Consider the following 132,530-nt stretch of genomic DNA (forward strand, 5'->3'; position numbering starts at 1 on the left):
TGTCTTTTTTTCAACCTAATCCTTATTGCCTTTCCTTTCTACTGTCTAGTAGAACCATGTATCTAAAATATCTGTCTCTCTCTCCAGGACTTTATGTGATTAAGTGAAGAAGTTTGTTCATTCATTTATATATTATTAAGCATAGCTCCCACATCCAGGGCATCTACTATAGCTAAAGGGACAATTTATTATCTTGACCCAGCTTGGGCCCTTGTTGAATAAAGCCAGAAGTGACCTGATCCATATAAAATTGAAAGTGTTTGTAATTTTTTTTCCTCAAAGTCTGCTGATCTTCTTCCAGCTATTTACTGCTACAAGGCAATAAATTCTTCAGAACTTGGCAGTTTACCAGAGTGCCCTCATGTATTTTTTTCTTAGAATGACAAGGTGTGACAAAAATCAGCTCAGTTTTAGGAACTCTATGTGAGTCTTTCTTTCCACACTTTATCTCCTTTTGCTTCTGCTCCCAAATGATCAATCTGGAAGACTAGGACTTTCCATCTAAGAAACCATATAGCGGAATGTGGAGGCTGCAATACAAAGTGATGTTGGACCCCTCCTCATTCCTCACCAGTTTTGAGAAGCTACAGTATGTGAAGAGAGATTAGATGTTGTTGCCCTCAAGTGGTGATAAATAGAGGAAGAAGAAGCATGTTTACAACTAGGAAGCTTGAAAGTAGGAGAGAACAAATGGCCTGTGAGATCCAGAGAGGATACTTGAAAGAGTGTCACTTTAAGCTGATTGAGTTACTGATACAAGCTCACAGCAAGGGCTGAGATAGTCCTGACCCAGAAAGGCAGGAAATTTTGAAGTCAAGAACAAAAAAGTCAGTGCTTTGGGATTACAACAGTCACAAACAAGATTTTTTCTACTGAGAAATAGCATACAGTATGAATATCTCTACCTTGAAAACTTGGGCCTACTTTGTGCAACTTACAAGTGCAATTTAAGAAAATTATTTTACTGTGCCATGCATTGTGCAGCTGTAGGAGGGCCTAGAATCTGAATTGAAGTTATACGGAGTCTGAAGCAAAATAATTGCAACCCCAAGCCTGGGAAATTATTATTACTAAGCACTGAAAATGGCCTGTTTAAGCAAGAGGTACACATAAAGATTTGGACAAGCTCACTCTGCTGTTCACTGTGAGATGTTTATTCTTCCGCTGCATTCACTGCCAGCAGGCCTTTAATATTTCCTACATCACAAAACCCAGAACACTCTTCTATCCCAGAACAGTAATTCTCTGGGAAAATGAGACTGCTGACCTCAAGAATACAGGAAGAGATATATTCATTGTGAGACTCCACTTAAACCTGCCTTTTGCTGAAAATCTTTCTTTAAACAAACCCATCACTTGGTTTTGAAACTGTAGAATCATGGAATTGCCTGAGATCATCAAGTCCACCCATAATCTGACATCTCCCTGTAGGGACCATGTCCCTAAGCACTTCATCCAAATATCTTTTAAATACCTTCAGGGATGGTGATCCCACAAGTTCCCTGGGCAGCCCAATGAGACCTTTTCAGTGAAGGCATTTTTCCTAATATCCAATCTAAAGCTCCCCTTGTGTAGCTGCAGTCCACTTCCTCTTTGTCCTATCACTTGTTGGCTGAGAGAAGAGGCCAGTCCCCACCTCACTTGAAGCTCCTTTCAGGGAGTTGTAGAGAGCAGTAAGGTCTCTCCTCAGCTTCCTCTTCTTCAGGGTGAACAACCCCAGCTCCCTCAGCTGCTCCTCACAGGACTAGGACATGTGATCAAGACCCCTCACCAGCTTTGTTGCCCTTCTCTGGACACAGTCCAGCACCTCAATATCATTCTTGTAATGAGGAGGCCAAAACTGAACCCAGTCCTCAAGGGGTGCTACACTGATGCAGACTACAGGGCACAATCACTTCCCTTTCCTGCTGGCCATGCTATTGCTGATCCAGGCGAGGGTGCTGTTGGCCATCTTGGCCACCTGAGCACACTTCTCTACCAGCACCCCCAGATCCCTCTCTGCCAAGCAACTTTCCAGCTACTCTGCCCCAAACCTGTAGCATTGCATGGGAGTTTCGTGACCCAAGTGTAGGACCCAGCAGTTGGTCTTGTTGAACCTCATACAGTTGGCCTCATCCCATTGATCCAGCCTGGCCAGATCCATCTGCAGAGCCCTCCGCAGCTTACGTTTACCTTCTTGTAAAACTAACAGCCTGCTATATAAGGCCCAAATCTTTTGTCCTTGAAATCTATCAGAGATTTGCCATAATTTTAAACAGGACATGACTAGTTTGATAGTCTATATTTGACTGAGATGAACATTAAAAGAAAAAAATAATCTATATTATTTTTAATTTAAAGTTGATGGCACATATATAATCAGACAGGTCTTAGTTTTAAAAGATCAAATAAACAAAAAATCCAAATAAAGGATTGCTAAAATCCTAACTTGTTTTGTAATCATGTATTGGAATAGCTGATGGTTTTGCTTCTCTGGTCTGCCTTTCTGCTGGCTGGGTTCCCTTTCTGTGTGACAGATGTGCTATTTATAGAACGGGATTCTGAATATTTTAAAGCACTGTTAGGATCATCTCATTCCCAGCTTTTAAAATGAAAGAGAACAAAGTGCCAAATAACTTTCCAAAGAAAACCTCCTAATTAAATTGATACCTATTTAATCACTGAAAAAAAGAAAGAAGATGGAAAAAAAGCAAAATCAGATTGTCTGTTTTTTACAGGAAGTGAATATGTACATACAGCAGTCTAGTTGTTGCTGTGCAACATTTTCTGATTTAACGCAATACTTGGTATTAGTTTTCATTTTCAAAAACAAGCGTTCTTTCAGAAAAAAAATTACAATGTTCACAGGTTCCTCGAGCAAGAATATGTGGCTGCAAATTTGTCTGCTTTATTTCTCAGCTGTACTGGCAAGTCGTGTAAAAGATAGCACCTCACAAATATCGCCTCACAAGCATCTGTTTAATTCAGCAGTTGACCAGGAACCATTTATATTCACTTATATATACATATGATAAACAATACCTAAAGAAGTCTTTCAGTGAAGCATTTTCAGAGCTACATTAATTTTCACAATGCTGTTCATGTGCTGGGTATTGGCTGGTGGTATTTGCAGTAGAGAGACAGGAAACTGTGCAAAATCACTAAAATAGTGTGTGGGGGGAACCTGCTCTCTAAATAGGTAGATCTTACAGTTTGTTTTGCGTCATCTGATAGTTTAGCCTTCTGGGAAGGAAATTCAGATTGCAATAAACTGTAGCATGCTCATCTCATCTGCCTTTTGGAGACATAGGGATAGTGAAAATAAAAACAATTTTGCTTATTAGACATTTAAAAAAATAAATTCAGAGTAGCAGGTTTTAATGCTTATTTAGCTATATACTTTGCATTATATATGCCAAATGTTTTGCTGTATTTTGAAGTTTACAGAAGATAACCCTTTTAAGCCATTCCTAAAAATCTAATTCCCACAATTATTCTTACAGTCTCTGCAGAGGGTGATACCAGTTTAACCTATGCAGCTAAACAACGTGCATGCCATTCATCTCAGAAGGTAACAGAAAGATGTTAAGTAGATGATGTGAAATGTGTAATTTTTAATTTTTTTTTCAGCTGTGGTTTAATATTTCAATATTGTTTTTTTCTTAAAGATGATAGTACTTTAATATCTGCATTGACCTCATGATGTCAGAATGTCATTGTGCAACCGTAGCTAAGAAAAGCCTCTGAGGAAAAAAAAAAAGAAAAAACAAAGGAGCTTTGCATCTTCCAATTACACGAGATGTGCACACACAGTACACAACATTTTGGATTTCATACTGTGGAAGTGAGTTGTTGCTTTCAGTTTGATTAGATGATCATTGTTTCATTTTCCTTGCTGTGACAGCGAGTCTGCTTGTATGCTGCTTAAGTCTTCTTAGTGCTATCTAGGTCAGTATACTTAGGATAGCTTTTCTGATCTGTATGTCTGACAGATACCACGCCTGACAGATCGGTACTGAATTTTCTTTCATTTGCTATATCTGAGGAGAGAAAAAATATTTTATAATTAATCAGAATGGTATACCACATAGCACCTACGGTTTCTGCATTGCAGATATATTTAGCTCTAACGCTGCTTATGGTTAACAGGGTGTAGCGTAGACACAGACAGCTGATCATGCAGTCAAACCCTGTGCTCGTGCGGTTTGTCAATACTGCTCAGCGTTTTGATGGACTGTAAAAGAGGAAACAGAAAGAAAACGAAAGGTTTTCTTTACACGAGCATTAGAACTTTAGTTGTGCCTGTTTTGCTATCTTTTTTTTTTTTTTAATTCTGAGGCTTTAAAATTAGAAAAGCACAGCAAATGCATCCAGGATTTAATGCGTGCAACGTGAAATCTTTCTGCATCAAGAGGATGTTGCTGTAGTCAGTCCAGCGTTTCTCCAGTGAGCAAGAAGACTGGTTTCTTTTCCTCTGCAGGCGGGCTCAGCCATTGCACAGGCAGATTTTGATAAGAGTTTGAAATGCCTGCTACTGTATCACTGTAGAATTTGGAGTTTTCTAACAGTGTTAGTGACTGAAGCTCATCTTGCATCACCAACTGATGACAATTTTCTTTGTTCCCTCCCACCCAGTTGAACCAAGACTCTGTAGCTGATACGCAATGTCACTTACAACATTAATCAGATACTGCATTTAAGGTGAGCTGTCCCTTGCCTCCTCCCTTACCAGCGCTGTGCTGCAGTATGTATCTTACTCCTGTGAGCCTAAAATGGCAGGCAGGATTAACGTTGCTTGTGCTGTGTGCATGCTGTGTATTGAATTCATTATACTGTGCCTAGTATTTCAAATGTGAGTATGTAAATGGTCTGTGTGCCATGTCATGCAGTAGTGAAGATTCATTTATACTTTTTTACAGGCTTAGGTATTTTAGCATCACATTCAGAATTCTTTTTGCATTTGCAGTGTGGTGAGCTGTTAGCTCGTCATCAAATTCAAACTACATTATTAGCCCTTGGAAAGGGATTAAAAAAAAAAAAGGCAAACTGTGCTTCCAGATGGTGTCACCCTTTTTCTTCTTGTGTTTACTGCAGTTTAAATAATGTATATTGTATTGTTAATTAATGTGAATATCGAATTAAAGCACTTGAAACTTAGATATTTATTATGCAGGTAGGAGGCATGTCAAATCTATTTTTAACTCTTACGCAGTCCATGTTGTGCAATGGGCTTTGGTTGTTGAGTTTATATTTTCAGCTGTGATATCAATAGGCTGATTTTCAGTAAACGTGACAAGTGGCCTTTGCAGTGGTCAGCTTCAAGCTTTGAACCCTCTGAGGAGGAGAAAAAAACCCCAACTGACCTTTTGTTGCAGTTTCAGAAAACCTTGGATGAGGACACTTTTTTTTTTCCTCACCCTGCCTTCCCTATTGATAAACTCGGTTCTCCTGATCACAGTCTGTTCAAGCTGCTTCCCATCCGATTTTTTGACTGCTTCTAAAAAATTATCAAGAAGACTGAGAACAGAAGAACTTACCTCCATCGCTTCACGTAAAATGGCTGGGTGCATTGCCATGCTAACGCTGCACTAAGTGGCACAAGCAGGTAGGTTGAGATTTGCATGTTTTACTGATTTCTTGGTCAGTACTGCAAGAACATGAAATGGGCTTTGGAATGTAGCTTTCAGTTAAAAATGTATTAAACTGTTAATGAAAATAAGCTAATATTAAACTGTTGGCTTCAATAATTGGCATCACAATTGTTCTAACCTGCTTTTAAAAAAACTATTGTGAAAGTAGAGCAATCATGCCTGTTAAAATAATCATATGTACCAAGGGCGTGGCAACGCTTATGCAACAAAAGAATTTTTGAAAACCCTATTGATTCAGTTACATTTTAAGGGTGACTATAAGCATTACTAAGCTGGCAATTAAAATGCAAAAATAAAAACTGAAGTAGATAAGAAAAATGAAAAATATTTAAATTTTGTCATAAGCGGTTTCGTGCGAAATCTTAAATAATGAGTGTACTTGAATGTTTGTATTTTCAGTATTAGCTACAAATATGAACCTGCAGCATTTCTTTTTATTTTAAGGCAGAAGGACTTTAAAGAGAGAGATTGATATAGATGGTCCTGTCAGCTTAAACTGAGTATCAGTTCTCTGAAGTGTGTTTTACTTTACACAAAACCAGGTTATGAAATAAAACCAGCATGAGGTACAAAATCCCAAATTTGAGCACTAGGAATAAAAATGTGTATGGTATGTCTTGCACCAACTATCGTAATGTATTTGTTTCAGATAAATATTGGGCCAGAACCAGTTTCCTTGGCAACCAAATCCATTTAAAAGGTGCAATAGTATAGATGTAGAAAGATGTTCTTCTCTTTAATAGCAGTATCATAATGCAAATGGAAATTCTGCAGTTACTTCTCTTCAGTTCTAAATAAGAATCTGATCTCATGTTATGTTTCCATGTGGCTATAATTTCTTAAATGATGCCATTTTTATAAAGCTGTTCACAACATAGAACTGGTTTATTCATGTTTTTAATTGGTTGTTCCCAGTAACGTAGGCAGGTTTCTTTTTTTAATCTAGCCTAGTCTTGCATGTAGGTCAAGGTTTGTACTGTCAGTATACAAAGTGATAGTTCTATTATGACGAGTACAGAAGTATCATATAAATATTTAGCAGCTGAGAAATATAGAGAATCAGAAGTATGTTTAAACCTTTGCTGCATTCAGCCCCTGTAATGCTAATAAACCTTTCTTTAAATAGTGGACCCATTTTGAAGTTCAGCATAGTGGAAAAAAACTTCTGTCAGGTCTTAAACAAACCTTTACAGAATAAATTCACTTGCAGTCTGCGGTAATTTCCAGATCTTACAGATTTTTCAAAATTCAAGTATTCTGATTTGTTGTTTTCATTTTTAGCTAACATACTTAACAGTATCAGTAAAGTTAAATCTTATCTGTACCACAGGTAACTGCTTATACAGAATCAGATGTTACTACATTTCTCCACTGAGCTTGTAACATAGTGTATCTCCTTGTGAATCTCCTTTATATGTGACTTGAGAAATTCTCACTACTGCAATGAGCATTTTGCAGCAGGGTAGCCATTTTCCTTTCATGTCCTTGACTTTAAAATGACTAAGTATATTTTGTGTGGATGAGGAACCAGAGCTGAAAATTAATGCAGAGGAGGTATTCAGAAGCACAGCCAATTATCAGTAATAGCCTTCACAGTCTCAGTAACATCAAACTAATTCTCATTTATTTCTAAATGTGTCAGTTCGGGGCATTCCAAATAAGCATAGTATAACTGTTCAGGAATATGACTTGTGACCTGCCTTGATAGGCCAATGCTTAATAATGATAATAAAAACATTTGAGTCATAATTACGGGACGAGTTTGAGGCAGTGCAATATTCCCCTGTTCCACCTGAAGAAGCAGAACTGAAAATGTAATAAACTGCATCTCTCAAGTGGCAGATACAAGTCTGAAGGTTTTTGTTAATTTGGTTTATCTCCAGTAGCTTGCTTCTGCTGAATCTTTTCCTGGTTGAAACGTTAATATGGAGTACGCCATTACAAGTAGCTATCAGAACTGCATTTCTTTATTGCTTGTGGAGTTATTTTTAAAGGAAGTTGCTGAGCAAAGGCTACGTAGAAGCAATCTATTTATTGCTGCTGATATTTATCTTTAGAAAAGACAGGGCACTTAGCAATAAGCTGGTTTTATTATGTCTTTGTGTCCAAATGTACTCACTCAAGGCATTTTAAAAACTGTGTAGCTCCATTACATGAGTACGCTTCACTAGGGTTATTTTAAATCCATCTGCAAATTTGCTCTTTTGTTAGGAGATGCAAGTCCTCTTCTAATTAATGTGACTGAATTCAAAGGCTGAAATGAGTCTGGAAAAACTCATTGGCAGCCTGTGAACTCTTAATGTTTTCTAGCTAAAGAAACTTATTTACTGAGGAGGAGTCTAGCAGTTAGGAAGTTGCTTCCAGTTCAACCATTTTAAGTGAGTTGCTGTACGAATTTTAATGGCAGTTACATATAGCTTATGCAGGGGATTAGAATGGTACAGCCAGAGGTGTCATGAGACATCATGTGTCAGCTTAACCATTTTATTCTCTCTGGCTGAGGAGGCTAACCAAGGCACATATGAGCAGGTGCAGGTTTTCACACCTCCATCCGAGCCTGCACATGTTATCGTTAGGGACACTTGAGGTTTTTTCCTCAGACACTATCCTATGCGCTTCTCAATGACCTTTCCAATTAAGGTTAGTTCTGCCTCTAAACTTAACTCTGATGTGAAACTGCAGATCTCTCAATCTGAAACTGTATTCATATATTTGTAGATTATTACACAGACTCAGACAGAAATGAACTGGTATTTATTAACCCTTTTGGGCCACCTAGTGTCTGTTGTATTTTATCATGTGAATTGTTATTACATTCTAAAAGGGCTTTATTATGTAGAATATTAGATTTGAATTCTAGTATTATCAAATTTGGGGATTCTTTAGCATTGTAAGATCTTTTACTGCTGGATTGCTCCAAATGTGATCCTTAAGATTCCCATTCACCATAACATTCCCATTCTGTGAATACAACCTTCTTGGTATTTGAAATAATAATAATAGCTTAATGTAATTTTCGTTCATTCTATCCTTTATTATGGGCAGATGTGAGCTACAGAATACTTACTGAAATCAAGATATACCAAAAATATACTCAGGTAAACCAACAAAAAATATAAGCTCAACTTCTTACCTTTTAAAGCCAAAGTGATGGATCCTATATTGGCTGCATAATGCTATTCATAAAAATATATTATATATTTCCAAATGGAATATGGATCTATATATTCTTAATTGCTGCTATATAAATGCTGATCAGCTCTGACATTTTGCAATTGCCCTGTGGAACAATTTAATTTTGTTTAGTGTCTTTGAAACAAAACCCTGCTCTGAATAATTTTTACACTATTACATAATAGGCTTATTAGGATGTTTAATACATAATAACATAAAATTGGGATATTTGACAACGATGAATAATCAATTAAGCAGAGAGATACAGGAATTGTATTCCAGAGAACAAGAGCTGCCTAGAAACGTCAGTATCACAGATACTGTGATAACTGTGACCAGAAAAAAAAAAAAAGACCAAAAGAAAAGCGGCAGAATGGAAAGGGGAAAAAGAAAAGGCCTTTTGAAATACTGCAAAAACAAAAACCATGGAGGGTTTTTAAGATAAAGGACAACTTGTAATTAGTTTCAGCAGTTTATATGCAGTCAAAGTTGTCAACTAGTAATGATAATTGCTTCACCCTGTATCATGACTTGTTTTCTAACTGGCAATCCGTGAAGCTAATCTTAAAATATACTTGTTTTCCACTGAGTTACCTCATGAAACTCTGGACCAGATATAACTGAGGAAGCTGTGAAGCCTCCATTATTTGATGTCTTATTAGGTAAATGTATGAGGAATAATTTGAATTATATACTATATAGTGAATTACATAGTATATAATTTATATTACATTACATGATATATAATCTATAATATACAAACTATAAAATAATTTTTAAAAAAACATTATAATGGGGTAAGGGAAGTAGAGCTAAGGATTGGATTTAGCCTAGTTTTTCCAGTGACTCCAATGAAAAATTAAACTTCCTTATATTTCTGTCTACAACACATTATGAAACACTCTGTCCAGTTTGCACTATGCAGGTTAAACTATAATAAAGCAATGCAGGCAGAAGCGGTATTCACAATGCATCTGGAAAGTGCTACTTGTCTAATAATTTAGTAACTACATTTGGATTTTCCCCCTTTGCAGGCTGATACACACTAGCCACAGAGTTCACAAAATTACTGAGATGTTTTTGCTGAAAATACCTGTTGATACTACTTTTAAAAGATTCTAACAGAAGAACCTGATTTTAGGTGAGTAAGTTTATGGAGTGATTATAGTAAGACGAGATCTCTTTAAAACTCACATACAATTAGTGCTAAAATATTTAACACTTTAAAACCGCTGCATTAGATGTTTTGGGTTTTTTTTCTGTTACCAGAGTTCTAATTTTCTTATAATAATGTAAGAGTTGTTCCTGCTATGGCACCACATTGCTCTATTCTCCTATCAATACTGTTTGATTTTTCCATCACCCGCTGGATTTTTATTGCAGGTAGGACAAACAAAATCAGCCAAAAGAGATCTTTGAAACAGGTTGTAACAGCCTCCAGTGATCTGTTTAAACGAAACATATTGGCAGGCGAGCAAACCTCCTGAGCTTGCATAATGTTAACCCTGGATCCCAGTCACTAGTGTGCATTACAAATCAGTGCCATACAATAAAGGCTGAGGAACCCTAATATTATTGTTTTGGTGAAGCTGTGTGTAGTTCAGCTAATCTCTGACTCTACATGACTGTAATCTCGTCAATTCGTAAATTCAAGTATAGTGTTGGGATAAAGAATCAGGATATTTCAATATGTTTCACACTTTGCACTTTTTCAAATATCAGCAGTTTCCTTTCTTATCACTATGAATACAAAACAGTCATATTGGTTAAAATATGTATGTCTGGTATTTGTGCTTTAGAGATACCTATGTATTGAATGAAGGAATCAGTGAAATCCTGATTAATTCATTATTTTTTACTATGGTTCCTTGTATTACAGCACATGATCTGTGTTATACAAAGGGAGCAAGTTTAATTTATTTCAGTGGCACCATTTGCACAAATTTCTATAGAAATGGTTTGTTGCATCACCATTGTCAATGCCAGGATATCTCTAATTAGAAATAAGTAATTAAGGCTACCAGGCAGAATGTAAGATAAGGATACATATTTAAAGCAAAACAAAACAAAAACCCGAGACTAAACATCAAACCAAAATTCTATTCAATTCCTAGAATCTCTCAAAATGTTTACTATATTTACGTTTACTTCCAATACCCAGTGATGTACAGTGTAGAAAATGGCAATGGATTTTCAGAGACAATGAAATGACACTGGAGGTTTAATCAGTGAAACAAAATTAGATAAATTCAGGTTACCTGGATTTACAGAAGCAACGAGATACCAAATCTTAGTTGTACCTATTTTAAGTAAATTATCACAGAACATTTGCTCAGTATTTTCAGAATACCAGGCCATAACCTGTTTCCTTGGCAACCACATATGAATAAATGGTACATTAGCAAAGCTGCAGATGTGTGTCAGTAAATGCTTATTAAGCAACCCAATGCATTAACATACTATGTGCTTGCAATAATGCATGCATCTTGAAAATCACCATATAAAAAGATTTCCGAGCATGGCCCAACATGGATTCTTAATACTCAAAGGTTTTAACTTGAAAATCTCATGTTTTCAGTGGAAATATCTTGCTATTTTTTTGTTGTTTGTTTTCATTATGCTTTAAAGTGAACTTAGAGTAATGAGGCAAAATTGGCATGGTAGGCTTGGTCTGCAAATTGATACAATTCTCCAAGACTCTCAGTACTTATAGTACTACTTTAAGGCGACAAAATATTGATGTAAAGGAAGGTTTAGAATGCTCAGGCATTCTAAATTTGAGTTTTGTACCATCAGTATTTTACACAGTGATAAACTAAAGCCACTCCATGATGATGTTGCTTGTTGTACCCTCATTCTATCCAACATATTCAGGCAAAGAGGTATCTGTCTTCTAAAAGTCAACACATAAAGATGGGGGGTGAAGGTGTAAGAAATAAATGTAGAAGTCATCAAAATGGCATTTTATGGACTTTCAGAATAACATTTGGATGCAGTATTTAGGCAGTACTCACACTCTGTGCAATTGTTTGTATAGTACTATTTTTTTTTTTTATAGGCACGGACTAAAAGAAGCTCAGATTTTTCAAAACTGATCTTACATATTTTTTTACTGAATTCAGCAGTTTTAACTACCAGTTATTTATGGTGTTTCCTCTTGAAGTATTTATTTATTTACATATAAAATGAAAAATGGGTGGAACCCTTTGCGCTAACTATGTTATCCCAAGATGACAGATCTTTAAGAAATAAGTCTAAAATGCTAATTCTGTCTTTTTAAACAGGAAAAATGGGAATTTACAATTCCTGATCTCAAATTCAGTTAGTGTAATCCAAGTTGTGTATGTGACGAGTAACCTAATTAAAGGCACATTTTATATAGTATGCAAAAAGAAAGGTGGCTTCATATATAACAATGTTATTTAGCAAATAAAGATTATCCTGACAATCATAGAATCATTGAATGGTTTGAGTTGGAAGAGACCTTAAAGGTCATCTAGTTCCAACTCCCTTGCCATGGGCAGGGATACCTCCCACTAGACAAGGTTGCTCAAAGCCTCATCCAGCCTGGTCTTAAACATTTCCAGGTATGAGGCATCCACAACTTCTCCGGGCAACCCATTTCAGTGTCTCACCACCCTCATAGTAAAGAACTTTCTAATGTTTTATCTAAATCTACCCTGCTCTAGTTTCAAACACTTCCATAACTCTCAACAGAAACACTTCATAACTCAAGTGTACCAGAATCTAGTACTAATTCCAGATAGTTTGAACACTGCCCCATGAGTCTTTTCAGGATGCTGAACCACAATGTTGTTATATACCATCACCAGCAACAATGCTATTAAGTCTTATGAGTGAGTAAGAGTTCAGGAAATTATTACAGAGATGCAAATCAACTGTTTGGCTGGGGGTTTGTCTTCTTTTCATTTGTTGCGCCCCATCTGAGCTGCGCTTGTTGTCAGGCCAGGATTTGTGCCTGAGGCACTTCATGTTGGTTACAGAGCAGCATGCAGCACAAATCAGAGCTGGAACCATCAAACTTTCTTCTTACTACCGGCTGCTACCTGGTTTTGGTAAAATCCTTCTCCATTTAATGATCAGGGCCCTTGCTACAGCTTTTAATCTGGAAACACGAAGCAGGATGCAAGAGGATGTGTAGGGCTTCAGCTGCACCCCTTAATTCAGTACAAAATGGAGCATAAGACTATTCAAGAGCACACAAAGTTATTGTGTCCAGTAACCTGCCATAATAAATGGCCACACTAAAGCAATGAGTAACAGCTATCACTTGGTGTATCATTTTTGACATGCTAAAGTTTATCACTATAACAGCAAACCCCAAAATATTTTGCAATAGTTCAAAGATATTGGAGATCAGTGGTGGCCTAAAGTTTGAAGACCAGTTCTAGCTTTCAAAATGTTTGTGTTCTGCCATCTAGCAGACCAGCTAAATTAGTTGTTTCCAGTTATCTTTCTGATAACTGGATGGAGAACAGAATACCACATAGTAAACACCCAAAATGAACAAAATTAAATGTTCTATTTGTTAATTTTGTTTAAAGCTATTCAAATATATATACCTTACTGTATCAGACAACAATAAACAAAGGAAAGGTGTCTGGTGATGTCACTCTGTAAACATAGCTTCATAATTGCAACTGATTGATCTATGCTAGCTAAGGACTGTGATACATCTCAGAAATGTAGGAGGCTAAAAAGTGGCTTGTCAGCAGCAGATAAAAAATGAAAGAACTGGAAAACAATACTGAGATTGGTCAGAGATATGAAGATGTAAACTCAGATGATTCTTACTAGCAGTACAACATAAGCTTTTATATTTTCAGCAATAGAAGAATCTGGATTTAGGTCAGTTATTGCTATTGCCTCATTTTGGTTTTTTTAGACTGGTGGAGAAACAAAAGTATAATTATACCTTTACAAATTGCTTGTATGTGGTCTGTTTAGCATTGAAGGAACTCAGATTAGTCCACCCCTAAATTGTAAGAAGGCAATACACCTTGGAGGAAGACTTTCTCTGCTGCACATGCACAGCTTACACAGTTTGAGAGCCAAATGAGTTTTTCCAGATTCCTCTGTCATCCAGATTTGGAGAAGCAGGCAGGTGCTGCAGGTCTCCATTACTATGCTGCTTCTCCCTTTCTCTCTCTCAGCCTGATGCTTGAGAAGAGTAGATTTATACAAAGGAACTCCTTCCCTTGCTCAGAAACAGAAAGGGAGTCAAGTCACTTTGGACTGCTGGGTCCTTCTTGCATCCCCTTTCCTACAGAAGTGTTGGGTCTGCCTGAGGGGTGAAGAGCAGCTGTGTTTTCCTGCTCAGCCGCTTTGACCTCAGCAGTAGAGGTCACACTGAGAAGGAAAGAGGTCAAGCCCTGGTCAAAATCCGATCACTCATGAGGAATTCACGAGTTGATAATGTTTCCTGCTGTTGTTTAAGAACTGAACCTGCTTGACCAGAGAGGAACACTGGAACATTTTTTCCTAGACAGTCTGAAATACTCCTAAGGAAAGAGTACCACATGCCATGAGTCAGAGAAATGAGGTTATCAGACTTCAGCATCCCAACATCGCCACTTCAGTAACCTCGGAACTGCTGACAATTTTCTCCACACCTTGCAATTTTACCACATAAGAAATACTTCAGTGCAAAACTACTTGGACTTATATTTAAAAATAACATTTGTGTGATGTTACGTGCAATCATTTATATGTTTAATGGAAATTGGTACATACATATTAGCAATACTGCTATTTTTACAGTATATATTTTGCATTGTGGCTTACACTCTGAAATCAGGACTGCAGATGCAGGTAAATCTTGTCCAACCTCTCACAGATATCAGTGTTCTCCATTCTCATAGGTATGACTTCAGCACCAGTTCTCCACTTTCTTTGCAAGCAGTTTGGTTTACATGAAACATTACAATGAGAACATAAATTCTCAGGTGGAGCCAAGACAGCCTTATGAGGGACTGCAAATTCTAAATAGCTCAAATTATATATTATATAGAAAATAGAACCTTCAATTACAGCACTAGTCACAGAAAAGGTGAATTTTTTTTTTTTAATGGATGAGCTAAAGTTGCTTTAAGAAAACACCCTAACGTTTAAGAACAAAACAAATAAAACCCAATCAAACAAGAAACACAACACCACCAAACACAAAGAGGAAAAAGAAAAACTGAGTCAGTTTTCTCCAAATCTGTTATATTGTCTACAGATATTAAGACTGCCAGAGTATCATATGGTCTCTAAATTGAGAGTATCTGCTGTATAAATGATCGTTATGCATCTCATTTTCAAAAAAATTTTAAAAAATATCTTTTAATTAAGATCTAGATGGAATTCATAACCTAATATTCCTTATTTCATATAGCCTATAAAGATACTTGTATTTATTGCTGTTCAGTAATGCATTTCTTTATTTTAAAGGATTACGACATATTTAACTTTAACCCAGATTATTGTATTGTTACTAGCAACACATTTGTCACAAATATGGCACTTGTGTCAGAAATCTTCATTAATACATATTTTTTTATATATGCACCTCAAACAATAATAAAGAAACAGTAAATAAACAATAGCAGTATCTCAAGATTAAAAGTAACCTATATGTTAAGTAGGAAACTTTGATTCTCAGGTAGATTGAATTTAAAAGGAATGAAAAAGAATGTTGTAAAAATGTTGGGACACACTTCACTTTTGCCACCAATACTGTTATGTTCTTCAATTATTCTTCCCACCTCCCATAGCTGTTGATAAATAGCTCAGTTTGCCATGAGGTGAAAGAAACCGCATTTTGGTAGCAGAGGGTCATAAGCTAAAAAAGATACTAATTTCCACTGATCCAGAAGCAGCAATTAAACTCTCCACAGAGATGTTTAGTATTTCTTAGATTATCTTTTAAGAGGGATGTAGAAATCAATCCCTGAAATGATGACAATTTCCTGACAAGAACAAATTTCTTCACGTATCTTTTAAACAACCAGGAAAGCATATGCATTCCAAGACAGAATGCTGCAAAACAGACCTCCCCTCCATATAACAGATTTTATATCTTACATTGATATTAAAGAGTTTCCTCAGACAATAAGCTGCATTTATAGTGATGGAGCTCTAGCAAAATTCTAACTTCCAGGCCTACCAAAGGGTGACAACAATGAAAAGAAATGTTTCTGGGGTTTATGTTTGTTTGATTTTCGGTCTAAAGTGATTCAGTTCCTACTATTCAGTGCTTCTGATGCACAGGCTTGAAAGATTTGAAAACTGAGTAATTGGGCAGTCAAACCTCATACACAAAAGTTGGTAAATATAAACACAGGTTAGCCTTGGGCAAAATTACTCTTTTCAGTCAAACTGTCCATTTTTCTAACAGTGTTTTCCACCTGTCTCTAAGCCCAGGTTTGTTTGTTTGTTTTTCTTTAAGCTTCATGATTCCAAGGACTAGGAAAGCAGGTTTTGCTGACTATTTGAAGTGAGAGGCAGAGAAAGCAAATATATAGGAAGGCTGTACCAAACATTTTGGAGCATCTGGCTAAACGAAATCAAGCTAATTCCTTCTTTATCTACATAAGCATTTGTTAAGTGCTTATGAAGCACCAACAGTTTAGTAGCACTTGATTCCTGAGGCAGTAAGTAATCTGATGAAACCAAATTCAGAGAATAAGATTACTGCTTAAAATAAACATCCTCGTGATACTGCATGAGTTTCTATGTATGATTAAAAAATACAATCACATAAGGAAAATAAGGTAAATGTGACCACACATTTGTAATAAATTTGGTTGCTGATTTTTTCAAGGTATTATTTCATCTCTCATTTTCGTGGAAAATTGCATAAATTATGCATAGAACTATGTATCTCCAGAAATGCTTTCTCTTTCTTCTTATGAGAAGGATTTTGAAAGAGAGCAAGGCAATCAAAATCCTTTGTTAGGTTTAAGAAGGATTCTAAATGATGTGGACAAAACTGCACTGATGCCTCTGGAGCAAGGGATTGCACATAGGGAACACGGGATTTCCTCATCTTGTCTGAATTTGCATATAAACAACCTTGTCTGATACGCTAAATAGACCATCTGAACGTGTTTATTAAGCACAAAGCACTTGCTGTAAAACAAATATATTAAAAATACGGTCGCACTAGGCAGAGGGAGAAAGGAAACTCGTGTGCTGGAGCACGCCTGCACTCCACAAACCACAGCCTAATCCGCTCATCAGGGATTAGGAGCGCAAAATGGCGGCTGCGCCTTCCTGCCCGTCGGCCCGGGCCCTGCGCCGCCCGGAAGACAGCACCTGTCACGTCACCCCGCGCCCGGGCGCCCCGCGCACCGTGAGGCTCCGCCGCGGCTCTCGCCTCCCGCCCTGCCAGAGACAGCCCCAAAGCCATGGGTTTAACCGCCAGGTAGCTCAAAAACAGTGAGTTATTCGACATTCGAGCATAAAATTGCGTAAGCGTTTCTTTTGCTGCTAGGAAGAATCATGTTGCAGGTTAATGTGAGCGCTGCTTCCTCGGCTAGAGATCGAACCGAACCCAGACGACAGTTACTGCCCATTAACAGGAAGTGTCTTCAAATTATCTGCAGCTGACAGATTGCCAAATGTTTGATGTCTCAAGAGGCTCCGTTTTAAGGCAGACAAATATACTGACATTAACGTGCTGCATATTTATGTAATTCGCGCAGGATTAAGAGACAATTGCATTTGAACTCTGCAGTAGAAGTTGCCATTTAATGTAGTGGTAAAAGGATGTATTTAGTCTCTTGCTTTAGCAGGGAAAGGGGACGGGGCCTTTACTCTGCGCGTCCAGCTCCACCCTGTGGGCCAGCTGTGCGGGAGAGCCTGTGCGGGCCGCGCCGTAGTCCTTAGCCCCTCAGGGCCTGAAATTGACGTGGACCAAAGGATGAAACCTTTAGGTATCAGAAAAAACTGGATATGCAGCGGGAAATGGATTTTTCCCCCGTTTATTTTATTTTTTAATAATTTTAAAGCAAGATGAGTTAAAGACTGCCCCAGGCTCTCCAGTTCAAGAAAGACAGGGAACTACTGGAGAGAGTCCAATAAAGGGCCTTGAGGATGGTGAGAGGACTGGAGTAGATCTTTGACAAGCTCTTCAACTTGGAGAAGACTGGGGGGGGCGGGGATATATATAAGGGTGGCAAGGTCAAGAGGATGGAGGTGGGCTCTTTTCTGTAGTGCCCAGTGATAGGACATGGGGTGCAGACTTGAACACGGGAGGTTTCACGTAAACATAAGAAAAAACGTCTTTGAGCGTGCCAAGGCACTGCCCAGGGAGGTTGTGGAGTCTCCTTCTCTGGAGACTTTCAAAACCTGCCTGGACATTGTGTTCCTGAGCAGCCTTTGCTGGGTGACCCTGCTTTAGCTGGGAAAGTTGAAAAAGATGACCTCCAGAGGTCCCTTCCAACCCCCTGCTATTCTGTGTTCTGTTATAAAGGACGGACTCACTTTGGTTTTCGAAGTGAGAAACATGACTTAAAAGCACAAACCCACTCTGAACACTGATAAGGTTTTAAACGCTGGTTTCCATATGATGAGAAACAGTCATAAAAGGTGTAATGTAGGAAGTGAGAGAATGACTTGGAGTAGGGAATAATTACCACCCTGAAAGAATGGTTCATCTGGTGGCTTCAGAGATCTAACATTCTGTTGCTAAATTCCACCACCCCCAGCTGTGTGAATTAAAAGTTAGAGGAAGCAGTGCAAGGCTGGAAAAAAATTATTTAAAGTTTTGTGCTTATGAGGCCATTAAGTATTCTGTATTTAATAGGGAAGGAGGTAAGCAGCGAGAGTCTAAAAGAGAAAAAATATAAATGCACTTGTAGAAATATTATGTAGCTATGTAAACTCACGTACTGCAAGCTATTAAACATTTAAACTACAACTACCATGAAAAATTATAACTAAATTAAAACTACCATTAAAACTTTTCTGCCAGCCTGAGGTTGTAAGGAAACTGAAGGGACCCTGGTTGAGGCATACTCATAGACATATTGGTCATACTGCCCAGATGGGAATTCTGCGGTGATTCCATATAAAACTTAGCTATCATCGTAAAAGTGATGATTGGACAGTAGGTTTCCAGGTGGGCAAGGATCAGGATAGTAGAGCTAGGATAAGATTGCAGGGGAAAGGGTGTGTGTACTCACTTTTGTATGTTTGTGGCGCCTAGCTTTATTTCTGCTCTTGTTGTAGATGAATGTTACTTCTCAGGGAAACAGGCTGGAAACGAGACAGTCTTAAATGTATGTTAATAAAGTGGAATGAATCTGAACATAAGGAAGGTACGGAGCAAACATGTTTCCATAGTGTCATGTCGATAAGTAACAGAAAATGCTAGCATCTTTAAAATCCCAGTAGAAATGTGTGCAGTAGGAAAAGAGGGAGAACTGTTACTTCATGTATAGTGTATCTTTCTGGGTTTTATTTTGCTTGGGTACTAGCAGCTGGCTCAAATGGTGTTTTTTTGTTGATGCCATTAGCTTGTCTTTCAAATTTAGGTGACTGAATTGTAATAAAATTTCTCATATATACCATTACACTTGCCTGGCAGTGGATTTCAAAAGTCTACCAAAAATTGAAAACTATATTGTTGTATTGCAGCAGTTTTCTTTGATAGTTTAAAAAAAATTGTATTTGTTATATTTGGTATTCATCAGCCAGTAAAACTCCTTGTGATCTATTAGTTTATGTGCAAATAATACTAATGTAGAAATTAAGAGTAGTTTTTTTTTCCCTCTTCAGTGTCCATGTAGAGCTGGATCCTCCAATATCTATAATTAGCAGTGTCATCTGTGAGGCATAAGTAGTCAGATTTGTGTTTGGATGCATCAACCCTTTGGGTCTTCCGTTAACTTTTAAACTACTTGTTTTCATTTACAGCTGTTGTCCTGAAGTGGTATTCTGTTGATGTCAAAAAATATATGATGTCAGAAAATACAGTATTATATTTGAATCAGCCTACTGACCATTGCATTTAAGTTTCAGATTAATATTTAAATATTTTTTCCCCAAGTGATTTGACAACTTTTAATGACAGGTTAGGTCTGTTACTGTTTTCACAGAAAATGTGCAAATAGTAAGGTAATTCGCAATCAAAAAAAAATCTGCTGTTCAGAAGCTCAAATTATCTATAGGTGCACCAAAGATGAAGTTATACTACTACTGTTCAGATTCCCAAGAAATTATTTATGTCTGCATTGATAGCATAAAGTATCAAAATAACACACATGCTTGTGTCAAAAAAGGATGGCATAGCAGGCTGAAGAGCTTTGTTGTCAAATGATACTTATGTTTTGGGCAATATTTATAAATAATACTAGAATTTCTTCTGTAAGTCTATAATAAAAAAACATACAGAAGAATAGCAACTTTTAAGTATTTTAATAAAAACTATTTAAAACCAGTAGTATAATACAAATAATGCTACTGCTAATAACAGATCTGAAAAGTTTTATCTTTCTGTATCTTTGGCTCCATAGAGCTCTCTGGGACACTGAACAGGTTTTCCTTTTGCAAAATGAACTGCAAATGGAATATGAAGATTTCCTAAAATATTCCATTTATTGTATGCTAGGAAGAGCATTCTGATTTTATAGCGTTTCAGATACATTTTTCACAAATGCAAGAGGCAGGACAGAGAATCATTACACACACGAACAAATGGGACTATTTGGGAAATGATAGTCTGAGACAGAGAAGTAAAAATGTTGACCCTGAAAATAATTTGCTCTGGAATTTTTCAGTATCTTTCCAGTGAGATGCATAGGAGATGGTTCAGCACACAGCAAAAATTTAGATGTCTGAATAGCAAATGACAGTTTCAACTATCTCTACACAAAGAATCTAGTTTGGTGGTTTACTGAGCGTATCAAAACATCCAGAACTGTAAAAACTGGCAATCTGTGTACATGCAAGTAGAAATTTAATATATATATTTGTCTCCTTAGGAGGATAAATTTTGAAATAACTAGTTGAATAATAAGACTGCTACTAAAATCACTTGGGTTTGTAGTCCTTGATTGTAAATGCCTCCTAGTATAGAAGTGGCAGTCTGATATATTTAGCAAGCAGTATGTCACATCATGTCTTTGAACTAAACCCATCTGTCTCCAGGAAAGAAACGGAGGAAACACAGGCAAATTCCTATGGGGTAGTTCACTGAGAAGTAGAGTTGACATAATTTATTTCCTATACTCAGGAAATAACTCTATCAATAGCTTCTGTTGTGAAATGGTTTTGATGTCTGACAGTTGGTTTCTAATACTACATCACATGAGCAAGTCAGATGTAATCTCAGACACTGTCAATGAGAAGAAAGAATCAATTATGGAAGAGTGGCTGCTTGCTTGAAGAAAAGTTTTCTTGTCAGTATTCTTTCTGTAAAAGACTCGATATGGGTTTTCAGATACTGAACCAAAGCACATAACTACATCAAATTACTGTGCACTTCAGGTTATCATTTCAAATTAATAAACATCTATTTTAAGCCAAATAAGTGTAATAAACACATATATGATAAACTGTGATTTTAAGAATTAAAGGCACAAACCAAATGCATCTAAATTTACAGCTGCTGTGAGTGACCAGATAAAAAGTAATACACATTTACTTTTCTGTCATAGCTTACTAAAGAATTAATTTTGTGACATTTGGGATGTATACAAGCATCAAAGGCATTTTTTGTGAATCATAACTTTGATTTTTCTGAATTCTGGGCAGTGAAAATTCTCAGCCTTTATACTATGTTGAAAGTTTTGGCCATTTTCGTAGACAACACTGTCCTGATAGAAATGGTAGCCATGCCGGAAGGTAGAAATTTTACTTCCAAGCTTTATCTACAACATCCCAAATTACAATCTTTACATTGTGTTTATCTTCACAGTAAGATTGTCTTTTATTTTGGTATAATTTGATATGCAGTGAAGTAGTTGATGGATTTGTCATAGTGTCAAAAGTGTAACTAGATGCAAGGGTGCATGTCCCATATTACTTTGTGATCAAGACCTATTTTCAAGTAAGGACTACTTCTGAATAGCTTCAGTGAGAGAGCAAAAGTTCTAAATTGCTCTTTGTTTAGTGAAAATGGGTCAAACCTTTCTTGCAGCATTTGGTTTAAACCCACCCCAATAAATATATTGGCATTGCTAATGTGAACTATTTGAGGTCAAAGGTAAGTGATTCATAACTTCTGAGAACATTAAGTATGTACTATTTTAACCTATTAAAAGTATCTGTAATTGGTGATTTTCTTTAAGGGTCAATCTATTTTCACAAGTTGAAAGAAAACAGTAGTTAATAAATATGAAGATTTTTTTACTGTCATGATTGGTAAGAACCAGGAGAACAACTATTTCTTCATGACTTGAAGTTAGAAATGGGCAGTACTAGTTGGAAACTACTCAGATATAGAAGAAAAAGAAAAAAACATCATTATTATTTGAATTTGAACAAAACAAAAAAAATCATTTGATTAACTCCAGATATGTACTGTCAAATTAATTGTGTTTTTCAGTCTATTTTCTAATTCGTATTTAATTCATATAAACTATAAAACCCCTATTTAATTCATATAAACCCATATATTCATACAGTAACAGCTTGGCTAATCTAAACATTTTTTGTGATCATTAAACCTCATTATTATAAATTATCTGTTATTTAGCAGCATTTTCTATTGCAATTAAATATTATTTGGCTGAAATTAACATACTGTCCAATTATTCTTATGTGAACACCATAAACTATAACTGAAGAAAAAATGTCCTATTACTCTCTACTTGTTTTACTCACTGAACTTACTCAGTTACTTAAAAATTCTCAGTAATTTCAAAATTAAGTGTAAACTACTTAATAAAATGCAATCACTATTTGAAAAACAATGCTCTGTTTCTGCTAACAGTGTTATACCTACTCTGCTATTGTTTACAAAATTGTGTGGCTTGTAAATTCATTTGTTTGTAAAGCCTTGTAACTAAAACTTTATTGCATGGGATTTCTGACTCCTATTTTAAATGTCAGCTTAATAAGGGGATCAGATACAGTTGTGTTGTAGTCATTGTCTGACAAATAGCTTTTGAAAACAGTCCTTAGTATCCACAGAACTACAGCAATTCGGCCTTCCCCAGAACATCGACCAAATACTTCAGCTGCATGCTAGGGGCATTACCTCAAGGATTCAGTGAGGCATTCACTGTGAACCTGAGCAGACACACCCACTGGCACAGCAGAAAGTTGGCACCTGTGGCCCTCAGTGAAAGGTACCAGGCAGGCAACAGACCCATGTAGGGACAGAGAAGATCCTCTGCCTCCTACTGAGGAGCTACTGGTATTCATGCACTCTTGATCTATACATAGACTACCTTCAGTACTGTTGGCATGAAGGAACCTAAGATGACTTCAACCTGAAATACTATGACAAAATTTTAGTCATTCTTAACATGTAAAAGTTAATAAATTTTAAAAAAAGAACCAGTATAAATTTGATCTGTACTTAAACAGATGAAAAATGCCTTCTACATAGATTTACATTATCTTTTTTCTTTTTTTTTTCTTGTAGATGACAGTCATGTCCCATTCAAAGGATCTCAAGGATGACTTCCACAGTGACACTGTACTTTCTATTTTAAATGAACAGCGCATTCGGGGCATTTTATGTGATGTCACCATAATTGTGGAAGATACCAAATTTAAAGCCCATAGTAATGTGCTGGCAGCTTCGAGCCTTTACTTTAAAAACATTTTTTGGAGTCGTACTATCTGTATTTCAGGTCATGTACTGGAGTTAGATGATCTCAAAGCTGAAGTGTTTACAGAAATACTGAATTACATCTATAGTTCCACAGTAGTTGTTAAGAGGCAAGAGACAGTAACAGACCTTGCAGCTGCAGGGAAAAAACTGGGAATATCATTTTTAGAAGATCTTACAGATATTAATTTTTCAAGTTCTCCTTGCCCCTATGCATACTGCATTAATGAAAAAGGGACTGTCAAAGAGGAAAAACATGAAAAGAGACATGAAGACTCTGCTGTGACAAATGGACCACGAATTACAAATGCATTCTCAATTTTTGAAACAGATAACAGTTTGTTTTCTCCACTTGATTTGAGGGCAAACTTTAAAAAGGTATCTGATACAATACAAGATCACAACATAAGCTCCAACAGAAGTGATATTTGTAAAGATGCTGAGCCAGCCAGTACACTGGCTGAACACTCTTATGCAGTTTCTTCTGGAGGAGATACTTGTCAAGGAACACCTTTTATTGAACAGTCTGGTAGCCCTTCATACAGGACACGTGAAGATCACTATGAAGATGTCCAAGCCACACCACTCATTCAGCCACGAAAACAAGCATGTAGTACTCCTAAGACAGTTCTTAAACCCCAGGGTACTGGTTTGGCTATAGCAAAAGCACCAGCCTCTACAGTAACTACTACAGAAGCCCAGCATGAAGCAGTTACTGATCAGCCAATTACTTCCTTGCCAAAACCTCAGAACAAAGCAGGAAATTTCCATTTATCCAGAGATGAGGAAAACAATCCTGCTAATGTCTCTGGATCCACAGCAACCGTCATTCCACCTGTTTACAATTGTAACTGTTGTGCAAAATCATTCAGTGACAGGGCATTACTGAGCACTCATCTTCAGCTCCATTCAGAGCATCAGGAAACTTTCATATGCAAATACTGCAGCAAACAATTTGCAAATCTAAATGTGTTGGAAAGTCATGAACAAGTCTGCACAAGATCAAGTGACTTATCAGTTCAGAATGGAAAGGAACAAAACTTTGCAGGTAACTATACTGCTACAGACAGAAAGAGTGGAAGTTCATATGCAAATGCAGAGCCTGTGCTGTCTGAAAACAATATGACTGATTATTCTAATGCAAACTGCACTTTACCAGAAACAGATCATTTGATTAAAGTTGTTGATGGGCAGATATTATATACTTGCATCGTTTGCAAGCGTAGTTACGTAACATTGTCTAGCCTTCGAAGGCACGCAAATGTGCATTCCTGGAGAAGAACATATCCTTGTCATTACTGCAATAAAGTATTTGCATTAGCTGAGTATCGCACTAGACACGAGATCTGGCACACTGGAGAGAGACGGTATCAGTGCATTTTCTGTCTGGAGACTTTTATGACTTACTATATACTGAAAAACCATCAGAAGTCTTTCCATGCAATTGACCATCGCCTCTCAGTAAATAAGAAGACAGCCAACGGAGGCTTAAAACCAAGTGTGTACCCATACAAGCTTTATCGACTTTTGCCCATGAAATGCAGACGACTGCCTTACAAGTCCTACCAAAATTCTTCGTACGAAAATGTCCAAGTAAGTACCCAGGTTAATGAAACTGCTTCTACGAACTGTTTCATTCCAACTTCTCTTAACTCTGAGCTACCGCCATTGAATTTTCAAAGTAATATCATACCGAACAACAGACCTCTTGCCTTGAATACATCTTCATGTAATGATACAGCATCTTCTGTGAATACTCAGACTGCATCGTCTTGGGGAGCAGGTATCTTAAATTCTGACCTGCAAAGGGACTTTTGTACAGGTGAGAAAAGAGTTTCCACTGCTGCAGACGACTCTGGTTCTCAGGAATGTGATTCCTCAGTGCTATCTCTAACTAACATGAATGAAAATTCAACCTCTGTCATCAGTTACAGCAGTTCTGCACCCTCTGTTATAATGCACAGTAGCAGAGTTTCGTCAGTAATCATGCACAGTAAAACAGTCACTTCTATAGAAAACAGTAAGACAGAATCTTCAAATAATCCACCTAGTCAGTCTGCAACTGATGATTGTAAATACGAGTCAGATAATCATGGGAAGTGCATTACAAAATCAAAAACTAATAAGGAGAAAAAGAAGACACTGCTGCACAGCAGAGCAGAAGCAACTGAGGATACCCAGCATGTCCCAGGATCTGGAGGTTCATCTAGCAAAACAACAAATACTGGCCAAGAATCAAGTAAAACTGAAACATACATTGCGAAGCCTGCCTTACCGGGAACTTCTACTGACAGTAACGTTGCACCTCTTTGTCAAATTACAGTAAAAATTGGTAATGAGGCTATTGTAAAAAGACATATATTAGGATCTAAGCTGTTTTGTAAAAGAGGCCAAAAAACTAAATATGAGTCTAAACAGGACAAACTAATTGAGGAATCAGAAACAGAGAGAAAAGAAATAAGCCCATCTAGGCTGTATAGCTCAGAATGCCTGGAGCTGACAGAAATGTGTGATGACGTAAGTGACCAGGACTCCAGTGATAAACCATGGAGACCCTATTATAATTACAAACCAAAAAAGAAATCTAAACAGCTAAGAAAAATTAAAAAGACCAAATGGAGGGAAAAGCATGGAAGCAAGAATACCACTGTGGAAAGCCACAACACATGCAGTCGGGAATATGCACTGAGGAATGCTCCTGAGGAAAAGGTAATTAGTCAAGAAGAGAACACAGAAATGCCTAATCTCCATTGTGAGCTTTGTGAAAGAGATCAGTCTTCCACTGAAAAAATTCAAGACCATGTACACTGGCATGTAGCTACTTCAAAGCCTTACATTTGTGAATTATGCCAAAAACAATTTCGAAGTCCATCCACTTTAAGAATGCATATGAGGTGTCACACTGGGGAAAAGCCCTACACTTGCAAAACCTGTGGTAAATGTTTCTCAGTTCCTGGAAATCTACAGAAACATGAACGTATTCATCTGGGTGTCAAAGACTTTGTCTGCCAATACTGTAATAAGGCGTTCACTTTAAATGAAGCACTCAAAATACATGAGAGAATTCATACTGGAGAAAAACGTTACCACTGTCAGTTCTGCTTTAAAAGCTTTTTGTATCTTTCTACCAAAAGGAACCATGAGCAAAGGCATGTACGTAAGCTTAATGGAAAAGGTTTTGCTTGCTTTCACTGTCAAAAAATCTGCAAGACAGCAGCTGCTCTGGGAATGCATCAGAAGAAACATCTCTTCAAAAGTTCAGGTGCGCAGGATAGAAAAGAACAGTTTTGCAATGAAAGCACTAAACTTTTGGAAAACCCACATGTCCTTGGCTCAGAAGGAAGTGAAGTAAAAAATACACGAACTGTAACTCCAGAAGTTATACTCTGAGTGGCAATTTTACAGAAGAGAATAAAAATCCAAAACTATGTATTGGAGAAAATATAGAAACATTTCCGCTCCGATTAGTATAATTTACTATGACCAAATTTCTTCATCCAAACATGTCACTCTATGCAAAGGAAGGAAAATAACACAGAAAAGAAAAAATACTATTTGCAATAAAACAAACTTAGTGTGAAAGACCCACAATACTTTTGCCACAATAGAATTCTAACACAGAGGAAAAAAAAATTCAAACAATCAAAACCTTTCTGCTTAGTCTTACAGGAGACTAGTCTCTGAACTATCTTACAGTGCTGTTTTATGAGTCAGAAATGTTCTAGGCAAAATAAATACGTAGATTCACAGTGTACTCTGCAGAATGAATTTTTTCTGCAGAAAGCATATATTGCAATTTTTTAACAAAAGTGTTTATTAAAAAGTGTAATTTAGTGTATTCTAAAGTGAATGTGGGAAATGTTTCATGCACTTGAGTATGCTGAAGTACAGTTGAGTTCTGGTGTGCTTTTCTGTAGCTCAACATTTAGAAAACATTCAGGAGTTTAAACCCCTTTTCCTTTCCATGTTCAGTTTTGTAGTTACCGTAATAACCAAATAAGTCTGAATGCTGGTGTGGAAACTATTCCAGATTTATGTTGTCTCTGAGAAATTTAATAGCCAGTCTTCCAAACTGCATAAATCCCAGTGTCAGTGGCCTGGTAGAGTTAGTGAGGTTCATTTCTATAAAGAAAACTGTTTTCATGAAACAGCCTAGCTTAAAGAAATCCTGTATACAAATGTCCACCTACTGGTGGCTCTGCAACTCCTGTCTTTTAGAAATATCATTCTTCTCAGCAGAAGAGGAAGTTTAAACTCTTCCTCCTCATCCTGGAATAATGCTTGGACAGCTAAGAGCAAATCCCTATAAATAGTTCAGTGTTGGGAGGAGTAAGTAAATACTCAGAGTCTTGCTTCCACGTATATCACTGGCACAGTCCCTATGTATAAAGAGGGATAAGGCCAGTTTGTGGGATTCCTTGTCACTGTTATGCTTAAAGTACAAATTCAAACCTTCCTGTGTCCCCCCTCAGTGATTTTCCCTAACCATGGCAGCATCTGGGCCAAGGCAAGCTTTGTCACACTGTCTCTTGGTGGGGCAGAGTGGTCCCATAGCAGAGAGGTGCCTGGAATGGGTTACTGGAAGAAAGAAGTGTTGGCCTTTTTGCCTCCCTCACCCTGTCACACCAAAGGGTCATGGTGAGCCTTGCAGGTTCACAGTTTACTAGGAATCAGGAGAGACAGCTCTGAAAGACATCACCAAAACATAAGTACAATTTTATGAGAATGTGATTACTTTTAAGTGAGATCAAGTCTTTTTTTTTTTTTTTTTTAGGAGGAGGGTGTATGTGTATAAGTTTTGTATGATAGGGCTCTGTTCTGTTTTTCTGAATTTCCAAGTAGTCCTGTATGTTCCTCTCTGTGAAATGTTAAAAAAATTAAGTCAGGACAAAGGTTAGTGATCCTCTCCTTCATTCTACGTGCAAGGTATGGTACATGGTTTACATATATCATCCTCTTGAATATTTTAAAATAAACTATAGCTGGGTACAATAAAACTACAGATGAAATGATAATACAGTATTGATTGAAGTAATAATCTAGTCCACTTATTTATTCTATCATTGGTGAATGCTATGAATCCCTTGAGAGTTTTTTGGTTTCATGGCAGCTTTGGTTCCATTTTAAATAAGGCTAATAGAAGAATAAACAGAAGAAAGTACAGTGATATTTCAAAGAAAATACACAAAAATACCTTCTATGTGGACTTGTATGATCATAATTATAGACCAAAGCAAATAAGGTAGAATATTTATAAATATAATTTTTGAAATATTTTATATAACTGTATAGTTCATAAGAAAAATATTGATAGCTTGTGTTAAGGTTGGGGGGGTTTGTATATTTTGATAAAAACACAATGACTTTGTAACTCTGTATATTCTCTACAATTTATAGCAAGACCGTTTTAAGATGGCAATGTCATGTTTGTAGTTCAGTTGTGGCACTTTTACTACAAGTAACACATTGCAGTAATGAGTCAAGTATTAATGACCAAATTAGAATTAAAGTTACGTGTAAGAGAGTAAATATTATACATTGTTAAAGACTGTAATTTGCTACATAATTGCATCTGTATTTTTGTTTAGAAGAAAATATTAAATGCAGATGTTAAGGATTGATTAAAGAGTCTAATTTTATTTTTAGAAAGAGTGATTATAACTCTGTTTTTGCTTAATTAAAAGAACATCTTCCTAATTTTCTTTAAGTCTCTCAATTTTTTTAAATTATGGTAATGCTTAAATCATCTATGAGATCCAGAGATATGTACCTTCTAATCGTTACTCCATTAGAAGATTGAGCAACACAGTTACCAAATGCTCTCTTTGTTAAGGTCAAAACAATGACTCAGGAATGCACCAGAGCTCAAGGGAAGTGATGGTACCTCCTGGCACTTTTCTGTTAAGGTGAAGGCAATCCTGAGGTGAACAGAATTTACCTGCTTAGTATCTTAAAAGGACTTGGAAGACAGGTGAACTGTTTTTAATACTTTGCATCATCTTAAATACGTTTTCATGAGGACCTTAAACTTTTAAAAGTCTTTTCAATTCTGATAGTAATCTTGCAGTATAGATTGTGTATTTTATGCAATGTACTTCCGATCTTTTGGAACTAGTGCCCAGAAATATCATTCAGAATGCAAATGTCTAAATGCATAAGAAAATAGGAAGATACACAGAAAATAGATTATGTACATTCAGAGTTCTTCCACCTTCAGCTAGGTGTCACTGCTCTGTAACTTGCATTAAAAATTAAAGCTGATTTAGGCAGATCATTTGGGTATGGTCCTCAGGAGAGAGGTATAACTAAAAAATGCTTTTTAAGTTTGTTACATATAACAAAACACATTTTTCTCTTTCAAATGCTAATTAAAACAAGTGAATCATCAGAAAGTTTGTACATCTAAACAGATGCTCCTAAAATGTAACTTTAAGAGAAGCAGAAAATTAACATTATGCAATTGAAACAGCATTCTGAATATAGTACATTAGATTAAAACAAGGCAAGTTTAAAATAAATGGAGCGTTGGGAAGTAGACAATCGCAAAACTGCAAGTTGAACTGAAAGATGTTGGTAGGAGGTCTGTTGTGAAGGCAGGTGATGTTAACAGCAACCTCCAACTCTAATCATAGAGTATGACAGAATTAGAGTCACAGGATGTACCTTTTAAAATATTGCAACCCACAGTGTAAGCATACATCTTCATACTCAGAGTGCTACCCTGTTCCTCACATCAGAGCTCTCAGTTCACCAGCCACCAGTCAGACTACAGCCAACCTAGGTGGCCAACTTGGATTACTCAAAAAATAATCAGATTACATATAAGTAGATAATCAAATTCTGTATTTGTACTATAAAGCAACTTCTTATTTCTGACAGGTAAAAGTTCATATTATGCAAATTCCTGTCTTGGTGTAGGTTTGAGGGTTGCATGCATACAAATAGACCCATTACTAGTGTGATGAAGCAGCTTATTCCCCACTGCTCACTCCTCCTGCCTGCCACCTTTGAACACATACCTGTGCTCCCCCAACCATGAAGTGGTGTGTGAGGATGAAGAAGGAACCTCACTGCTGCTGAAGGAGCAGCAAGGGAGAAGTTGGATACAGGAAAAGCCACCAAGGAATGAGGCAGTTTAGCGCTTGACTGACAGATGATACGCCACAATGCTGTATCATAATAATGGGAAGATTTGTGCAGGAGAGAGAAAAAATGGAGCACAACACAGAGGAGGTCAATTTGATACAAATTACAAGATATGGCCTGAAACTTCCTAAACTTCCCTTTGCTTTACCAGAAGGGCAGACTCAAGAGGGCTTTCTAGACATAAAGAATCCTAGTCCTCTACTGCTTTCTCAGCTTTAGCCCCCTGAACTATCTCTGGTTTAGGATATGTCAGTCACTAAAGGCTTTTACCAGACTTTTTGCCTGCAGGACCTCAAGACCCCTGAACCTTCAGCATGCATCCGAGTGCCAACAAACCAGGCACACTGCCTGCAGCTGCTGGGTGGGTGGATTATGTAGAGACCTAAGCAAGCCATCTACCACCCATGTGGGACTGGCATAAACTGCAGGTGGAAGCAAGACCCTGGGATTTCACATTAGGATCTGTACCTTCAAGAAACATCAGAAACATGATGCAACGGCCCATTAATTCTTGCTGAAGGTGGTTTGCTGCTGTACTTCATGTGCAGCGTACCAGCACCCTGAAGTTTCTTTAGAACTCCAGTGAAGACGGCATTGCTCGCTGCAGTTTGCAGGCAGCACTATAGCAACTTTTGCAGGCAGCACTGAAATCTGAACCATTCTCTGTTTGTTTGGTGGCATTTCTTAGGTGGCTGAGCAGGCAAATAAAAACAAGTGAAGATTCCACAGAAGCCATCGCATGCTGTTTACAGACACTCCGCATACCAGAAATGAAAGCAACCGGCTCTGTCGCTCGTTTCAGCCGTTTAATGCGATGAATAATGCGGTTAATACAAGAGTTTAACGTGCCTCGCAGCCAGACCCTTCTGCCTCTGTAAGAAGCACACAAAGCCGCGGCCAGTCAGGGCCAGATCACCCTTTGGGCCCGCCGCCGCAGAGATCCCGCGACGGGAGCTGCCTCAGCCTGGACCTGGGCCTAAGCAGGCATGGCCCCGCCGGCAGCCGTAGCGAGGGCGGAACCACCGCGCAAGGCCCTTCTGGGAGACGGTGTCCATCGCGCATGCGCTCCAACGCCCCCCGCCTCTCCTCGGTCTTTGGTGCCCCCCGACAGCGGCGGCCGGCGCAGTTAGGGTGGTGGTGTGTGGTGGGGCCGAGCCGCTCCGCTCCCTTCCCCCAACCGGCCACTGCACTGCGCAGGCGGCGCTGGCACGATGGCGACCGGAGACGGCGGCGATGAGGTGCGGGTGCTGCAGAACCTCCGCGGGAAGATCTGTAAGTGCAGTGCTGTGGCCAGGGCGGGCTGCTGCGGAACCGGGCTGGGCTGGGCTGGGCTGGACGAGCTTCCGGGGCCGCCGTGTTCAGGTGCTCGCTGCCGCCCCAGTTGCGCCGGCCGCCGCTCTCCTTCTTTTGCCGCGCTGGGTCTGGTGTTGAGGCCGCGGGCGGGACACGGACGCGGGGGCGCTGAGGGGCGGCAGCTTCTCACGGCGGTGCTTCTCGGGCTAGGCGCCCAGGAGAGGCTAGTGGAGCGGGGGAGGCCGCGGGGGCGCAGGCCTCACTGTGGCGGCTCCGGGAAGGGGCTTTGTGGCAGGCGCGTCTGACACGTGCTGGTGGGTGAGGCCGAGCCGGGGTCTGCGCGGCCCCGGGGCGGGAGGGAGGGAAGAAGGAAGAGAGGGATGTAGGTCCTGGCGAAGCACCGAAGGGATTGGGACTCTTTCGTTGCTCCGAGCGTTTACTTGAGTCAGTGGGGAACAGAAATGCTCCCACCCGCCCAGAGTTCGGGCATCGGAGTCTGTTTGTCAAGAAGAAATTGCGAAATTACTGATGTGCAGGAAGTCGGTGGTAGCGGGCTGTGCTGGGAACGGTCATTAATGCTTCTGTTTCTTTGTGTAGTGTGTGTGCGAGTGAGGGGGAGGCCGCGAGAAAGGCTGGTGACTTTATTTTGGTGGTTAGGAAGTGATGATTAAAAATACCTATACGTTTACTAACGTCGGAAACCAGAGGATGAGTTGGAGAGGAGGGACCGGGGAGGAAAACAGATAGTGTGGTACGGCTCAGGAAGACTTCAAAGCAAGAAGGAGAAACAGGATGTTCAGCGGCTTCCTGACGGGGTATCGAAATACATTCATACAATTCAGATGCAACCCATCTATTTCCTTTCTCACGCAGATGATTTTTTTTTTTTTTTGAGAATGAAGTGAAACAAGTTGAATTTGGCACGGCACTGGGACTGAGAACTGGCTGTGAAAGTCTTTTGAAGGGTTAGGTTTGATGTAGGAATGGAGTAATGTTTACTTAAATATCTCATGCAATATAGACACAAAGGTGTATTCAGTAAACAGAAGACTGGGACACAAAAAAAACGAGACTGCATGAAGTGAAGCTGGAAGTACACTCGCTCCAGGGTGTTAGTGAGAGTATGATTGCCACTTGAGTAGGCAAGGCTGGACGCACACTGAGATCTTATGTTGTTAGCAGCTGTCACAGAAATAACAGGTCAATCTGCCTTTGAAAGAGAATACTGTTAGTTTTAGAACAAAGGCATTAATTACTGAAGCTCGTTTATTTATTGTCACCCTTCTGTTTCCTAGTTTTTATCATGAGGGTGTTCTCAACAGTAGACATTCGAGGAGTTCTATATCTTGTACTACTTGAACCTGACACAAGTTTTCCATTAAGCATTGAAAGACAAAAGCCAAAATATCTTGAGACTTATGTTGAAACCAGTTTTATTGTCCCATTTACGTGTTCTGGATTGAGACTGCTGTTGTATTGTAACTTTGATTATTCAGTTAACTGGCAAAAGTAATGGTATGCCAGACTATGACCTGCATCCTGGGAATTACATAGAAAGCTGGTTGCCAAAGATGAACCTGTAAGAACTCTAGGCACCCATCTGGAAAATTAGTGGGAGTAATAGCTGCAATAAAAGAGGATTTTCATGCTGCCTCAAGACACGTCACTTTGTAAGCCTACTTATTTCTTCTAACAAAACAAAAACTGTTTAAAAAAAAAAAAAGAGATAAGAGTTAAATATGCTGTGGGAGCCTGAAAATCTGCTAATTCCTAGATGTTCTTTTGGCTTCTTTGCACAGCAAATATGTTTTTTTTTTCCACTTCTTCCTAGTAGTTTACTAATGTGCTTTTTTTAGGGGAAAACCTTCTGAATGAACAATAATAAATGCAGTCATAGAACTGTTTCAGTTGGAAAAGACCTCTAAGATCATGGAGTCCAACCTTCAACCTAAGACCACTAAGGCCATTAAACCATGTCCTGAAGTGCCATGTTTGTGTGTTTCTTGAACACCTCCAGGCATGGTGACTCCAATGTCTGACTACTCTTTCAAGAAAGGAATTTTTCCTAATATTCAGTCTAAACCTCCCCTGGCACAATTTCAGGCCATTTCTTCTCATTCTGTCACCTGATACTAGGGAAAAGAGACTGACACCCCCCTTCTTCCCCCCCCCCCCCCCCCCCCCCCCCGCAAATCTCCTTCCAGGGAGTTGTAGAGAGCAGTAAGGTCTCCCTTTAGACTTATCCAGAGTAAACGATCCCAGTTCCCTCACAGATCTTGCTTTGGAAAAGCTTCATGTTCATAATCTGTGAGAGTTTCTGGTAACACGTTTCATACAGGTGGGGTGCGTCTTGGTGCTTGAGCTTTGTTGGCTTTTACACTACTACCAGCCTTGGCCTTGACCACTTTTATATGTGCTGCATGAGGGAGTGTGGTAACTTTAATGAGGTAATGTCAGTTCTGCAGTAAGTTCTTACTTATGCTGTTGTTTAAGAATATACCAATGATAAAATCTAAAGTTACTGATGATGTATAAATCACAACAACAGATTTAGAATTAAGGCATATACTTAAAGGTGGTTTAAGTAGCTATTACATACTTAGCAGTGAAAAAACAGAGTAGGGTCACATTTGTAGTCCCACGTACATTTTTATTTTTTCTTGTGGGTTACTTGTGTTTGCAGCCAATCTCCTGCTTCCAGTTTTCAAGTAAGGGGCAAGATGAACTGGATTTACCAACTTAAGACCCCCATAAATTTTTTTTTGGAAAATGTGGTATTGTACTTCATCAGATTCCCACCAGAAATCCACTGAAGCTCTGTCCTTTCTTTAGGATGTGTGGGTGTCTCTATTTCATGTATCATAGTGATGACCAAAGCACTTTACAGAGGTATGTGAATACGGTGTATATTTAGGCATATTTCGTAGTGTGGTGTTTTATGCTGTATAACTTAAGTAGCTTCTGTTTTCATTTTGTGACATACAGTGGTACATTTTTAGGCAGTAAGTGATTTTAGTTGCTTTCCTTTTGATGTGATCTCAAGGGTAGTTTTGAGTTCAGTCTCTTTTTGGAGTCTGATGGTTCTGTTCATGCTTCTCGATCTGTGTGTGTGAAGTTTAATGTGTATACTTCCTCTTTTCCTGTACCTGTGTTGATGAAGAGCTCATTGATGCTTTTGAGAGCACAGGTTTTAACTGTGGAAGTTACTTGAGTGTCTGTTCATGCTTTCCATCACTGTACATATTCCTGACTTGGAAAACACCATGCACAAAGTACAATCATTGTTCCTGTTAAACTGTCATGTTCTCTACTCAGATACTGTTGTGGTAGCCTTTCCAATACCAGACATTGCTTAACTTTCAAGACTGTAATAATTTATTTAACAACAACAAAAAAAAAGGGTGGGGAGAGAAAGAGAAAATAAAGTTCTGATTTTACATCTTAACAGCATAGACAATGAAGCTTACTCCACTGTGCTTCATATCTGCAGATTTTTTTTAAACGGGAACATTTATATGACACTTCAAATCTTGTTTCAAGCTGAGGTCTTTGAAAGTGGAGGTGATATGTTATTCAGACATAAGTAATTAAAACTTTGAAATAGTTTTCATCCTCTTACTTTTTAAGGCCTTCCATAAAGTTTAGGTAATTCCTCATTTCATTGGAACAGGTATTTCCAGTAGCAGATAAGGGTGAATGGTACTGTAAAAGGTCCTAATGCAGAATACAGTTCTGTTTGCTTGTGTTTAAGATAAGAATTTAAGTGCAACAGAGTGGCTATTTCCTGATCAGGAACCTCTTCTGCGAGAAAATAGCAGTAGAGCTTCTCATTTTTTTTCTTTTAGCAGAATAAAAGGTGAAAAGGCTCTGTTTGATGTCTTCAAAGACCTTCAGAGGGGAAGCAAACATCCGGTGGGAAATAAGTGTTAAGCAAAGGACAGTATTGCTGTAAATAAATGTAGGTGTCTGTGGCACTCAGATTTTGGAAGAACTTTCCAGTTGGAGCACTGGGAACTGTTTTTTGCTCTAACGACTTAGAAGTAACCATTTCTTGGAAGGGCTGCCTGATAGCCAGTGTATGTTAATGCAGTGGACTAGAATCAATACCCCGCACATCTTGGTGTTCCTATGTTGACAGTCATCCTGTTTCATTAGGAGCTTCCTTTCCCTACTTGTTGCACTTAGTAGGTGATTTTCCCTTAGGTACTAGACCAGACAGGAAAATATACTCAAAGGTGAACCTTTGGAAATCTGTCAGTTAACATCAGCTGTTTGTTTTGGAAAATGAAATCAGGATTTGATGGGTAAGGTCCTTTAGCAGAGAAAATACCAAGTGAACAGCAGCTCAGCCAGATCATTAACACCTCAGGCTGCAAGCTTCTTGGATTTAGCAAGCTATGCAGGGTCAAGCCCAAGATGAGACCTTTCAAGGGAAAGTGCAGGTGCTGCAGGAAGTGGTGTTCATGAGTCAGTGTGCTGTCCTTTTCCTGTCTCCTCTTAATCCACATGAAAATGGGTGTAGCAATTTCTGTACACTGTTGGATCTTACATATTGGAAATGAATATGGAAATGCATGAATGGAGAAGTAAATTTCAGACACACATTAAAACTGCAAAATTCTTGTGCCTAATACTTTGAGTTTTTCCCCCTCAATACTCAGAGTAACTTTTTTATTTACAGATGATGCCAAGCACTTAGTACCCAACAAAATGAGAGACTTTTTCTGTACCATAAACTTGGACCAAGAAGAAGTTTTTCGTACACAGGTAGTTGAAAAATCTTTAAGGTAAGCTTAATTTTTAAGTGGAGATGATAATCAAGACTGCCTCAGTTCAGAATAAAAACAAGCTGTACATCAGTATGCTTTTGCTTATGCCTTTTTAAAATGAGAGCTAATTTGTGGCAACTACTCAAATGTTACAGCCATGTGTAAATTGTGCATAGTTGAAGACAGATTTGAGTCTTGTGAGTAGTAGAGTGCTTTTAAAATTAAGTGTGCCGAAACATACTTTGCTATTTTGTGATGCTGGACAGCACTTAACATTCTTTGTCTTGCCGGGTTGCTTTCAAGGGAAAGAAATCTGCTTAGTAATTGCTCTCCTGGTCATTTCCTGCTTCAGACATGCAGTGGATCTGTGTTGGTAGAATTTTGCTTTTAGTATCTGTCTTGTAAAACCTGTTTCTAGAATGAGGGAACTAAAACTTTGTGAAGTGTTGTGTGCTGTCGGATATCTTCTTGAACAGGCCACATTCTCTCTCTTTGAAATTCTTGTTTTGTGAATGATCACCTGTACTCACACAGAATAGGTTGTTTTGCCTCCCTGAGCAATGCTTGGCTGTAGATTGTGCCACTGTCTTAGAGTCTTAGAAAGCAGTCAGACCAAAAGGTCATGATAACATAGGTGTAGCAGTGTAGGCATTTTGCCTCCAAACTCTTCAGTCCACTGATGATCCATACTGAGGCATCCTTGCAGCTGCCTTGTTCAGTATATCCAAGTGACAGTTATCTGAAAGAGACATTAAACTTTACTCATAAAACCCAGAAAGCCTGTCCACAAAGTCTTGGCATTTTTCTTAATTCTTGTTGTTTGCAGTAATTTTATTGTTAGTGTGTGTTCTCTGAGTCTGCTTTTTAGATGTTTCCAGGTGAGACACAGCAGACTGCTTGTATTACAAATTTAAAGAGGGAATTTTACTTTTTCAAAGCATCGTTTGAGAACCTTCTTACGCTTTTGCATGAAAAGCAAACGCCAGATGCATGCAGTCAGGAACAAACATTTTGTTCTTCCTCCTGATCTGTAACTGCTCTAGTCAGATGCAGAAAATTTTTGGAATTTAACTGGATGCAAGTGAGATTGATTACCAAAACAAACTCATTTGAGTAATCCTTCAAAGAAGAATGATAGAGGCTGTATTGATAAAGCAGAAACTTAAAATTTTCCTTTCAGTTAGACAGTTTGAGTAAAGTAACTCAATGTATATTAAAAAGAAAATCTTTGCTGTGCAATTTTTGACATACTGATAATTGTAACCCTAAAGAACTGAGATTTGTAACATTTAATGTTTATGCAGACATTTTTATTATATTAAAGAATTATTAAATTTATGTACTCTAATCACGTGGTATTAACTGTATAGTAAAACTTGATAAATCATCTTAGATCCCTCAATTATTTTTTTAAATAGTACTGAAGTTTAACTGAAAATTAATGAAATTAGAAAGCTGTTACTCCTTTACAGAAGAAAGGAAGAAAAAATCTCCCTATAACAAAATAACGATTTGAGGGGGGCTCTTAAGTGATATACACACCTGCTTCCCTTCAAATCCAGAATTTTTTAGGTGATACAAAATTGAGAACATTTTATTAGGAGATAGAAGTCAGTATTCTGAATCGCTTGTTGCCCATAGGTGCCTTTCTGTCTCTGCTGACTACACAGAGAATCATAAAATGGTTTGGGTTGGAAGGGACCTTAACATTCATCTAGTTCCAACCCCACTGCCATGGGCAGGGACACCTTCCACTGGACCAACTTACTCAAGGTCCTGTCCAACCTGGCCTTGAACACCTCCAGGGAGGGGACATCCACAACCTCCCTGGGCAACCTGTTCCAGTGTCTCCCCACTCTCACTGTAAAGAATTTCTTCCTAATCTCCAGTCTAAATCTCCCCTCTTCCAGTTTAAATATGTTCCCCCTCATCCTGTCACTACAAGCCCTTGTAAAAAGTCCCTCCCCAGCTTTCTTGTAGGCCCCATTCAGGTACTGGAAGGCTGCTCTAAGATCTCCCTGGAGCCTTCTTTTCTCTAGGCTCGATAGCCCCAACCTTTTAAACCTGTCCCCATAGAAGAGGTGCTTCACCCCTTTGATCATCTTCATGGCCCTCTTCCAGACTCGCTCCAGCAGTTCCATGTCCTTCTTGTGCTGGGGGGCACAGGAATTGTGTGTAGTTACAAAGACTCACGTTTGTTCCTGAAAATTAATTATACCATCTTGTTGCTTATTACTGTGTTAGGTTGGAATACCTACTAACCTAGAGGTAGTGAAAAGGGAGACGAAAGCTCTGATACCCTATTAATCTGAAAACTTTATAAATTGCTTTTTTAGTAAGGTGTAGTACAGTGTAATTTTTATCATAAATGCAACTTTGAATTTACTTGTTTTATGTTATTTGCTTGCTTTTTCTTGTATGTGTAATTCAGAGTCTATTTTAATCACTGTGTTCTGGGTTGCAAATTTATAGTAGCTACAGTCTAAATTGCATTCTATGAATATCCACTAGTTACATATCTGGATGTGCTATAACTAGAAGTAAAATTATTTTTTACTACAGTGACTGAAAACTAATGAATGAATGTATTTTTTAAATGTGCAAATAGATTTGGGCCTCCACCTGCATTGGGACTATTGTTAGAGTGCAGATGTGAAGCAAATGACTTTTCAGAGTTAGAAAACCATGGATTAATACTGAAGCGAAAGAAGAATATTTTGAGTAATGACTCAAGGAATACTTCCTGACATGGTGTGAGATTTCTGTGGTTCTAGAGAAACAATGTATTTTTTTTTTCTCTTTGGAAAGTTTAAAGAGCGTCCGTGAACCTCTTCAAATGTGCGCTCAAATATGAGGTATTGGAGAGTGGTTGTGATGCCTGTGTCCTGTGTTTTTAGTTTAAACTAAATTCAGTTTCTTTTTCAAACTGAACTTTGTGTGAATGCAACATTATAGCAAAAATTAATTTTCATGTAGCTTTTATGGAATGACAGATCTAGGGACATTTTAAGAAGGAAAGGAAGAGCAGACATGTATGTCACACATTTAATTTTCATCTCCTGTATTGCTCTAATCCAGTTCTTCCTGTATGGCAGTCTCATCTTCTCTTGAATTAGCACCATCTTCGTCTTTTCTATCTGTCATGGTCTTTAAAGTTCTTGCATCAAAGGCACAAATGAAAGCACTAAACTTACTGAATTCCTGAGGAACAGGTTTGCCATTTTAATTATTCTTTGTTGGTATAACCTTTTGTACCCTGTCAGCCAGTTCTCTATCCACTTTAAAATGTCTGTACTAATCCTTTGTACTCACCTTACATTTTCCCTCTGTGCCTCATACTTTGCTAAAGAATCATGAACAACTGATTCATATGGCAGTGGTAACCTAGGTAAGGAAGAATTTCCCAGCTTAAATAAGGCAATTCATTACCTTCTGTTTATGCTTATACTGTAGATCTGCTTTTTCCTGCCAAATGTGAGATTTCGTGTAATGTTGAGGTCAAAATAGTGATTGTAAGTGACTGATACGGGAGGAAATACAGTAGTGAAGTTTGCTGTCTTTGTCCTAGGATATGGCTGCTAAATAGATATTTGGAAATCTCTATTAATAGTCTCCATCCTAGACTAATTATTTCATGATAATTGGATGCATAGATTTGTATAGATCCAGAAAAAATGGGGATTTAACACTGGAAATACTTAATGCTTAGAAAATTAACAAAGTTTTTAAAAAAAGAGAAACTGAGAAACTTTTCTTTCAACTAAGAATTCTTAAGTTGTTTCTCAATGTAGTTTAAAGTCTGATTTGCCTGCTTTGAAGCCTGTGGTAAAAGGTCTGTGTTTGAACAAAAGGAACTGGTAAGTTAAGGATCAGTTCCTTGATCTTGCTCTTCAGATCCCACTCTGTTGTCTTCAAATGCATTTTTGGGAATGTACCTGCTCACTGCAGGGGTGTTGGCCTAGATGACCTTCAAAGGTCTCTTCCAACTCAATGCATTCTGTAATTCTGTGATTTTCACCTGTGAAATTCCTCATAATGAATTCCTGCAGTTAAAGCTCTTGTTTCGAAAAATTGATTATAGAAATACAGAATGTGGGATTTCACTCATGGTTTTTTAAATTAGTTAGCTCTTCTCTTACTTTTTTTGCTTATTTAATGAACAACTGGCCCTTAAGGATTTGGTGCTTTTTTGTGATTATTTTTGAGGGAATAGAGTAGCAATAATTTCCCGTTCTTCCTGGTATTCTTCTGGGTAGGTATTACTATGAACTGATTGTTCCAAACATAATCATATTTATATTAGCTTGCAGTATTGTAGCAATATGGTGTCAGAAGGATATTATAGTGGGAAATAAAAACCCCAGTCTTTGTCTCTGGGTATAGTATAGCAGTCATCACAGCACTTTCCTGTAGGCAGACAGCAGGCTTCCAGCCTTCCTGTAGAATCCCTTCAGGTATTGAAAGGCAGCTATAAGGTCTCCCTGGAGTCTTCTCTAGGCTGAAGAACCCCAGCTCCCTAAGCCTATCCTCATAGCAGAGGTGCTTCAGCCTTTGGATCATCTTTGTGGCACTCCTTTGAACTCTCTTCAACAGCTCTGTGTCCTTCTTTTATAATGGAGACACCAGACCTGGACATGGAATTCAAGGTGGGGGTCTCACAAGATCAGAGTAAAAGGGAAGAATCACCTCTCCTGACTTGCTGCATGCAGCAAATTGTGTGTACTTCAGATGACCATTTCTCTTTTTCACTGTTCTGTTGTGTAGTTGCTAGTGCTTATGGCTTCTTTCTGAATCTTTGAGCATTAAATTTGACACAGAAGTTAAAGCTAAACTAATGTCCACTACTGAAGTAATTATTTGTGTTCTGATGCAATTTAGTCATGTATTGAATGAAAAAAGAGACACCTGAAACTTGTCTCAGGATGTCATGTGGGTGAAGAAACAAGCAGAATTATTTCATGACAGAAAAATTGAATGGTAGAGGAGACAACACTATGTACTTTTTTTCTGGTTTTGGACATACATAGTATGTTCTCATGAAGTTTTAACTTGCAGTGTTGTTATATGTTCTTTTAATGAATGGTTGTGGGTGTCTTTGATGCTGTACAGGTAAGTACAGTGCTAGAGGCCAACATCTAGGACTACACTAAAATGTAGTGGGTTGGTTTGTATTCTGTATAAATTATATAAAGAGGTTTTCTGTTTTAACTTTCAGTCTTTCTTTTCAGCCCTTATTTTGGGGAAGAGTTTTATTTTGAGATTCCAAGAACATTCCAGTGGTTGTCCTTCTACATTTATGATAAAAGTGTTCTACAGAAAGACCTACGCATAGGTAGGTTCTGGGATACTGTCTACATCATCACAGAATCAGCCAGGTTGGAAGAGACCTCCAAGATCATCAAGTCCAACCAATCACCCAACCCTAACTAATCAGTTAGACCATGGCACGAAGTGCCTCATCCAGGCTCTTCTTAAACACCTCCAGGGATGGTGACTCCACCACTTCCCTGGGCAGCACATTCCAATGGCCAATGTCTATTTCTGTGAAGAACTTCTTTCTAAGATGAAGTCTAAACTTCCCCCTGCACAGCTTGAGACTGTGTCCTCTTGTTCTGGTGCTGGTTGCCTGGGAGAAGAGACCAACCCCCTCCTGGCTACAACCTCCCTGCAGGTAGTTGTAGAAAGCAATGAGGTCTTCCCTGAGCCTCCTCTTCTCCAGGCTAAACAACCCCAGCTCCCTCAGCCGCTCCTCACAGGGCTTGTGCTCCAGACCCAGCTTTGTTCCCCTTCTCTGGATGCATTCGAGCAGCTCAACATCTTTCTTGAACTGAGGGGCCCAGAACTGGACACAGTACTCAAGGTGTGGTCTAACCAGTGCTGAATACAGGGGCAGAATCTTGCATAACATTTGGTTGGTTTCAGTGTCACTATCTGTAGTATTAAGGGCACAGTTACTAAATTGATCTTAAAACACAGTGTACAGTGCACTTAAATCAAATGTTCCTTTAAAGTTTGAAAAGCATGATTTGGATTCATTGCTTTATTATATTAAAATATTTATTTTTTTAGACATTTATTTGAAATGGTATTAGGAGTATGAAAAGAAAACTGTTACAACAATTATGCAGAATCATAGAACCATTAAGGTTGGAAAAGACCCCTAAGATCATTAAGTCCAACCATCTACCCAACATCTCCAAGACCACTAGACCATATCCTGAACTGCCACATCTATTCTTGTTTTTTTTTTAAACACATTTAAAATTTTTTTCCCTTGCTTCTGTTCCATTGAACTATTTGAATAATTGTCACTACCTGTAGGTCTTTAAAGAATGAACTATGGAATAATTCCACAGTGATTACAATTGTGGAATAATTCTTAAATGTAGTTACTTATATTATCTCTGTGCGGTGTGTAACTTAGTGACTTAGAGGTTGCTGCAAAATGCTTTGTGTAGTGTAGGTGAAAAATTGAAGGCAGTGGATTCCACCCCCCTCAGTGTGTAACAGCTCTACTGCAGCTGCTCTTTGGATAGGGCTGCTATAAAACTCCTTGTAAGAGTGGTATGAAAGAAGGGTTCACATTACTTAGTTTGAGGAAGGAAATCATTTGCACCAGGATGCCAGCTAATTTGGGTATAATAACATCTTTTCAATTTTCTTTTTTTATTGAGACATTCTGCAGCACTGTTACTGTTCTCTGTTGCGTTATTTCCAGCTACAAGGGTGTTCTTTGTTTTACCTAATCTTGTTATTAGTGATATCCAAGATAACACATCATATTTAACTTAATTTGGCTTTATATAAACTATTTTTCTGCTTTACTTAGCTTATGTTTCCATAAGCTTTTCATAGAACATCATAAGCTTAAAAAAAACCCCAAACCACAACAAAAAACCAAACAAAATACCTAAAAGAAAGAGAACTTAAACAAAAATCAAACTTCAGATCTATTTAAATATTTCTCATATTAAGATGAATGTTATATTTATGCTTATCTGTCCCTGTTGTGTTGTCCCCCCCCCAGGAAAGGTGTCAATCAAAAAAGAAGATCTATGCAATTATACAGGAAAAGAAAACTGGTTTATGCTTCAACCTGTTGATTCTAATTCAGAGGTTCAGGTAACAAATTGCACATTTCCATTTTTAAGTGTAAATATAAATGAATGCATGTGATGGTAGAAGTTCATATCAGGCTGTGGGAGATAGAGGTTAGCTTCTGTCTTAATTCTTGAGACAGCCATTGTATGTTTCAGCTTGATTAATGAATAAGGCATATTCTACGCTTCTAAATTAACTGTATTCTTTCTTGCGATAATTAAAACTGGCAGAATCATAGAATGATTTGACTTGGAAGGAATCTTGAAAGCTCATCTGGTCTACCCCTCCTGCAGTGAGCAGGGGTACCTTTAACTAGATCAGATTGCTCAGAACCCTGTCTAACCTGACCTGGAATGGTTCTGGGGATGGTGCTTATATCACCTCCCTGGACAATCTGTGCCAGTGTTTCACCACCCTCATTGTGAAAAAAAAAAAAATAAAAAAAATCTTCAGTTCTTCCTTGTGTGTGGTCTGAATCTCCCTCTTTCAGTTTAAACTCATCCCTTGTCCTATTGAAATAATGCCTGAGAAAATGATTGTCCCTGTCTTTCTTGAGGCCCCTTTAACTACTGGAAGGCTGCAGTAAGGTCCCCTTGCAGCCTTTTCTTCTTCAGGCTGAACAACCCCAGCTCTCTCAGCTTGTCCTCGTAGGAGTGGTGTTTCAGGCCTGCAGCAACAGGTTCATGCCTGTATGCTGAGGGCCCCAGAGCTGGACACATGACTCCAGGTGAGGTGTCAACAGAGCAAAGGGAGAGAGTCACCTCCCTTGATCTGCTGGCCTTGATTCTTTTAGCACAGCCCAGTAATTATCTAAAACCACCACATTTATAATAAATTTAGGACTTCTGTAGTGTCACAATCTGCTCCAAATGCAGAAGCTGTAGAACAGTAATTTCCACAGATCTGTACAGGCAGGTAATCTGAATTGGAGGTGACTGAAAGTTCACCAGAGTAAAAGGACTATGTGTTTGAGTTAATTTAAGTTGGTGGTGAAAGAGGGATGATGGGTATTTCCTTTCAAGTGTGTATGGGAGGAGAATGGCCTCTCCCCAGCCTATGTAAAAGTTACTTTGACTTTTAGAAAGCATCTGCCTTGGAATTTGATCTTAGCTGGTTTTGGGTTTTTTTTTTGTGTTGCTGCTCTGGGCAACCTATTCCAATGTCTCACAATAAAGAATTTGTCCCTGATACCTAATCTGAAGCTACCCTTTTTCAGTTTGAAACTTCCAGTTCTGAAGTTTAGATCGGTGATTTGGTTTTGGCTCCTTTGTTACTATGTGAATCTTGGCCAGGTGATTAACAGCTCTGTCTTCCTCTAGTCAGTATCTGAAATGTGAAATGTTTATCCATTTTACAGTTAAAGGAGCCTTGGAGCTCCCTGAGCTCTACAGATGAAAAGCATATTCACATAAAGTGCGCTGATTATTTAACAGTGGCCTGTTTATTTTTGTTTTGAATAAACCCAATCTATACAACTGTATTTAAAATCTGTACATTAAAAATCTGTGCAACTACATTTGCATCAAAAGCTCTCATACAGATCTGCAGAAAACCATTTTGCTGCTCTCAGCAAGCAAGACAAAAAAAACGTCCCTGAAACTCTTTGTACATGTCAGGGAAACATTTACTTAGAGCCACCTTGCTGCAGCCATCGTGGTGCTGAGCTGTGAGCAAACTACATCTACAGATAGCTCCTCAGTAGCAGTAAATTGATGAGTCTAGAACACATAATTTGGGGGTGGGGGGAAGTGTAGTTTTGGGTTTTGTTGTGGCTTTTGTTGTCATTGCTTTTTGAAAGAAAAGATTTTTAGACCACTCATAAGGTCTGCTTAGTAAAACTAGTTAAGCCAGCTGTTGCATTAAATACTAATGTTGTCTTTTCATTTGCCATTCAAACACTTTGCCTTATAAGGCTGTTGGCGTGTTTCCCAGTATCCTTGTTTTATCATGTAAATCTATTTTTGCAATTGAGTTTCTCTGTGTGACAAATGTTTTCTTAATGTACCTGTGTTCCAGTTCCTGTAGTAACAATTTACAAAACACTTGACAGGCATCCCAAAAAAGTTCCATTAAAACTTCCTTATAAAATAAACTTCACTTTCCCTCCCATGTGATGTACAGAGAAACACGCCCCTTGCCCCGGGGAATTTGCAACAGAAAACATTCCAGTTTTGTGTCAAGACATGAATGCTGTAGGAAAATGTATGCAAAGTTTGCTAAGGGTTTTACTTTCATTTTAGTGTTGTACTTCAAAACTGCAGTTCAAATAATTGCTTGCTTCCTTTGTCATGCTTTAAAATGGCCTTCCAGGTCTTTCCTTCAGAATCATAATCATGGACCACCCTTGTCACCTGGTTCTATTTCACAGAAGGGTGAGGATTGGAAGAGACCTCTGGAGATCATTGAGTCCGATCCCCCTGGAAAGGCAGGTTCAGATAGAGAGGTCACACAGGAACATGTCCAGGCACATTTTGAATGTCTCAAGAGATGGAGATTGCTCCACCTCTCTGGGCAGCCTGGTCCAGTGCTCTGTCAGCCTTAAAGAAGTTCCTGCTCATGTTTAGGTGGAACATCTTACGTTCAAGTTTGTGCCTGTTACCCTTTAGCCTGTCACCATGGAAAAAAGACTGGCCCTCTCCTCCTGACACCCATCCTTGAAGAATTTATAAGCATTTATGAGACACACCCCTTCCACCCTTAGTTTTCCCTTTTCCAGACCAAAATGCCCTAATTCTCTCAGTCTTTCTTTGTAAGAGAGATGTTGCAGTCTCTTCATCATCTTTGTAGCCCTTGTCTGTACCCTTTCCAGCAAGTCCCTGACCTTGAACCAGGAGCCCAGAACTGAACATAGTATTCCACATGTGGTCTTGCCAGGGCAGAGTAAAGAGGGAAGGGAACCTCCCTCAACCTGTTGGCCACCATCTTCTTGACGCACCCCAGGATGCCACTGGCCTTCTTGACCACAAGGTCACATTGCTGGCTCATGGTCATCCTGTTGTCCACCAAGGACTCCTAGGTCCTTTTCCCCAGAGCTGCTCTCCAACAGGTCAGCCCCCAGCCTGTACTGATCCATGGAGTTACTCCTTCCCAGATGTAGGACTCTACACTTGCTCTTGTTTAATTTCATTGGATTTCTCCCCACCCAGCTCTCCAGCTTGTCCAAGTTGGACTGGGTGGTGTTAATTGCTATCATCAGCAAACTTCCTGAGGGTATGCTCTGTCCCATTGCTCAGATCATGGATTAATATAATGAATAGGGCTGGACTCAGTAGTGACCCCTGGGGGACACCACTAGCCACAGGGCTCCAACTAGGCTCTGCTCCACTGACCACAACTCTCTGAGCTCTGTCCTTCAGCTGGCTCCCAATCCATCTTCCTGCCCAGTCATCCAGTCTCCATGGCTCTTAAGTTTGGCTGTGAGCATTCCATGGGAGACAGTGTTGAAAGCCTTGCTATTTGGCTAATAGACCAATTCCAAGAAAACAAATAAGAACACAGTTTAGAGGAAAGTCAGTATCTGGTTATCTTAGATGTGAAAGCCAATACAAACAGCAAGGCACTGAAAGGGATAGCAGGAGTCTTCAAACAGTAGATATCTGGAGCAAGGTTGTAGTACCAAATTTTGGTCATAACAGGAAAGTTGCATGTCATGGTTTTTGCAGCATTCTGCTGAGGGAGTAGAGTAGGCTGGTCTGTTGTGAAATTAATCGATGCTGTGCCATCTTTTATGGATTCTTTTTCTTAATGCCTCCTACCATAGCATAATAAGAAAAGAGAGGCACCAGGTTTAGCAAATATTGCTTCCTTTTCCTCTCCTTTCCTTTTACTTTTTACTGGCTTTACTGTTGCATGAATACATCAGTAGACTTCATGAAATAGTTCAAAGCTGTACTGGATGCATAATAAACTGCTGAATGATGTTCAGTCTAGTGGGATGGACAGGGGCTTTTGGTCTTGGTACTTTCTCATGCTGGAAGATATATTTTTGTGTTTGTTAAATCTGTGAAGGTTTGACCAATTAAGATACTGTTTGCAGTTGAGGATATGTGCTTCAGAAATTATAATTGCGAGAAATGATATATTGGAATTACCTTAGGTTTGTAACAGTAAACTACTTTTTTCTAATTACTACTTTTAAAATAAAGGCTTTAAAATTATTTGTGTTTCTCTCTTGTGTGTGTGTTTTGTTTTTTTTTCAGGGAAAAGTTCACCTTGAATTAAAACTGAATGAACTGATAACAGATAATGGATCTGTGTGCCAGCAACTGGTAGTACAGTAAGAAAATACATTAATCCTTGAATATGATTTGCTTGTTAGAGCATTGTGATTTGTCTCTCTTAATACTGAATGTCTGCACATCTTGATGCCGGTAACATTTTTTCTTTTTGTATTACTTCCCTTGGCTCTTGCTAGGGGAATTGGGTACATGTTTAGGAAACAAGGTTCAACAAGTCCACGTGCAAGGTCCCGCATCTGGGTTGGGCCAATCCCAGGCACAAATCCAGGCTGGGTGCAGAGTGGGTTGAGAGTAGTCCTGAAGAAAAAGATTTGGGGGTCAACATGAGTCAGCAGTGCAGTCATGCAGCCCAGAAGATAAACCATATCCTGGGCTGCATCAAGAGTAGTCTGGCCAGCAGATCAAGAGAGGTGATTCTTCCCCTTTGCTCTTGTGAGACCACCACCTTGAATTCCATGTCCAAGTCTGGTGTCCCCATCATAAAAGGGACACACAGCTGTTGGAGCGAGTCCAGAGGAATGCCACAAAGATGATCCAAGAGCTGGAGCACCTCTGCTATGAGGATAGGCTGAACTGGGTATCAGTGACAAGCTCTTTATAGGGAGGGTGGTGAGACACTGAAACAGGTTGCCCAGCAAGGTTGTGGATCCCCTTTCTCTGGAGGTATTCAAGGCCACGTTGGATGGGGCCCTGAGCAACGTGGTCTAGTGGAAGGTGCCCCTGCCCATGGCAGGGTGGGTTGGAACTAGATGATCTTTAAGGTCCCTTCCAACCCAAACCATTCTATGAATCTATGAAACGATACACTACACTGTCTTAAATTGTCAGTTTGTTACAGTTTGATTTTTCTGTGTGCATGAAGTCATTGTAGGGACCATAACAATTTTAGTAAGTGTACAAATCCTAATGGCTGCAGTTTCTTAGTTTCTGCACTTGCAATTGATTTGAATGATGGAAGTAGATTCCCTCAGTCATTGAGGGGATTCGTTGCAGGCTGTGCCTTTTTAAGGATTTCTTTCTGTCTTACGGTCTGAATATATGCCAGTTGTATCTGAAAAGCTCATGTCTTCTGTATGAAACCCTAATAAACTACTGAGATGGGAAGTAAGAATAATGTAAACTGAAAGATTTCATATACTCTGCTGTAACTGATCAGTATGAGAAAAGAACAAAAGCCATGCTATAATCTATTGCTTAGACTTCACATAAAATGTACTAGTTTAAAATACAAAAGGCTTTTAAGTTCCTGTCTGCTTCAAATGGTTATGAATTTACACCTTTTGAATAAAAACAGCTTGTGCCAGCCTAGATAGGTGAAACTATTTGCTAAAGCCAAAATGTATACCATATAGTGGAAGTATATTTATTGTGATTGTCAGAATAGGAATGTACATTTAGTGTTAACTTCCTTCTTTTGGTTGATCAAAGTGTTTGGGGTTTTGTTGGGCCTTTTTTTGATTTGTTTTACTTTGGATGTTCTTCTTGGTGTTTGTTGGGGTTTTTTTTTTTTCGTATCATAGAAGATTGCAGTTCTAGCACTTTGCCTTATTCTTTGGGAGAGGACAATATTCCTGTGATATTTACTAGCTGCTAAATTTGATGAGGTTGCACTTTTTCATTGATGTTATGTCTACTCTAATAGAGCCGCTTCAAAAATCTGCAGAAGTTTTAAATTGTGTTTACTGGAGGACGTTTGCATATTTAGTTTTAAGCTGCTAAGTAATATTTCAGTCTTGTGTATTCAGTCCCTAAGGAGTAACAATCCAGTTTGATAATGCTCAGTTGATTTAATGGCTTCCTACCCTTGATGGTTACTTGCCTTGCAGGGCCGTTGAAGCTTGTGAGATCTTCTGTGTGACTGGGTTAATTCAAGTTGCCAGACTGTGAAAACTGTTTTGAAACCTAAATAAGCTTTCTATAAAGTTAGTGAACAGAATCACCATAGGTGATACATGCAAGGCAGAAGTGTAAGAGGAGGAGGGTCCACCATTTTGGTGGTGTTAGTTGACTTAGCTATGCTGTCAGGTAAGATATTTAAAGAAGACTCCAGGCAGTAACTGGAAAGTTAAGGAATGGTTATGTCTGGCTAGCTTAGAGGAAGAGATGAAAAGGAAAAGGGGTGAGATAAATTTGGATCAAATTCTCAAGGCCAATGGGTCTGAAAAGGAAAAATTTGGAAATATTAGGAGTTGATGATCAGAGGAGCTGCAGTATTGTTTGCTTTTTGACATGTTGGAAGGACTGGTAGACCTAACTTTCTAGCAACGTAAATGAAGCTTGGGTAGACAATGAAAAGGAAGTTCTAGAGCTGCCTACACAGGGGAGATTGACTGGAGCGTGAAATCATCTTGGAGCTACAGATCTGCATGATGAATCTGGAGATTCTGGTTCTGCTGCAAGGCCATGTAATTGTCAGTAAAGTGTTTTTCAACTTGCAGAAATTAACAAACAAGCTTTCCTTTGGTTTGTGTATGTTGTGGTCAAGCTGTAAGAAGACAGAGGAGGCCAGAACAAGCTGTTTCTGTGCAGAAGTGATCATTCTTGTTGATCATGTGTATGCAGGTCATTCAGGCAGTGATGAGGGAAGGCGTGAGAAACCATACATAGGGAAAGAAACTGCTTTCTGCAGGACTTCTCCCTGTCTGCTAGAGAAATTCAGAGTGAATATGACACAAGTTACAGGGATTGAAATTGTGGTGCTCTTGCTAAAATACTAGAATTCTCTCCAGATAAGTTTGACTTGATCCATCTGCTGTGAATTTCCTATGAGATTCAAGCTGAGGCTGCCTTAGAGGAACTCTCAGAAATCACACCTGAAATGAAAAATCTCCTGGCGCTGCAGAGACAAGGTGCTTAGTGCCACAAAATGCCTAATATTCTGACGGAATCAAGTCCTGGCTGCCTCAAATCAGATACCCCAACTGACTGAAAAGCTTAGTTCAATTTTGTTACCACTCTTACATGGCATGTGTGTGTTGGAGGAGGAATCAATTAATGCTTATGAAACAACTGGATGTTTCAAGAGCCCATTTAAGTGGTGGGTTCGAAATCACTGTAGGGTTCATTGTGGTTCAAAAATTATTGAAATACTGAAGGCCATGTGCTTGAAAACTGGAAGAAATATAACAAATGATTGTGCAGTGTTTCAGCACTAAATGTTCCCTGGACTGCTAAGACAAAGGGACTTGGGGGGGGGGGGTGTTTTCTAATCATGCATACTCAAAACAGAGTTGTGTTCGGAGGAGGCAGCACGGGAGTGTTAGTGCCTGTTGTTTCCTCGCTTGGGTTTGCAACTCTTGTTATTCTTTGAATGCAATTTTTCTACAGTACAGAAAGCATTTACTTAACAGTGTAGCAATTGTTGTAACTTTAGCTTGATCCACACTACTTAATAGCGTACATTTTAGTATTAGAACATTTGCTTGATTATTTATATGAACTTAGATCAGAAAGTATATTTCCTACTTAAAGTACATAGGTTTTAAATTTTATTCAGACGGGCTAAATATAGCAACCAGAATTTACTTGCATTAATTTATTTAAATGCCTGCAATACCTGATTCTAAAATAGATTATTTTAGGAGTTCAGTTATTATTTGTGTCTTGTTTATGAAGTTTTGTAATCTGTTGAATGTTTTTAGACTTAGTAAATGCTACAGTGTGCATGGCTACATTAGAGCAGCATTTTGCTAGAAAGTCTCTGCTGTAAATTTACAAATCAGTTTGTTCTGCTTTGTTTCAGCTGGTTTTAGTTAATACTCATATGTGAGCATATCTGAAGGTTAGTCAGCTTGCTGACTCAGCTCTGTTTCTATTAGTGTGGCTGCTGTGCTGATTCAAAACTATGGCAAGCTTTCAGAAAAGGTTCAGAAAGTATTTCTCTGTCCCCATGAGCATTACTGTCTAACCATCCCATCCCTTTTCATCAGGAGTGGTGAACAGTGGTGCCAATGTACCTGTTAAACACCAGCTTTATGGCTTATGGAAGAATTATATTCAAATTACAGAAGAAAACAGTGTTTTAAAAGAGGCGTTTTTTCAGAATAGTTATGCACTATTCTGAAAAGAATTTGAAAATAAATTTTAAACATTGTCTCAAAGGTAAACATTGTCTGCATGGTTGAATAGCATGGATGGAACCTAGACATGCTAGGACTAATAGTTTTGGATACTCAATTTTATATTACTTTGAATTTCTCAGCTTATTCAACTCTGAATGTAGTTTAGCCACAACAAAATATTTAAGTATTTTACTGCCTTCAAATATGGTTGCTGCCATGTGGATGAGACCAAATAGATTTTTATGGGCCTTGAGGAATCAAATTTAAAAGCTGATGAAGTCTTCATCTTCCTCTAACGAAGATGCTCGTTTTCCTTAGGATTTTGTCATGCGTGTGTGGTACTGGAATGTGTCCTATCAAAGCAACTCCAAGAATTTTGTTCTCTCAGAGCCCCCTTACTCTGACTTTATGTTTGATTATTACCTTGTATTGCCATCCAGAGATCTGTAGTTAGGATCTACGTTATGTACATACATTACATTGGATCAGTGTACGCATACCAGTGTGTAATACATCAGGAATTAAAAAAAAAAAAAACTTTACAAATAAGATTTTGTTTGTTTGTTTTTAAGCCAAAGACATTGTTTCACTGATGCATTGATTACCTTTTTCTTGTAGCATAAAGGAGTGCCATGGGTTGCCTCTTATAAATGGACAGAATTGTGACCCTTATGCAACAGTCTCTCTTGTGGGGCCTTCCAGGTAACGTTTTAGTTCCAAATTCATTAATCTAAAATGCTGTTATATTAAGTGGGGGTTGGAAAAAATTGTAGGTTTTAAGCGAAGTCTTTAAATACAGGAAAATCTTAAAATGCCTTCTGTGTGTATCATATCTTCCATTGTTATTGTACTTTCCCCACCATACTCTCAAGATTGTGAAAATGTTTGCTCTGTGTGAATGGCCTGCACCTAGTCAAGAACCACTTGTCACACAGTTTCTTTTTCTCCTTAGATTTCATACTGGACTCTTAATGTCTGCACTGTACTTCCTCTTAATGTTTGTCAGATTCCTGTATGAGATGATAGAGTCAATTGCTCACTCACCTTTCCCTGGTCCCTGGTTTTTCTTAAGGTGTGAGTTTCTTTCCAGCAGATGTTTAGCAGTTGGGAGGAAGCAAGAAAGTAGAGGTTCTGGTGAGACCTTTCTAATGCCAGCACCTTCAGGATTCAAAGTCCCCACAGTTTAAATGTACTGTTTTTTTGGGGGTTTTTTTGGCTTGGTTATCCTGAGTAACCGTTGAGGTTTTTCAGTTAAGAAAAATCCCATATCTTGTGTATTCACTACCTATAGGTCCTTGCCCATTAGCACCTAGCTTTCAGTTGTTTCTTTTTTGCAACATCAAATCTAAGTCCATCTGCTTTCTTCAGTACTGAAGAATTGCTGCTGTGAGCATAGTACAAGAATGTCTTCTAGTAAATTGGTGTGTTTTTATTTAAAGGCTTTGGAAGGATTGTCCCTAAGTAAGGTCTGAGTGAATGGAGCTTTTTTTTTTTTCTTTCTTGGTGTTGTGTGGTCACGTTTTTTTAGGGTTGTGTTCGGGGGTTTTTTTGGTGGGTGGATGTATGGTTTGGTTGTTTGTTTTGTTGGGTTTTGTTGTTTTGGTTTGGTTTGTTTTTTTTTTTTTAAGAAAACTAGGGAGGTTTGACCATTATACCTAGGAAGCATTGTCAAAGAAGGTAAATTGACATATATTTCATGTTTGAGCCCTGTGATACAGGTAGAAGTGGGTGAATGTTGGTTCTGCCAAGTATTTACCATGTTGGTTTGAGAGTGTGTGTGTGTGTGTATATAATCTGACAAAAATTCATGGTTAAAATTTTCCAGTCTCGTGTGTGACTCATGTGACCAGCACCTGAAAACAATGAGTTGATGTCTAGAACAATTTTTTTCCTTCCTCATCTGTGTTTCCCTCAAATTTTAAAATTACTTCTTTTAGAAAGCATTTTTATCCTACCATAGTCCTTTGTTAACTAAATAAGACTGTATTCTTTTATAAAATGTGTAAAATTAAGAAAGAAAAAAAACAACTAGGTAAACCACAAGGGAGTTAGGGAGCAATTGTTTTATTTGACCCTGTGCTGTTTCACATCTGGCTTTAGCAGTGATTCCTTCCAAAGAAAGCATTCTGTGGCTTGTTGCAAGGCTCCATCTGTGAAGATATAGTGGGTATTTCCCAACAAAAGAGCTAGGGAAAACAAGAAATTGGCTGTTGAACAAGACAAGGAAAACTTAACCTGCAAGCAGTGATAGTAAACTGTCTGCAGAGTCAAGTTTGATGCTTTAGAAATTCTTGTTGCATTTTACTTGATATATGTAAAATATACTCATTTGTGAATGGAAATAGAAACTAAGGGCTGGACAGATACACAATTAAATAACTAGATACAGCACTTTAAACTTGAAGCTATATTGTGAAAATTAACTCAGTATTTTCTTTATTGATCGAAGTAATCTCTATGACAAACTAAATGACAAACTGTTTTAATGTCTATGCTTGGGTCCTTCTTGACAATAGAATGTCTTTATAATTGTGTGTTTAAGTTGTCTATGGTAAAAATTTTACCACATTGGAACAGGAATGACCAAAAGAAGACCAAAGTAAAGAAGAAAACAAGCAATCCGCACTTTAATGAAACATTTTATTTTGAGGTAACTTTTTGTGTGGTATTCTGTCTGTCTATTTTATGCAACCCTTCAAATGTTTTTAAGCAAGCTGCATAGCAATACCTAACACAGAAAGCTCTCTTCAAGCAAGTTGAAGAGCTTTTAACTCTCAAATACAAGCCTCTCAAATATAAGTGATTGACAGAATTAAATTTCTGGGGGCTGCCAGACAGTAACGTTTCCCTTCAATTGCTGTGTGAAAAATTACTCCCTCATAAACACATACATGTAGGTACTTCATTATCTTGAATAATTTTATATAGCCTCTGTTGCCATCAGGAGTCTGAGAGATCTTTAACCTATCCTGTGGAATTCAAATTAATTGTGGGGTTTTGTTTTTGTTTCTTTTTTTTCAAGAACATTGAGCTAAAAATCTCCAACTTAATTCTTTAATAAAACAATGTAGTGGTTATACCTGATAAAAGGCTAATTTTATTATTTTGTTTTTTGGAAATTAACTTTTTTATTATTTAGGATTTGATTTCAATCCTATGAGTTACCCTACAATAACCAAATGATGATGAGTTTGACATTTCATCTGATTTGTCTCTGTACTAGAAACTACATTTACATGTAAGCATACTATGTTCAGCTCAGAGTTGCAAGTAGTACAACTATTAGATTTGGCTCAAATGTATTATAATTTACTCTGTTTATGTAAGCCCTGGTCCTGCTGTGGGACTTCAGTGAGAAATTGTTCAGTCCTTAAGTACACAGTATGAACATATGGCATGGGTTTCACCTGACCTGCTCAAGATGCTGAGTGTAATTTCTTAGGAAGTAAGATAGTAGGATGAAAATGTGATCCAAACCACTCTGATAACTTTATGACTTATAATTTATTTGAGTTAAACTGAGAAAGCAATCAGTCAAGAAATGAGGAAAATTAAAGTAAGGGCTTATAATTGTACTATAACTAGGCAAGGAGAGTGGACTTCTTATATGTTTTGTTTAAAATCTCGGAATTAATTTCAGTTCTTCTTTGGGACTCATGCTGAATCCAAGGAAATTCTTGCTATTTCATGTCATACTTCCTTCTTGTTTTGGGTTTGTGGTTTGTTTTTTTTTTTGGGGGGGGGCGGGGGGAGGGGTGGTGGTTGGTTTGTTTTTGTTGGGTTGTTCTGTTTGTTTTGTTTTTTCTAATAGATCTATAGTATAGTTTGCTTCATACCCGCTAGCCCTAATTAGTCTATACCATGAACCCTTCTTGACCCATTTTTCACCTGCTCTCTGTCAGAAGGCAGTTTGGTGAATTCAAAGTTTTCCTTTTTAAAAGGAAGATTAGCTATTTACCAGTGTTAAAGAGGCAATATTTTTAACATTCATAACACAACGGTAAAAAATATGTTAATAGGAGGAATTTGCTTGCAGGTTACCAGGTCCAGCAGTTACACCAAAAAGTCCCAGTTTCAGGTAGAAGAAGAAGATATTGAGAAACTAGAAGTCAGGTAAGTTATGTAGATTCAAAGGCAATTTATCATTAATAAATTACAATATTTTATAATCAAAGCAAAGAACTATTTTAGTGTAACTCCAGAGTTACACTAAACGATCCTTCCAACATGTAACATTACTCCATTTCTTTAGTATCTTTCTTACTGAAGACAAGGGGATTTATTTTTAAGTAATCAGCGGCAAATTGTATCTAGCAGTCTAAACTTGTTTCCTGTACCTGTGAGAAAAGAGGTGTGAGGACCTCCTATCAATATGTATTAGTTCCATTATCAATATTCTGCCCAAACTTGTATTGAAGGATATAAATTGAAGGGTATATTCAGAGACTGGTCAACGGAGTTCCTTGGAGGCAGTCCTGAAGGGCCAAGAAGTCCAGGAAGGCTGGACGCTGTTCAAGAAAGAAGTCCTAAAGGCTTGGGAACAGACTGCCAAAAGCTGAGTCAGCGTGGAAGAAGGGGCCTGATTGAACAGAGGTCTGGTTGCTGCTTAGGGAGAAAAGGAGAATTAGTGGTCATTGGAAGAAGGGCCAGGCCATTTAGGAGGGCTACAATGTTGTCATGAGGCTGTACAGGGAGAATGTTAGAAGGGCCAGAGCCCAACTGGAAATTAATTTGGCTTCAGCTGTTAGAGAGAACAGCACAAATCATTAGCAACAGGTGGAGGACTGAGGAGAACAAAGCCCCCATAGTCCAAGGGGAGATGGCTAGTGACCTGCTACACTACTTAGACACACAGAAGTCTAAGGGGATGCATAGCAAACACCTGAGGGTACAGAGGCAGCCGGTGGAAGTGCTCACCAAGCCACTTTCCATCATTTACCAGCAGTCCTGACTAACTGAGGAGGTCCCAGCTATATGGAGTTTGGCAAATGTGATGTCCATCTGCAAGAAGGTCTGGAAGGAGGACATGGGGAACTGCAGACCTGTCTGTCTGACTTGAGTGCCAGGGAAGGTCATGGAGCAGATCATCTTGAGTGCCATTATGCAGCATGTGCAGGACAACCATGTGATCTGGTCCAGTCACCAAGGGTTCATGAAAGGCAGGTCCTGCTTAAGGAACCTGATCTCTTTCTTTGACAGGGACCCACTTAATGGATGAGGGAAAGGCTGTGGATGTTGTTTACCTGGACTTTAGTAAAGTATTTGGCATTGTCTCCTACAGCATTATCCTGGAGAAACTGGCTACTCATGGCTTGGATGTGTGGACACTTCCCTGGGTAAAAAACTGGCTGGATGGTCAAGCCCAAAGAGTGGTGGTGAATGGAGTTAAATCCAGTCACAAGTGGTGTTCCCTAGGGCTCAGTTTTGGGGCCAGTTCTCTTTAATATCTCTTTATCAGTTATCTGGATAAGGGGATTGAATGCAGATTCAGTAAGTTTGCATATGACGCCCACTTGGGTGGGAGTGTTGATCTGCTTGAGAATAAGAAGGGATCTGGACAGGCTGTGAGTCTGTGGATCAAGGCCAATGGGATGAAATTCAACAAGGCCCAAGTGCCAGATCCTGTGCTTGAGTCACAACAACCCTATGATGGCTCCAGGCTGGGTGCAGAGTGGCTGGAAAGCTGCCTGGCAGAAAAAGACTGGGGGTTGTTGATCGACGGTGGCTGAACATGAGCCAATGTATGCCCAGGTGGCCAAGAAGGCTGACAGCATCCTGGCCTGGATCGGGAATAGTTTGGCCAGCAGGAGTAGGGAAGTGCCCCTCTACTCGGCATTGGTGAGGCCACGTCTTGAGTACTGGGTTCGGTTTTGGGCCCCTCGCTACAAGAAGGATGCTGAGGTGCTGAAACAGGTCCACAGAAGGGCAACAAAGCTGGTGAAGGGTCTGGAGAACAGGTCTGGTGAAGAGCAGCTGAGGGAACTGGGGTTGTTTAGTCTGGAGAAGAGAAGGCTGAGGGGAGACCTTCTTGCTCTCTACATCTCCCTGAAAGAGGAGGTCAGAGTGAAGTGGGGGTCAGTGTCTTCTCCTGAGTAACAAGTGATAGGATGAGAGGAAATGGTTTAGGTTGGACATTAGAAGAAACTTCTTCCCCAAAGGGCTTCTCAAACCCCGGAACAGGCTGTCCAGGGAGGTGGTTGAATCCCCATCTCATCGGGTGTTTAAAAGAGGTGGAGATGTGGTGCTGAGTGACACAGAGAACATAAATGCACCATTTAGATGAGGTTCTTACAATTTCACATTGCTTCTTAGAGGAGTATTTGTGTTGCATCATTTCCTTACAAATGTGAAGAGTACTTCTAAAGTACATTCATTCTACTTTTTGCTCATATATCATTAGAATAGGTTTGTCCATATTTATACTATCTAGGTAGAACAGTTGAGAGCCCCTCTGCTCAGTTACTTTTCCTTATTGTGCTCATGCTCATACATGCACCAGGTTTGCTGAATGACAAAGTCTTCAAGACTACCATATGTTAGCCTTGAAGAAAGAGTTTAGTGGTTAGTTTTAATAGCCATTATAGACCTAACCTGATGTGTGCATTTTTAACTATGACCTTCACGAGTATATTCATTAGAGTTGTATATGTCATTATAGATGCAAATGTATTTGGAAAAATAGTCCTGTCCCAACAAATCTAGTTGATTTTTTTTTTGTTTGTTTGTATGTTTTGTTTTGTTTTTAACTGCTGTCTATCAGAAATGTCAGAGAGGTAAGAAGTAACAGAAAAAATCCAAGGTGCATGTCTGGACTCTGTGATTCCTTTTGAGGTTGTAAGCATACAAACTGCAGCTTGGAAAAAGAAGTGCATGTGCTGGTGTAGCATTGCAGTGTGCCAAATTCTAGCTCTTGAACAGAGATGGTTAAATACATTGGTTGGAAAGTTCGCTTGAGTTACCTGAGAAGAAATATTCACAGTTTTGGGTACAAGAGACTGCTCAGAAAACTTACATGTTGCCAATATCACTCTTGTCTACTGATGCAAAGTCTCAAAGTCTAACCTCCACTGTTTGTTTCTTTATCTGTTCTTTGTGGGTTAATACACCACTTGTTCGGCTCTTCTTGATTTAATCAGAGTGAAATGAGAATTCTAACATCTTTTGCCCGCATGTGTGTGGATTAGTGCTGTAAATCAGTTACTCTTAACTTGAAGATTTTTATTTCTGAGAGGAAAAAGGAAAAAAAGCAGTGTTCTTATTTTCAGGGTTGACCTGTGGAATAATGGAAATTTGATACAAGACGTCTTTCTAGGAGAAATTAAAGTTCCTGTCAAGGTGTTACGAAATGATTCCTTTCAAGCATGGTAAGAAATAATGGCTCCAGTGAATCTGCTCTTACCTTGCAAGTCTTGTCCTGTCTTCCTCTTCTAGTCTAGGTAAAATGTCTTTCCAAAGAGTTTCCCTACTTAATAAATTTACCTTTCCAAATGGTATGGTTAGCTCTTCCCGCAGTCTGCCCACTTCTACCAACTACTTCATGTGTTTCTGGGGAAAGTGCAGAGAGTACAGAGAGAAAACTGTCTTTCAGTCAGTTTGGTGGATCGTAATGATCTGTGTGTGCTTTTCAGCCTAACCAGTAGACCTGGAACTTCTCAGAATGGCACCAGTTGTAACTAAATCCCTAAGGTAGATTTCCACAATGACAAAGAGTTTATTTTGTAACAATCATTAAGCAAGGCTGCTTTTTTACCTTGGGGAGGTTTGGGAATGGATAGATGATGGGAGAGCAATGGCTATCATCTATCTTGACTTCAGCAAGGCTTTGGATACCATCTCCCATAACATCCTCCTAGGTAAACTCAAGAAAAGTGGGTTAGGTGATTGGACTGTGAGGTGGATTGGTAACTGGCTGAACAGAGTGCTTGTCAGGCTGTGCTGCCAACCAGCAAGATCTGGACAGGCTGGAGAGCTGGGTGAAGGAGAACCTCGTGAAGTTCAACAAGGACAAGTGCAAAGTCCTGCATCTGGGGACAAATAACACCAGGCACCAATACAGACTAGGGATCATCTTGATGGAAAGCAGCTCCATGGAGAAAAACCTTGGAGTCCTAGTGGACAGCAAGTTATCCATGGGACAGCAGTGTGCTCTTGTGGCTAAGAGGGCAAATGGCATCCTGGGGTGCATCAAGAGTTTTCCTTTCCCTCTACTCTGCCCTGGTGAGACCACACCTGGAATACTGTGTCCAGGTTTGGGCTCCCCAATTCAAGAGAGACAATGATCTGCTGGAGAGAGTCCATCGAAGAGCTATGAGGATGACTGGGGGGCTTGAACATCTCTTCTGAGAAGAAAGACTGAGAGGATTGGGTCTTTTTAGACTTGAGAATAGAAGGCTGAGAGGCAATCTTATGAATGTCAATAAATACCTGAGAGATGGGTGTCAAGATGAAGGTGCCAGTCTCTTTTTAGTGGTACATAGTGATAGGATGAGGAACAGTGGGTACAAGCTAGAACACAGGAGGTTCCATCTCACCAATCTCACCATGAGGAATAACTTGGTTATGGCAAGCATGACTGAGCCCTGGAGCAGACTGCTCAGAGAGATTGTGGAGGACTTCTCTAAGGACTTAATTTTGGGGTTTTTATTTATTTATTGAGAGTAGGGGAAAAATCAATTCCCCCCCCCCCTCTAATCTTAGGTTTCTCAGGAATCCAGCCTGCTTATACTGTGTGTTTTTCCTGGTTCGGACTAGACCATGTGAATTCTTGACACTAGCTGTTCTATCTGCAATGTCCAACAACCTGAGTATAACCTAGATGTAAAATGAGGAGGTCCAACATAATTTCTAACTGTTCCTGCTGTCCCTGTTGAGACACAAGAAATGTATCCTATTTCACTGTTTGCAAAGATAGGTGAAAATAAAGATGTTTCACTGTGAGCTAAGGGGGCATCAAATTCTGCTCCTTTGATTTTCCTTTTGCACATCAAGGGGTTTTTATGTGGCTTTTATTGCCAGTTTTCAGACTCCATGTATGTCTTCTGAAATAATGTGATAGTTTGCTTTATTGTAGAATTAGTCAAATTGATGAAATGGGAATCTAATATTTTTAAATTGCCCTATTGTTTTCAGGTACTTACTGCAACCAAGAGAAAATGGGAACAAGTCTTCTAAAACCGATGATTTGGGATCACTTAGGTTAAATATCTGTTACACTGAAGACTGTGTACTTCCGTCTGAATACTATGCTTCCCTAAGAAACTTGCTGCTAAAATCATCAGATGTTCAGGTGCTTTAATTTAAAAATTCTTTTAAAATGAAAACTTTAAATGAATTATGCAGTCCTGTATGAGACAATGTGAATTATGAAGCTCTGTGATTCAGAGAGAAATGACGTAGACCATTAAGGTTCCTTCAAACCATTCTATGATTCTATGCGTATCTAGAGAATTTTTTTGTCCCTTTTCATGAGTTACTTGTGTCACAAGCAGCTGAGCGGCTTGTAGAAAATTTACTACTTCAGCAAACTACCAACATTTTAATGCTATTTTAGAAGAATGAGCAGAGAGAATGAAGTTAATGTGCTGTGTGACTGAAAGATAAAATACCTTTATCTCATTGGTTACTTCTATTAACTTTGTGTTTTCCCACTGACTGCTGTTGGCCTCCTGGATTTAGTGGTTTCCCAGGGACATTGATCCATTATTGGCACTGAAGGGGCAGATAATCACCTTTAGCAGAAATGATCTGCTTCAAAATTGATTTCTAATTCCACTTGTTATGTTTTCCCCAGTAGTTTTATTACCATGACTGGGTTTCTCATGGGGACCTGGTGACAGAAGAAAGTGTGATAGATGATTAGCATAAGTGTGAGACAGGAATCAAATTAGAGTAACTAGGGTTTTTTTATCCCTATTTATGGCCTTTCTTTACCTCAGTGTCAGTGAAGTGCTGACAGAGGATAAGGTAAAGAGGAGGCAGATTGTGCCTAAAATTTTTTGCTAGCCCATTTTAAAATCTAATTCATTGGGAATTCAGGGAGAGTAGAGTATGTATAGCTAGTGGCAGTCAGCAGCTGTCTTTTTTTACTTAACTTCATCAGGTTTTGTATTGGAATTCCCAACTGAAATGGCTACAGACACTTTAGAAGTGTGAGAACTGTCTTTTCATGTGCTGTAATTGTAGTTGTAAAAGTCTTAAAACTACATAAGACATTATAGTAAAGCAATTGCTTACTGTCTCTTTCTTGGACTTGCTACAAAGCCATACTCTAAACCTTTTAGGGAAAATGAGAAGGATGAGTAGATTCTGAATTTAATTAGATTAGATAATTTAATTACAGATTAGATAATACCAGTTTTCAAAGTATTTCCACAGAATGGAGGCTTTTAATTGCTATGTTGTACAGCAAATGTTGAAACTTTCTATTAAGCCATGTCTGTAGTCTTGTTAGATTTGAGATGAACTTTGCTAAATACATCAAGAACATTTAACTACTTCCCTCATGATTTCATATTTTGCTTTCTCACAGCCAATTTCTGCATCTGCTGCTTACATACTGATTGAAGTTTGTCGAGACAAATACGATGCCGTTCTGCCTCTTGTACGATTGTTGCTACACCACCATAAGCTAGTTCCATTTGTTGCTGCAGTGGCAGAACTAGATCTGAAGGACACCCAGTATGTATTTCATGTTTAGTGATGTCATGCCTGTTTAAAGTATTCTTAGAGTAAGCATGTCAAATTTCTTTCTCCATGTAAAACTGACTAAATACATTGATCTTTTAATGCTAGTTTATAAAAACATTCATTAAAGTCAAATTAAAGCTGGGAGTCAGAGATAATGATTGTGTGCTGGTGGTAAAATTTTCTTGAAGCTGGTATACAGCTAAATTTAACAAGCTAGAAGTCTAGAGTTGTCTCCACAAATGCATAGTTTTTATTTTAAAATGTCATAACTTGAAAAGATCAAACTGTACTGCTAAATAGGCTAGTACTTAATTTATTTATTTTTAATTGCCGAGAGTCTTATCCTGTTTCCTTTAGTACATGGCTTAAATAAGGGGGGCTCTCTTTCTGGAAGTAAGTACGCACTCTTCTGCATGCCTTGAAAGTAGCAAGCACAGGAGTTCTTTTAGGCAGCAGCACATGGCCTGTGAATTTGTTTAGGGGAGAACTGAAGTAGACCTGAGTAATGGCTCCTGAGGTGCCAAACCATGTCCTATGGAGGTGTGGAAGGGATTTTGTCACCCCAGCCTCCTTCATTTCAAAGCTGACTTACTCCTGATTTAAATAAGGTGTGACAATTTAACAGTGTGGAAAGAGGTGACTCACGCAAAATCACATACTCTTTCCGTTATAAGTAGACTGTAACAAAGAAAAATTAAACTGAATCTCTCAGATTAGAAAGATTTCCTTTGCAGAGCTGGTGCTTAGTTTTCTTCAACGGCTATAATGAATAAAAAGTGTAACCCTAAATTAAATATGTTTTTGGTTAAAGTGTCTGAATTTATCAGTAATGTAGCATATGCTATTTATCATTACTCTTAAGATTTTTTTTTTTTCCACCAAAGCTGGAGGAAGAATTGTATATCTATGAGGTGCAAGTCATTATTTTGGAATTTTCTCCACTTGTTCTTTCTCATATTCAACACAGGTTAACTTGCACTCTCTACAATCTCTTAGGTTTTTCCTTATGGTTTTATTTATGTTCCTGGGTTGGGCAATAGCTGTAATAATATTCTTGTTTTTCCTCTTCCTATTTCCGAGTGCTAATGGTAGCTGGTGTATGTAGGTTCTGGAATTCCTGAGTGACATATATGCAAAAAATGTTTTAAAATTTTTAATTCTTTAACAGAAAGATAAAATATTAATCGGGTTTTGTAACCAAGCTTGCTTTTTTTTCCCCTGTTCAAATAAAAATTTTCTTACAGAGAAGCAAACACAGTCTTCAGAGGCAACTCATTAGCAACTCGATGTGTGGATGAAATGATGAAAATAGTTGGGAAGCACTACCTAAAGGTTACTTTGAAACCTGTTATTGATGAGGTAGGCTGTCCTACTGAACGTCTTTTCAGGACACTTAGACCACTGGTGTATTCTGTCTCTTCAGAAGGAATTCTTGCAGGTCCTTGTGTGGTGGTAGTCGCTCAAGTGGGGGAATTCCAGAGGAAGTTAAAGAGTAGTACTTGGTGAACTTTAGTAAGAGGAGCTGCTTTTTATCAATTATGTTCTAGATGCTTGAAAATATACAGTCAGTAACAGTTCCAGCCTGTAAAACACTGTAGAATTTTCCCACGAGATGCTTCATGTAATTGATCCATATAAAAGGCATACACAAAAGTTAGAATGATTATTGCATGCTATTGTGCCTGGTTGGAACCTGTTTAAAGTCTTATCCGTAAATCTAGGATGGAATCTGGTTTTCAGTAGGTGCATTTCTGTGATTTCTGTCTGAGAAATTGAACTCCTATGGTTTTGTTTGTTTCAGATATGTGAGTCTCCTAAACCCTGTGAAATAGATCCCATCAAATTAAGAGAAGGGGATAATGTAGAAATCAATATGGTGAGTTTCCTAATCTGTTTCTTCTAATCTAAACTTACTCAAAATCTAAGAGAAAAGTATTTGTAAAGGCAGATCTGTGTAATGGAAAATAAGTAACTTAACAGTAGCAGTATAATCCTCTGAGCATTTGTTTAATGTTGTGATTCCTTATGTTCCTTCTGTACTCAGCATCTAGATGATGAAGTGCCAGATTAGGACTGCTGTAAAACTTTTCATTGAAGTTTTGTTTGCCACCTGCCTGTTACTATAGGGTGACATTTAAGGCTGTAGTTACTGCACCAAACTAAATTAACATTCCCTAGGTATGCATGGGAAGTGCTCCTTCCTTGTAATATGTTGTCAGACTAGAAAAGTGGGGTTTAATAGTTGTATATTGCTCAGCACTGCCTATATACTTTAATGTACGACCTGTCTTTTAACACTGGTAATTCCAGATAAATATTATGAGACTTTCAAAATATGAACTGGACCAAAGTACATAAGTGAATAGTCAGGATGTTGGGGTTTTTGTTTGTGGTGGTTTTTGTTTTGTTTGTTTGTTTTTAAGAAACAAATTGTAGTGTTATGTTTGTGTTCAGGGAAAAAACACAGAAATGCATATGTTTGTGGTCTGAAAAAATACCTTTTTTTTTATAATTGCAGGAAAATCTACGCTATTATGTAGACAAAGTATTCCGTGAAATTGTGCGGTCAAGTATAAGTTGTCCTACCCTAATGTGTGATGTTTTTTATTCTTTGAGACATCTGGCTGCCAAAAGATTTCCAAGTAAGTGTTCTCTAAAAACTTTTGAAAATAGTTTTCAGAGTAAAATACAACTTCTACAGTTACCTTATGGGAATTACTGAAATTCTTGCCTTATTCAAAGCTGTGCCCTGAAGTGCTTTACCATGACAGTCAGGTGTTTGTTTTTCTGTCAATACTTAAGTTATAGTAAAGTCTTGTGATCTATCAGCAAGAATTTTGATGTGGGGCTTTTTGGTATGAAATGTGGCAGGTCAGAAACACTGCAAGGCAGCAGCAAATGAGAAGTCATCAACAAAAATGTGAGGTAATAAAAGTAATACGAAAGTGATTTAGTTGAAAGATACATGAAATTTTGAAGAGCTGATCTGTTGCTTCCAAAGAGGCAAGATGTAAACTTAAATAAATTAGATATTTATATCTTAACCACTTGAGCTGCAACTGTGTTAATTGTGGCACATAACTTACATGAAGTTAGCTTTAATAGTACCAAGTTTTGAGGAAGTGGAAAATGTAAAATATTTAATGTGCTTGTAATGGGACCACTATCAGAACAATTTTACTCTCTCAGAGTGCTTTTAATATAGGAATAATGTGGCTTTGAAATATTATTACACTTCAGTCAATTAAAATATTAAATGCCATACAATAAGCTACAAATGAAGAGTATTCTCATAATCTGGAACCCTTATCTGATTCCTGTTTGTTACTGGAACTGACACCATAATTTCCTCTGGTTAAGACAGTCCTTTCAGCATACCAAACTTGTGATCCCACCGTATTTTCCAGTATAAATTTGTAAATATACCCAAAATATTAAATAAAATCCTCATTTACAGCACATCAAAATAAAATAATACCATTAGATTCATGATGCAGCTCTGGATTGAAGTTGCTCAGAAGTGTTGACTGCATTTGCTATGCAGCATCGATGTATTGGATTTTATCAATGATTATCCCTGGTGTTTAACAGCAGCTGCCACAGTGTTTTCTCTTTTGGTGCAACATACATGAAGCCATAACTAATCAACACTGTGTATGCAAATGTTTTCAATAATCTCATCATTCCTAGTAATGTAGCTGATGAGTCAGTTTTATGGGATCAGAACTTCTTTGCAGAGAAATAAACTCTCCATTTTAAGTAGCACATTTCTTGCCATAATCATCTTTCTCATTTCATGCACTTCATTGATTTTTTGTTTTTCCTATTCTGTTTTAAAATATAAATGTCTGCTCTGATGTTACCTTCTTAAGGATTCTTACGTTGACTGTCTTCTCTATTTCCTATTAAGTTTAGTGCATGTTACATTTCATGGTTTTTCTCTGCAGATGACCCACATGTACAGTATTCTGCAGTGAGCAGCTTTGTGTTTCTTCGTTTCTTTGCTGTAGCCGTAGTCTCACCTCATACTTTTCATTTACGACCTCACCATCCAGTAAGTTTTGTGAAGCTTTGTTCTGGTTTATTCATAACTGTCTAATCTGTTTTTCTGGGAAGGCATATGTTACCTTCAGTGGTTCTGTGACTGGGAAATAACTTACTGACCATCGCTAGGTTAAGTTCCACTTCTATTGAGTTTACAATTTTATAACTCACCAAAGAATCCAAGACATTTACAGTTCTTTAAGCATCCCGTTCTCAATGAGGTGTTCTCAAATGATGTGGAAGACCTAGTGATATTAAAGATGCTTTGCCCTTTTTGGGGAATGTGCTTTTTTGTCAACACAGCAACACAACATAGTTCTTTAAGGTATATGCCTAGGCTGTATTGGCTCCTTCTACTCTGAATGTTAAATATCCAGATGTCACTTTTACTTTTAAAAAATTACGTACATTTGTGTCTTAAGCAGGAGTTGTAAGATTATCCAATAATTGATCTGCTTATTTATTCTGGACTTCAGCAGCTGCAGTGGGTGGCTGAATCTTCCATTGTCAGTTTTAAAAAAGTCAAGTAGATATGCATTAAAAAGAAAATCTCAGAGACAGGAATATAGTGATAAAAAAAATAAAATACTACATTCTTTTCATGTAAACCGCAGAATAGGTATCTTCTGCTCCAGAGGTGTGGGGTTTTTTTTAGCTTATTTTATTTACTTAAATGTGTTGTGCTTTCAAGAAAAGAAAAATCTGTGTAGTCAAATTCATTCCTTTGTCATTATGAAGATTACAAGATTTTTAAACTTGAGGGTTAAACATCAAGTCCCCTTTCAGCAATATAATCCTGTACTAAAATACAAGCACTGAGGTAGCAAGCAAGTTAGAAAAAAGCCTGAAAGACAAAAGCTTTAAGTTCACTTTGTATTATGAAAATTCCTATCATTTGTCCAGCAGTAGTTCAGTTTATTTAATGTTAAGTTTTGAATAGTTCAGAATTACTACATGTGTAGTAACAATTACAGGACTTGAGGAGTTGAATATGTTTTGTAGGTTAAAGTATTTTTTTCCAGGTTCTCAAAGAACGGGTGCTAATAGAAGACAATACTGTATATTAATTTCTTTGTGTGAAGAAAAGGAATTAAAGATTTGTCAGACTTACTACATCATGTAATCTAATAACTTTGTTGATATTTTAATTTCAAATTCAAAATTTTATCTAGAATTGTGACAAAATATAATTTCTGAATGTTTTTTCTTTATTTTAGGATGCACAGACTTCTAGAACATTAACTCTTATATCAAAAGCCATCCAGACTTTGGGGAGTTGGGGAAGTTTGACCAAAAGCAAACTTGTAAGGATACTAAAATTCGTTCTTATTTCATAGACAACATTGTTTGAAAGTATATTTATGTTGATATACTTCTTCTTTCAGTCAAGTTTCAAGGAGACATTTATGTGTGAGTTCTTCAAAACATTTCAAGAGGAAAAATTTACTGAATCTGTTAAAAAGGTATCTTTCAATTAGATTATTATTTTTTAATGGTTGATGTATATGATCAGTCATAATATATGGTCAGCCTTAAGAGGTTCTTATTGTTCAATTTTCTGCTAGAGAGAAAAAAAACAAATACACAAGAATTATACGTAGTAGACTAGTTTAGTTTAGTTTGGTTTGGGGGCTGGGGCGTAACAAAACAAAACCACACAACAGATTATATTAGATCTGCTGTTTAAGGAACTAATTAAAGAAGTCTTATGTGGCTTACGGGTATACATTGTTCCAAGTTCCTGCGACATACTTTCTTTTCATCTGTTTCATAAAGTAATTGTTCTGTCCCAGGAGAAAACTGTAGATGTGTATTTTCAAATTAGCTTTTGTTTGTTCTGTGTTTCTGAATAGTATGTATTCTCTGTGTATTTTTCCTTAAGTTTCTAGATGATGTTTCCTCTACTGAAAGTAAAGAGCCTAGTGGTCTGAGTGAACCAGTACATCTAAAAGAAGGGTAAATAGATTTTGCATCTATATTGTACGAAACAGAATTGAAATTCTGGTTTTTCATTAATGCCAGCATCAGATGCTTATTTAAATGTTTGATATACTATAGAAATTATTATAGTCATGATTATTTCTTACTTCGCAGAACTAGTTTAAGAAGGCAGCTATAATCTTTCATAACTCATTTTTTAAATACTTCAGAAAAATAATTCAGAGCAACTTAAAACCTATAAAAGCCTGTTTGCATTTCTGTTACAATTCAGTGTGTGTTCTCACATGGTTTATTCAGGATTGTGAAAGTGTATTTTAAAAGAATGTACTAACTTAATTTAAAATTGCTTTACATGCTGTTTAATCCCAGCAAGCTAAACGTTTTGCCTTTAAAGTAGGAGAAAAAATACCCTGTAATCAAAGTACTTAACAGTAAATGATAAAACACTTCTATAAAAACTGAGGTGTAAATCACCCTTTGTAAGAAATGAACCTTTTTTGGTGGATCATAAATAGCTCGTTAATTAATCCAAACAACAATTATGGGGAAAAATTATATTTCCCTAAGAAGCAGTTTCATAGCAAGTAAAGATTCTTCCAATTTTAAAACAAGGAAGAACTATATCACTTATTAAAATACTAAATTAGAAATGAATGAGACAATTGTACTCAGTTTTAGCAGTTTGCAGACTAATCTGTATTATAAATTGATGACTGTTGCTAAAAAGAAAATGGTTGCCACTGAGTGCACTTAGTGTACTGAATACAGTCCATATCTACCCTTGTCATTGTGTTCAGCATAATTTCATTCATACTCCGTTTCTGATGCAGATACAGCAAGTACACTTTAATGTAGAAAGAGAGAATATCGTAGCTAGATACATCTAATTCCATTGGAGAAAATCTGGAGTTCTGGATCTGAATAAGTGCAAACCCACTCCAAACAAGTCTCTGGATTGCACATTTTTTAAACTCTTCCTATTTATGGAACCCTGTCCATGACCACCATATAGGGAGGTCATTTTGAGGATGTATTTTGGACTATTTGTATTTTTCTTTTAATCTGCAATGAACAACCTGATGTAGTTGGGAGATGTCTCTGCTTACTGTAGGGGATTTGACAAGAACCTTCAAGGGTCCCTTCCAAACTGATGCATTCTGTGATTACAAACGATAATGTGTTACCTCAGTAAATGGTTTTAAAGGTTCTTCAGAAGACTAATGATTGCATTTCATGTGATTCTGTCTTTACAGAGAAATGTACAAAAGAGCTCAGGGAAGGACTCGGATTGGTAAAAAGAATTTCAAGAAGCGGTGGTTCTGTCTAACAAGCAGAGAATTAACCTATCATAAACAGCAAGGTAAATTATGTTTACTTTGCAATTATTTTTATATTCTCAATATTTTCTAAGCCTTTGCATTGATTTGTGCCTTTTAAAATGCATAATTTTTTTTCTTTTCCTGAAGTACATATGTTACGCAGCACTAGGGCAGTGATCATGCCCCAGTACTCAGCACAGGTGAGGTCACACCTCAAATACAGGGTTCAGTTTTGGGCCCCTCACTACAAGGAGGACACTGAGGTGCTGGAACAGGTCCACAGAAGGGTGACAAAGCTGGTGAAGGGTCTGGAGAACAGGTCTTATGAGGAGTGGCTGAGGGAACTGGGGCTGTTTAGTCTGGAGAAGAGGAGACTGAGGGGAGACCTCATTGCTCCCTACAATTCCCTGAAAGGAGGTTGGAGAGAGATGGGGGTCAATCTAACTGTTGATAGGATGAGAGGAAATGGCCTGAAGTTGTGCCAGGGGAGATTTAGGTTGGATATTGGGAAGAATTTCTTTCCTGCAAGAGTGGGCAGGCACTGGAACAGACTGTCCACTTCCTGCTGGTGCAGTCACTGTCCCTGGAGGTGTTCAAGAATGTGTGGACATGGCACTTTTAGACATGGTTTACTGGGCATGGGTGGTGTTAGGTTGATCACTGAACTTGATGTTCTTAGAGGTCTTTTCCAGCCTTAAAGATTCTGTGTTTCTATATGCTTTAATTACCTTTGCCCTGATTACCAAATGCTTCTGTCTATGATTCGTGTATATTTTCTTAATAACAAAAATGCACATTTTGAGAACTTAATCCACAGTATCAGTGCACTTAGGTTATCAAACAAGATTTTTTTAAATTGCTTCGCTCATCTGTTTATAATTTTTTTTTTTTTCAGATAAAGAACCCATTTTCACTATTCCAATCAAAAACATCCTTGCAGTGGAGAAACTTGATGAGAGCTCTTTCAACAAGAAAAATGTAAGTCAAAAGATAGTTTAGATAAGATTTTTGATGTATTTAACTGACAGTTTGCAGTTAGTTTATAGAGTTACTAAAACCGTATTACTAAACTCTCCAGGAAAAAAAATCTGGTTTGTGTTAGGAATGAAAAGCTGTATCCACTATTTCCAAGTACTCTGAATATGGAACTTAACCTTGAGGTATGGATCTCTGCACCAACTCTTCTGTCTGATTTTAAGACTTCTGCCCCCTTTCCAAATTTCTGTAATGAAGGTTAAAACCATCATGACCTTATTACAAAGCACTTTTATGTGAGGCATTAGTAATGTGCATTACATTATGTTCTACTAGAAAGATAATGGTACCAAACTTAGATTCTGTTCCTCTTGATGAGAACTTCTTACAGCACCTTCATCAGCTGAGACAGTTGTCTATGCTCAGAGCCTCATTGTAGACCTGTAACACATCACTATTTCTGTTGTTACTTCAACCCAAAATTCTGAGGCAATAAGAGTGCAGATATTGGCTAAAGGAGTGATTTCTGGGAATCTCCTGTTACTCTCAGCATATGAAGCTTGAACTCTGAGGTCACACTTAAAGATGGGTGGATGAAGAGGACAGAAAATGCATATTCTCATTCTTTAAGGATTCTTTTTTGGATGAGGAAATAGTGTAGGCAGGACACAGGACGCTGTTCTGTTTTTTTTCACTCCTAATAAGGTGTAATAAAATGAAAGCAGCTAGAAAGGAAGACTTTTTCCCTTGTCTCACTTTCTGCTTAATTTGGCTTTGTTGAATTGCCTGTGCTTTTAAATATATTTTGGCATATTCAAAGTTGCTCAAGAACTGGATTCTTTTTTACTGAGCAGAACAATGCTGTGTTCCTTCTACAGATGTTTCAAGTACTACATGGAGAAAAGCCACTCTATATCCAAGCAAATAACTGTGTAGAAGCTAGCGAGTGGATAGAAGCACTTTGCCGGGTGACAAGATGCAACCAGAAGAGACTTAGTTTTTACCACCCTTCTGCTTTCCTGAATGGGAACTGGCTTTGCTGCAAGGCTACAATAGAGAACACAGTGGGCTGTGCCCGTTGCACTGCGTAAGTTGCTTCTCAGATGAAAGAAAAGTATGTGTGTGTTGTAGGAAAAATAACCTAACATTTGCCATACAACTTAAAAGGCTTTCCCTGTCTACCTTGGTAAGTGAGGCTGTTAAAAACCTGCCTTACTGAAAAGGCTTGAAGTACTGGATTATACTAAGTCTAAGAGGTGGGTCCATGCCAACCTCATGAAGTTCAAAAAGGCCAATCCCAAGCACAAACACAGGCTAGGTGAGGAGTGGCTTGAGAGTGGTCTTGAGGAGAAAGACTTAGGTGTGTCAGTTATGAAAAACTTAACATGAGCCTGCAGTGTGCCCTGGCAGCCCAGAGGGCTACCGTGTGCTAGGCTACATCAAAAGCAGAGCAACTATCAGGACGATGGAGGTGATTGTTCCCCTCTACTCTGTTCTTGTGAGACCCTACCTGGAGCACTGTGTCCAGTTCTGGTGTCCCCAGCACAAGGAGGACATTAGGCTGCTGGGGCAGGTCTGGAGGAAGGCCACGAATATGATCAGAACGCTGGAGCACCTCCCCTGTGGGGACAGGCTGGATCTGTTCAGTTAAGTATATTGAAACAGAATCAGTTCTTGCTTGCTTTCAAACCTTTGAAGAATTACTTACATTGACTACCTTTTTTTTTTTTTTCTTTCACATTTTAGAGATGTTCCTGCTGATACTCAAATTGAGATTGATGGAGACAGAGAGACAGAAAGAATTTACTCACTTTTCACTATCAACATGTCTAAACTACAGAAGTTGGAAGGTACTCATATAATAATTCAGAAGAACTACACTGATATTATTCAGCTCTAAGTCTTTAGGCCCATAACATCAACTTGATGTCTTAACAATTCACCTGAAAATAAGCAGAGACAGATTATTTCTTAGTCTTCTTAACGCTCTGTTACCAGACCTTCTTCAGTCATTTCTTTACACTAGACATCAGACATGCACATTGTTACAATGGAATTTGCATATATGAAACAGCTTTAAACAGAGATTGCAACTATAGCTGGTTGCTCTTCTGTCTTTGCTCTCATTGTGCTGACTGTGGAGTGAACTCTGAACCTGGGTGAGTTGCAAGAAAGCATTGTTCTGTGGTTGATGTGAACCGGAGAGAGCTGGGTGCTCAATATGCTGAACACAACCAGCATAGAATAAGCCACAGAACCATAAATCTAGTTGATACGGCCTCCTGCTTTTGTCTTAACCTGTTGAATGTATGACCTAGAGTAACTTTCCATTTCAGAAGTTCAGAATCAACATTTATGCAACAGTTAAATCTGGTTTGTTAATTACTGAAATTCTAATTGGGATAATTGTGTTAATTTTTGTAGAGGCTTGCGGAAGCATAGCAGTCTATCAAGGTCCACGGAAAGAGCCAGATGATTATTCTAACTTCACAATTGAAGATTCTGTAGCAACTTTTCATACACTTAAACAGATAATAGATATAGTAGAAAAGCTGAACGAATCACATGAAAAATACCGAAAGAAGAGATCATCTAGTGCTACATATGGTAGTGAGTAAGTATCTTGTGTAAATTTGGTATCCATAAATGTGTGTTTTAAACAAAATTGCACAACAACGACGGGCTTCTTTAGGTAGAGATAATGAAGCTAAAACTAGATTTAGAGAGCACAAAAGACATGGAGACATAAAGTAATGTCATTTGTAGCAATGCAGCTTTTTACCAGTTGTTAGAAGACACAAGAAGTTCCTCTGGTATGGGATTCACCTGTGTTCCTCATGAGATTCCCATGAGAAGGTTATGATTCTGTCGTTTCCTTGCCTACTTAACATCTGAAGTGCACACAAAATGCATCCCTAACTGTCTGCCTACTTTATTTTTAGAAAGTTAAGAAACAATTAAAATACTATGTTCTATAAAAAACTGTAAAAATTACACTGCAAAAAAGTAAGTTTCACACAATATGTTTACAGTTTGCAGTTCATTTGCCATGTTCAGTGATAAATGCTATTTGTGGTGAAGTTATAAATCTGTTTCTTGGAGGACAATGTTGCTCAAGAGCAGGTTCTTCCGGTTCTTTTCAGTCCAGGCTGATACCTGTTTTCTAACGCCTTTTTTCATCAGTAAAGTTTGATCACCAGAAAAAAGGACTGCTCAAACCCTGCGTTAGTTTGCCTGTTTTAGTATGTGACCTAAGTTGTTTAGGAAGAATTGACATTAATTTAAGTATATGAGGTTTTCCACAAATATATTTCACAAGTAGTAGTAGAAATTATGTAAAGGTTTGCTTAATGAATAAGATTGTATGATGAGAACACAAATGTTAACCTTAAAAATATTTACACACAGTATTTCTTTTTTTTTTCTAGAGAAAATCCAATTGTTGGGAAAGTTTCCTAACCAAAAACACCTGGGCCACACTTGCCTGACAAAAAAACTGGAAATGTTCTTGAGTGTTTTGAGTTTTTGTTTTGTTTTAGTTGTGTTGGGTTTTGTTGGGTTTTTTTTAATCACTGCATTTTTACAAAGTATTTAAGAATGAACATAAAATGCTAGTTATGTTGACAATCTATTTAATACTTCATGGAAAAGTATCTACTTGGGAGTCTGGTCTTAAGGTTTGTTCTCATTTTGCTGAGAACTTTGAAGTTCCAGGTTCTTCAAGTAACAGGTGTGAATAAATCTAAATGTTGCTTTGCCATTGTTGTCTAATTGGAAAGAACTTTGTAAACAAATAAGCTTTTTAATGGAAGAAAATCCACATGGTGTTTGTTTGTTGGATTACATCTCAGTACATACACTGCAAACATGCATGAGTTCATCACGAGTGCCTGCTCTGCTGATAAGGATCTTGAAATGGAAATCCCAAGATACTACGGTATGGAAAAATATGGAAAAAATCTGAAGCTTCACACTCAATTCATTTGACTTTTCTCCTTGTATTAGGTGTTGTCAGGACTTGATTTATCTACAGCTGAAGTCTTACGAAATCATGCAGTATGCTGCAAATAATCTGGGCAACAGATGCCAGTGTTAGTTATGCTTTTAAAGTACTAAGGAAGAAGAAATCAGGGAACTTGTGTTGTACCTCTGTTTACATTTGGGATGAGTAATATTTGGAATGAACTTAAACCACTATCTATTTTCTTTAAGATTTTTTTAAGGTACATAGTTTTTCTTAAAAGACATGCAGGGTGGCAGCATTCTTTTAAAATAAGTTTGCCTAAATGTATAAAAATGTAAATGTGAACAGGTTGTGGTTAAGTACTGGTCAATTTGCATCATCCCATGTATGATTTTATTTCCTTTTTTATATAAAAAGTAATAACTAGGTCTAGCTCACCTTTTGACTACGAATCTAATAAATAATCTCTATTATAATCACTCAAAGCACTTTAGATATCTGGACTATGCCAGATTATTTTTAGATACTTTGTAGTATCTGCTTGTTATGATCAGTTGAATGATCGTTTGTTTTGTCTTATAAGCAATGCTTCAGTGAATATTTTTATATCTTTAGTTATATGGATGCGTACATGCCACTTAACACAATTTTAAACTGGCATTCTTGACTTTAAGATTAATTTTTGCTCACTTCATCTGAGAAGCTAGGTTGTGCTGAAAGAACATATATGTATGTAACCAGGAAGAAGCAAAGGTATTACTGTGGCAACTTTGCTTCATCAGTATTAGATACTTGGAATATTATTTTTAATAAACAACATGTGGTACTTTTATTTTTTGAGCATTTGCTCTGAGGCCTTCTATTGCTTTATTGGATGGTTTGGGGTATTTTTACAATCATCATTTGGCCAAATTAATTAGGAATGTAGCTTACAAATAGAATAGAAACCCACAATGCTTGAAATGGTAAGCTGTTTAAATTACTTAACATTTATTACACTTTTGTAGGGAGGCTTCTGTAATAGAAGAAAGTTGGCAAGACAAGATTGAAATCTTTTTGGAAATGAGTAAATAGTTTAGTACCAAACTGTTGCAGAATATCCAGGTTTCGGTGACTGCAAGGTCACAATCATTTTATCACCTCAGCTGCTTTGGCTTTTATTTTTTACACACTCAATATATTCTAAAGGGGGTTTATTTGCCAACAGTTGGCAAGGGAAGGGGAGGAGGGAATATAGGAATGCCAAGAAAGGTGTTTTGCCAAGGTAAAGTGGATCTGCATAGTTGCCATTAATAAAAAGCTGCCATTAAACAAAGCTCAGTGTGATTGAGTGTCAGAGTTAGGTCTTGCTGTAAATGGATTAACCTTGTGGCACAGCGACTGTTCCTTGGAGCCATTTTCTGTTGTTTAGTCAAACATAAAGTCAAATTTATGAAAAATTAATTGTATACTCTTGCAATTGTTTTTTCTTTTTTTTTTGATATGCACTTTTTTCTGCTTTGGTACTGGAATGTCTAGGAAAGAAAAAAACAAAAAGCCATTGAATATTTGTGACCATTAAGATTTGATTTTTCATTTTATAATGTTTTAAAATGCAGTAGATGTTCTAGAATTTAATTAGGTACGAGTAGGATGATGAATAATCAAAGTTGCCTTCATTTTGGTTAGTCTAGAAAGATGATGTTATCCAGCAATTAGTTCTCTTAGGAGTGTAAATTATCATTAGTTTTAATTTGTATTATGATGACGTATTGTTGAATGTATTTTTATTTAAATTTTATTTTCTTATTGAGACATTAAAGTGTTTTGTAACATTGCTTGAGAATAACTCACAAATAAATTACAACAAACTTGTGATGTCCTGTATATTTATTGTGAGGCTTGGCTTTCTAAGTGTTAGCATTTATCCGAAGACTGAATTAATAGGGATTTACATACAAGAGTTGGATGTAAAGAGGTAAATCTAGTTGACAGGAGGAAACCCAAAATTAAGTTGAGGGATCCTGTGTGGACATTAGCAGCGTTGTGGCATTCTAACGAAGACTGATGGTTAATCATTTAGCGTAACAGCATACATAGGAGCCATAGTAGTCTGACAGTTTGTAAAATATTTGCAGTGTCTGGGCTGATGAATTGAAGTGGATCTTGTGCAGTGTTAGCAGTGCTCTATGACTTTTTCTTCTTGATTCCTGTCTGCCATGCTGCAGTCATGCCAGCTTCAAAAAATGAAGGTGCTAGCTGGAGCAAAGTATTAGGGGGCTTGAAGTTCAGAGCGTAACATGGGAGGCTTCCTGTTCCGGTTTCTGCTTCTGGGTCCCGGGTTTATTTTTTCGGTGTTGGCTTTTCCACTGGGATGGCAGCAGGACCAGGAGGGATGGGGGAGTAGTTTTTTGGCTTGGGCTTTTGGTTTGCTTGCTTCTGCTTGCTGCTGCTTTGTGCTGTGCTTTTTCTGCAAACAGTACAAAATACATAATTACCTTAGCCAATGATTATGCTCAGTAAATTCTACTCATATCTCACTTTTTTTTTTTTCTCAATCCCAAGTTTTTGTGTGTTACTGTTCCCTCACTTCTGTGTTGGGAAAATAGGTTAACCAACTGGTTTGGTTCAATCTGTTTTGTTCCTATTAAACCATTACACTTCCTGATTTGTTTCATTACATGTCCTGTGTACTGCTACCAGCTACATCATTTATCAGGCTAATTTTAGAATCATAGAACCATAGAATTGTTTTGGTTTGAAAATACCTCCAAGATCAAGTCCAACCATCAACCTAAGACCACCATGGCCATTAAACCATGTCCCAAAGTGCCATGTCCACACATTTCTTGAACACCTCAAGAGATGGTGACTCCATCACCTCCCTGCGCAACCTGTTCCAATGCCTGACCACTTTTGCAGGAAAGAAATATTTTTCTCCTAATCTGCAACCTAAACCTCACCTGGCACAATTCCAGGTCATTTCCTCTCATTCTATTGCCTGATACTAGGGAGAAGAGACCAGCCCCCACCTCACTACAATCTCCTTTCAGGGAGTTGTAGAGAGCAATGAGGTTCCAGACGTCTTTGTCCCCTATCATACCATGCAGATGACTATAATGAGAAAATGTGTTTTATAACCTATATAGAAGTGAGCACATATACTTATCTTCATATGGTCTATGTATAGGCTATAGATACAGTAAACAGAAGCAAGAATGGAATTAAATACAACAGTTTGTCTGCTTCTTTGTATGTGTTTTTAAGTACAAAGTTTGCAATAGGCACTCTGATGTGATGACTGATTCAGTAAAAGAGCATGTGTATGGATTTGAGGGTCCATCCCCACCCAATGCAATCTATGAATCTCTGAATAAAAATTAGGTCAATAAGCAGCAGGTCCCAGCAACAAGGGCTACTCCCAAAAGAATGCACAAATGCATGCAATTTACTTAGAGTTCTTACAAACAGTTACACAAGCATGTTTAACTGGAGGTTTATATGATTCATGCAGATTAAATAAACCAGAAATCTTTAATAGCAGCAAGGAGACTGTATCAGTGTTACTGTGCTCAGCTGTTGAGGAGATTACTGATGGAATATTTTGTTCCTGAGATTCAGCACCATAGGCAACTATTTTAACAGCCAAAAATAAAAACTAGATTTTGAGAGTAGAGCTGTGAGAACTGGGAATTTGGATTGTAATTTAACTAAATGACTGAGTTTAAAAAGTCACTCATGTCCTCAAATCAGGGACAGAAAATTGATAATCAGTTGCTCTACAATCATAAGGTTTAAAAAGATCCAGTGGCTACAGTGTTCAAGAAATGCAGATGCTTTGCAAGAAAATTTGGGGGATTTAATTTAAAAAAGAGAAACCAAACACAAACCCAAAACATTTAGACATCCTTGATGAATTGCCTTTAAAATATTATTTACATTAATAAATGTTTATGGAAAGTAACCAAATTCATCTGCGTATAAATCTTAATACAGTGTTCCATAGAATTGTATGACCAAGCTTTTTAACTACTTGAGGTCATAACTATTTTACATAATTACTATTGCAAATTCTGTGGCAGTTTTAGATAAACTCTAGATAACAGTTTTGCCAAACATAGAATGTAAGTCTTTATTTTCATTGTAGAAATATTAATTACCCGAGGTTTTTAAAATCCACTCAGATAATTTAGTTCTGTTTAGGGGGATGTGATTTTGTTCCCTGCTTTCATACTCTTATTTTTTGGTCATTCGTCCTACACAGGGAAAAAAGCTGAGAATCATAGAACAGCCATGTGACTTGAATTCAAGACTTGCAGATAAAAAAAATCTCTTACCTGCTCCCTCTGAAACAGTAGTGCAGAAGATGCAAGATATCCCCTGCCTTACTCCCAGGCTGGTGTTTCATTGACAAACTCGACTGTGTGAAGGAGCAGAGAGATGATGAAATGGTGAGGAACGTGTGTGTGTATATATAACAACAGAAGGCTTCAAAGCCAGCCAAACCCGTGTTCACACAGTGTTTTCCTCCTAGAGCTGCATGCAGACACTGGACCTACTGAAAGGTTACTTCAGTTGCCAGCTAAGAAGCTTTAGCAGTGGGAGCTTCACAGGGTTTAACACTGCCTGCTCAGCCTGCACCTTCCCTGGCCGCTGTGACATTGTTGCTAGGTTATACAGAAAGAAGCTTTCTTTGGATGGCAAAAGGCAGGTGACAGAGATAAAATAAGGGCAACTCCCTTATAAAAGCCCAGTGATCTACAGTAATGCTCAGACCTGATGTTAATCCATATCCTGACATAGCCATCCTTCATCCACAGATCTTTTCAAGTACTTAATCAAAAAAGGGTAAATACATAGAATTCTTCTTTCTTCCTTCCATGCTGGGGGAGGGCAAGGTGCTGCCTGTTGATGAGCAATGCAAATCTAAAATGTCCAAGAGGAAGGGAGTATTTCCTTATAGTCTCTATAACTAGAAAGCATTTAAATGCTGCCAGATACAGACAAAAAGCTTTGTAAAATACTTGGTCCTTTTAATCGTCTCAAATCATGAACTGACACGCTAGAGTGTGACAATGTAAGCTGAGAGCAGCTGGTTCAGATTCCTTTCAAGTCTTCCCTGTTAGACTATTCTGTCATTGTGACATTTACATGGCTTTGGGATTGCTTTTTTTTTTTTTTAATTCTTTGTGTGTATGCTTGAATTGTATGTACATAGATCCTGGCATTATCTTGGCCAAAGTCTAAAAGTATCAAGGTGGGTCAAAGTCAAAACACATGCTGACTGACATAATATACAGGCTATCATGTCTGCAAGTCAGAATGAGGAGAAGGTAAACTTCACCTGTGAAGTACTTTCCAGACATTTAAACAAGGGAGTTTCCATAAGCAAGTTTTTCTGTGGCTTCTCTTGATGGTGTTTTGCAGGTGGGGTTGGTTGGGGTTTTTTGCTGGGGTTTCTTGGATTGGAGGCTATATTTCACTGACAGTGGCTTATGAGGTCTATCTTGATACTAGGTAGAATCCAAATATTAGTAGGATGTTAAAAATATTAAGACAAACTACACTACCTGAGGAATTTATAGGAAATGTCAATAACTCAAAAGAGGTAGAGGGTTTCTCCCCTTATAACAGCAAAACAACGCAACTTTGTTTTCAGTTTTCAATTCAGAGTGCAGTTCCAGTCTCAAACAGCTATATGCATCATTTTATCTTTACAGATAATTTTCTTTTAAATTAATAAGCAGGATATAAGGGAAGCTTCTAACTTGAAAATCCACTCTGTTCAGGGAGAATAGGGAAAGCCAAGTTTTACTCCAAAGAGTGAAACAATGACCAGACAAGAACCTGGTGTAGAATTTGATAAAGTAGTCATAAAATCATAGAATTGGATCGAGTCCAACCATTAACCTAACATTACCAAGTCTGCTGCTAAACTGTGTCCCTAAGTAAGATGTCTACAAGTGTTGTAGATACTTCCAGGGTTGCTGATTCAACCATGTCCCTGTGCAGCCTGTTCCAGGGCTTGACAACCCTGTCAATGAAGAAATTTTTCCTAATGCCTAACCTGAAACCTTCCTGGGTAAAACTTGAGGCCACTCCTCTCTCTCTATCACTTGACACTTGGAAATAAAAAACGACCCCCACCTCACTCCAACCTCCTTTCGGGGAGTTGTGGAGAGCAATGAGGTCTCCCCTCAGCCTCTTCTTCTCTAGACTAAACAATCCCAGTTCCCTCAGTTGCTCCTCACAAGAGCTGTTCTCCAGGCCTTTCACCAGCATTGTTACCCTTCTCTGGACACGCTTCAGCAACTCAATGTCATTATTGTAGTCAGGGACTCAAAACTGAACCCAGTACTCACGGTGGAGCCTCACCAATGCTGAGTACAGGAGCATGATCACTTCCCTACTGGTGCTGGCCCCACCACTCTTGATCCAGTCCAGGATGCTGTTGGCCTTCTTGGACACTTGAGCACACTGCTGGCTCATGTTCAGCCAGCTGTTGACCATCTTCCCCAGGTCCTTTTCTGTCAGGCAGCCTTCCAGCCACTCTGCCCCAAGCCTGGAGCCTTCATGATGTTGTTGTAACCCAAGTGCAGGACCCAGCACTTGGCCTTGTTAAACCTCACACAACTGCCCTTGGGCCACCAGTCCAACCAGCACAATCCCTTTATAGGCCATTTGTACCTTTGAGCAGATCAACATTCACACTGAAGCATCTTTCTTTCAAGGGCAGGCTGAGAGACTCTTTAGCTAGGCTTTTGGGGCTCTTTAGCCTGGAAAAGAGCCAACTGAGAAGGGGTCTTACCAATGCTGATCAACAGCTAAAAGATGGAGGTCAAGAGGATGGGGATGGGCTCTTTTCAGTGGTGTCCAGTGACAGGGCAAGGGGCAGTGGGTACCAGCTAGAACACACAAGTTTGCATGAGAACATGAGGAAAATCTTCTTTCCTGTGAGGGTGGCAGAGCACTGGAGCAGGCTGCCCAGAGAGGTTGTAGAGTCTCCTTGTCTGGAGACTTTCAAAATCCCCCTGGATGCATTCCTGTGCAACCTGCTGTGCTTGACTCTGGTTTAGCAGGGGCATTGGACTAGATGATCTCTGGAGGTGCCTTTCAATCCTTACTCTGCTGTGATTGTGTGATTCTTTTTTGTTTCTGGATGCCTACTTCACAGAAACTGGACATACTCATATTGAAGTCTATTTTCCACTTCGGAAAATTGCATCAGGCAGCTTCAGCAAAAGCTGAGGAATTACTGCAAGTGGTTTGGCCAGAGGTGATACCTCGTGTGCTGACCTCGAGTGCTATTTCCTGTGCTGCCTTTTTCTGTCCCACTGTCTGCCCTTGCTGAGGTCTTAGCTGTAACCACACCAATATAATTAGTCCTGGCCACATTAATAGCTCTGTTTAGCATATTCCTTTTGGTGAAGTGGCAATAGGTGATCAGAGTGTGAGAAATAGGTTTGGCATAGAACTGTGCTTATATTCTTGTCTTTGGCATGTAAATTGGCACAGTCCTGAAGTGTTAGTCTATTGACAGAACAGTAAGGGTCATAAAACAATCCAGCATGTGCATTAGTCAGCCAAGATATACACATTCTTACATAACTGTTCTTAGCATTAGCATAAAACTGACATTTCCATAACAGTTTTGTTATTAGTAAAAATAATCTTCAGTTCTATGTTTCAGAGTAAACAAGCTGTGGAAAAACCAACAAAAATCTCCAAAAGTTCTTTGAGGACAGAAGAAAGAAAAACAAAACAAAATAAGCAAGCCAAACAAACAAACAAACAAAACAAAATCAAAAGTCAGGTCACTTCCAGACATCTCCATTCTCAAAAGATTCATGAAAATCTATGGAAGGCATTGTACAAGCTTCCAAAACACTGACTGTGCAATTTTCAGAGTTTTAAAAGGTGCAGAGGATGAAAATGTTCTTACAAGCTGAAGATGCAGCTGTATATTTGAAATGGAATTAGGAGTATGAAAAAAAACCCAACTGTTATGGCAATTCTATAGCATCATTAAGGTTGGAAAAGACCTCTAGGATCATCAAGTCCAACCTTCAATAACTGCTAGACCATGTCCCAGAGTGCCTCATCTACTAATTTTTGAACACCTCCAGGGAAGGTGACTCCACCACCGTCCTGGGTAGCCTGTTCCAATGCCTGACTACTCCTTCAGAAATTAAATTTTTCCTAATATCCAACCTAACCTCCCCTGGCACAGCTTGAGGCCATTTTCTCTTGTCCTGTCATTAGTTACTTGGGAGAAGAGGCCAAGTTGTAAGTTTGGTGTTGAGCACTTGGAGGTTTGAATGAGTATTTATTTGACATTAAGACAATCAGAATCCAATATCAACTGATATCATTTACTACTGATATCATTTACCTGGATCTGAGCAAAGCCTTTGACATTGTCCCACAAAACATCCTGGTCTCCAAGCTGGTAAAGTCTGGGTTTGATGGATGGACCATTCAGTGGATAAAGAACTGGCTTGATGGCCACACCCAAAGAGTGGCTGTCAATGGGTCCATGTCCAAGTGGAGGCCAGTGACAAGCAGAGTCCTTCAGGGCTCAGTCCTGGGACCAGTCTTGTTCAATATCTTTGTCGGTGACATGGACAGTGGCATTGAGTGCACCCTCAGCAAGTTTGCTGATGACACCAAGCTGTGTGGTGCAGCAGACACACGGGAGGGAAGGGATCCATCCAGAGGGACCTGGACAGGCTGGAGAGGTGGGCAAAATACAACCTCATGAGGTTCAACAAGACCAAACACAAGGTCCTGCATGTGGCTCAGGGCAATCCCAAGCACCGATATAGGCTGGGCAGTGACTGGCTTGAGAGCAGCCCTGAGGAGAGGGACTTGGGGATGCTGCTGGATGAGTTCAACATGAGTCACCAGTGTGTACTTGCAGCCCAGAAAGCCAATCACATCCTGGGCTGCACCAAGAGAAGCATAGCCAGCAGGTCGAGGGAGGTGATTCTCCCCCTCCACTCTGGTGAGACCCCACCTGGAGTACTGCATCCAGTTCTGGAGCCCCTATTATGAGAAGGATCTGGAGGTGCTGGAATGTGTCCAGAAAAGGGCCACGAGGATGATCAGAAGGCTGGAACACCTCTCCTATGAGGACAGACTGAGAGAGTTGGAGCTGTTCAGTCTGGGGAAGAGAAGGCTCCGAGGAGACCTTATTGTGGCTTTCCAGTATCTTAAGGGGGCTACAAGAAAGCTGGGGAGGGACTTTTTAGGATGTCAGGTAGTGATAGGACTAGGGGGAATGGAAAAAAAAAATAGAAATGGGTAGATTCAGGTTGGATGTTAGGAAGAAGTTTTTCACCATGAGAGTTGTGAGACACTGAAACAGGTTGCCCAGGGAGGTGGTAGAAGCCCCATCCCTGGAGGTGTTTAAGGCCAGGCTGGATGTGGCTCTGAGCAACCTGATCTAGTGTGAGGTGTCCCTGCCCATGGCAGGGTGGTTGGAACTAGATGATCCTTGATGTCCCTTCCAACCCTAACAATTCTATGATTCTATGAGTCTAATCTGTGATCAATTACAGTGCATCCTTACTGTGAAATTCTTGCAGAAATGTAATTGATTACCAGTTGTATTATAAAAACCATCATTGCAAACGTGGATACCTACTGTTATGCGTGTCTCCATTCACAGCTGCCAAACAAGGTTTTTCCTGTTCTGCAGCAGACAATTGGCCAAGCAGCTCTAATTCTAGCTGTGCAAGCACTTTACGGGCCAAAAGGAGTTTAGTTCAAGGTCCTGTATTTAGATACTTGGTTTGGACCATTTTCAGTAAAGCCTGAATGAGATAAGCAAATGCTATCTTTCCCTGTCCAATCTAAAAAAAAAAAAAAAAAAAGTTTTTCTTGACATTTAAAAGTACTGACAAAGTGCACAGGGGAAAACTCATGGAAAGAGCAGAGGTGTCCTATTTTGTGCCACCTTCCCATGTATGACCTCCTTAATGTCATGTGTGTCTGTAAGAAACAGATGAATTCTACAGTGCCAGGACAGTATTGCTCCAAAGTGGCTTGACATTTTTGTACAGTTCTTTAGGTGATAAAATAACCAAGAAAAGAATTATTAGTTGGGTAACTATGACTTTATTTCTCTGAATCAGTATGGACGGAAGTAAGGGTATCAGTGTTATATTTGCTCTACAACTTTCCCTGCCAATGTAACTTCTGGCACTGCACAGTAAAAATACAAGTTTTGTTTTGAAGAGTAGAAAAGACAAAGCAAGCAAGGGTATGCCAAACCAAAAGTTATCTCTTTTCTATTTTGAAAAAATAAGGTTTCAAAACATCTCTTTCATCCTAATACTGGAAGCAGTTCTTCATGGTGGCAATTCCTCTACTCTGAAAGATTATCCCAGTCTTCTGGAATAAATTCAGAGCAAATTTGTTGGTCATGCCTGATGGCCTCTTAGATGTGGAGAAGACACTAAAGGAAGGGATCACAACTGTTTTGATGAAAGTGTTTGATATTTTCAGCTGGAAAAGACTGCTAGGATCATCATGGCTGTGTTTTTAACACCTCCAGGGACAGTGATTTCACCACCTCCCCGGGTAGCCTGTTCCAATGCCTGACCACTCTTGCAGGAAAGGAATTCTTCCTAATATCCAATCCAAACCTCCCCTGGCACAATTTCAGGCCATTTCCTCTCATTCTATCACCTGATACTAGGGAGAAGAGACCAACCCCCATCTCACTCCAACCTCCTTTCAGGGAGTTGTAGAGAGCAATGAGGTCTCCCCTCAGCCTCATCCAGACTAAACAATCCCATTTCCCTCAGCTGCTCCTCACATGAGCTGTTCTCCAGACCCTTCACCAGCTTTGTCGCCCTTCTCTGGCATGCTCCAGCAACTCAATGTCTTTATCCAGCAAACAACTGGTCTTACTACTGAAGACTGAGGCAAAGAAGGTGTTGAGTCCCTCAGCTTTTTCCTCATCCTTGACCACTATGCTCCCCCCTGCATCAAACCAAGGATAGAGATTCTCCTTAGTTCTCATTTTGTTGCTTATGATTTGTAGAAGCATTTCCTGCCCCCCAGCACCAAAACTTGTACAACTTTGTAATAAATCCCTATCGCATCTCGGTGTGTGAGATGGGCTCATTGCACACCGGGGGAAAGAACCCGGTTTTCAGATAGCTAACCTGGTCAGACTCCCACTGCCGCTTCACCCCATGTCTGTATCACTCCAGGCCCTATTAAGAAAGCTGTTGTCACGCACATCATGGAAACAGGAAAACTGCTCCTGGTGACGCAGGGGGGGGGGCAGGGACTGCCTCCACAGCTTGGTCTCCTGCCGTCAGCAGACACATCCTCTTCACCACTTTTGATCGTATTGTTTTGCCGAAACCTTGAGGCATAAATCCGAGTACAGCTTCCGGACAGCTCGCCCCCGTCCTTAGTGCAACTCCCCACAGCTGTCCCATGGGAGCATGGGTCTCGCCCCATGGCTAACTGATGAAAGCGCCACTTTGCGGGGGGGGGTGTGCTCGCCAGCTTCACATTCTTTTCAGCTACTTGGTTGCCGTGCTAGATGACGCCTCCCGAAAGCTCCTTGGCACCAGCAGCACAGCCCCACCCCAGGACAGTGGCGTCGGGCACTGATGTTGCCGCTGGTGCCGCGGGGTGGCGCTATAGCCCCGCGCTGCCGCCAGCCCGGCGCCGCGTCCCCGCCCCTCCGCCATGGCCGATGTGGAGGACGGGGACGAGCTGGGCGCCCCCCACTCGCACCCGGGCTCGGTGGGCCCCAAGTCGGGCACCCCCGACAAGATGTTCTCGTTGAAGAAGTGGAACGCGGTTGCCATGTGGAGCTGGGATGTGGAGTGCGACACCTGCGCCATTTGCCGAGTGCAGGTCATGGGTAAGCGCCGGCCAGCAGGCCCCGGCCGCCATGGCCGCCGCCGCCCCCGCTGCGGGGCAGGTGGTGCCGGCGCTTCAGCGGCGCCCAGCCCGCAGGCCAGAGCGGGTGCCCGGCCGCTGCTCCCTCCTTCCCTCGCACGGCTGACGGAGGAGAGACACGCTGTTTCCGGCAAGGAAGGGGGGCTGCCCCCTCTGTGCCTTCCCCAGCGGCCCTCTTCCCGAGGGAACCGGGCTGCAGTGCTTCAGCGTCTGCAGGCGAGTGCAGGCCGATGCGGCCTCCTGAGGTTGCGCACTCCCGTCGGGGAACATCTACCCCGTCGGACGCTCGCTGCCCCGGCTGGCCTTGGGCAGCCCTCCCTGCGCCGCTCTCGGGCCCGAGCTCCTGCCGTGTGCATGTGGGCATGGCGAGCGTCGGGAGGGCTAAGCGTGTGCCAGAGGCGGCGCAGGCCGGAGGCGGGCTGCAGGCCTGCTATGCTCGGCCTTTGCAGAGACTCTTTCTTCCTGGAGTCAATTTCTCGTCTATTGGCAAACTCCGTAAGCAGTGTTACAGCCGAGCTGACCGAAGTGCGAGATGCGTTGTGCTGCTGTTCCAGGGGCTGAAGGGTGTTTGAAAAAGCAGTTGTAGATAGAGAGTCATCTTCGGTATCTGTTAATTCAGAGTTTTAACACTTCTGCCCAAGCCTGGTTAGTAGCATAGTTTGACGCGTGTGAATGTACTGAAAAATCTCTTGAAAGTAAGGGGTTAATTTATGTGGTTCTGAATTGGAGAATCCCTTTGAAGGCAGCTTGGCTTTGCTGTTTTCTGACATCTCTTATAAAATGCGATTTTTAACTTGGATTTTTGAAAATTCTTTAAATTCTTACTCTACTATATATGCAAATTTTACTGTTGTGTCGAGTCATCCCAGGCATAACTGCCTTAGCAGATGTGCTTGGTGAAGTCTGGCAGAAAAATGACCCAAGTTTTCCTCCAGAACACCTTGCTTTTATAGGTTCAGGAACCATGATACTGCAAATCCAGTCAGGTTTTGGCTTAATAGAAATATAGGGCTGTCATTTCTCACACATTTTTAATGAGAATCTTCTATGGAAGGGAGAAAGCAAAAAAAAAAATGTGTACTAGAAGGAAGACGGTACAGCCCAAACTGAAGTGGTGGGAGATTTACCTTTTGCACAAGCATGTTTTGGAGATTATGTGCTTTTATATGATGAACAGAGACCATCCTGGAAGTAATGAAGTTGGCTTCATCTGCTGTGTAAGCCATAATTTAAAAAAAAGTGTATCCCTCCTCTTGCTAGCTTGGTGGACTATAGAAAAGCCTTAAAATCTTACTCAAGAGTTTTTATAAGTTTTTTTAAAGTTAGTTTGTAATTTTTCTTAACTAGACCAAGGTAGTACATCGGAAACTATCTGAAAAATCTGGTAATCATTTTTTGAGAACAAACCACATTGTTAGAAAATGAAACTTGATCATTATTGACTTCGGTTTTGCTATTTCATGTTGACCCTGACAGACCCGGTCTGGCTCCTGTAGAGCCACTGCGTCTGCAGTAACCTTAGATTGAAGGCAATGCCTGGCACTTCTTGAAAGTTAGTTTGATTTTAGCAAGATTTTTGAACAAAGTGTTAGCTGGCTTAATTTTCTGCTGGTTTCACTCTTTGCACAAACGTGGCCTTCAAGGATCACAGAACTACAAGAAGAAAAGATGCAGACGTTAGCTGGGAAGTGTAGGATTGCTGCAGTACCGACTCAGATTTGCTTAACCTTTCAAACTGACGCCTTTAGGATTAGGATGGAGGAGCAGGGAAGCTTGCCTTGGTATGGCTGTAGTGATTTCTGTCCTCAGGTCTTTGTGCTGCTTCTCTGCCTGAAACTGCCAATCTAGGGCTAGGACAGAAATGCTGCTTTGATAGTGACTGTTACTCTGCAATAGCTTACTGCTCTGCATATTGAGGTAATCCCAGGCAACTTTGCTTCAGTGTACCATGAAGCAGTTTGGCTGAATCTTTGGGACAGCTTGGCTTTTAAATGCTGTGGAAAACAAATGATAGGAACAGACAACAGGAAACTTTATGTACCCTCATTACTCTTTTATCACCTGGAAAATGTGGAGTGTCTGGGCAGATGAATGCAAAACAGAAGTACTGGCAATACCTGGCAGAGAAAGAAAAAAGTACTCAAATCTGAATTCCTGTAGCGTATTGTGCTTCTGGCTTCTAGGAAATAATGTCCAACTAGTGACATGTAGGCCAGGTCCAACCAGCAGGACACTTGTTTATTACCTTTTCTATAGAGGAAATGAAGATGTGTTTGCTCCCATAATAACTGAACACTTTCTGTTGTGAGTGGCATGTGCACATGCTTGGATGGCAGCCCGTGTTGGGGCAAAGGAGAAGCGAAGGCATTTTTCCACTGTTCGTGTGTGGCACAGTACTAAGCCTGGAACTGGTTATTTCTGTACCTTGCTGAGTCCTTAACCTCCCATACAGTCCTATAGTCACAGACTGGAGTGCATAAAGATGATAAATATTTTAAAACATTGTTGTATGTTTTTCTACGCATTTCTGTGGTCAGATTGGACAGTATGTTCGCATGTATGTGTATGTGACTCTTGTGAAAAATGACACGCAGGTACTTAATAAGGCAAACTACTATATAAAAGGTAGGAGGAGATGTAGGGGTTGTGGTAAGAAATGCACAGCCTAAAAAAAAAAAAATTCTGAATGATTTCCCTAAAAGGAGATGCTGACATCTGAAAAACAAAGACCTGTAATTAGGGTTTAGCTTTGTGCTTGCTTTGGTCTCAATATGCGTGAGTGTCTTGGCACAAATATACTGGTTGTTATATCTACAAAATGGAGAAGGCTATGAAAATAGGAAGGCAATGGAAAATAAACAAAACTTGTTGGACAATTTATAGTCATTATGATCTCTTTCAAATATTTATTTCATTGTTGTATGCATTGTTTTAGATATTAGGAAAGTTATTTAATGATAAAGGGCTGAACTAGACATCAAAACTTGAGATTTTTACCTTTGTATATTGCTTCTAGAGTTTATATTTTCCTTTGTCAAACCTATTCTTAAGATGGAATCCTGAGAATCAAATTCTTGTTCTTGTTTACTTTTAGATGCCTGTCTTAGATGTCAAGCTGAAAACAAACAAGAAGATTGTGTTGGTATGTAGTGATTTCATTCGCTTGTTTTTCAATTGAAGCTTCTCTCAGTAGGATGCATTTTAAAGTTTGGAGGGAATGCTGCTTTTATTAATGCTCTAAAGTAAATTGGTGTTGTGTTCTACATTGTGTCATCTTTTTACACTAGTGATACTTTGTGCTTTAATAAAATTAGGTTTCACTTCAGACATGCTGTAGAAGAAAACAGCTTCAATTTGCAGTCAGCACATATACATCTGAGAGGTTTAAGTTTCTCTCACCCTGAGCACAATTGAGGAAATTATAATGTACATTTTTGAAGTGGGTAGGAAAAGGCTACTTTTTTTTTTCCCCCCTCTGAGATGCATGCCAGAAGGGACAATGGTAATATCAATAAAAATCCTGAAATAAGTAAGTGTCTGGGTTAGAAATTTTCCCCAGTCTTAATTCAGACACAGAGGAGGCAATTCCTTGTTTGTTCACTTTCCATTTGAAAAAGCAGAATCAGTTGAGTTTGCTTGTAATACTGTTTAAACACATCTTCAGTTCCATACCAATAGATGCAAAAGCAAATCTTAACTTAGTTCTGACGTGTTCAAGTTGGAAATAGTGAAAATTGTCTTAAAGAGTTTGTTTTAAACCATTAATCCAACTTTTAAACCCTCAGTAAACCTTTCCATGCCCCTGTTCTTTCTATTTTGAAGAATGTTGTCTCAAACTTAATCCACTGTTCATTTTACAATTCCCATTTACATTGTTTTAATGGAACAGGAATTTCCTGTTCTAGATACCCTAATTTGCTTGCTAGGTGTCCTATTTAAGATAGAAAGGAGAAAATAAGAGAGCATAATCCAAAACATTCCTTTGATTGGTACCCTGGTATTGCAGTAAAGAAAATGTGAACTAATAAGGGAAAAAAAAACAAAGTAACTTAATAGTATTCAGGGGTAGATGGACAATAGATAACCCTTTTTGTTATGTTGAAACAATTGTAGTTTGTGAATTAGCTATGCATTAAGATCCCATTTTGAGACTATATGCTGCATCAGATGTGTCTCTGTGGTATCATACATTTAAATTTGAACACTGCATTTCAGAGGAGAATTTGGCAATTATACTCCTATGTACAGGGGCTGTATTTTGATGCTGGGGATGATAAAGGGAAGAACCTAGACTGGTGCCCTTATTTCCTGGACAAACTGGTAAATGCGTTCACAGAACTGTGTCACTTTATACAAGAAGGTGGCAATATATGATTGATTGACTGATTGACTTACTGGTAATTGAAAATAAGTAAAAGGATTGATGACAGAGAGTTGACTGTCATCAGAATTACTGTAATAGGCCAATATCAGTGGATACATCAGTAATGACCTGTTTTGACTCTAAAGCTTGCAGTGATTATAAACATCTGAGAATGATCGTTTGGACCCTGTTACAGGTATTGATTGAACAGCAGAGTGACTGGAACATGTTCTTTCTTTCTTCTGTTTCAGTGGTTTGGGGAGAATGCAATCATTCCTTCCACAATTGCTGCATGTCCTTGTGGGTGAAACAGAATAATCGCTGTCCCCTCTGCCAACAGGACTGGGTAGTCCAGAGAATAGGCAAATAAAAACACTGGAAGTTTCTTTTTTTTTTTTTCTGTTGAACTTGTTGAAAGAGTGTATGTCTTACACCATATGCTCATACAAAAGGATGGAACATGTTGATCATGGCATGATTTATTTAGGTGTTTTGCCACGAGATCAGTGTGGTTTTCTTGTATGTTCTTTATTGTACGAGGAGGCAGTAGTCAGTCTTACTGCAGATGTACCCACAACTGAAAAAAGAGAGACACTACATTAACAAGTGTATTTGTTATGATTTGAGTGTTCACTGCATCAGGGCACAGAAATGTGATGGTGCAGATCATACCCTAATTACAGTTTATTTAATGTTTTTGGAAAACCTTACCTGTAAGTCTGATATGCTGCATAGTTTATTGTCAGGATAAATAAATTGTTTCCTAAGTAAAATTTTGCACAAAACCACAGTCGGTGAGATTTTCAGCAAGTATTCTGGTTATTAATCTAAAATGGTGTGTAAAGCATTTGCCATGTGCTTTTTCCATCACACTGTACTAAACATTTCTAATTTAGGTTTTCCTCTTGACCTCAGAAAATTTTTATTTGTTGTATCTCTAAGTCCGTTGCTCTATTACATTCTATACATAGTTTCTACAACCATAGTATTAAAATTTAAGGACATTAATATTTTTTTAACTTACATTTCTGTTGAAAATTGCAGATGCATTCTTAATCCAGAGACTTTTGGTACAAAGACACATGTTTGTTTAACTGGAGGCATAACCAATCTCTCTGGTTAGATGACTAATACAGAAGGCTAGCAAAACAGATAATTTAAATATCCCAAGGAAAGCAGGTACAAATTACGTCTAGAGAAAAATTTTTAAATTGTGGTTTCATGAAGATTCAGTAAATAGACATTTCTTTGTCATCATTTTATTGGTTACAATAAATTACAAATACTGAAATGGGAAAAAGCATTGTTTCGTTTTTGTGGGAATCTTCCTATGAATTGTGGGTTGTTTTTTTATTTTTTCTTCTTACAAATATTTAAGTACTTGCCTCTGACTTTATCATTTTCCTGAATATACAAAGTAATTACTGTTAATCTGAAAATACTGATGGGGGGAGGGGGAGTTTTAATATATGTAACAGAGAGGTTGAATTACTGCTGAAGTCTGTAACAAATTCAGGCTTAATGAAATGATTAATAAACCTGGATGAAAGCAATATTCTGTGCACATTGTTTCCCTCAAAATTATGATCTTCAATGCATTTCTCAGCAGATGTATTTCTATCTAGTTCTTTTTAAGTGTATTTAAAGAGGTTTATCTTCACTGTATAAAGTAGTTCCATTGGCAGTCTTTGTGTAATCAGGCATACATGCAGAGTTTACTATGTATTTGTTTAATATGTATAATATCGTTTTTAAAATGTTTTGCATTTTTTGAATACAGTTCTTGTCTCTTTACACACTGAGAGAAAAAAAAATCCTTGGTGTCACAGTGTATCGCATTGTCTATTATCCCAGATAATATGTCTTAAAAACAAATATATGGATTTACAGTAGTAATTCAAGTGCCTATAGCATTTACATTGTTGTCGAGTATTTCTGCTTGTGTAAAAGGATTGTTGCTAAAATGATTGCAAAAGAAAATCTGGTTGGATGTGGAAATAATTTTTAGCTGTCAAACTATATCTTACCTACCACCTCTTTTCTCTGCCAGAAATAGGTGCCAGGCTCCATCCTCTGACCTTTCTTAGTTCTATCCAGTCCCATCAGAGGACTTCTTTCTTCATTTGGCTTTGGCTTTTAGGTGCATGTCAGAGGTATCAAAGTAATTTTCATCCTGTTTTCAGTTCATGCCAGATACGTGACAGGATTAACTGAGAGTTACAACTGCAGAATAGTTTTCCAAGATGCCCACTCAAACACAGATGCAGTGTTAGGAAAGTTAATGTTGAAATCAAAGCAGCTGATATTTGTGTATCATAAGCATCTTGTTAACCAGTAATTAGAGGTTCCCCTAGAACATGGGGTAATGAATTTTAAGTCCTGCCTGTTTTCTCTGATTGAGAGATTATCTTAAGTCCAGGTCTTCCTGTGAGCTTTACACAACAGAAAATTTCTTCTGTTCCAAATCATATCCTGATACTCCATTAGTGCAGTTCTGTAAAAGTACCCATTTTTCGTCCTGAGTTTATTTCTTGTACATGCAAAATTAGTCCGTTTCTCACTGAAACAGACTATCTTCTGAGTAGGTAATACTAACTTAAATAGCCATTACTGACAGATTATTGCCATCTACTTTTCTCTGTTGTTTAATGAATGCTGGGCAGATTTGGATAATTCATCAAATCCAGCTAAGAGTGTTCTCTGAAAAGTGACTGGAGTAATGTATGTGTCCAAAGATTGTATTGTTTTGCTCTGCTTTTTATGAATTTCAGTTCTTTTAGAGAAAGATTGTAATTAACAAGGCAGAATGATCTTTGGAACTGTCAGTGTGTCTCTTATCCAGATAAACGTCAGGTTTTGGTTTTGTGTGTTTTGTTTTGTTTTCTTAGACATGAGTATCTCAATAGTTGATGTAAGCTTGAGTTCACCCTTCAGTCCCCAGCTACCAGCCATTTGTATTTCCACTGTTTGAGCTGTGGTGGCATACTTGCTGAGTGTGAAAATGACCTTGCTGAGTGTTAGGACTTCAAATTAAAGCTTCTATTACCTCCTTTCTTGCCTTTCTGTACCCAGGATAATATAGGCATACATTGCTGTGGGCACCATTTTCAAGAAAGCCATCAACAGAATTCTGCCTTTCTTTGATATTTTCCAGTTTTGCTTCTTTACTGATTGATTGTATGATTTAGCCCTTCATGCAATCTCCTGCTCTGTGCTTGCTTTCACCTGGCAGAGTGAGCAATTGCTGTACCAGACTTTTCAGACGCTCTACTTTAGAGTACACTGTGTTCTCATGCACGCACAGCAGTTTGTGATGGGTGGCCCTCTTAATCACAGCTAGAAAAACACTCCTCTCATGCCATTTTGTAGAGCAGAAGCATGAGTTTATGTCAAATGGCTTCAGTGCTGACAGAATTAAGCATGTAAACCAAAATATTACATAGTAGTAGTGACAAAAAACAGCTAAGACTCTTAGGAGTCTGAGAGGTGCCTGTTGTTACTGCTAATGTGTAGTGTTTGTGTATGAACGTTTCAGCTTGCTCTGAGTGAAAAAAGAGGAAGGGAAACTTGACCTCAAGTATAGCTTGATCCCATTGCTACTGAAAGAATTATGGAACTGCCTTTCCTCCTCCCATAATACCTTCCTTATATTTAAAGAAAGTTTTAGCAGCCAAATCACATGACCCCACAGCAGAAGGGGGCTGTAGCCTAATAAGTGTTATGTATGATTTTTATTATTTTGGGGGAAAAATGAGACACAGACTTCTGGTAGGTAGCCAGTGAGTTAAGTCAGGTGGAATTTGCCTTCACTTGATAATAAGATTTATTCATTTGCTGATGTCACTTCAGCCATATGCTTTTGCCATCCTCTCATCTTGCCTTTTGCTGTCATAAAGCTTAGCAGGCAAAGTAAATGGAGGCCACAATAACATACAGAAATGTCTTGGCAAGCTTTGGCTGGTCAGTTGAAGTGTTTTTTCCTTTTTCTGTGGGAAGGAGATGAAGCAAGAATTGTTTCATATATAGGGATTGTTAATTTTAGACCAGCAGCAGGTCTTAGCCTCTGCATGTAATGCGCTCAGATAGAGCCACCTGAGGCATCAAGGTTTGCACAGTGTGGTGCTTAGGGTCATAGATGTTGAGTATAACTTGAGTTTTGGAAGTGTGGATGCTCAAAGCTCTGAATTGTGTAGTAATTTAAAGCCCAATGATTCATGTCTGTGTATGGCAGCTTCTGTTCAGACATGGCAGATTTATAATAAAAGCTTTTTATTAAAGTGAATCCCAGCTTATGTAATTCTTGGTATATGACTGTTCTCATGTGTTGAGCGTGGACATACAAGGCTGTCTCATTAACTGTGGCCAGCATACTGCTGAGTTTGGAGCATGCAAGTGTTGCAGAGAGGAATCTCTGTATGTTCTCAGCACCCAGGGATACTGCATATAGAGGAAATCTTGGTACCTTTAAAGGTCATCAGGGCTCCTTCTGAAAAACACCAGCTGAAATGCATGCCTAGGATGTCATCTCTCAGCTATATATAGCAAACTCAAAGCTTCTTACAGAGAAACCTCTTACCAGTCACTTTCCACAAATGGTGCATGTACCTAAAGGTACTTACTGAAAATCCTTGAGAAGTATTTAATGCAAAAGCAGTTAGTCTCTCTGGTGGCTTTCAGAAGCCCGCAAACACCACTAGCAGAGAGAAGCGCAGACCAGCTACAGCACAACAGCTGGGCCAGTTACTCATTTTGTCTTGACAACCCCAAGAGCTTGCCAAGATGTGTGACATGGGGGGGCTTGACAACCTGATTGCCAACACGGCCTACCTGCAAGCAAGGAAGAGTGGAGAGGGAGACACCAAGGAGATGCAAAAGAGACGTAAAAGCCTCTCGCTGCCCAAGATTGAACAATGCGGAGAGGTCAGACAGTCCATGGTTGCTGATTACGACAACATCTGTGAGCAACAGCCCATTGGAAAGAAATTCTTTAGAGACTTCTTAGAGACTGTGCCAGAATATATGGTAGCTAGGGACTTCCTGGATGAGGTGTCAAACTGGGAGCTGGCAGAGGACAATGTCAAGAGCAGTACCATGGAGAATATGATCACCAATTTTCTTAAGACAGGTTCCAAAAACTATTTGGCTTTCATGAGCTCTGACTTGTCCAGCAAATGCCAGGCAGCTACTGAGAAAGACTATGAGAATGTCATGCAGCTGGCCAAGGAGGAAACCAAACTCTTTCTTAAAGACAAACCCTTTCAGGACTTCCAGACCAGCCCCTTCTTTGACAAATTCATACAATGGAAAGTTTTTGAGAAGCAGCCAGTAACTGATAAATACTTCTATGAGTTCCGAGTGCTGGGCAAAGGTGGCTTTGGAGAGGTAAGAGCTCTGTTTTTAAGGATATGGGTCACCCCTTCCCTTTCAAGACCAGCAGGTGGGTTTGCAAAGAGGAACTTGGCAATGGATTAAGAAATTGTCCAAGGTTCTGCAAAACTTGGTTCAGATAGTCTAATTTCTAGGAAACAGACAGTTCTCTGTACTGTAATAGAGCTTCCAGATTCCTGTTATTGAAGAACTACTCTAATTTTTTTTTTTTTTAATGTATCTAGGCTGGTAAGAAACAAGGCTTCTTTTGTAAAGCTTGCATTGCTGTCCATGGAATTATTGGTGTGCTCCTTGGCACTGCTGTAGCCTGTTCTGGCTCACTTCTAGATAATTCTTGGTGCACTTTGAGGTGTAGCACAGATCAGGATCTGTTCCCAAAATACAGTGTGAATAAGGCTACCTTTTTTGAAACACAAGACAGTTCAGCTATATAGATGTAAGAGGTATATGCCATTATGGTCAGAGAATGGGTTCTTGTTTCATTTTACTTGCTAATACATGGCTACTAATGGCATCCTCAAGAACTTTGCATAAGGTCCACCACTGGTCCAGAACAGAACCAGTGGTGTTCTGATCATATGCTTGTTTTTTCCTTATTTTCTCTGCTAATATACTCTGCCAGGAAAGCTAGCATCAGCAACTAGTAATAGACATCTGTGATTTCCCCATGTCCTGTCTATTACTGCCATTCCATTCTGTATGTGTAAAATTCTTTCATTTCTTCATACACATCGCTTCTCTAGGTTTGTGCCATCCAAGTGAAAAATACTGGCAAGATGTATGCCTGCAAGAAACTGGATAAGAAAAGATTGAAAAAGAAAGGAGGTGAGAAGATGGCACTACTAGAGAAAGAGATCCTGGAGAAGGTCAACAGCCCCTTCATAGTCACACTAGCTTATGCCTATGAGAGCAAAAGCCATCTGTGTCTTGTCATGAGCCTCATGAATGGAGGGGATCTGAAGTATCACATCTACAATGTGGGAGAAAGGGGTTTGGAGATGAAGAGGGTCATCTTTTACTCAGCTCAGATCACCTGTGGGATTCTGCATCTCCATTCCATCAAGATTGTGTACCGGGACATGAAGCCAGAAAATGTCCTTCTGGATGATAATGGTAATTGCAGACTGTCTGATCTTGGATTGGCAGTACAAGTCAAAGAGGGAAAAAGCATCACTCAGAGGGTGAGTACAAATTCATTGAACATGAGCAGGGGGAAAGGAAGCTGTTCTATTTGTAATGCATTATGAGTCCAAGACTTAATTCCCTGGGATTTGCACTTTGCTAAAGACCTTACATGGTCATTTCATCCTAAGAGAGATGTGGTAAGAAGATTTGGTTAATTAACTCTCTAGACACTATATGTAGTAAAATAATTTCTCTTACATAGAAACAGTAGAATTAACCTGACCAGTTGTTTATCTTAAGGAAAACTCTTGAACCAGTCATTTCAGGGAGGCTAACACAGATGTCTTGAGCAATAGTGCACAGTCAGGTGTTTAACCAAGGGTGTGTTTAATGAGCAGCAGTCAAAGATAAGACTCCTTCTGTATTCAGTTTTTGTTCCTAGAAGAAAATTTCTTCCTGGTTACTCTTAAGTGATGCTACTGATTGTATTGCAAGTGTTCATGGTGCTGCACAATAAACTGCTTTCAACCCTCCCTCCTCCCCCCAAGAAATGATTTCCTGAAAAAGTTAGCAGACTTGAAGACAATTTGTAAATGTACATGTCTGTGTGCAATATGTAGGAACAAATGAAGGATGACCAGCTGAGTTTTGCTGTGTAAATCAGTCTGTGCAGCACTTCAGTTGTGCCTTTGGTCATCCCCGACTAACCTAGATTTGTAAAAACACCTTGAGGTTTACACAAGAAAGATGTATTCATGTAGCTTAATTAGGAAAAAAGCATGTTTCTCCCAAGGAGTGTAAAGATGTATATAAGGAATGGAATGTGTCCCTGCCCATGGCAGGGGCATTTGGAACTAGATGATCCTTGAAGTCCCTTCCAACCCTGACAATTTTGTGATTCTGAGTCTGAAATGTGTCTGAAATGCACCAAGAAATGGAAGCAACTGGTCTAACTGGCTTATGTTAAACATCCCAAATCTTTCAAGTTACTCTGTAGAAAGTCAGTAGAAGAGAGAAAAACCTTTTGCACCATGCCTGAAGTACACAGGTCTTTTGATGTTTTTACCTTCTATAGTAATTTTTTGTTTGAATGATGTGTATTTTCCTGGAAATCAAAAAAGTTTGTACTATGAGTGTTTTTAGTTCTCAGAGAAAGAAAATGTGGAAACTGGTATAATTTATAGATAGGAAAATATTTTAAAATGGGACTGCATTTTGTGTTTTAGATACAAAAATAGACGTTTCTGTGAAAGGTAAGGCAGATTTTTAAACAGAACTTAAGGGAAGTGGGAATGTTGCGTTGTTTGTGAAGGTGGCATTTTGATCAGTGAACCCATAGCTATAAATCTTAGTCTGCTTTGGAGGTTATAGATGGATGCAGTTGTGATCAGGAAAATCTCTGTGTACATGGGCACTTTGTCATGCTTGTAAATATGTGGGGTTTGACAGGGAAAAAAAAACAAAACCCACCAAAAAAACCAGAATGACAAGAGTGTATTTAGACGTGTCTAAGCACTTCTCTTGGTATTTAGGGTAGAATCTCAAAGCAGTGGTGGACAAGGCAGTTCCTCCTCACTTTGTGGCAGTCACCAAGTTGCTATAATGATTTTTCTTCTGTTGTTCACTGGTTTTAGAAATGCTCCTCACAATTATATGGGTGCTTTTATTAGAGCAAAACCTGCAATGAGTAATATACCACAGAGGTGTAGTGTGTTTGTATGGAATTTGTGTTAAAGACAATTTTATTCATACAGGAAACTGAAATGATAGAAGGCAAAAAATATATTTTTCTTTCTTTCTTTTTTTTTCCCCTTCCTTTTTTCACTATCATAACTGTGACTTACATAAATAATAATTCCAGGTAATATTTTGCATTTCTATAAACTAACCCAATTTAAGTAATTGGAACACTACTACTAAAAGACATTATATAAAGTGCTAGATATTACTATTATTTATAGTAATGTCATCTGCAGGAAGACCTAGAAACACCTTTATAAAGTTTGTTGTATTAAGCCTTACCATATACTCTGTAATAAAATAAAAATAGTGCTGTTAAATTAATTTTTGTTTACTAATCAGAGTTTCAATGTGACTTAAAATTGGGAGAAAGTTCGTATCCTATTGTGCTTTTTCAATATGACTACCAAACTGCTGTCACTTGAAACTTGAGAGAAGATACTTGTATAGGTCTGGGCTTTTCACCCCAATAAATAAATGGCTCCAAGACAGATTTAGTAGATGAAATTTGATTGGTCAAACCATTTTGTAGACTCAGTTTTATAAGGGTAATTTTATAAGCTAAAGAAGAAAATAGATTCCTTCAGGCCAAATTTGTATTGCACTGTATCTCTGAGTGAAGTGCCTAACATCATAATGCTGTTTCTAGATTTTGGATAATGATCTGAACTGACAGTTTAAGGGATAATACTACTGATCTCTAACATAAAACCTTTTCATTGTAATGTATTTATCTATTTCCAAGGAATCCTTCTGTTTTGATGGATGTTGTAATACATTCAGTGTGTGATGCTTTAAACTTCCTTCCTTTCTCCAAAACTTCTGACTTTGTAGCCTCATGACCCTGTAGCCCTCTCTTATGACTTGGTTCTTCAATATCATACGTTAAGTACTATTCTATTCCACTGTGAGAATAATACCTGACTTTGCTTTAATCATGCTCATAAGTCATTCTGTTGACTGAAAGTCGTTAGGTAATATCCCTCGTACCAAATGAAACTATGGTTTATCTGTCTGGTACAGTTAATGGTCATTCTGAGATTTACTTCATCTGGTAAGATAAATTTTATTTAGCCAGTCTAACACATATTATGAAAAATTAAAATAGTTTATTTCTGAAATGCAAGGTAGAAATAATTTTTAGAATTATATCTATTGAGGCCTTCTGTAAGGTGACATTTTTTTAAAAGTCTGGGGTTTTTTTATCTGCTGTCTAATGAAAGTTTGTGAGCTGGGGTTCCTTGGTCTTTTATGTTATTCCTTGGGTTTTACCTTAGAAATAAAAGTAGCAGCAATTGTTGAATTCCTTGTTTTGCTGAAGTACCATTCCAGAGCAAAAAAAAATAATATGCTTTTCTGGGTCATATTTTAACAGTTTCCTCACTGAACAAATTTCTACAGCGCAAGCTATCATAGTATTCAGTAAAGCTACCTTTATTACAAGACTGTATGCATTCAGAGTATGGAGATCCACGTACTCTTAAATGAAGGAGCAGTGTGATGCCTTTCTAAAACCAGAGCACTTTCCTCCAAAATGTTTTCTGCAGGTGTGAACTAAGTTGATGATGAAGTAAAATAATCAAGGATTTTTCAACATCTATTTAAAAATCTGTCTCAGTGATTTAAGTTTTTCTTCCTGAGTGCTAATCTCTTCATGATCTCTCTAGTTCTTGAGGTATTAAGTGATCTTCCTTGTGAATAAGCAAACTAAAACAGAAAACTTTTCCATACCTTTTATATACCGGGAGGAGCCAAGTAAACATCTGATCTTAGGCATCTGCTTAAAAGGTGTTCATCTCCATGTGTTTGACTGTGGCTATACTGGTATGAAAATGTTTCTTAAAACATCACAGTGAAGTAAAGCAACAGTTTTCTGCCCCCTCCCCCCTTTTTTTTTTTTTGCTTTTGTCTCTTTTTTTTTTGCTATATATTACGAAGTAGAAACATCATGTGATGACTTTCATTGTTCCTTACACATGGTTAAATAGTATGTAATAAAAGGATTTATCTGTGTATTTATATGAGATTGCAAAAAATACCATATTTCAGTGCATTGTTGAAGTTTTGTCTACCTCTCCTGAGTGTACAAGGCATTAAAGATTAAATTGTTCTGCTCTCAAAGCATTGAAAAAAAATGCCTAGCCTCTCATGTACGAATAAATGCACATCACCTGGAGAATCCATAAATCCCCTCTGTAAATCTTGTTAAGTGATTAAGTTATCACATGGCACATGTGATAATCTAGTTAACAAGTTCCTGTTTTAGACATTTTCCAAGTTTTCAGTGAAGATTTCTATGAAACTATGATGTTTATATACTGCTTATCAGCCAAAGTTGATTTTCTTTATGGGTGGAAAGTGGTGGGGTTTTCACTTCAGAAGGGTGACTTTAAAGTGGTCGTCTTAGATACTAGCATGTCTTTGTGCTGTAGAAAAAGCATTGTGGAGCTGAGTATTTTTAATACTTACATAACTGAAGAAGTAGCTTATGTAGCCTTTTAAAGTATTGTCATTACATATACTCCTTTTGAGAAATATTTGTGTGCTTAATACCGATTGTCCACAACGATTATAAATCAAGATACTCTCCTTTCAGGAAGTGGTGCTTACGAGGGTCTAGAAAAAGTTGGATACCCAGCCTTAGTTTTCTCTCATTCTTTTCATTGCTAAAGCAGCAAATACAAACATCTGGCTGTAATTGATGCAGTTATAATTACAGACTCCAGAAAACTTTTCACTAAGGTATGCTGATATGTATTTGTGAAATGTTACCTGGCTTTAGAAAGAGAAATTACCAAAAAAACTTTAAGTACAGAAGTCTGAACAATAACAGTGTTAGAAATAAAAGGAGTAGGCAATTGAAAGCTACTGAACAAACATGGATTATATGGGCTTTTCTCATGCTACCTGTGCACTTTAGCCAGCAGTATGCCCATGCATACTTACTCAAGCAAAGTTCTTACCGACAGTATTGGAAACAGAAATAGACTCTTTGCCAGTGATAATTGAATTACTCAAGAATTTAGGAAATAATCATTATGGCCTTTTGTATCAATGTGCCTGTAGCATCTGTTCTGATGTGTTGATCATACTTAGATTGTATATTAAAATTACACCTTTTTAAATGTTGATAGTCTTTTTATCTTCTAAAATTGAAAAAGGCAACAAGGGGAAACTGCAAAAATGGATTTTGTACAGGCAAAATGTTTTGTCTAGTTAGGTATTTGATCAATTCTGGAACTAGATGTTTTTACACATGGCAGAAATGAGGAACCTCCTCCTAAGTTTCTCCACTTGAAGAGTTTGACCTGGCGTCTTTTGTCTTGAAGGCTCTGCAACTTTTTCTCATACAATTCAAAATTCACTTGTTGTCTGTGGGTCAAATACTCCTGCCCTTAACCAAAAGATGTAATACTTAATTTCCTGGGAATGGTTGTGAGAAAAGTGAGCATGTTCTTCTGTTTAGTACCCTCATGTCCTCTCCATATGGAAATATAGAGGATTTAATTCAATTTTACCAGAAGTCAGCTCGTATTTGCTTCTTATTTTGGGAAGAACTTTCTGCCCCTATTGGGTATAGCTTTTGTGCTAAGCAGCTATACCATATAAATTGTGGAAGTGCTTTTATGCAGATTCTCATGAGCCAGAGAGCTTAAATATTGACATAATAACTGTGAAAAATAAGATAAACATATTTTTGTAGTAGTTGTTGAAGTGCATTCATATCTTCAGAGGTTTCAGGCTTCTTCACCGTTTTCCTGGGCTGGTTTATATATTTGAAGGACATAATAATATTTTAATAAGAAAAACATGTTTTGGTTAAAATCTTACTCAAAATGTCCCTTTGCCCTTCTGTATGTTTGTTTATTGTAAGATTCTATTTCTTAGGAAAACAGAAAGAAATCTATTTAGATGTTCCTGAAACTTGCAGTTTAATTTCAAGGCAGTTGAGAAGTGGGAGGAGGGTTTAGACTTGTGAAATAAAAAATAACTCAGCAAGCTATTCTACAGTTGACCTTTAGTCATTATCACATGGCATTCTTGTTGGATAAGATTCTCTAAAAATTTATTCTTTCTTTGCACTTTAAAAAAAGGCAGCCCTCCATTTTCTCAGGATTAGAGTGGCTTCCTGCTATTTCAGTTTCAAAACCACCATTCTGCTTATGCATTTTCAAGGTTGACATTGACAACTGATGATGTTTTACTAGGAGAACTTTGCTCTTAAAAATGTTGCTAATCACCATTGTTATGAAGTGCATCATCATGACAGGTATTTCAGATTTTTTTTTTTGTATCTGAAACATAGAATTTACAGAGTGCAACCTTACCCACTGTGAATGCTATGGTCATGAGATTGAAGGGAGCAAAAATGATTTAATGGGATGATTCTGCCTCCTGCCGTTTTGGAGATGGAAGAAAACATGCTGTAGTCATCTAAAATCATGACAATGCGATGTGCCTCATGAAATGCTTTTCCTGTGTAGGGTGCGCCACCCACAAGACACAGTCTTCTGTATGGGAAAAGACATTGAACCCCTCTAAGAGGTCTCTGCATGACTTTCAACTTTGTTCTTAATTCAGTTTAATCTGACAGGTAATAAATGCTATAGCATGCTCTACTAAAAGGAGGAGAGAATATTCTTTACCAAGTTCCTAGAAGTGGTAGAAAGCTAAGTTAAGCTCTTTGAACATGAAAAGTGCTATTTAAAGTGATAAATACTGCTGTTCGGTCCTTTTGTGTCTTGAGACTATTTATCACAAAAAAATAATATGCTTTCTAGAATGACCTCTTAGGTAAACTATCTAGTGGGCCTCTTGTTGGTTCACCATTGTCAAAGATGGGTTTTATTTTTTGGGGGAAGAAAGGCAACATTTAGCTGACAATATCATTCTTTGAACTGTTGATTTAGCAGCTTTGACCAGAAGCAGTATTGCAGGAACTGTAAGCTATGGGAGGGTGAGGAATGTAGTAGTTCTGTTCTTATTGGATCACATGTGACGTTCCACTTACTGTGATGGGCAGCAAACATTAACAAATGTCTATTGACTCTTTATGAAGACAAAACAAAATCCTGAAATTACAGACACATGCAGGTGACAACAATGGGCTTAGTTTTGCCTATTTTTCAAGTTTAAAATCTGCCAGTGAAAGGTAGCAAGTTCAAAATAAGTGGAGGAGGTTCTTAACACAATATGTAGTTAAGCTGCAGGAGTCCTTTTGCAAAAGGTCTTAGAATCCTGGAATCATTTTGGTGGGAAAAGACCTTTAAGATCATCAAGTCCAACTATCAACCCAGCACCACCATGCCTACTAAACCATGTCCTAAAGTGCCATGTCTACGTGTTTTTTGAACACCTCCAGTAATGGTGACTCCACCACCTCCCTGAGCAGCCTGTTCCAATGCCAGATGACTCTTTCTGGAAAAGAGGTTCTACTAATATCCAACCTAACCCTCCCCTGGTGCATAGAATCATAGAATTGTTTTAGTTGGAAAAGGGCTCTAAGATCATTGAGTCCAACTGTTAAAACTTGAGGCCATTTCCCCTCCTCCTACTGTTAGTTACTTGGGAGAAGAGACCTCACTACACCCTCCTTTCAGGTAGTTGTAGAGAGCAATGAGGTCTCCCTTCAGCCTTCTCCGGACTGAGCAGCCCCAGTTCCCTCAGCTGCTCCTCACAAGACCTGTTCTCCAGACCCTTCAACAGCTTTGTTGCCTTCTCTGAACAAAAATGTCTTTATTGTGGTGAGGGTCCCAAAACCGAACCCAGTACTCAAGGTCTTACAGGGTCCAAGAATTTATCTAGGTTCAGGAGGAGTGGACACCGATGGAGGGCAATTTTGTGTGAGAAGCCATCTCTGTCTCCCAAAGCCTTGAGCTGCAAGCAGTTGGAAGTCTAGGAAAGTATTAGAGAAGTATCAATGTACAGACCAGGTTCTAATAGTCTTTCCTATGCATCCATTTTGTGTCCAATTTACAGACAGTATGACAGGCCATATAGGCCTTTGGTTTGATGCAACCAGTACCCATCTAACTTGATTTACATGTGAAAGTATTGTACTTCCAACATTAGTCATTGTCCCAAAAGCTAAGGTGGATGAAATCCTGTGAATTTCAGTGGTAGACAGGAGATGGTTGAATCCCCCTCCCTGGAGGTGTTTAAAAGACACAGAGATGTGGTGCTGAGGGACATGGTTTAGCACCAGCCTTGGCAGAGTCAGATAAAGGTCGGAATCTGTGTCCTTGAAGGTCTTTTCCAACCAAAATGATGCTATGATTATATGCACAATTCTTAATTTACAGGTACTGTACCTACACTGGAGGGTAAATAACACTGCTCACAGTCTTGTCCCCACAGTGACACTGGCACTGAACAAAGAGTGCCTCTTCAACATCCCCTTTTTGGGAAAGCCACCTACACATGCTGTGATACTCTGTTTGCATTCCTTATAAAGAGCTTTATAAAATACTGACAAAGCTAAGTACATGGAGAGTTTTCTCCCTTGTTAGTATTGTTTATAGAATATCCTGTGGTCATGAAAGAATAAAACCATTAACATCTCTGAAATAAAGTATTATTATTCCTACATTATAGATGGGAAGTGGTCAGGAGAAATTAAGGGGGAAATCATGTAACAGAAGACTAGAGAATTATGATAATTCTTGAATTCTAATTGTGTGGTTACAAGTCTGTACTAAGTGTCTTATATGCTCCATCCCTGTAATATCTGATTGCTTCACTGTCTATGAATGCATATTTCTTCTGAGGACACCTCACCAAGTTGGGCATGCTTAGCAGGTTCTATCTCCAGTAGGAATCTGAGGCAAAGAGTGACTTCAATGGGATGACACAGGAGGAAAGCATGAAGAAGCTCTAGAGCCCGAAGTTGAAGTTGGTGCTCAGTTACTGGACCGTTCTTCCTTCAAGAATTTATTCCTTTAGATTCATGCTATGTGAAAATCAGACTGAAAAGCCTGCTGTAACTGGGTCTGTTTCTCTTCCCAAGTGTGAGCACAGGGGCAGCCTGCCCTTACTGTCACAGAGTGGCTTTCTCTTTCATTTGTGGAACTTCCTTGATTTCAATGACTACTGCTCTCCAAGCTGGAACGATTAAAAAATGGTAGTAGAGTTTTTTATTGCTCCAGTTAGTTACTTTGAACCCAGAGGCAATTTTGTCTCCTTATTTTCCTAATGCAACAGAAATTTGTTTTATAGCTTTTGTGCTTTTATCTTTGTGGGTTTTTTTCCAATTCAAAACAGCTGTCCCTGTTAAAATCATGTCCCTGTGTGAAAATGAAAAGCATGTTGGTCATGAATTTTGTAGCTCGGAAACTCCTATACCATTTTACTCGCTATCTTTTCCTGGTACTCTGAACAGTCCTCCTTGTGGTGTTCTGAATCAGCAGCCCATCAGTTTATGATGAGGCATCCCATCATAAGGTCCTTCCCTTTGCTAGTCATTAACGAGGTGCTAAAATCTCTGTTTGAATAATATTTGATTTTATTTCTTTTAAAATATTATTGCCTGTTCATTTTATCAGCTGGCTCCTTGCTACTGTGTGCACACATGGTGTGAAAGTGAAGGACCTACAGTTCTCTGTGACTCATTGAAATTATCCTCCATTCCTTCTCATACTGGCTTTTGGGAGAAAAATGAAGATTGTAAAGTGAGTAAGGGAGGTAGACCTGTGGTTCTTCTCTACATTTAGGGCCTGTTAGCTCGTGTGCAGAGAAGAATTTTCTGTGGTCTGTTCGTGCATTCCTGCAGGGTCCATTAAGGCCATTGCTGAAAGAGTGGAGGAACAGCTGGACAAGAGAACAAAGCAGGCAGTGGCACCCCTTGGAGGAAGGAAGGACCAAGCCCCAGGATATAGCTGATAGAGCTAAACTCAGCTTGCTTTTTTTTCCTCTGTTCAACAGTTCTTGTGCCATGGCAAACAAAAGATAGACATTCTGATTTGCTTTACTGTTTGGTTTGTAGTATCAATTGAGTTTGTTTTGCAGAGATCTGTGGGAAAAGGTAAGAGCTCTAAATCCCATTTCTTCTCATTTGCCTGTTTTTGTGCTGGTGAAAGCTCCAGAGAGTTCTGTTTCTTTCTCCCCACGCATCTGCTAGAAGCTGGGATAACAGCAGTGTCCAAGGGATCTTCCCATCTTGGGACAGCAGATCAAATAGGATGGATGGGTGCACTTGCTGCAGGCCTCCTTCTGCTTGGAGCTTTGGTGTGCCAAGTGCCCGTGGACTGTACTGGGAACTAAGTGCACTTCAGGATCACATCTTGTATTACTAACAGATTATAATTATGTGACCTTTTAAAAATTTATAGAGGATCGTGTTTCACAAAGGAAAAAGTTGTATACTTTCAGATGAGTCATCTCTACTATGCCCTGTCAAACAACATTCAAGGCAACAATTCTACTTAACAGAATTTGGTCATTAATGTGTTCAAGGACAACATTTGGTCATGACATTTTAAAGTATTGTTGAAAAATTGTGGTTTTGGTACTTCTCAAGATAGAGCAATAAAGGGAGAAGTAGCTCTGTTAACCATTTTCAAAAGAAAGTCAGTGAAAATGTGATCAGCTGCAATGTAATTACTATTTTTGTATTTCAAACAGCAGGTGCCAGTAAGGCATCCTGCTCATCATCACAAAAGACAGTGTAAGCTGGAGAGTAAGCAGAAAATAGTGTTACACTGACTACACTTCAAAAAGTTGTGTGCCTTCGCACCTGCATATGATTTCTGCCTTCTGTAAAAAATTTGGGGTAATGTAACAGTCTTTGGCTCCTTTTTAATGTTTGGATTTTGTTGTATTTTGGTTTGTTGTTTTTTTTTTTATTCACAGAATCAGTCAGGTTGGAAAAGATCCTCAGGATCACCAAGTCCAACTGATAACCCTGTTCTACAAAGTTCACCCCCAAACCATATCCCCAAGCACCACGTCTGAATGACCTTTAAATGCATCCAGGGTTGGTGACTCAACAACCTCCCTGTGCAGCCTATTCCAATGCCTGACCACTCCTGCTGTGAAAATTTTTTTCCTAATATCCAGTCTAAACCTACCCAGTTGTAGCTCGAGGCCATATTGTGTCCCATTAAACGCTTCCAGTACACTGAATGGGTAATTCCATGTGCTTATTTGTCACTAGAAGATTATTTGAGCAGTCAGCACATATGGTCAGAGGGTGCCTAGTGTTATCAGGAATCCTGTAGGTAAAAAGCAAACAGTGTACTTGGTCTTGGTTAACGTCCAATGCACATCTTGGTAGTGTAGAGTTGACAGTGATGAATGTGGGTTTTTTAATTTTCCCTGTTTCCATTAATAGTAAAATTTATCAATGTAAAATAAAATGTAGTAAGAAAATGTGGGGTTTGGTGAATAACTTTTGAAATGTATTTCTCAGTAGTGTTGAGTGGAAATAATTACAAAATCATACCAACCTAGTGACAGACATGCCAGTAACCCATACTTAGAGGTATCTATTCATGGCCAGATAATTCTAAGTGAATTACATATTCACTACCAGCTCATGGTAAATAGATCTCCTTCTCCAAAATAACACAATTAGCTTTGAATTCATTTACTGTCTGTCCTTTGTATCCCTTTTGACATTTGAGTATAATTTACAGTATATATATTTGACCTGCTGAGAGTAACTTCACTCACTGCTTTGATTCACTTCTGCTTTGGGAATCAGTGAATACATTCTCCACCTAAGAGACTATTTTTTTGCTGCTCAGATCTCACTACTGCTAGTGAAAGTTGTACAGTTTAAAAACTCCCTTCACTAAGCTGCCATCTTACATGCTTAAATAAACCTCTCAAATCATTCAGGCTGCTTTTCATGTCCCCACAGGATCTTTTTTGCCTTGAAAGATGATCTGATTTTGACATCTGGTTTTCCATAGTGTTTAGTGGAGGGATATGAGCTTTTAGCTTCTCTCTAATGCTGTCTACTGCCCAAAGATAAAATTAAATCTTCATTTGAAAGATGTGTGTTCTTCCACTTCCAGGAGTTGAATAATTCATCATTTTTTTTGTGTATGTTCCCTAATACAGCAAATGCCTGTGGCTTTATCATCTTTATTTCCCAGACTGCAGAGACTTACGTCTTTCTTTCCCTGGCTTGTTTAGGTGTTTCTTCACTCTTAAATATCACTGCTGACTTCTTGTGAAGTGCGTTTGTTTCTGCTAAAAAATGATAATGTTTAAGTGGATTTGTGTGTCTGGAGTTAAGACATTAGGTTAAGATTCCTGCTTCTGAAGCTTCTCATAGAGCATCAGGATTGGGAGAGAGTGGTTGTTAAGATTAGGTTCAAGTTTTCATAAAACTCTGGAGTGCTTGGTGGATCAGAGGAATGGTATGTTTATAGATTTCTCTCTGCTTGAGCTGGATTTGCTCAAGAACAGCTCAGAAGATTTCAGTGCTAATAATGCAGGATTTTGAAGATTAATCCTTATTTGCAGTAGTCTTTCACTTTGAAGAGACGCTGTTGCTGGCCCATCTCTGATTTCTATGTTGTGGTCATGCAGTCTTTGTGATCTGCTGATTTCTCTGTTCTTGAGAAACGTGGGTACCACATCAAATCATGGTGGTGTTCTGTGTGATGTGACTTACTGAGGTATGTGGAAAATGCACATGAAAGAGGCTGAAGCTGCTTGGCAACTTTTTCTTTTGAAAAAAACACAGCTATGTAAGAGAGAACACAAGTGGAAGGAAAGAGGGCCAATCTGAAGGAAGCTGCCATGCATTATTTACAATTGCAGCATTCTGGCTTCTCCATGTCAGATTGATTCACTTCCTGTATGATGATGCTAAGTTGCAGCAAACTAATGTCTTATCAGAAGGACCATACTGTGCTGTCAAGGTACATTTTGATGATATGACTCAGCAATTCCCAAAGGCATTAGTGCCTCAGCTTCATCTCAGTAAAAATAAGAAGGTTTATTACTTCCCAGAAGGAAAAAAATAAAAGACAAAAATTATTCCAGAAGTCTATTTAGCATCTGTGTTCACCAGCTGGCAAGGAGCTCTCTCTGCATCCTTTTGTACCAAAGTTTCTCTGCTTTCAATCCCTCCTCTCCCTTCCAGGTTTCATGATCTTCTGATGGGTCTGGGTTCTGTGATCCATATTTGAGCACTTGTCCCCATTTCTGAGTGGAGCAGTAATCATACATAAAAATGAAGTACTGCAGGATATCTCTCAGTATTAACTTTTACTTGGAGAACTTCACTGCAAACAGTGCAAATTATCTGTGGAATGATGTCAGCTGCTGCACTGCCCATATGAGTCCTCTGTAATTCTGTGAGTTTAGTGAGAGGCACAACAGATTGCTTTTAACCTTTCCTTTTGCTTTCAACATGGCTGATGTTTTTTTTCTTCTCATCTCATTTCTGGTTTTCAACCCAACAGAGGATTTTGCGCTATACCTCTAAAAGTTAAAAAAAAAAACAAACAGGGAAAGCAAAATGGATTTGCTTTTCTGTCCATTAGGTTGATGTTGCAATTGAGGCTAAGATGTTCCCTCTTGCACACATTGTTTATGGTGCAGTGTAAGCCATAATGTGTAGTGGCATGAGCTGAAATTTATAAGAGACCTTCAAATACTGTGCCTAAAGATGTAAAAATTAGAGGAGTTACTCAAACACAGAATCACAGAATGACAGGGGTTGGAAAGGACCCCATGACACAAGAGACTGTCACACAGGAACGCATCTGGGCAGGTTTGGAATGTCTCCAGAGAGGGAGATTCCACCACCTCTGTGGGCAGCTTGTTCCAGTGCTCTGTCACCCTTAATTTAAAGTTCCACCTCATGTTTAGATGAAACTTCTTATGTTCAAGTTTGTGCCCAATACCCCTTGTCCTGCCACTGGGCCACTGAACAAAGCCTGGTCCCATCCTCCTGACACCCACCCTTTAAGTATTGGTAAGTGTTTATGAGATTCCCCCTTCTGTCTTCCCATTTCCAGACTAAAAAGACCTAATTCTCTCAGTCTTTGCTCATAAGAGAGATGCTCTAGTCCCATAAACATCTTTGTATCCCTTTTCCTTACCCTCTCCAGCAAGTCTCTGTCCTTCTTGAACCAGGGAGCCCATAAAACCCCATAAAATAACTTTAATCTCCCGATCTGTGCTTTTTACAAGTATCATTTGCCCAAATGAGCCCTGGTTTTAGCTACCTTTTTTTTTTTTTTCTGCTTTGCAGTGAATCTCTCATGCTTCTGGCAGTTATAAAGCCTGTCTTCAATAAACTTTCAGTGGAATTTTGTACAAACATGATTTTTCATCTAAAATTGTAATGCTACTAGTACATCAATCCCAGTATTTCCAGAAGATATAAAAGAGGTTCGAGCAACTTCTGACATATTATCACTGTTACCTGAACCTGGTAACTATGCATAACAAGATACAGCATCAGATGCAGCAGGAAATGCTTGGTCCGCTAAGCAAATGCCTTTTTGATTGAAATCTCATGCTCAGTCATCTAACAGTGCATAGAAATGCTGACTCTCTCTCCTTCCTCCCAGATGAGTTAGCTCCCTGAGGGCGCAGGAGGGGCAGCAGGAGCTGTTTTAAATGCTGTCCCCCAAGGAGAATGAGTAGGCCTGGAAAAGGAAACAGGCAGATTCCCCTCTACAAGGGAAGGATCCATTATTGCTGTCCAGTAGTCTTTATTCAGAGAGCTTTATGCAGGTAGGAAGTAATAACTCTTTCACTTGGATGCACATAATTTACTACATACTGTTTTCATAGGTTTACTTTCTCACAATGATTTTAGGAGCTTTTCTTGGCCCTTGATTGTAGGACTTCCTTCCAGAAGCAAACAGGGAGTGTGGATGAGAACTTTCTCACGCAGCTCAGCTATGGGCTTGATGAGTATTTTATTATTGGCAGCAGATGCCTGTGTTGGAACAGTTATAACCACTGAATGGGGAAGGAATCAGTGATTGTTGTCTGCCTTTTGTCTTTTTTTTGGATCTTTTAAAATTGATTGCTGGTTGCATCAATAGGACAAAGTGAACAACACTGTCTTCAACAGAAAAAGCATTAATATGAAAGAAGAAAGCAAGCTAAACATTAATTTAAATGTAAATTAAATTAAAATTAAAAAGAAACCACTTTTAAGTAGGAATTGCACAGATATTTCATATTTGAAGGGCATGTTTAAGACATAAGAGCATGTTTGAGGAGTTTCTAGATGAAAGATACATAAATTGTACCACGTTTCTAGCTATGAAATGTATCAATTGTATAGCTGGTATTTTGAAATGTAGGCTAGTCTGCTTAATTGTCTGCAATTTTTTTTCATTACTGACATTGTATAGTAAATCTGTGTCTGTGTTTGCAACAGGCTGGGACAAATGGTTATATGGCTCCAGAAATCCTGAAGGAAGAAGATTACTGCTATCCTGTGGACTGGTTTGCTATGGGGTGTAGTATTTATGAGATGGTTGCTGGGCGAACACCATTCAAGGATTACAAAGAAAAGGTCAATAAGGATGAGGTTAAACGAAGAACTCTGGAAGATGAGGTGAAATTCGAACATGCCAACTTTACAGAAGAAGCAAAAGACATTTGCCGGCTGTTTTTGGCTAAGAAAAAAGAGAATCGTTTAGGAAGCAGGTATGCCTTACTTCTCAAACACAGTAAAAGCCAGATTAAAGCTACAATATTATTATTTTACATATTGCACAAAATGAGATTAGATCTTGACTAGCTACAGAGCATTGAATTTTCCTTTTAACTTCTAGGAAGGCAGGTGGATGGTCTTGAAGAAAATAGGGAAGTAAGGAGTTGTTTTGCAGTAGTGTGATTGTCCATCTTCACCTCAGATAGGAGTTCTGTTCTTGGTGTTTTGTGAGTTAGCCTCTATCTGTAGTTTAGGGAGAAAGGAGCAGCCCATTGCTCTTGCATCTTAGCTTTCCTGAAGGCAAAGGATATTCAGGTAGATACCTGACATCTATGCTAATGCAGACTGAATGCAGAATCTTGGCCTGTATCACTTACTGGAATGATGTGGGCAAAATTCCAAATCTGCAATGTGTATTCTCTTCCCTGCAGACAGCCTTGCAAGGCTACGTCATTGGCTTCTTAGTGAAAAGACCTTAACCCCTCTGCTTTACTCAAGTGCTTAAAAAAATTCTTGTGGAGGTTCTGTCTTCCTGACTCATCCCAGGGGGAAAAGGGGAAGAAATGAATATTGGATGCAAATTCTTGTAAAGCAAACATTTTGGGGGGACTTCAGAGGTGGCTTTGAGTTGATGGAGACTGATGGATGTGTCCCTGACTCAGCAATTTCAAGTGAACGTACAGTAAGAAGAAAATGGGAAATCTAAACATTATAATATTAGCCTTGTCATATTTCTGTTCCCTCTGATATGTGTGTGTGTATGCAAGATAATTTAGTGTATTTCTAATGAGACAGATTGGAGACACTTAGTCTTGCAGCATTTTCCGACGTAAACTGATGTCAGGGTAGAAGAGAATGACATTTAGAGAACCTGAGTGAATTGGTCAAGTTCTTACAGCAAGTCTGGAGCAAAACCAGCAACAGGCTGTTCATTTACTGTAACCACATTCTCTTTGCCAAGAGAATCATTTGCGATCATTCTGTCTGCTTACTGTTAAATTATTTCTCAGCAGTGGGAGAAATGTACACAGAATGGTAATTGCACAGATAATGTTCAGTTTTCTATTCTTGAAGATATTCTTACTCTTCTGTACCATACTTACAGGAGGGAAAGGATAGGGTGTGTACCATGCCTGGGCCTGATACAGAACAAGAGCCTGCATGCACCTCTTAAACAGGGCAATACTATTCAGGACAGCTCATCCTTACATAATGATTAGCGCTGTAATTCTACTAAGGACAACAAGACCTTGGGTTATCTATATAAGTGCCTGTTGCATAAGATAAAGCTGCTCAAGGACAGCTTTAATGTGTACACCTGACCTTTTAAAGTACTCCACCCTTTTGCTGAAGACTCAATGCCACAGGCTGACTTGGGAAATAGTGAACTTTCTCCTCCCCTCAAGCTTTTCGGGATTGACATCTCTAAATTCCAAACCTGCAGAGTGATGGAGGATTTTCGTGGAGGAATACAAAGCTGACCAAGTTTAGATGAGTTCATTTGCTCATTCTGTTGAAGTTACGTAAATGTTCAATTCTGACAGGAAGAGCTCAAATCCATCTCCAGCTAGTTGGAAGGTGCCTCAGCTGGTTCCAGTAGATGGCGTTCCAGCAGCTTGATGTCTTCAAACTTTTTATGGGTTTAGTGGTGTCAGAAAATACATCAGAAGGAGAAAGACTTCAGCAATCTATTTTGGAGCCCTCACCAGCTTCTAGTGCTTTTTGGTTTATGTTACAGAAAGCAAAATAAAGTGAAATTTCTGTGAGTGCATCTGCCCAGTAGGATTGTCAGCACTACCAACCCACTAGCATCCCCAGGGAACCAGTTAATTTGAACAGCAGCTCTAATGCACTTCAGGCTAACACCAAATGTAAATAAAACACATCAGGCTGGAGAGCTACTCAAGTACTTAGTTACCACTAGCTAGTTAAGGTAGGAAATGATTTTGCAATCACTAGCTAGTTAAGGTAGGAAATGATTTTGCAATCACTAGCTAGTTAAGGTAGGAAATGATTTTTGCAATCACTAGCTAGTTAAGGTAGGAAATGATTTTGCAATCGCTAGCTAGTTAAGGTAGGAAATGATTTTTGCAATCACTAGCTAGTTAAGGTAGGAAATTATTTTTGCAATCACTAGCTAGTTAAGGTAGGAAATTATTTTTGCAATCACTAGCTAGTTAAGGTAGGAAATGATTTTACAAAACTGTATGTAGGCAGAGGTGATGACGATCACTGTTGGCTTAACCTATACATTCGTAATTGTGTTCATATGGCTCTTCGAGGTTGAAAACATAAATTTTTCATTGCCCAGGATGGCAGCAGCCCAGATATTGTTCCTCAGGCTGTGATTTAGTATCCTGGTCATGCTGTGTTTAGTGGTTAGTGGTTGATGGAAACCTGCTTGGGAGAATCAGGCAGCAGAGACACAAGGAGTTGGAAAGGGCAGCTGGTAATTGAATCTCAGCTGTGCCTGAAGAGCACCAAGGCTGGCTGGAAATGTGGCAGGTCAGGCATTTGAGGAATGGGCATCAGCAGCAAGCTAGAGAAGCTGTTCTGCATACAAGGTGTGAGGTCTTAAAAAAGGAAGATTCTCCTATCATCCCACAAAGCTGCTGCTTCTGTATGGTGCTTCTACACTTTGCAAAGATAAAAAGACTTGCCAAAAGTTTGCATATATTTTGTTCAAGAATGTTGTCTGGAAATATACAAGGGCTCACATTTTGCTAAGCGTATGGTTTTGGAAGGAAGTGGGAAAAGAAAAAAGCGAAACGTTCACAACTACCATTTTCTGAGGCCAGAAACCAGATAAATTTGGTTTTCCCACATTACCATTTTCAAGGCCGATATATCCATAGATATATTTAAAACCGAGTATATGGGTGCAGAAAATACAGTAGTTCTCTCTGCTGCTCCTTTCCCTAGAGTGCAAAAATCGAACTTTGTATGCCTTGGCACCAGAGGTGCAACTCAGAAGCTGTGATCCTTGGTCATGCTTTAATGAGCACACATAGGAGGCTCAGATTATTCTTGCCATCAGAATATCCTACAAGTCTCTCTGTGGGTCTACAGTGAAAAACAACTCAGTGTTTCCTCTACAGCAAAAGTTCTCCCTGAGGTCTTCTTGTTTTTCATAAGCTGGACTTAAAATAGGTATTCAGAATTATTTTAGTCCCTTCCAGATTTTATTTATCGCATTTTAACAATATTAATAAAGGATTGTGTTTGTGACAGTGACACACATACTTCTGCTAATGTCATAACTGTGAATTTCTTGCTTAAAATCATAGTTCATGTATAGAAGTAGTTAGTTTGAATGAACAGACTCACTAAAACTGGGAGTGTTTATGAGAGCAACATAACTTGAGTTTTATGATATAAATGCATATCTGCTCTGAATTAAGATAGAACCAGAAATGTTACTTGTCACCAGTTTGCTATTCACCATCCTTTTCTTTAGAGTCAGTCTCTAGGTTTAGGTATTACTAGGTATTTTTATCCTAGTTAGTATGGAGCCAACAATTGGATTTCCATTATTGGACAGTGAGCCCTGAGCAACTGTATTTTTGCTTCTGGTTGAAGTGTCTCTTTGGATCTGGGTGTCTTAGCACTCTGCCAGAAGCAGCACTGAAGCTATTATATGGCACCTTGCCTGGACTGAGAGGCAGCATAATGGATAAGAGGATCAGGATGTTTTCTGCTTCTTGCTTTGCTTATCCTGTGCAATACAGCATTCTTCAGTTATGAAAAAAGGAATTACATTGCATTATATATCCATGTGTGTGTTTGTATATATATATATATATATAAAATCTCCTTTATTAAAATTTTCTTCTGTATACAACACAGATAATGCCTGTATCTCTCTGAGAGCAAAACATCATACTGATTAACAAACTTCTGCTTTATTGTAGAAGTGAAGATGATGACCCAAGAAAACACAGTTTCTTCAAAACAATAAATTTCCACAGGCTAGAGGCAAACCTTGTTGACCCTCCATTCGTGCCAGATCCATCAGTTGTCTATGCCAAAGATGTTGCAGACATTGCTGACTTCTCTGAAGTACGGGGAATTGAGTTTGATGACAAAGACAAGAAGTTCTTCAAAAAGTTTGCAACAGGTGCTGTCCCTATACCCTGGCAGGAAGAAATTATTGAAACAGGACTCTTTGAAGAACTGAATGATCCTAACAGAGTAGAGGGGGGTTATGTGAATGGAGGTGAATCTAAGTCAGGAGTTTGTTTGTTGTTGTAAATATCACATTGTTAACAAAACATAGAAACCACCTCAGAACTTTCCACATTCCAGCACTGTTTCAGAAGCTCAGTGCATCCGTTTAAGAAGAACCATCAGTGTAATATGACATTGACAGGCTATGTAGGACTACCAGCTGTATAGACTATATCATTTTCCTTTGTTCTAACAAAGGAGATAATATCCTTGTTTTATTGGAGATCTATCAAGATGAAGAACTATATTTCTCTGAGAAACTTAGGATGATAGAAATTCTGAAATACAAAAAGAAGTAATAGAGTGAAGACACATTCTTAAAATGACTGACTACTATTTTGAATACAATGATTTGTTGATTTTCTTTCTATTTTCCTGTTATTTCTACTAAAACCTCCTCTTTGTTCTAAAGTTCTCAGGAAAGATTTTTTTTTAATTTCCAAGTAATAATCTCAGTTAGACAATGGAGCTCATATACCATGTCAAACTTGGAATATTATCGGGTAGCCAATCTCTGTTGTTTTCTTAATTTCCGTTAGCTTGTGGATGGTTTGATTGTAATATTGCAACATTGTCATAAAATATAAAAGAAGGCTCTACATATCACTAGGAAATAGGACCAACAGGATCAAACTCTTTTCAAAGATGATTTTAACAGAATGAAGTTAAGCTTGCACCAATTTAATTGAATAAAGCATTTATTTATTAAGTGCATTGTTTTATGTGATAAGTACTTGTACAAAGAAAATGTATTGATAAGTAAATGCATATCCTTTTTGACAAGCAATTTTAACCTTTTACTAGGTTTCCTGATATTTTTTTTCCCTATATTGGTAATGAATTAAGCTACAGATAGACCAAGGCAATTTGCATCTGACTTTTTCAGTACAACATAAGTAGTTGCAGAATGCATCCTAGTGTTAAGTTCTGTAATGGGGGAAAGGTTACGTGTGCAAGTTGACACTGTCTTCAAATGTTCATTGATATTCTGCAAATTTTGTTGTGTTTTATTTTTCAATTTTATGACAACCTAACTTGAATTTGGAAACATTTCTGTGAGTATTTGTTACTGTTGGAGTATATTACTCATGAGATGCATCCTGCTGATTTTCTGTGGTAAGAAAATAGGTGGTAATTGCAACAACTTTTAAAACTGATTCTTCATGCTGTTCACTATCATCTCTTTCGCCAGAATTTATATTGACTAAAGTGGAAGTTGAAAATTCTCCATTCCTTGGAGTCCTCCTATTTTTCATAGAGCAAACCTCCTACTGAACACAGAGACTGCTTTTATATAGACACTGGGACTGAACTTGCACATCAATTTTAAAAGAGCAAAACCAAGAGATATGATGTCTGCTAGAGCTGAGTCTGTTGTATGCAACACAGAGCTTTAGTATTTGTTTATATTCCAGTAGCTCATCCCAAACACTGATGTAGCTTTAAGTACTTTAAGTGATTCAGTCACAGATCCTAAGCAATAAATTGGTAATACATTGTGGTGTTCTAAGTAGAAAATGGATTGTTCTTTTTTTTCTTCTTAAATTTGCTTTTTCAGTGCTTTATATACTTAATTTTCAAGTGGAAATAATGAAGAACAGTGTTACTTAGGATTAATGGATAATTCTATTCATGAATTATAAGGATATAATTGTCTGCCTTTTGAGGGGAGACTTTGTATCAAATAGTTTTAAACAATATAAGCTGATTTCTGACTTGGGTCTTTAATTGAGAAGGATGATCCTGAAAGACTGTGAAAAGCAGTGGAGGTTGAGAGGAAAGAGAGTCATGTGGTTCTGCCATGGATTTAGGAGACTGCTTCTACTGCTGATGCCCAGTGATTTTATTGTTCATTTTTCTCACCTGTAGAAGGCTCCCACTGAGTGATACTAGGGTAATATTTTTAAGAAATCCAGACAGAAAACATGATTATATTTACATTTAAAAACAAAAAACACAAAACAAAAGCCCACCAAAAAAACCCAATATCTACAGCTCCCACCTCCACCTCATTACAGCTAAGAGAGACCTTTAGTGCTAGTGGTACCAAACATTTGTTCTGAATGAGTACACCTCACATCCAGAGAAATGCCATTTCACAAAACCTCTCTCTTTATGAGAGAACTCATAAAGCAGTTCTCTGAAATGGCTGTAGGTTTTCTAGTGCTTAATAATTTTTCACTTCCCATATGTGAAGAGGTTATGTATAAACAAAACCAGAATTTAATGTCATGCTAGAATCCTGGAAGATGGAGAGACCATGGGCTATTTAGTCTGGAGAAGAGCAGACTGAGAGGAGATCTTATTAATGTTTATACATATCTGAAGGGTGGGTTTCAAGACTGTGATAGGATAAGGGGCAATGGAAATAACTGGAACACAGTAAGTTGCATCTCAACATGAGGAAAATCTTTGAGAGTAGTGGAACAGGCTGCACAAAGAGGTTGTGGAGTCTCCTTCTTCTCCTTCTCAAGACCTGTGTGACCTGCCCTAGATGATCTTTCTTTGGCAAGGAGGTTGGAGTCAATGATGTCCAGAGGGCCCTTCCAATCCCTACCATTCTACGATTCTATATATTCCTTATGATACCAGGTCTGCAAGTCTGGGTTTTTTACAACATATTACAATACTGAGATCTGTGAATTCAGGACATCTCATGTGCAGAACATTAGGTTATTTAATTTTAGAAATGTTATAGTGTCAATAAATCCCAGCAGGTTGTATATCAGTGAGATACTGTAACATGAAATGTTCAATGAATCATTCAAAGCAGCACATCAGAAGGCTGATAATGCACAGTTCAGCACAGTATCTGACAGAGAAGAATGTGCTCGTTTGAAATTAGTAATTTTAATGTTCAAAAATTCTGTCATTCTGAACACAGACAACTTCTGTTTGCACTCTTTACAGGGCAAAGATTATTTCTGTGAGAATTTTCAGTGTGTCTTTTAAATAATTTCAACTTCTTTTAAGGAATCTGTGGAATGTTTGGTGCTTTTCTTCTTCCTGCCCCTGTAAATTTCCTTCTTAAACTTCCAGGAACAAAATTGTTTTACCATCCTGCTTTGCCTTACCACAAGAAAGCCTGTTTGATGGATTCTCTCATTGCAGCTAGTGATGCTGCTCATGTGAGTAACTTCAGTGTATGTGCAAGTGGGCAAGGTCAGGGCCCAGGACAAAAATATCAGGCAAGCAATTGGCTGTTTAAGATAGAAAATGAGGGATGAAGTTTGGGAGGAAAATAGCCTTGTGGTTGTGGGAGACTTAAGTTCTTGTGGCAAAAGAAAATGATGTAATTTGAAACTGATACTTTTTTTCTTCTAGCAGTCTCTCTTTTTCCTCCTTTGGTAATTTTGTGGCACCTCGCTTGCCTGCCTTTTTCAGGCAGAGAAAATGCATTTAAGCATTACTCTAAAAGCCTGAATTGTGAACTCTATTGCCTTCTGTGAAATACTAACATTGTACTAACAGTGCTGTCTTTCCTGCCCTGTTTTTGTTAGTACTGCTATTAGAACTACTTGATAATTTTAACTGAAAAAGGCTAAAATGTGAGATTCCTAATGGCTTGAAATCTGTTCTTCTAAGGACATTATTTTAAGGCACCCTGGACAACACTGAAGAAAGGCTGCTGGCATTGAGAGTACACAAAAGGAAAAGCTTTCCATTGTATCTCAAGTCCAAATTTTCTGTGATACCATCCCCATACCATTACCCCACCAACTTCACTGAGCACAAAGACACAAAAGGAGGTTTAGTATTAAGCTAATGAAATCGTTGTTCACAAAGATTACTTTTCCAGTGGCAATAAAGCTCTAGCTGTGTACCTCCAGTTGTTTCATGGCAAAGGCTCATTTAATCAATAGACATCTTGTGTTGCAGCAAGTAGTTCACTTTTCTGTTCCAGTATGACACAGATTTAATAATTGGGATCTGCATGCAATTTCCAGTCTATCGAGTGGCATCTGTATTAGAGAAGGCAACTTTACATTAAGGTAAGAGCCTCCCATCAAACATCATATCTGAGATAATTGTTTATTCAATCATAAACAAATGCCAGTACAGAAAGTAAAGGAGAACTAAGATGACATCTGTAGTTGAGCAGATGCTTCTGATTTTGCAGTTTAGCTGTAAGGTGATTCATGGGTTTATATACTTCTAATATCAGCATTGTGTTTTAGAAATAAAATGTGCCTAATACTGTATTTAAAATATTGTTGTTTTTACAGCTTTTAATGATATATTTGTAACATTTCTCTGATCTGGATATCCACATCCATGATTAAGGTAAGTTAAGTATGCTTGTGTCCCTTACCTTAAAAAGTACAAATAGCTTCTTTTATGCTTTGATAATATCTTTTTATAATTAGATTTTTAATAGCAAAATATTTATTCATTTATGCAGTAATGCACTGTAATAAATACTTTCATTATGTGCAGTGGTCTTTCTCTATAATAGGATTTAAATTAAAAATTAAGATCTTAGCAACTGTGGCTCATAGCACTACAGAAGCACTGAAAACCTTACCAGTTCAGGGACTTCTGCTAAAAGCAAAGCATACATTTTTCCCAGGTGACAAAAACATCCATTTTTAAATCTATAGATAGCAGAAATTACTGGCTTTTTATACTCTGAGACCTATCACTCGTAATGTGATAGGTAAAGGTCACCTCTGATCATTGAGACTTAGAGAGTACATTCAAAACATCACACGACAATGTCCTTGGGGAGGTTCACTAGCACATCAGGGAATGCATGGACAGAAACTGAGAACAATTTCAATTAATCATGTACCTTTTTATAATTAGTCATTGCATTATTGCAGCAAGTAACTCTAAATCTAGTGTTTTGTTTAAAAATAAACCAAAAGATTAATATTTCTTAGGAAATAATTGTTTGGTTTGAACCTGAGCAGAGATAGCACAAAATCCTTAGCAGTGAGCCCTTTGCAGTTGCCAAATACTTAGTGAGTGGAAATCTTAGAGACATCTTTTACCTGTAAAAGAGGAAGAGTAAGAACACAGTGGGATGTCCCTGTGTCTTTTATGATGCAAGTACCTGCATCTCTGGGAAAGTACAGCTGGTGACATCTGTAGGTAGCACTATTCAGGTCATTCTCTTGAATGCATTTCCTTTACATGACATTGTTCTTACATTTATCCCACACCTCTAAGGTCACCTGTATGTGTCGCCACATCTGTCTCTCACCTTCAGAAGGCTGGCACAATTCTGAACAAAAGCACTTTAACTTTCAGGGAAACTTAATGTTCATTCTGTAGCTTGGGCAGACAAAAGGTGCCATAAAAAACAGCTGTCAACACCATTTTGGTCCAGCTTTGCTCCAAGTGCTGAAAGGCTTTGGTGGGGGGAGGGTGTGTGAAATGAGATGAGAAATGTGGGGAAAACACATGAGTCTCTTTGAAAGGGTTCCTGAATCTGTTGGTTCTATTCCTTTTCCTCTGACAACTTTTTGGGCACCTGCACTGGTTAATTCCTCCCTTTCCTGTTGACCAAGTGCAGGCACAATCTGGTTTAGTACATATTTTATCTTGTTTATGCTCTTTATCTACACTTTTCAATGTGTGAGCTTTATTAGGAGGCCAATTGCTTCCAGCTGTCTTGTTTTCTAATTAAAGTACACCAACTGGTGTTATTGCAATGTTTGGCAGAATGATCTATGAAGAAGGAAATTTTCATTTTCCCACTGTGCCCAAAGATTACTTGACACTAAACATAACTAGTTAATTTTGACATGTGTTTGATCAGAGTTCTTTACCAAACCTATATGTTGGCCTGTATGATTCATTCCAGTTATTTTGACAGTTACATTTTGCAGAGTGGAAAGATACAGCAAGGCTGAGTGACATGCTGTATACATGTCCTTACGATGGGAGTTCCTCATCATAAATGTTTTGGTGATTCATGTTTTTATAAGGCATGCCAAAGGGATGACTGCAGATAGATCAGTTGTCATAACTTGTAGTACAGTTAACAATAATGGAGTAACTGTTTAAAAAAACAGCTATTGTACAGGAATGTTCAGTGATGTTTGCTTTGCAGGACTCCATGCAAGCATGATGTGGGGTGTGGTAGACATGTCTCGTGACTTTTGAATCACTGGGGTAAAAGTTCTGCTGCAAGTAAGAACAACTTTGCTGTTAATCCTTTCTGCAAGCATGCCTGCAGTAATGCATACTGTTCTGACTGAGTGGTGTCTGACTATGGAACTACAAAAATAAATAGTTCTGATATCCTGGACTTCTCAGGAAGATGTAGAGCAGAGCATATTGCCATAGGGCTTGCTTCTGAGGGCTTAAGCCTGCTTCTTGCATCATCAGCATGAAAGTCAGAAGTGACTTTAGCAATATGAAAGTGGAGAAGAAGAAGTTGTGCTGCATGATGCATTGCCTGCATGCAAACTTTTAGGAACTGCTTCTCTAGATCCAGTAACAGTAGAGCTATGTCTTGATAGAAAGAGATGATCAGAGTGGAACTCGTGAGATAACGTCTGCAACCATACCAAACAGAGAGGCACCTAAGGGTTCCTTGTGTGTGCACTTCATTGTATGAAGGAATTAAATTCGTAGCAAGATGTGTAATTATTTTTGTCATTATCAGTAATAAAAGCATTGTGAGCATAAAGAATAACCAGTAGTATCAATTACCAATTTAACCTGTTCCTCTGTAATAAACTGGAAGATGCTTGATTTACAAACAAGACCAAGAGAATTTTGCTTCTGCTCTTAAAACAATACCACAGGATATCATGAACAACGGGAGGAAACTCTCTGTTGAACTCCTACAGAAGGACAATTGACAGACAAGTAATCTCAGATATGGCATCTGCCTTGCAAATCTGTTTGATTCTGTCCTAATGAGGCAAAAACTATGATGATGATTGTAAAAGTCTTTAGAAGAAGTTTATTTTGATGAGTAGAGGAATTTTTTCTTTTTGTTCTTTTCAAGGCACCTGCTTCCTCCCTTCCTCCAGACTGACTTCTATACTGTCTCCCTTCAGGACATGGTATATTAATGCATTTCTGCAAACAGGTAAGAGACTTCTTGACCAGAAAACCATGATGGGGTTGGTAAAAACAGAGATAGCTTGAAAATGCAGTGAGAAATCAGCATCCAAAAAGATGACAAATATGAAATCAACATATATTGAAAATTAGGCTATAGTTGCAGGAATATTTTCTTAAGCAGAGGGGGACTGATTTTTACTCAAGTAATTTCCTTAGTACAATTACTGTATGTGTCTGTCAATCAACTGTATCACTGGTGCAGGCTATTTTAATCATCACCCACATAGAAAAATATATTCTTCCTAATATTAAGTAAGGAATTGCCCATAGTGAAGGCAAAGACTTAATTCTGGCTGTTTAGTTAAGACAGGCTGTGCTGCCAACACTGTACAAGTATGTAAACTTTTGTTTTCCCAGACTAACATCTCACTGAAAGTGAGAAGTGATAGTGCTGAAATTTGGAACTTGGCATCAAACTAATGAGCTGTCAGAGCACACTTGCATAAAAAAAATTAAAAGTTTGAGGCATTGTATTAAAAAGGATGAACTATCTGTAATGATTAGATACTTATGCATCTCTTGATACTCAGATTGGCTTTATGTAATGAACAGTAAAAGCTGTGGACAGCTATTTTTCTACAACTGTATTTGCACAATTGCATCTTTTTATCTCATACAGAGAAAGAAATTGGAAAATGTACCCTGTACTAAATGATAAGGATACTTTGTATGCTGCTTCAAATAATCTGATAATGTTGCATTGTCTGATACAACTGAAGAATCAGTAGTTTCTCATGCTTTCATCTTAGTATTAGACATAGTAAGATTTTTTTTTTCTCTGTTAAATCAAGCAATGGATAAATATTGAAGCCCTGGTTTTCCTGAATTCCCACCCAAGGTGATTTTTCTAATATCTGCAGCTCACATTTTTGGGTCTCTCCCCATCTTTCTATGTCAATACTAAATCGAAGTGCTCTATTCTTTTTTATGAGAATGAAAACATGGTGACAGATGCTGAATGCAAAGGCCTGTGATCATAATTCATAATCCTAATCCAGGATCTACTATCCATGAGAACTAAAACTGGATACATACTCTTATATTTGGTCCTTACTAAAGACTTACTTATTCCAGGCAGGGAAAGGAGTAAAGCAAAGGATAATCTCTTCAGAATTTTCTATATGCCTTGTACAGAAAATAGCAGATTGAGTGCTTTAAACAAAGGAAGGAAGGAAGGAAGGAAACTTTGATTTCTTGCCAAGAGATTGAAACCTCCTGATCTCTTACCAAGCTAGTGTGTTTACTGCCTCACCTTAAACAGCTCATTTTTCATCTGTGAAACAATGGCAGTGAGGGAAGCAGGCTCTGCAGGATGGCAACACTGTAAGAAGCTGCTCTAGTTAAAGAAGAGACTGATTCAAAGTAAAATTTAGATATGGACCAGAACACACAAACAATTCCAGGTGTGGGGCATCCTCATATGGTTCCTAACCAAATTTTACTTTTTTTTCCACTAAGTACATGAAAGTTGCTGGCTTTGTGAACATTATTTTCCTGCTGCTCAGGAATTATTTAACTGCATTTGCTATTGAATAAAATATGACCCTGATTTTCAGGATTCCATATGCTGGATTTAATTAAAAATGTTGAGATTTACCACATTAAGTAACTGAACTCCTTTAAAGTGACTGGAATGCTTTGGTTCTGAAGCTTAGCTTCCCTCCAAGCTGCTGAGTTAGTTCTGATGCAGTTTACACTGTCACTGTCAAAGCAGTGTCTAAGCAGATGTGGAGCACAAGTTCCATAGATACTTTGCATATCCTTTTTCAGTGAGGAGAAGTTGGAGAAGTTTGGTAAAGTCTGAAGTCAAAGGCTAGCCATATGGGTACCATACAAGAAGGTTTTTAGTTTTGTGATGCTAATAAAAGCTAAGAGCAGACAAGTGGGATGAAATTATCTTCTGTGCAGCAACAGAGCATAAATCCTGCACACCCTTTTCAGCCTGTTGTCTTAATAATATTTGTGCAAGACTAATATTAATTGAGGTGTCTGTTTAGCCCTCAGATCTAAAATAGAGGGAAAGTTTTTAATTTTAGAATTATAAATTAAAACAATACTGGAAATTAATACTTTTGAGGGGAGGAAGTCTTAATTAATGAGCTCTATTAGCAAACATCATCTAGTTTTTGTCTGGATGGACACAGGAAGAATTTGCTACTCCAAGATCCATGGAAAAGCCCTTGCTCGAGGCTGCAAACCATTGTTCTGAAATGACCACAATCTTGATATTGTCTGAAAAATAAACATTTTAAAATCAGTTTTAAGATAGGATACACAGAGCTTTAAATCTTCATTTTAATCAGGAATGGCAGCAAATGCATTAATTGTGTTTTCTTCCTGCAGTCTTCCGGTAGGGAAAAAAAATAGACTCATTCTGTAAAAGCTATTACTTTAAATGAACAATGGATTTTTTATTTTTAATTTTTTTTTTCAATAACAAGAGAGGAAATGCTGTCTGAATTTTTTTTCCTATACAAATCCATATGATTTATATGGTGAACCAGGTGAACAATCCTCTGTTCATTTCCTTGGGTTTTTTTACTTTATAAAACTAACAAGCTGCAATTAATAGGACCAGAACTGATAAATAAGAGAGTGAAGAAATAATATTTCAGACTTTGACATCTATCTTTGGGACACTTAGATGATATGAAAATATTTGGACTGTTTAGAAGAAATTATTTTCCAACAAGAAGTGAAAAACAGTTATGTAGCTTACAACCATCAAGCTAGAACTAGGCCACGTAACTGAGCCATGCAGACTATGCTGATGCAGCGAAGCATCAGAAAGGGCTTTGGAAATTGAAGATTGATGGTCTGGACAACAGGTCTTGTGATGATCAGCTGAGGGAACTGGGGTTGTTTAGTCTGGAGAAGGAGAGGCTGAGGGGAAACCTCACTTCTCTCCCAGGAAGGAGGCTGGAGTGAGGTGGAGGTCAGTCTCTTCTCCCTAGTATCAGGTGACAGAATAAGAGCAAATGGCCTAAAACACTGCCAGGGGAGGCTTAAGTTGGATATTAGGCAATGGAACAGGCTGCCCAGGGAGGTGGTGGAGTCATCATCTCTGGAGGTGTTCCAGAAACGTGCGGGCATGGCACTTTGGGACATGGCTTAATGGCCATGGTGGTCTTAGGTTGATGGTTGGACTCGATGATCTTAGAGATGTTTTCCAACCAAAACAATTCTATGATTCTATGGTACAGTGAATGTTCTGCTAAACAGTACATAAAAGCTAGCTTGCTATATTTTTTTTTTTAGCTAATGTATGCTCAGAAGGACTAATAATAGGCCTTGTGAGTCACAAATATTTGTTAAGTAAGACACCAGAGTTTTAAAAATGTAACAATTGAGAGCTATTCTGTTTGAAGTCAACAAGGAAATTAATACCTTTTAAAAACTAGTGACTCTTCTAAAAACATTATCATAGTATGCTTCTAAATATTTAAGATTCTTTATGCTGTGAAAAAGCAGCATGTTAATTACTGGATTAGCAAAAATGTCTATAAAGACCAAACTTGAAGCCATCTTCTAGGTTTTGAAATGAATCTGGAATGCTCAACTCCCTCACAATAGTCCCAAGGGAAAATGGGTTAGTCACATCCATGTGTCTACTCAAGAAGACACAGTTTAGGCATAGCATTTAATTTTCAATGAAGAGATGTTTTTTACTTTATTGTCCAGCTGGCTCAATATGGGTACCATTAAATCAGATGATTGCTCAAGATCACTAAGGGAGTCAGTGACTTGACTGAGAGAAGAAAGTTGGGGTGGGAAAACTGAAAATACTGGTTCCCATCGTGGCACAATTTCTCAGTAGCATTTAAGTAAATTAGAGGGGAAGCCTATTGTATTTCACAGTCATCTGCACAAACTACCAGCAGTGTATAGATGAAATTTACATCAGTAGGGTACAGTAGACACAGAAGAAATGAAAAAAACCCCAAACACTTCCATGTGATCGTTATCAAAACAGACAAACCAGATAAAGAACAGGAAAAGTTAAACAAAAAAATTGTCTTCCAAAGCTATTTTGGCTTTGTAGGTATTGTGTTTAGGGAAAAAGTTTGTTTGTATAGTGAGCCTTTCTTGCTTGTCTTTAGTGATCGATTAACTAACCTTTATGAAATGTAATTCTAGGATTTTTCTAATTCACAAGTGTTAAAAGATCCTTCATTCTCTTTTCCTTTTCCCACTTTTAAAGAACCTAGAGACATGTCACTACTATCATGAGACTATCATTCTGGTACAATACCACTGCTTTTATCAAACCTGACTACTATAAGACTTTTGCCTGATGCAGGCATTGTTTACTGCTAAGAGTAATAAGTTGTCATCTTCTGTGAAAACAAGGCAATGAAATATGCACATTGGCTCATAACTGGCATCACAAAAATTGATGGTAAAGGAATAGCAAAATTCAGCATTTTCTAATCTCGTTTCAGGGGCAGGACGTGGTCCTCCAGTGAGAATAGAGACTCCTGCAATTGCTTTCTACCCTCACCTTCTTTCCAAGTCCTACCTCACTTCTCCAAGCTTCTCATTCCATTCAACATCAAATTTTCAACAGTTTTCCATTTTCACAGAGTCTTCATTTCAGCCTCAGTCTCCTGGCTGAGCCAGTACTGGCTTTGTCCTTGGCTTGCTGCCTGAGTCCCCTGTTGAACTCAGGATGTGGTTCTGCCAATCTAATTGTGGGCTTCTACTGAAAGGGGTAGCTCCATTCCTACTATTGTCTGCCATGGTCTCCCTTGTGAGCCAAGTCAGGGAACTAAATTCATATGATTCTTTTCCTTTAGTTCAGCTCTTTGAATCAGGTCATCAAGGGATAAATGGACACCAATGTTAAAAATCACAACCTGGGTTGAAAGGGGCAGTGGAATAGGGAGAGGAAGGACCATCTCTTTCAGTAGCACTTCACAGTCAACAGGAGTTTCACAATTAAACTTAATTTTGGGCCCCAAACTTCTCACCCTGCCTTTCCTATTCTTCATTTTTCCCTCTTTATCCCCTCTTCCTAATTTTCCTCTGCCCCTTCTGCTCCCATTCCTGAGTTACCCATCAGCTAACGACAGCCATCTTGCCCAGCTCCTTTTTCTGCCTCAGTCCTTGCACTTCACTGGTCTCCTGTAGACAGACCTTGTCAGTATCAATGCTTGTAGTCCCTCACTCACTTGCTGTTTGCACAGCGTAAGCTCAAAATGGGAAAAAAATGCTTCAGCAATTAAGACAGATACCTTATTTTATAAACTCTTCTCAAATCAGCTTTAATTAAGGAACTTGATTGTCCATGAAAAAAAAAATCTAAACCCTGTGTGTGTTATAAAATGGATAAAAACTCTAATACTTCTGAATTGAAATCCCTACAAATTGAGCTTTCCTCTCTTCAAGCCCTCTATATTATAAATAAGAAGATAAATACTTTTCAACAAGAGTTAGAGGCTCTTTTCCCCACTGTAAACAAGTTCTAAGTATCTGGGTAAAAGTCTACTCTGTGTAATGCAAGTCAGCTCCCATTGACTTAACAGGAGTTGTCATGCTATATATGAGAACAGAATCTCGTCTCTGTGAATAAAGGAGTTTTTTCAGGAGTGAGGGGGCATTGCACAATGAATTCATTTTTACCAGCCCTTTCTGATTCATTGGCAAACTACCAAACACAAGAACTGTTTCTGTAGTCTTTCTGCTCTCACAATGACAGACATTTTCTTTTTCATTTTTAGTGGGAAGTATTTTTTTTTCTTCTCATGAAAATGTGTGTGTTATGTTTCTTGGTATTTTGAACACTGAAGCAAAGTATTTGTCAGTCATAATATTTTTGAAGTTGGTCCTTCCTGAGTTTATCATGTGTCTTCTAGTTGCAGTTTAAAGCTTAGTGGAGGATAAAGAAGCAGATTTGGGTCTACCTTACACATGTCTCTTGCAATTCAAAAGCTGCTTTGAAACTAGACTGGGTAGACCCCTGTGGAAGTTATAACAGCCCCAGGGAGCTATCCAAGTGATGCCAAAATTGTGTCTTGCTGTGGACTGCCCTAGACCCAAACTACAATTGAAGGAGGGTGACGGGGAGTTTTTTCAGTCATCAGGAATCCTCCAATGGGCCAAACTGAATTTTTCCTTAGGAACTGAAAAGGAATTTAGCCTATGCTAAGAACTGCTCTCTGTAGAGTATCTGTACTGTAAACTGTAGCAATCTTGCTTCCTATCATATTTTATTTTCTTCCCAGAGTTGTATGTGACAATTTTTTAAAAGGACTTAGTAAGCATCTTTGTATAATTAATATATTTCATGTCTGGATTTTTTTTTTTTTTGGTGTTGTATGGTTTACATTTTTATCATTATTATTTCATTGATAGGAAGTCAAGGTGGTTTTCTTCCTGTTGTGCTTTGGAAAACACACATTACCAACTACACCATTACAAAGATCAGCCATGCAGAAAAAACTGCCTTTCCAGAGAAATAGGAAATTGTAACTCGAGGACCATTCCCAGTGCTAAATGGTCTGTGAGATGATGAGCCCAAACCTGGCAATTCAGAACCACCAGTGTCACTTTCCTTTCTGTTTGTGGAACCCAACAAAACATTTCAGTAACCATCTGACCAGACATGGGAAAAACCCCTGTGGATAGCAGAGACAATCTCTGGATGGTGTCTGCAAATAGAGGACACTGCTTCTGATCCAGGGTGCCTCATTGCAGTATTATTTGACGGTATTATTTTGCTGCCTCTGCGCACACAAGTGGATTTCTTCCAAAGCTGAATTAAAACCTGTGTTTAAAAAGCATACCTAATCTCATGTTTAAAACCCAAGCAAAGGTGTACCCATTATCTCTCCTGAAATAAACTATTTAAATATTTAGTTTCCCTCATAGTCAGGAAATGTCAACATTAGGTTTGTCTAGCTACTGTTTCCAGCAAATGGATACCATTGCCTTTTTCAGTGAGGTTGAAAAGGTCAGACTGTTGAGATTTCTTTCTATACTTAAGTACCTGTTCAAAGTAATCCAGTCTCTTGTCAGCTTTCTTCTTTCAGAAGCTAAATAAGATGAAATATGGAAGCTTTTTATGGTAGGTTAACTTTATTTTTTGGATCTTTTTCAGTACTCTTTGAACTATCACCAATATTTCCATTTTCCTGCTAATGTAAATACCACAAATGGGTGCAGATTTTTTGGTAATGTTTCTTTACCTGTGCATGCAAAGGGATCTTCTTTCTAGAGGGCAAGTTTTAATAAACACTAGACTGTGCTTTGCTGAAGAAATGAACACACCAATCTTTTTATCCTTTCTAAGTATCACTAAAGACTTTATACAACTCCTTAGATGGCTAACACAGTATGTCATCTTTAGGAATCAGCATCCTGAAGGATCCCACTTGATATCTTGCCACTGACAATTCCATTTTGAAATGTCAGTAAGCCAGTTCTTAGTCCAGTTATTTCTATATAGATCAAGTGTTTTGAGTCAAAATGTCTTGTGGCACGGAATCAATAGCTTGAAGAAATCCAAGCTGAAAATGGAAGTGCAATTAGTTTTATCAGCTGAACATTTAATTATTTAAAAGTGGAAAAAAAAAGATGCTTGTTCCTACTTATCAGTGCCCTGAGTGCACTAATAGGCTTAATTGCTCTAAGCTGTCTGACTTCACCTCTGCCCACCATGGCCTCAGAGCCCCATTTCACTCAACCTGCTACTGCCAGAAGTGTGCTTGACTCTAGATCTAGCTGTCCCTCTGCCTGGCCATAGGCCCTGTGGGTCTGAACCTCAGCTCCAGGGCTGATGGCTAAGCCTGAGCTCTTGTCTGCTGGCCCTCAGGCCAGCCCTGTTCTCTGGCTGGGGGCAGTAGGATGGTCCCTGGCTGCAAGGCCATATCCAGATGCACTCACTCCACGGGGTCCCCTGTGGCTCCTGGTCCCCAGGGAGCTGCTGGCCTA

General features: G+C 38.6%; 4 protein-coding genes across 6 annotated transcripts; all 4 read left to right on the plus strand.

Moving 5' to 3' along the window:
- Positions 1–17,208: 17,208 nt before the first annotated feature.
- On the plus strand, positions 17,209–29,133 carry ZBTB38 (zinc finger and BTB domain containing 38). Its single transcript, XM_054386371.1, has 2 exons — positions 17,209–17,232; positions 23,404–29,133. Exon 2 carries the CDS (start codon positions 23,404–23,406, stop codon positions 26,980–26,982), a length of 3,579 nt encoding a protein of 1,192 aa, XP_054242346.1. The 5' UTR covers positions 17,209–17,232; the 3' UTR covers positions 26,983–29,133.
- Positions 29,134–31,949: 2,816 nt separating this feature from the next.
- Positions 31,950–74,670, plus strand: RASA2 (RAS p21 protein activator 2). Its single transcript, XM_054385709.1, has 24 exons — positions 31,950–32,010; positions 36,713–36,818; positions 42,029–42,132; positions 43,828–43,922; positions 48,101–48,177; positions 52,819–52,902; positions 54,778–54,850; positions 56,237–56,313; positions 59,466–59,564; positions 61,330–61,486; positions 62,729–62,877; positions 64,131–64,245; positions 64,688–64,762; positions 65,405–65,528; positions 66,834–66,940; positions 68,148–68,234; positions 68,316–68,393; positions 68,813–68,886; positions 70,125–70,231; positions 71,086–71,168; positions 72,044–72,252; positions 72,912–73,015; positions 73,590–73,779; positions 74,594–74,670. Exons 1-24 carry the CDS (start codon positions 31,950–31,952, stop codon positions 74,622–74,624), a joined length of 2,466 nt encoding a protein of 821 aa, XP_054241684.1. The 3' UTR covers positions 74,625–74,670.
- A 12,150-nt stretch (positions 74,671–86,820) lies between these two features.
- RNF7 (ring finger protein 7) lies at positions 86,821–93,019 on the plus strand. Of its 3 annotated transcripts, none has more exons than XM_054386036.1 (3): positions 86,821–86,998; positions 90,131–90,178; positions 91,651–93,019. In XM_054386036.1, exons 1-3 carry the CDS (start codon positions 86,821–86,823, stop codon positions 91,767–91,769), a joined length of 345 nt encoding a protein of 114 aa, XP_054242011.1. In that variant the 3' UTR covers positions 91,770–93,019. The 3 variants fall into 3 exon arrangements, with proteins under 3 accessions (XP_054242011.1, XP_054242013.1, XP_054242012.1); XM_054386038.1 differs by having other exon boundaries at positions 86,821–86,991; positions 91,651–91,737; XM_054386037.1 differs by lacking the exon at positions 90,131–90,178.
- A 3,022-nt stretch (positions 93,020–96,041) lies between these two features.
- Positions 96,042–117,539, plus strand: GRK7 (G protein-coupled receptor kinase 7). Its single transcript, XM_054385946.1, has 4 exons — positions 96,042–96,781; positions 97,531–97,968; positions 113,010–113,281; positions 117,200–117,539. Exons 1-4 carry the CDS (start codon positions 96,179–96,181, stop codon positions 117,537–117,539), a joined length of 1,653 nt encoding a protein of 550 aa, XP_054241921.1. The 5' UTR covers positions 96,042–96,178.
- The last annotated feature ends 14,991 nt before the right edge of the window (positions 117,540–132,530 follow it).

Source organism: Indicator indicator, chromosome 13 (genome assembly GCF_027791375.1).
Source record: "Indicator indicator isolate 239-I01 chromosome 13, UM_Iind_1.1, whole genome shotgun sequence".
Taxonomy (NCBI): domain Eukaryota; kingdom Metazoa; phylum Chordata; class Aves; order Piciformes; family Indicatoridae; genus Indicator; species Indicator indicator.

What these genes read in the sequence shown, in the direction of transcription:
- ZBTB38 (XM_054386371.1), top strand. Translation starts at nt 23,404, where the DNA reads ATGACAGTCATGTCCCATTCAAAGGATCTCAAGGATGACTTCCACAGT.
- RASA2 (XM_054385709.1), top strand. Translation starts at nt 31,950, where the DNA reads ATGGCGACCGGAGACGGCGGCGATGAGGTGCGGGTGCTGCAGAACCTC. An exon ending in ATTGAGAAACTAGAAGTCAG is followed by an intron (nt 56,314 to 59,465) that starts GTAAGTTATGTA and finishes TCTTATTTTCAG; the next exon opens with GGTTGACCTGTGGAATAATG. An exon ending in GTTTGACCAAAAGCAAACTT is followed by an intron (nt 68,235 to 68,315) that starts GTAAGGATACTA and finishes TTCTTCTTTCAG; the next exon opens with TCAAGTTTCAAGGAGACATT.
- RNF7 (XM_054386036.1), top strand. Translation starts at nt 86,821, where the DNA reads ATGGCCGATGTGGAGGACGGGGACGAGCTGGGCGCCCCCCACTCGCAC. An exon ending in TTGCCGAGTGCAGGTCATGG is followed by an intron (nt 86,999 to 90,130) that starts GTAAGCGCCGGC and finishes GTTTACTTTTAG; the next exon opens with ATGCCTGTCTTAGATGTCAA. An exon ending in CAAACAAGAAGATTGTGTTG is followed by an intron (nt 90,179 to 91,650) that starts GTATGTAGTGAT and finishes CTTCTGTTTCAG; the next exon opens with TGGTTTGGGGAGAATGCAAT.
- GRK7 (XM_054385946.1), top strand. Translation starts at nt 96,179, where the DNA reads ATGTGTGACATGGGGGGGCTTGACAACCTGATTGCCAACACGGCCTAC. An exon ending in GCAAAGGTGGCTTTGGAGAG is followed by an intron (nt 96,782 to 97,530) that starts GTAAGAGCTCTG and finishes TCGCTTCTCTAG; the next exon opens with GTTTGTGCCATCCAAGTGAA. An exon ending in GAGAATCGTTTAGGAAGCAG is followed by an intron (nt 113,282 to 117,199) that starts GTATGCCTTACT and finishes GCTTTATTGTAG; the next exon opens with AAGTGAAGATGATGACCCAA.